The 144,179-nt window shown below is 44.7% G+C and overlaps 2 protein-coding genes across 4 annotated transcripts; both read left to right on the top strand.

The window, feature by feature from the left end:
- Window positions 1-71,524: 71,524 nt before the first annotated feature.
- On the top strand, window positions 71,525-100,298 carry Sephs1 (selenophosphate synthetase 1). 3 transcript variants are annotated; one of them, XM_041630771.1, is made up of 9 exons: window positions 71,525-71,840; window positions 74,365-74,638; window positions 78,785-78,888; window positions 80,706-80,813; window positions 81,918-82,072; window positions 84,788-84,878; window positions 86,739-86,838; window positions 97,130-97,342; window positions 99,054-100,298. In XM_041630771.1, the coding sequence occupies exons 2-9, from the start codon at window positions 74,446-74,448 to the stop codon at window positions 99,266-99,268; spliced, it is 1,179 nt and encodes a 392-aa protein (XP_041486705.1). In that variant the 5' UTR covers window positions 71,525-71,840; window positions 74,365-74,445; the 3' UTR covers window positions 99,269-100,298. The 3 variants fall into 3 exon arrangements, with proteins under 3 accessions (XP_041486705.1, XP_041486706.1, XP_041486707.1); XM_041630772.1 differs by lacking the exon at window positions 71,525-71,840 and adding an exon at window positions 72,406-72,535; XM_041630773.1 differs by lacking the exons at window positions 71,525-71,840; window positions 78,785-78,888 and having other exon boundaries at window positions 74,552-74,638.
- Window positions 100,299-109,302: 9,004 nt separating this feature from the next.
- On the top strand, window positions 109,303-131,394 carry Phyh (phytanoyl-CoA 2-hydroxylase). The gene is made up of 9 exons (XM_041630907.1): window positions 109,303-109,438; window positions 113,258-113,316; window positions 115,172-115,282; window positions 116,837-117,005; window positions 117,879-117,960; window positions 120,136-120,317; window positions 125,820-125,969; window positions 128,278-128,412; window positions 130,961-131,394. Exons 1-9 carry the CDS (start codon window positions 109,364-109,366, stop codon window positions 131,012-131,014), a joined length of 1,017 nt encoding a protein of 338 aa, XP_041486841.1. The 5' UTR covers window positions 109,303-109,363; the 3' UTR covers window positions 131,015-131,394.
- Window positions 131,395-144,179: the final 12,785 nt, after the last annotated feature.

Genomic DNA, 144,179 nt, shown 5'->3' with positions numbered 1-144,179 from the left:
GAAAGGGAAGTGGAGACCAGGCCTTATAAAAAAAAATGTGCTAGCGGCAAAGTGAGAAGAAACATGGGAACCAAGAAGGCATCTGACACATCGATCAGAAAGCAATGGCACAAGGGCCTTTGGGGTCTGGAGAGCAATGCAAGAAAAACAAAGCATGAGGTGGGTGATTGTAGCACCTGAGACCAGGGACCTGATCTGTTCTCCCCAGGGGTAGTTCCCTTCTGACCGCTTCTCTGTGCAGTTCTGCACTGTCCTGACAAGTATTGAGATTCTGATGAGCCTTGCCTCAGGTCCTGCCCTTCCTGTGGTTTTCTCTGAGTGATTTCTTTTCCAGCTGATTCTCTTGTTGTGAGCTATATTCCATTTTCCTCCATATTGTCCCTTTATATCTAAGATAGCCAGAGTAGGTCTCCATGATTCTCAGGAACCCTGACTTGAGTGAGACAGCCTCAATTAGGACATAAGCTCCTGTGTCAGCATTCAAAAGCCATCCTATCTCCCTGCACTGGGATGTGGCATTGCTAATTATAATGGCTTGGTGCTCACCATGCAATTCAAGTGGTTAAGCCAAGAGGGAAGGAGGTGCCAAAAGGCACTGGATGCAGGGATAGTATCTGGAGTGGAGGGAAAGACAGAAACACAGATATGGGGGTCACCTCCATTTAAATTTCAGGTACTGGGGCAGGGGAGATGGCTGTGTTTATGAAGTACCTGCCTCATAATCACAAGGGCCTAAGCCCAGGAAGGGCTCCAGCCCCTACTCCACAAACCAGGTGCCCTACTGCACATCCGAAGTGCTGGGGGAGTGGGGAGACAGATAGATTCCTGGATCTCATTGGCTAGTCAACCAGCCTAGATAAACCAATGAGCTCCAGGTTCAGTGAGAAGCCTTGACTCAAAAAATAAAGTGATGATCAACCAATGAAGACATTTGAAGTCAACCTCTGGCTTACACACACACACACACACACACACACACACAAAGTTACAGGTGTTCATGAAATAGCACGTAACATCACACAGGGTATATAGCACGGGCACCGAAAGTGCTCTGTTAGACTAAAGGAGTGGATTAGTTTGCCCAATCACAAAGAAAACCACTGGAAAGGGAAGGAGCACGGCCCAGCCTAGAAGGTGGTGGAATGTGATGACCTCTCCCCTGGTAGTCCAGCTTCTGCATATTAGCTTGCCTGGCTTGCCCATTTGCTGAGCTCCGTGTAAAATGTGGAGTCCTCGTCCATGGAGACAACAGGAGTGGGAATGCCCCCCTCTTCATTCAAGATCACTTAGACGTGAATATCACAGCACATAAGAGCCTGATCAGAAGGACTCGGAGTCTCACTGTTTTTAAACAACCACTGTCTTGGTCTCTTCACCAAGTTGGGTGAAGTTAAGTTGGGTGGCTTGACCAATGTTAATTGCTTAGAGTCCTAGAGTGGAATTCCAGGGTCAGGGTACCTACCATGTTGAGCGTGGGAAGGAGCCTCCTCCTGCTTTTCCAGATGGCCATTTTCTAGTCTGTCCTCAGCAGTGGTCAGAGAAAGACAGGCAGGTCCACCTGTCTCTTAAGGGGGGCACTGGTCTCATTCCAGGCCTCTCCTAGGAGCCTCACCTCCAGTTATCATCTGGGGCCAATATTCAACATATGAACTGAAAGATGGGGACACCACCAGGACGTAGTTCACCGCAATTGCCACCCTCAGAAAACCCTTCCTCTCAAGAAATGATCAGTGGTATAACCTCCATTTTCTCTGCTATACTGTGTCAGCAATGTAGATAAAATGATAACTGTGATGCTGACAATTATCGTTGTTGAGTTCGGGAAGAATTGGGCACTAGTAATTTGTTTCATATAGGTCAATTGGCTCATCTTGGAATTCATACAACATTGAGCCAAATACTAACGTCTTACAGGGAGGCAGAAAAAGCTAAAACCACTACAAGTTTTCCTGTCCATCCCTGCTCCTCTCCTTCAGTCAGCCCTGTTTAGAACAAAGCACACACTCAGGAGGTCTGACCTTTTTGTTTTCTGTAAAACGAATTTACAGGTAAGATATAAATAGGCGAAGATCCTCTTGAAACGATGTTGGTATCAAAGCTGCCGTTTGATGGACTCTCAGCTCTGGGAGGGCTCGTACAGAGCTCCTAGCATTAGCCCCATCTCAAATTCATAAAGCCCCTGAGTCTGGGACCCGTGTCAGACATGAAGAAAATGAGGAGCAGAGAATGACTTGACAAGTGTTATAGAACAGCCCCAAGGCTTAAATGCCAATTTTCCTTTTTAATTTCGTGTGTGTGTGTGTGTGTGTGTGTGTGTGTGTGTGTGTGTGTGTGTGATGCTGCAGGGGTGCAAGCCACAGCATGTGTGTGGAGGTCAGGGGGGCCAACCTTGTTAGGGAGGTTCACGCTTTCCATTTCTTGTGGCTCCTAGGGATCGAACTTGGGTCATCGGGTTTACACTACAAGCGCCTTTACCTGCTGAGACAACTTGCAAGCCTAAGGCTGAAATCCTTAGCCGTCCGCTCCAGCACAGAAAATCCAGGCCCTCCTTTCTGTCACACACCTGAAGAACAGTTTCGGCGAGGCTCATTGATGTCCTCCACACAGCTCCCCACTGACAGAGAGGAGTGGAAATCTTAAGATGGTTTCTCACAACTAAGACAGGTGCAATTTATCATGGTCTAATGCTAACAGATTCCGTGGGCGCAAAATTCATAGCGTGTGTATAAATAAATTAACTCAGCAGCGTGGAACTTGATTCAGTGCTTTTTTTTAAAAAATGAACACCCTGTTTCTTTGAGCTGTGATATTTATTTTCTCTCCTGGATTTTTTTTTTTTTATTGGCTCACAGCTGCCAATGGAAGCCAGTTCTGATTCTGATTAGCCAGAGACAGATCAATCAAATAAATATGAAGTCAGATGTGCTTGCAATTGTTTAGATAGGTTTTTTTCTTCTCCTCAAATAGTCCTTTTTCCCCCAGAGAAAACATGAAGTGTTTCTATTCCTGTTGTCACCGTTGTCTGCTCTTGTTGCCATAAACATGATATCACATGTGTTTTAGAACACGCCTGCTTCGGTGATTTCAAAGGACAGTGATCCACTTCTGCTGCTGGTTAGTCCGTCCTAGCTCCTGTGGAGGAGCCGTGGGGAAAGGGTGAAGAGGGGGAGGAGTGAGATCTGAATCGAGCCTTTCGTTAGTTCTCGAAGAGAATTAATGGTGTACTTTTCTTCGCGCTGGGTCCACCCGGTAGCATGGTGATGAAGGAGTAGCAGCTGGCCCTCTTGATTTGAAACCTTGTTTTGTTGTTATTGCTATTTGCTGACCTCAGTTGTCTGCCCTCAGGGCTAATTTGTTTGGTTTTGTGAGGCATCAGGCTACAGCCATCACTCAACGCTTGGAGCACTTTGGGAGACAAATCGGAGTTATTTTTATTAGCTGTGGTTTGTATGTAAGCTTTCACCTGGAAAGGCTGCGTCTTGGGAAGGCTGCATGGCATGCCTCAAGCCCCACAGCCAACAGTACTGGAAAGGCCGACCCATCTCTAGGATGAACCTTCACTTGCTTTGGGAGGGGGGGGTTATGATGGGTGTACGTGAATATGTCTATGATGTGTCTCTGAGTGCAGGTGTACCTGTAACCCAGGAGGCATACGGAAGTCAAGGCAACCTTCAGGGACTGGCCCACCTTGTTCTTTAGATGGTCTCTCTTGTTGGTATGACTACAGCTCATGGACATCCCATCCACTCTTCTGTCTCCAGCTCCCATTTCCTGAGATGGTGCTGGTATTAGGGATGTCTGTCACCATATCCAAGGATTGAACTAGAAGCGTCAGGCCTGCACAGCAAGCATCTTTACCCAGCCAAATTCCCAGTCTGGGCTTTCACATGTTTAAGAAGAGGGAGCAGGGGCTTCCCCTAAAGCTTTGACTAGCTTCAAGGATCCTATTTCTCATACTGGGTTACCTTACATATTCTTAACACAAGGAGACGTGCTTAGTCTTACTGTAACTTGATAGGCCAGGCTTTGTTGACACCCATGGGAGCCCTGCCCCTTTCTGAACAGAAACAGAAGGTGTGGATGAGGGGAGGGGTGGAGGGAATAGGAAAAGAGGAGGGAGGAGAAGCTACAGTCAGAACATGAAAGAAATAAATTAATTTAATTTAAAAAAAAATAAGGGGAATCTTTATCCTTAAACAGCCCAGGGTCTCTCCTTATCTTACGTTGAAAAAAACTGAGACAAGATGAGTCATTCCCTCCCCGGCCTCAAGAATGTATATGCTTACATTTCCATCCACCCAGGACCTCAAAACATAAATGTTTGGAGTTAGGATGCTTGAGAGTAATTAAATTAAATGAGGTTATTAGGAGAGGCCCCAATCTAATTCTAATCCCAAAGATATGTCCAGTTGAGAAGATTTTAAAATATATAATTTTTATTCATTTTTTTGAGAGTTTCATATATACATACACTGTACTTTTGCAATATCCACCCTCTTTCCCCTCCGCTCCCCTTGAGCCTACCCAACATACCCCTCTACCAATGCCATGTCTTCTTATTTTTATTTCTCTATAAGCCACTGGGCACAATCACTGCTACCCATTTGCACATGGGTATAGGGCATCCCTGGAGCATGGGCAACCTGCCAATGGCCATGCCCCGATGAAAAGTGACTCCCTTCCACCAGCAGCTGTCCACTGCCAATAACTGCTCAGAAAGGGATAGGGCTTTACAAGCTCCTCCCCAATCCAAGCTAGCCTTTGATTGGCTTGGCCTTGCTGCAGGGCTTATGCAGGTAACCAGGGCTTCTGCAGTGAGGGTGGGAGTGTAATGGCCATGTGCTGCCCAGAAATCAACTAACCAGTACTCTAGCCTTGTGCTGCCCAGAAGTGAGCATTTTACAGTACTTTCGCTTTGTGCTGCCCAGAAGTTCACCCTTCACAATGCTTGCCCTCATCCTCCACATCTTACATTCTCTCTGGTTCCTCTTCTGAAATCTTCCCTGAGCTCTGAGGGTAGGGGGTGGGGACTTGATACAGATGTCTCATCTAGGACCAAGTGCTAACTATTGCTTGTTCTTAGCACTTTAACCAGTTGTGAGTCTCTGCATGAACTGCTGCCCCCTGTAAAAGGAAGCTTCTCTTGCCAGTACTGAGAGTAGAACAAATATATGGGGACACACAAAAATATTTAGAAGCCGGTTTGATAACGTGGCCATTTAGCAAAGCAATGATAGTAGATTCCTCCTCAGGCCTATGACCTTCCCAGCATGGACGTTTGACCAGGTTTACAGTGTGAGGCATGAGCTTCTTCCTGTGCAGCAGGACTCAAATCCAATCAGAAAGTAGCTGGTTACCCCCATAACAACCATGCCACTATTGTACTCATGTGTATATCTCGTCTGGCAGATCAGTTACTGTAGCAGGTTCCAGTTCTGGGTAAGACCACTGAGGCTTCTTCTTGCCAATAACGCCTTCCAGCACTATGAAAGCTGTCCGGGCCGTGGCATGCTGTTTTATCAGTGTGAATTGCTTGCTGACATTAGCTCTGCTTCTAAACCAGAGACTGCGCTATGGCAGAGCTTCCTTAGCTACTCTGGTCTCCCCTGGCAGTTATTCCCTCAAATCATGGTCAAAATTGGCCTGAGTTTATGGTAGGATGAAGCCAATTCTCAGAAAACAGGCTGCCTACACATGGCGCTGAGCCTACGCATACCCCAGAGCACAGCATAGCTTTTTCCTTCTGTGACCAACAGGGCCATCATGCTATGTCCTTGCTTATATGTCAGCCACTCCAACAGGATATTACATCAGGAAGAAGGAAGGAGGGGCTAAGGATTCAGAGTCCCTTCCCTCTGACATCTTTGTTCCCATCATGAGGCCAAGATTCCTTCTAGAAACATTTCAACTCTGTTTCTTAGCAATCTCAATATTTCCTATAGGAGTAGTGGCAGGACGATATAGACTAGGGACAGGGACATCAAGATATAAAGGAAATCAGTTGGCAGAGAAAGCCTGGAAGGCCTTCCCTTCCCCACCCTGAGCTTCATATAGCAAACTGCCTGTTCAAGCAAAGCCCACACTTTACAAACAAGGGAGACACAGGCTCCCTTTCTCTGACCTTTTTGGTCATTGAGATTACAGGGTGTCCCTGGGGATGCTTTGCATGGATGGCATTACAGTCTGATAAAGCCAGGAACCACTAGGGTTGCACAAGAGGGTTAGTTAGGGCACACATTTTTACTGTAAATGGGGTTTCTGTTAAGATTCCTAGAGAAGCACAGGTATTCATCTGGGGAGAGAGTAAGGCCATAAATAAAGGTTCATTGTGTTAGAATCCTTGATCCCCGGATGGTGAGAAGCTGATTAGGGTCCTGGGTTCCTCTCTCTTTCCACGTCCTCATCATTATCCCCATCTTTCTATCCTGCCTCAGAATGTGTGTTCCCTCAGATCCCTATGTTGAAAACCCAGTTCCAAAGGTGATGTTCTTAGGAGGTGAGGCCTCTGGGAGGCAACTAGGTCTTTAGAGTGGAGCTTCAGGAGTATGCTTGGTTGTCTATTAGAACATGGCCCAGAGACCTTCCACCAAGTGAGGGCACACCTAAAAGAAGCCATCCGTGAAAATAAAAGGAATGAAATGTATGCCCTGGCAACGCTGACGCATGCATGGGCAGCCCGTATATGGCGGTTCTGTTGAACTTACCCATATTGGGTTTCACGGTCTAAGTTGATGAGGACAGCTGACCAGGTCTCTTCCTCAAGAGGGCACCAGATCTCATTAGAGAACCCTTACCAGAAACCAAAGCTGCTTTGACATTGGCTCCCAGCTATGAACAATAAATGCCTTTCATTTCCACTGCAGTCTGTGGTCTTCTTTGTAGCAGCTGGGACTGAGCTGTGGGTGCCGCTAGCTCCTGCCTAGAGGGCCAGGAGACTCTTCCTGTGAAGATTCGGTCTACACCTCGGCAACTGTGACTGCATGTGGATGGCGTGTGTGAGTGGCTGGACAGGAACGGAGTCAAGGAGGCTGGAGGAGCAGGGACTGAGTCAGCCTTGAAGCCAGGTCTCCTTGGCCCCGAAGGACAGGAAGGAAGAAGTGCCTTTGGAGAAGAGAGAGCCACAGGAGGCAGGGAAGGTCAGGAACTGGGATGTAAGCAGATGCCATGAGACTTGCCAACTGGAGGGACCAAGGACAAGCACTGGCTCTCTAGACGAAGGACAGGCTCAAGCCATGATTTGCCTCTTCTCTTCCGGAACCCGCTTTCCCAATGGGGCTCTAAATTCTCTCTGCTGCTTATCTTTTGACTGCTTTCCTATCAACAGGATATCCTGGAGAAGGAAGGGAAAAGGGGTGACACTCTTTGGGGACATTTGGTAACTGAGGGCATGAGCATTGGGGTGTGGGTCAGAGACCTCCACTCAGGGGAAGGTAGGAGTCTTGACTTCACAGCGAAGAATTTCAGCATGAGTCACAGTTGGGGTTCAGTAGAAAGAGTGGTTGTTGTTGTTTTGTGGGGGAGGGTTTAACTTGTGGGTGTTAGGGTGGAGTTAGTAGGAAAGTACTTAGGGAAAAACGTGGACGTGGGCTTCGCAAAGGAGTGATGCCCTATGGTTTCGGTGGCCCTCAAGTCAAAGAGTTCTTGAGAAACTTGTCTCCCTTCTTCTCTGCCCTCCTTGTCAATAAATGAGATTGTAGCGCTGCTGCAGGGGTGCCTAGGATTTATATTGGGATCTGATGAGATAACTCAGGGTCACAAGGTTTGCACAACAGGGTTAAGCGATGTCTTTCACTGTAAATGAGGTTTCTCAAGAGATTCTTAGTGAATCACAGGTTGGTGCTGGGAAGGAAGGCCATATCCGAAGGCCATATACACTTAGGTCTTAATCACAATCAATTGCTATTTTACTATTCTTACTAGTGGTCTATCTGTGTAAAAGGGATATTGTCTCTAGATGGGCAACCTTCACATCAAAAAATTAGTTGTGAGGAATTCTTTTATATTTGTATTATTATTCTTTCATATATTACATCCCAACCAGTTAACCTCCCTCCTCCCCTCCCAGTCCCTCCTTCCACCTCTCCTCTCTCCCGGATCCACTCCCCATTCATGTCCCTTCAGAAAAGGGCAGACCTCCCAGGGATATCAACCAAACATGGCCTATCAAGTTGAAATGAGATTAGGCACATTGCCCTGTAGTAAGACTGGATGAGGCAACCCAGTAGGAGGAAAAGGGTCCCAAAAGCAAGCAAGAGTCAGACAGCTCTCACTGTTAGGAGTCCCACAAGAACACCAAGCTACAACCATAACATATATGCAGAGGGCCTACGTCAGTCCCATGCAGCCTCTCAGTTCAGACTCTGTGAGCCCTGGTTAGCTGGTTCTGTGGACTACAATCCTTCTTCCCTCTTCTTCTGTGGGATTCTCTGCCGAATGTTTGACTGTGTGTCTTTGCATCTGCTCCCAGCAGTTGTTAGATAAAGCTTCTCTGATGATCATGCCAGGCTGTGGTCTACAAGTACAACGGAGGATCATTAGGAGTCATTTCAGTGACTATCCCGTGCCTCCCACCAGTCATGTTTGGGTCTACCTAGGTCTCTGGGATGTCCAGCCTCTGGTTCCTGGCCCTCTTATGGGATGTGTCTCAAGTTGGACCAGTCATAGGTTGGCCACTCCCATAAGTTTTTTTTTTAAAAAAAAAAAAGAAGAAGAAGAACAGATCTTATTCCCAGGCCCTGCTGAAGTGTTAGGTCCAGGTTCTTGTGTCCCACAGCAAAGAACTGGACCAGGGACACAGAGTTAGAAATAGGAATAGACAGCTTATTAAGAAAAAGAAAGTGGGAGTGGCCTAGAGAGCTGAGCGATGAGCCACACGGCCCTTAGAGACCCATTGCACAAGGAAATTCAAGAAATTCCCAAAATCTTAAATGCAGTCGCCACTAGGGCACTTGAGCACAACTCTCCTTTGAGCACACAACACACACACAAACACACACGCACGCACACATGCACACACATACACACACACTCACACATACGCACACACACACACAAACACACACACAAACACATGCACACACATACACACACACTCACACATGCGCACACACACGCATGCACACACACGCAGGGTATCTGTGCGGTGCTCTGCCTTAAATGGGACATCTCTATTGAACCTCCTCTACCCATGGCCCCGGGATATCAAGGACGAAGGGACAGAAAGACTGTGGAGCCAGAGGTCAGGTAGTGCTGGAGACAGTGTCTTCTGGACATGGTGAGACCATTGTGCTCTGCACGCATGGCAGCTGCGACTGCCTGCGCAGGACCTGTACAAGTTCAAGCCAGCCCACATGGATGTGGGGACACAAGCTCCCTCCCCAGCCGAGGAGCTATTGACAGCTGTCGGCGGCTGGGGCAGAGCGAGTTGGTTTTCTTTAGGGATGCGGTCTCTGGTAGGCTGACTATGCCCCAGTGCCTGCTCCTGTCCTCATGTGTGTGGGCAGCACTGATTAGAATGAGTAGATTATTTTAAAAGAGAGAGATAGTGCATAAAGTTGAAGGAAACTGGGGGGGGGGGGGGGGCTGGGAGGAGCTGGAGGGGAACAGTGCGGGTAAATATGATTGAAATACATTGTATGCATGCATAAAATTCTCAAGGAATAAATTTAAAATGTATGTGAAAGAGAGTGGAGGAAGTGAAGGGGATGGGGGGGACGTTATCTCCATCCTGCAGTAAGGCCAGTGCAGAGCCTGTAAGAATCAGAGACCAGAGACAGAAATAGGCTCAGTCTATGATGCCAAAGTCCCTCTCCTCTACCTGGATTTTATCTCTCCCTGGCTCCCTGCCTGTCCTTCCCAGTAATCCTTGCCCTGGCCTGATCCTATTATGCTCTACACACCAAGAAGGCCCAGGCAGTTAGGAACAGAGACCTAGAACCCAGTGTGTAGCGCTTCTGCCCTGCCCAGGATAGAGAGGGTCCAACCAGGAGACTTGCTTCTCCCAGGAAGCACAGTGGTCTCCTGCCCTCCAGAAAGCAGCTCAGAGGCAAGACTGTGCAGACCTAGTGTAGGTCCATCCACTAGTACCTGCGCAGACGTTGGTCTTGTTTGGATTGGATTTGGGTTGGCTGGCAGGTTAGCTTAGGTCTGCAGTCTCTCTCAGTGATGCTTACTATGCTATATTGAACAGTTCCACCCGGTACAAAGTAAAGATCCTGCCCCAAACTGCCAGTTAGACCCCCTGGACAAACAGCGATTTTTCCTTTTGTGTTCTTTCCTGACAGTCTCCTAGACATTGACCCAAAAGACAAAGCTCACTGCTTCAGGAGTCCACTGCCTGCTTCAGGATGCTGAAGGCCAGGGCATTCAGAAGCACGTGGCCAGACTTCTGTGTGCTCAAGACTTTTAATCTCCTTAATTGAAATTGATTGGCCTGTTGGGGCCCAGCTCCTCACTGAGCTTTGGCATGTGGGCAATGGCAGCTTATTTCCTTTAAAGACCAATTGACCCGACATGGTGGTGTCCAGCCTCTCCTTGAATATCAACCCCTTTCCCAGCTTGGAGCCAAATCAGAAAATACACACAGTTACAAAACAGCTTGGGAGCAACAAAAGCACCTGATAAAATAAGGAGAGAGCATTCTTGTCTCCCTGTGGCTAAGCGCTGTATAAAAGGCAAGTCAAAATTCCATTAGGAAGAAAAGATGCCATCAAACTGGAGTTGGGGGTGAGGAAGGTGGGGGAAAGCAATAGCAGAGGTGGGGAGGGGAGGGTGCCTTCTAAAGTGTGCAAGATAAACAGGCTGGCCCAAGCATATCTAAGAGCCAGCTGCAAAAAAAGATAAAAAGGGAAAAAAAAGTGAAAGCCTGTCTCAAGTTAAAAGAAAACCAAACATAAGAGAATTGTTTGAGCGAAGGGATAGGTATTCGCCCACAATTCCACCGAAGTGGCTGCAGTTGGAATACAAACCGGTTTGGCAGGTTTATATTCTATCTTCTGGCAAATTCTTGCTTACCAGACTGATCCTATATTCTGGAAAGCCCCCTTGAAAAACTGTCCTGTGTCATGCTGCTGGGTCATTGTAATAAGTGGGACCTGAGCTTGAAATGGCTGTGCCAGGGTAGCCAGCTTACTTTTCAGCTCCTATTCCCTGTACCCCTGCTAGCCACACAGCGGGGGTACCAGCATGCATAAAACAAGAAAGGGACTCTTGGAGGTAGTTCAGCAGAGAGCTGACAAGTCAAATAATCACTAATAACAAACCCATTCTCATGACTAGAAATCAAGTCCAGATTTTCATTTATCTATTTGTGTGTGTGTGTGTGTGTGTGTGTGTGTGTGTGTGTGTAGGTCAGAGGACAATTTGAGGGAGTCAGTCCCCCCCCTTTTTTTTTTTTACCATGTTGATCAGGAGATAGAATTCAGAACATTGAGCTTGGCGGCAAGCAGCCATACTGCCCGAGCCATCTCACCAGCCCCAGCTTTTTAAAGGGGAGAGGGAACCCCATTTGTTTGCTGTTGGAAAGTTCAGTTTTCAAAGCCATTCAAGGAGAAGGTAGGCATTAGTTTCCGTGCTGTTTGTAGTGAAAGCAAAGCATTTCTCCTATCCTGTATTCAGCCAATAGGACCTGTGAATTAAATCGACTAATTCAAGGAGAAAACACATGACCTTAAGCTGCTCACTTGTAGTGAGAAAGGCCTCACAAAAAGTGAGTGTACGAGGAAAGGCACAGGAGATAGGTGGATCCCTGGTGCTCTGGCCAGCCAGACCAACCTGAGCTGAAAGCCTCTGGTGCCGATGACAGACCTATCTCAAGGAAACACAGCAGATGACTCTGGAGAATAACACCTGACGTTGACCTCCGGCTTCCACAAGAATGCACACATATACATATGCACACATATACACATGCACATGCACACACATGCACATACATATACATGCACACATATACACATGCACACACATATACGTGCACACATATACACACACATATATATGCACACATATACACATGCACATGCACACAGAGACACATGCACACACATATACATGCACACATATACACACACATACATATGCACACATATACACATGCACACAGAGACACATGCACACACATATACATATACACACATACACATGGACACACATGCATGTACACACACACAGAAATGTGCAAAGAAGTTGTCAGACATGGGGACTGGAGAAATGGCTTTGCAGTTAAGAGTGCCCACAGCTCTTGCAAAGGACCAAAGTTTGATTCCCAGCACCCTTGTTGGGAAGCTCACAATCGCCTTTAACTCCAGATCCGGGGTATCTGATGCCCTCTTCTGATCTCCACAGGCACCTGCACGCACCTGCACAATTGTGTGTCTACACACACACACACACATCTTTAAAAGAAGCCATACTTCTGCTTGCAGAGAGCAATAACCTAAAGTGACTGGACAAAGAGGGACAGTTGGCTGCTAGGGACTGCATTTGCAAGGAGGTGACTAGGAAACATATGGTGGCTATAAGTCGCTGCTTAAGGTTTGTTGTGTAAGCTATCTTGGTGTCAGGACCAGAATCTGCCCCAGGTACCTTCTGATCAAACCCAGATGAGGCCTGAATCCTGGGGTGAGGCCTGAATCCTGACAGAGTGGGTGGCCTAGGGGTTGGCCACCCAGAAATGCAGATGTATTTTAAGTCCTGTCCTCCAACACACACACTATTGGTGGCTATCAGTGTCAGAGGAGTAACCTGCTTTGGGAGACTGGAGTGTGATGTTGCAGCTCAGGGCAGAGCACTTCTCTACTGTGAGGTTTTTAACTGTCTTGCTTTTTCATATATGGACCAAAACCAAGTGAGCAATATTTATGGTCCTATCTGTATCAAAGCACATGGGGGGGGGGGGGGGCGCGACTGAGAGATGGCTCAGAGGTTAAGAATACTGGTTGCTCTTCCAGAGGTCCTGAGTTCAATTCCTAGCAACCACATGGTGGCTCATAGCCATTCATAATAGTTCTGGTGCCCTCTTCTGGTCTGCAGACATATGTGCAGGCAGAACACTGTATACAGAATAATAAATAAATCTTTTTTAAAAAGCACATGGGGGCAGATACAATGATAGGGACTGAATTGTGGTTTCACATGTGCTAGTCAAGTGCTCTACCACTAGGCTTCAGCTGAGGTCGAAGATTTTGGATAGCATGGACGAGTTCTTTTTTTTTTAATTTATTTATTTATTAAAGATTTCTGTCTCTTCCCCGCCACCGCCTCCCATTTCCCTCCCTCTCCCCCAATCATGTCCCCCTCCCTCGTCAGCCCAAAGAGCAATCAGGGTTCCCTGCCCTGTGGGAAGTCCAAGGACCACCCACCTCCATCCAGGTCTAGTAAGGTGAGCATCCAAACTGCCTAGGCTCCCACAAAGCCAGTACGTGCAGTAGGATCAAAAACCCATTGCCATTGTTCTTGAGTTCTCAGTAGTCCTCTATGAGACTCATTGTCCGCTATGTTCAGCGAGTCCGGTTTTATCCCAGGCTTTTTCAGACCCAGGCCAGCTGGCCCTGGTGAGTTCCCGATAGAACATCCCCATTGTCTCAGTGTGTGGGTGCACCCCTCGCGGTCCTGAGTTCCTTGCTCGTTCTCTCTCTCCTTCTGCTCCTGATTTGGACCTTGAGACTTCTGTCTGGTGCTCCAGTGTGGGTCTCTGTCTCTGTCTCCTTTCCTCGCCTGATGAAGGTTAATATTCAGGAGGATGCCTATATGTTTTTCTTTGGGTTCTCCTTATTTAGCTTCTCTAGGATCACTAATTATAGGCTCAATATCATGGACGAGTTCTTAAAGGTTGCACATTGCTATGTGGCCATTGTCAAACCCTTGAGCCCCCCGTAGGGTACTGCATGCTATGCGGGTGTATTAGTCCATCCTCAGTTGCTATAACGAAACATCTAAGTCAGGTACTTATAAAGACACAGCTGTCTCACTCACAGCTTTGGAATCTGAAGGTCCAAGATCACACAGCCCCATCTGCTTGGCTCTGGTCAGGGCCCTCTGATTATGTTACAATGTTACCTCACCGTGCCAGCTCACAGAAGAGGAGGCAATCAAGTTAGGCAGGTTGGCGGAGAGAGTTCAAAAGGGAGCTTGCTTGTTTTAGAAGATCTTCCTCTTGCAGGAACCCACCCCCAGAAACCACTATCCATCCCTTCTAAGAACAACTGCCCTGGGGTGGAATCTCAGCTCGCTGGACTTCATCTCTGGCAGGCTCTACCACAGCTGAACTTCACCACACCAAGTGCCAGGCCATAGCATATGAGAGACACACCCAAATTGTAGCGGACGGCAGTAGACCCCAGCCTTGGGATTATACTGTCACCCAAGCCTGCAGCCAGCACAAGTACCAAAAAGCCACAGAGTTGTTCTTTTTTCCTTTTTTTATTAAGAATTTTTTTAATACAATCTTTTCTCATTTTACATAGCTATCCCCATTCCTACTTTCTACCCCTAACCCACCCCTATCCACTTTTCAGAAAGGGTAAGTCTTCCCATGGGAGAGTCATCAAAGTCTGAAACTTCACTTAGAGGCAAGACCAAGACCCTCCCCCCTATATCTACGCTGAGCAAGGTGTCCCTCCAAAGAGAACATGCTCCTAGATGCCAGTTCAAGCGCTAGGGATAAATCCTGGTCCCACTGCCAGTGGCCCCACAGACTGCCCAAGTCTCACAACTGTCCCCCACATTCAGTGGGCCTAGTTTGGTCCTATCTAGGTTCCTTGCTATCAGTGAGCTCTCACTAGCTCAGTCAGCTGCTTTCGTGGGTAATACCATCATGGTCTTGACCCTAGGAAAAAACTATCCTGAGTGAGGTAACCCAGACCCAGATAGACAAACATGGTATGTACTCACTCATAAGTGGATATTAGACATAAAGCAAAGATAACCAGCCTTTACTCCACAATCCCAGAGAAACTAGGTAACAAAGAGAACCCTAAGAGAGACATATTTGGATCGCTCTGGGAAGGGGAAACAGACAAGATCTCCTGAGAAAATTGGGAAGTTGGGGGAAGGAGGGTGGAAAGGGAGGAGGGGAGAAGGGGAGGAAGGAGGAGAATATGAGGGAATGGGATGCTCAAGAAGGGTGAAGAACAGAGAGGGAGAGAAAGGAAAGGGATTTCTTGATTGTTTCCTTGATTGAAGGGCTAGCGAGAAACCTGGTGCTAGAGAAAATCCCAGGCTTCCACAAGGATGACCCCAGCTAAGACCCTAAGTGGAGAGGACGCCTAAACTGGCCTTGCCCTGTAATCAGATTGATAACTACCTTAATTGTCATCATAGAACCTTCATCCAGCAACTGACGGAAGCAGATACAGAGATCCACAGTGAAGCACTGGACCGAGCTACTGTAGACCAGTGCAGGAGAGGGAGGAGCACAGAGCTGTTCTGAAAACAGCAGATAATGGGGGACAGAGAGATGGTACTGTGGGTAAAAGTCTCTGCCACCAAGTCTGAACCCAAGCTTCAATCCTGAGAACCCACATGGTGGAAGGAGAGAACCAACCCCACAAATTATCCTCTGGCCTCTCCTCATTTGTTCTGTGGTACAAACTCCCCTCCACTTAACAAACTAATTAATTGGATGATAACCGTTTTCAGTATCCAGAATCTAACCACACAGAGTCTGTTCCCAGCTTTTTGTGGGAACTAGCCTTTCTTGTTTTATTTTCCCAGTCCCCCACCATTGTCCTAACTGAATTTCTACATGGAACCCCTCCCTCTCTGTTTGAAATATGTAAAATTTTATTTCTTCTTTTTTTTTAAACCATTTTCTGAAAACTGACTCAATATTTCCCCCTCTATCTATTCACATATGGGTCCCTTACCTTTGTCTTTGTAGCTGAGCTCTTGAGTTGACCTTTCTGCCTTTATTTATTTATTCATGTTTGTTTGCTTATTGGTGGTGTTTCTTTCTGCTGCCCCCTCAACACTGGCAGGCAAAATGCATTCCTGTCCTCACTGTGCTCTCTTGTCTTTTAGCCATTCTACTAAACTGGGGGAATAAAAACCTTGAAAGGATTGGCCAGGTCCAACCCTTTCCCCTGGGACATCTCTACCTCCAGGTATTATGACCATTTTGTTCTATTAGCGGGGGTGGGGAGGTGGGGGGAGAGGTCTGCCACAGCAGGACTCTGGCTCTGTGGATGGGAGCTATGCATAACTAATGAACAGGAAAATTGGTATCAAAACAGCCCGATGGGTCTCAACATGTTTCTAATAATTTCTGAATCTCCCCATCTTCTTCCCTGACACGTCTTTCCTTCCTAAATGAATTCTCCAAATTTTCACGGACCCAGGAACGTTTTTTTAAGTCTACGCATTCTCTTCTTTCCTCTCCAGATTCTCTGTCAAACTGTCCACATTCTCAATATCTGGTTTGGATTCAAACTGTGGGTGCAGCAATGCCGTAGACATCCAATAGCCCAGGAGACTTGAGAGTAGACTGTATCTTGTGCTGCGAACACCACATGGAAGGAACACCAGATGCCTGTGTCCGATATGATGTAATAATGCTCAAGACGGTTGTCCACTTGTCCAGTGGCACATGGATGGAAGAAGACAGATCAACATAGGAACCCGAGAGCTTCTGATTGTATAGCTCCTGCCAGCTACTGAAGGAATGAATAAAAAACAAAGCATTGGGTTTTCAACTCTAGTAAAGTGCTCTCAGCACTAAAGCCTAGAGTTCTTCTCAGATGAACATTTCACTCGGCTATTTCTTGGTAAGTCTAGATGCATTATCAGAAAGACTCCCTCCCCCAGTTTAGCAGGTTTTCAGAGGCCAGTTCTCCTGACCCGTGCACGCACTTGGAATCCAGTTATGCCAGCAAGGATGGGGAGGTGCACTAGATAGTGTTTATGTCAACTTGGCAGAATCTAGAGTTATCTGGGGAAAAGCACTCTTTTTTCTTGCTTTTTTATTAATTTTACTGAGCTTCACATTTTTCTCTGCTCCCCTCCCTGCCTCTCCCCTCCTCTTCAACCCTCTCCCATGGTCCCCATGCTCCCAGTTTACTCAGGAGATCTTGTCTTTTTCTACTTCCCATGTAGATTAGATCCATGTATGTCTCTCTTAGGGTCCTCATTGTTGTCTAAGTTCTCTGGGATTGTGAATCGTAGGCTGATTTTCTTTGCTTTATGTTTAAAGCCACTTATGAGTGAGTACATGTGATAATGGTCTTTCTGGGTCTGGGTTACCTCACGCGATATGATGTCTTCTAGTTCTATCCATTTGCCTGCAAATTTCAAGATGTTATTTTTTTCGTCTGTGTAGTACTCCATTGTGTAAATGTACCACACGGAAAAAGTACTCTTAACTGAGAAAATATCCTCACGAGAATGGCCTGTATTGCAGTCTGTGGTGCACTTTCTGGACTGGTGACTGATGTCAGAAGGCCCAGCTGACTGTGACCCTGGGCTGGTGCTCCTGGGTCCTATAAGAAAGGACCATGAGGAACAAGCCATTAAGTAGTACTCTCCATGGTCTCTGCATCAGCTCCTGCCTCATTTCTGCCCTGCTTGAATTCTGTCCTGACTTCCTCTGGTGTGGAAGTGTGAGCAAAATAAACCCTTTCATCCCTAAGTTGTTATGGTCATGGTGGTTTATCACAGCAGCAGTCACCCTAACTAAGAGAGGGGACACAAGAAAGTAAGTACAAAGATAGATAGAGGGGAACCCTACAGTGGGGAGATGTATCATTCCCTTTACACTGGTCACAGTTGTGTATTAGTTTATGACTTATAATGCATTCAGTAAAACAGGAGCTAAGGAGAAGTCTTAGTAAACTCAGATGAAAGTTCTTCCTGCACAAGCATGAGGAACTGAGTTCAAATCCTTAGTACCCTTGTGAAAAACCAGATATAGACACATTAGCAACGGTAACCCTTGTGCTATGCGGGGAAAAGACAAGAGGAATACTGGGTGACTGCTCACTGCTAGCCTAGCTCCAAGTTCAAGAGACCTTGTCTCAAGGGAATAAGATAGAAAGTGATAGAACAAGGCATCCAACATCCTCCTCTGGCCTCCACTCACCCCCACCCCTACCACATGCACATACGCCATACACACACATACATATACACATAATACATACACACTCACACACACCAAGAAGAAAGAGAGAAAGGAAGAAAGGGAAGGAGGGAGAGAGAGGAGAGACAAATTATAGCATCTGTATATAGTGGAATGCACCTGTAATATTTAGGAGACTGAGGCAGGAGGTTCATAATTTCCATGCAGATGCCTCTACACAGGGAGTTCCAGACCAAATTGGCTACATGGTAAGAACCTATCAAAATAAGAGCTACATGGTAAGAACCTATCAAAATAAGAGCTAGCAGCAGAGGTGATGCCATATTTTCATCACAGTGTATATTCCTCTTCCTATATACACAAGATACTACATAGCCAGCCTTCTTTGCCTCAGATTAAGACATTATGGCTGGGTTCTGACCTAAGGGATGTGGGCAGAAGTAATACATACCACTACCAGACTCGGTCCTAAACTCCCAGGTCATTGTCTCTATACTCTGCCTCTTCTCTGGCAAACTTTTGACATCATGTGATGACGGTGACCCCATCCCAAGGTGGCTGGAACCCGAGCCAGTTATTGGAGGAGTGACCTGTTTTAGGGAGCCCCAAACAATGAGTGTCTTTGTTAGTGTTCCATGGCCTTACCTTTCCTCTACACATATCCTAATACTCAGTGAGACACGTATCCTGACTAATACAACCTTCATGGACACCAGGGATTCTCAGTGTCCTATGGAAATCCTGAAGGAGTCTCTCTGCATTTCAGTGTTTTCCCTGACTAGATTCTTTTCAGATTCTAAATTTGTCTGACATGTTTCTGGTTCCTCCCTGCGGTCCGACCTATGAATTATCTCTGTGTTAGTTTCTTATGCATTGATCTGACCATTGTCTAACAGAAGTGGAGAGGTTCACATTTTCAGGGGATATTCGGGCCCACCGTGGTGAAGAAAGCCTGGTGGCGTTCACATTGGCAGGAGTGAGTAGTAGAGTCTCCTCACATCATGACAGATCAGGAAACAGACTGTGGCTAACACAGGAGACAGGTACTATTGTTAAAACCACCTCTAGTGACCTGCTAGCCTGCCCCCAAATGGCTCTGCAGCCTTGGAAACACCTGGCCAGCCAGATGTTGCAAATGTGAGTCTGTGGCGCTGTTTCAGGTTTGAACCATAATATTGTCCCATTTCCGATCTCTGTGGTGTGTTTGTCCCAGGGGAAGTAAACCGAAGAATTCATCAGAGAGTACAAATACTTTACCTTCTCACTGAAACAAGACCTGCAAAAGACGGAGACTCTGTAACAACTTTATTTCCCCTCAGGGGCAAGTCTGCCTTTTACTATCCTAATATTTACTTGCTATTATCGTGAAACTTTGGGTAAGCCATCAAGGGCTGAGTTGTTCTAGGCAAGTGTTTCTCCTAACTGGAGTTTCTCCATTTAAGTATTAAAATGCTATTTGCTTTAAGTGCTTTGGAAAACATTAAATATTAAAAAACGAAGCATAATAAATGGAGTACAGTGGCAAATCAGACCTTCTCCTGGTGATTCAGGATTAATCTACAGCCCTTGAATGTGCTGTGCTCCCTGCAGGGGCTCCGACTGTCCCTGCTGCCTGAAACAGTCTTTGCTTAGTTAAATCATTATCATCTTTTGGATGTCAACTCAAAGCCGTTTTCCCTCAGGCTCAGCGTTATACATTTCCTAAAACTCACCAAACTGCTCACATCAAGCAAGTGGAATTTTGTGGCGAATACATTAGACCTCAATCACGCTGATGGAATAAGAGGTCCTGGCAGACCGGGGGATACTCGGAGGGAGAGCATTTGTATAGCATGTATGAGGTCATGAGTTCCGTACCGCAGCACTAACAGATAAATAATGAAATTCTGCCAAAGAGATAACCCCTTCCTAAATATAAAGTTATAAAGTGTACATAGCAACTTCATAAGACTGGGGGAGATGGGGTAGAGGTACCATCACTATGAAGAAAACCTACATTGTCTGAGCGACCGAGGTGAACTATAGCGGTCATAAGTCATGCTGCTGGTGCCTACCCTCGATATGATTGGCTGAAAATGATATCTGATGCCTCTGGTCTTTCTCCTAAACATCCTCCCCTCAGTCTTCCTGTGAGGAAAAACTGCAGTAGAGGGGTATCCTACAATAAAAGAGAAGAGACACCGATTCCTCCACTCCTTAAATGTGGGTTTTAATAATGATTTCCTTCTGAATGTATTGTAAAGAAAAAAGCAAAGGTCAGAACTTGCAAAAGAGAAAGGTAGTGAACGAAACCTAACACATGAGTTCAAGGCCAACGTCCTCAGTACCAAGTCACTCTGGAATCCTTGCCATTCTGTGAGGAGAAAGACACTTCCTTGACTTCTGTGGTCTTCCCTCTAACACCCAGTGTCTTAGTTCAGGATTTCTATTGCTAGGAAGAGAAACCATGACCACAACCACTCTTATAAAGGAAAACAACTCATTGGAATTGGCTTACAGTTCAGAGGTTTAGTCCATTATCATCATAGCAGGAAGCTGGAGAGGTAGGTAAGAGTTCTATCTATCTTGATCTGCAGGAAGTGAATGTCCCACTAGACCAGGCTAGAGTAATTAAGACCTCAAAGCCCTCCTCCAGTCACACTTCCTCCAACAACACCACACCTACTCCAACAAGGCCACACCTCCTAATAGTGCCACTCCTTATGGACCTCTGGGGGCCTTTTATTCAAACCACCACACCCAAAATACTCATCTAATCGTGAAGAATCCCAAGGGATTCCTGTTGTAGCTTGATTGGTAGAGTGCTGGCCTAGCAGGTATTAGGGCCTGGGTCCAGTCCCTGGCACTACATAAAACTGAATGTACTGGCATGTGTCAGTGATCTCAGCACCTGGGAGGTATAGGCAGGAAGCTCAGGAGGTCAGGTAACCCAGCTAAGATCCTGTCTCAAAAAGAAAAAGGAGACAGAGTCACTCTTTATGATGGCACAGAAAAAATTTCCCTGCCTTGATTTACTCAGTGTCTTTCATAATAGAAACACAGACTAAGTAATGGGATATGGATGAAATATTCAAGTTGATTCTGAAATAGCAAGGCCAGCATCATGGGATTGTGGTCAGCTCACACACACTGTCTCCACCAGTATTCACATTGTTGATGATGTGTGTGTGTGTGTGTGTGTGTGTGTGTGTGTGTGTTGCTTTTCCTGCTGCATTTATCATACTTTTTTTTTAGACAGTCTCTCTGTGTAGCCCTGGCTGTCCTGAAACTTGCTATGTAGACCAGGTTGAGCTTAAAGTTGCGAAGATCCATCTGCCTCTGACTTCAGAGCCCTGGGATTATAGGTGTGCACCACCATGCCTGGCCATAATTAGTTCCCAACTTTATTAAAAGCCACTCATCTACATATTGAATGGCTGCATGGTGTGTGGTGGTCCAAGTCGTAATTTACTCAGCCATTCTCCGATTGTCAGACATCTGGGTTGTTGCTAGTTTTTGACAATTACAAATAATGCTAACAAACATCATTGATGGTTCCCTTAGCCCAAATCTCTAGATGTGATATTATTATGTGAAATGTACACACATTGATTTTTATAGGCTTTGGGGAATGTAGGAAGTGTCTAGTCTTCTCAGAGTCAGGTTCTGCGACTCTGGCGGTCAGGAAATAATTGACCAGGCCTTCCCTGATCCAGCTTTTGGTCCTATCTTCACACATAAGCATTCTCCTGCTACCCCAAGCTCCATTCAAAGTGTAATCATTAGCTCCATAGGGTGCTATGATTCCTCCTGGGGAGACAGGTACCCAGCCTATAGTGAAGAAAGGTGAGAACCAGAGTTTGGTGGACAGCGTGCATCCAAGGTGGCCCTGAACCACCTGTCACTCCAGCTTTAAAGAATCTCATGACCTCTTCTTGCCTCCATTAGCATCCACATGCACACACATGTACATGGATACACACGTAAGTGCATAAATACATAATAAAAATGTTTTTAAAGGGAGAGAAAAATACATGCATGTGTGTCTTTGTCACTTTTTTTTTTTTTTAACTGGCTATTTCTTTTTTTTGGTTTTTTTTTGTTTTTTTTTTTAATTTATTTATTTATTAAGGATTTCTGCCTCGTCCCCACAACCGCTTCCCATTTCCCTCCCCCTCCCCCGATCGACTCCCCCCCCCCCTCATCTGCTCGAAGAGCAATCAGGATTCCCTGACCTGTGGGAAGCCCAAGGACTGCCCACCTCTATCCAGGTCTCGTAAGGTGAGCATTCAAACTGCCTAGGCTCCCACAAAGCCAGTACGTGCAGTAGGATCAAAAACCCACTGCAATTGTTCTTGAATTCTCAGTATTCCTCATTGTCCGCTATGTTCAGCTAGTCCGGATTTATCCCATGCTTTTTCAGACCTAGGCCAGCTGGCCTTGGTGAGATCCCAATAGAACATCCCCATTGTCTTAGTGTGTGGGTGCACCCCTCGTGGTCCTGAGTTCCTTGCTCGTGCTCCGTCTCCTTCTGCTCCTGATTTGGACCTTGAGATTTCTGTCCGGTGCTCCCGTGTGGGTCTCTGTCTCTTATTGCTGTGAAGAGACACCATGACCAAGGCAAGTCACAAAAGAAAGCATTTAGTTGGGCTTGCTTACAGTTTGAGATGGTGAAAGATGGACAAGACCATGTCCCCAAAACCTTTGCGCTCTTTATAAGTTCTTCATGCACATGTAGTGACTGGAGTGAGAAAGAGACCATCATGATGGGGAGCATGGCAGCAGGCAGGCTTGGCACCGGAGCAGTAGCTGAGAGCTCACATCTGATCCACAGGCGGCAGGTAGAGAGAGGAAGATTAGGCCTGTGGTCTCTGGAAACCTCAAAATCTATTCCCAGTGACACACCTCCTGCAACAAGGTCACACCTCTGAATCCTCCCTAAAACTTCCACGAGCTAGGGACTAAGCATTCAAATGTCTGAACCCAAGTGTCCCTTCCCATTCAGGTCACCAGGCTGCCTGAAGCACTTCTCTAAAGAGCTCGAGGGTTTTCGGGGATATGTTTTCACCCATCTTGTCAGACGCAGACCCGCTCATAACTCTTTTGCCCTTGGTTTGGATTATATATCCACTAAGCTACGGTTCTCTTGAAATTCTCTAAAATGGCTTTTGCGCTTGAGACCTCTGATCCTATAGACAACAGAAGCCCTAACCCGAGCCTGATTTTTCTTATCCTTTCCATAGAAGGAAGCGAGGAAAGACAGACAATCCAACTGTAAAATTTTATAGAGAAGTAACCCAGCCCTGTTTAAAGTTGGCTGAGCAAAAATGGGCCTGAGGGCTGGGCTCTGGGACAAAGTTGTACAGGCGGGTCTGTCTTTCCAACAGGACTGCCTATGTAAACTGATTCATCGTTTCTGAACTGGTAGACATTGTTTTTCACGTTGATCGTGGTAGACAGAATAATACTCTCTCTCAAAGTGCTAAATTAACTAGGTAAACACGAGAGGGCAGATATTTTACCTTTCTACTTAGCAGAAGGTACTAGAGCAGGTAGGTTCATAGACATTCAAGGTGTAGTAAAGGTCATGGGGTTGGGGAAGAGGAAGGAGGAAGAGATTAACTAATGGGCTCAGACCTTCTGTTGGAGGTGATGGAAAGGTTTGGAAACAGAGTGATAATTACGGCAGCCCATTGCAAAGGTAGTGACGTCACTGAGTTCTGTGAGTTTCAATAAAAGTTTTGTATTATTTTTGTTGCATATTATTTTACAGCAGTAGAAAATGGGGAAGGAAGAGAGGTGGAGCATGGGAGAGCTTTATGCTTGGATTTGATCCCCAGTAGCACAAAAAGAGAGGGTCAGGGAGAGGTGAAAAGTCAGAATCTGGAAAGGCCTGTGAACAAGGACAGAGGCTGGAGTTGGGCAGCATACTCTGAAGGCACAGCAAATAGACACAAGTCAAGAAGTGTGGGCATGTGTGGCTTCCAGAAGCTGAGAACACAAGGAAACAGACACCTCACAGCCACCCCAGGCCTGCTGAGACCTTGATCCTGGCTGACAAAGACTCATTGTAGGCTTCAGACTTCCAAAACTATAATGAATGTGTGAGCGGGTTTGGAGAGATGGCTCAGCAGTTAGGAGTGCTTAGTGCTCTCCAGAGGACCTAAGTCCTAGCACCCACCCAGGGTAGCTCACAGATGCCTTTAACTCCAGTTCCAGGGTATCTGAACCTTCTTCTGGCCTCTTTAGACATCTTCACACACACACACACACACACACACACACACACATTTTTTAAAATATTTATTTATTATGTATACAATATTCTGTCTGTGTGTATGCCCGAAGGCCAGAAGAGGGCACCAGACCCCATTACAGATGGTTGTGAGCCACCATGTGGTTGCTGGGAACTGAACTCAGGACCTTTGGAAGAGGAGGCAATGCTCTTAACCTCTGAGCCATCTCTCCAGCCCCCCCCCACACATTTTAGAAATAAATTTGTAAGGGTTATTTTTAAATGTTCACTTACTGTATGTGTGTATGTATGTATACGTGAAGGTCAGAAGACAAAAGGCATAAGTTCTTTCCTTCCACCAACTAGGGGAACTGAATTCAGGTCCTCAGGTTTGGCACCAAACACTTTTCCTTACTGAATCATTTCACCAGTCCAAGGTGGGTTGTTTTTTTTTTTTTCTGTTAACTATTATGTTAGTTGTATTCTGTTGTAGCAGCAAAAGGGAATTGTTACATAGAAACGATTAAACCTTGTTATTTCAGAATAAACCTCTAGCCAAGACTCACTATCCCAATTTGCAAATGATCTAAGAAATAGAATAAGCCTATGGTTTAGTTACAATAGCTAATACTTGGCAGAAAGAGCCCTATGTGGTTTGAATGTGTCCTGGTGAAGTTCATGTGTTGGATCCTTACTTCCCAGTGGGATGGGATAGGGTGAAGCTTTCGAGTTGTGACTGCGGCATGATAGGGAAGAGCGGCTTCCCTGGGATTCTAGGTTAACTCCTGTGGGTGTGCTCTCTTACTCTCTGGGAATCAGATAAATCCTCCTGAGAGTAGGCAATGAGAAAGTCAGTACTACATGGGTTCTTCCACTCACTTTTCCGCTGCTATCCTACAGCAGGGGTATTTGCCAGACAAAACCATTAATCTTAATCACAATGATGGGGGAAAATCTAATCCTTAGATTGAATTAAGGAATGAAAGGCTTTCTATTGGGTAGTAGACTAGATGGAGTGATAACATTCTCCAGAGGACCCCAAAGTATTGAAAAACACATTGTCCAGGACATCGGCATCCTGAAAAGTGTCCCTGTGTTAAAAAGTGTCCCTTTTCTCATCACTGTGCAATTGAAGGGAGGTTGGTGCTGGCTTATAGTTCTGAGGGACAAAGAAAAGGGTGCACATCATGGCAGGGAGCCTGTCATGTCGGTGGCACTGGTTCCTGTGTGTGCTGGCAGAAGAGAGAGGCAGCTGGTCACATCACATGGGCAGGCAGATCAAAAGCAGAAAGATCGAAAAGAGGTGGGGCTATCCCACAACCTCCACAGTGGCCCACCTCCACAGCCCCTCACCAACCAGGTCATCGCTGTCCCAAAGGTTCCATAGCTTCCAAACACACCAGCAGCGAGGGGCTAAGTGTGTGCAAACCGTTTCATACTCTAGAGGAGTAGGGCAGTATCAGCCCTAGAGGACCTTGGAACTTCCTCTCTGACCGCGACATCCCTGTTAACATCAAGATCTTCTGTTCCTAGGTAGATCAGGGTGGTGTTTCCCTCCCACCAGAAGCCCACAGGTGACTAAAAGCCCCACGAGTCTCTGGGCTGCATTCCAAAGTATCATTTTGTCGGTTTACCCATCAAGTTGCTGTCAATCAAGTCACATAGGTTGAGGGCTGTTCCCGGAGCTCCACATGGCTCCTGCATGCTGAGACACTGAGCAGGTGAGACAATTTCGCCAGCAGCGTCACAGCCGCAGATACTACCTCTGTTTTCTCAGAGTCCTGAGCAGGACCACAGTGGCCCATGGTACAGGTAAGCAGGTGTCCCAATAATCTCAAGTGTGTCTGTCCTCTGTCAAGTAGAAACAGACCCAGAACAGGAAATGGAAATTAGGTGGGAGTGGCCAGTCCCAGGTCCTGTGTTTTGCTTCAAGGTTAAGGTAAAGAAAAGAAAAGAAAAGGAAAGGAAAGGAAAGGAAAGGAAAGAAAAGAAAAGAAAAGAAAAACAAGCCAGGCGGTGGCAGTTCATGCCTTTAATCCCAGCACTCAGGAAGCAGAGGCAGGCGGATCTCTGTGAGATTATGGCCAGCCTGGTCCACAAGAGATAGTTCCAGAACAGTCTCCAAAGTTACACAGAGAAACCCTGTCTTGAAAAAAAGGGGGGGGGGGGGGAGGAAGGGAGGGAGGGAAGGAAGGAAGAAAAGAAAACGGCAAATTCACCTGCCCTTTCCTTCTCCCCAGAAACATCACACCTCTCATACAATGGGATCAGTAAACCAAGCCAAAGAGACCTTTGTCAAAACAGAACCAGGTAAGAAATGAAAGTAGAATAGCCACTCATTGTTACTTAGGACAGTGCTGCTTCGTAAGTGTCTTGTTTCTAGTGCTAGGAGTGTGCGTTTGCTGTCAGTAACGGGGGAGGTAGAGAAAAGCACAGAGGAAGCAACAAAAGCCACCTGCTGTCCTGTCCCCTCTCTCTTGAATCCATGGTTGCTCCTCCTCCTCCACACCTTCACAGCCTCTTTCTGGTGGCACTTCTGTCCTACCGTGTTACTCTGTGTATCTGTTTATTGTCTGACTACCCCACAGAATGTAAAATCTAGGAAGGCAGTTATTGAAATAGGAGCAGCGGGGCTGCGTCCCCAGCACCCGGCTGCCCACATGGCTAGCTTATGCCCCGAAATAATTACACGGAAACTGTATTCTTTTAAACACTTTTAAACACTTGGCCCATTATATCTAGCCTTTTCTCGGCTAACTCTCGCACCTGAACTAGCCCATTTCCAATAATCTGTGTAGCCCACGAGCTGGCTTTCCAGGAATGATCTTAACCTGCGTCTGCCTAGAGTGGGAGAATCATGGCGACTCACTGACTCAGCTTCTTTCTCCCAGCATTCTGTTCTGTTTACTCCGCCTATCTAAATTTTACACTATCAGAGGACAAGCAGTTTCTTTATTACTTAACCAATGAAACAACAGATAGAAAGATGACCCTCCTCCATCAGGCAGTAAATTTCTCTCTCTGACCCCATAATAGTATTGGGATCAACAAATAGCTGTTAACTGTGTATTTTGGTATATCATCCTCTTTTTTCCTAGTAAGTATACAAATAAATGTTTATAAATCACTACTTTTGTTAATTTTAGTAGAAATATTTTAATATGTATTTTATTTTTGAAGTTTACTTATGTGTATTAGTACAGGCATGTGTGTGCTGGTGCCCATGGACTCCAGAAGAGGTTGGTTCTGGTGGTTGTGAGTTACATGATGTGGGTGCTGGGAGCCACACTCTGGTCCTCTGGAAGAGTAGCAAGTACTCTTAACTGCTAAGCCATCATTCCAAGCCCCACTTTTGTTAATTTTGGAAACCATTTTGTTACTAAGAGCCCCCAAAGGGTAACTAAAATACAAATAACTTGGACAAATAGATCCCAAAGGAACTCAACTTCAGGTCTATTTTTGTACTGAGTTACTTGCTCTGGCAGCCTGGCCCTGGAGATCCATAGAGCAATAGGGATGTTCCAGCCAGGCCCAGAGGCCCGGAAGGCCCTGTTGCTGTGACTGCAGTTTTATCATAATGAAACTGCTAGTGTGTACGTGGATAATCAAGGGGGTGGGGGATGAGCAGGCCAGATGAAAGGAAAGGCCCAGGGGGTAAGGGCACCAAAGAAACAAGAGTACCAGGTATGCAGGTGGTGCACAGACACACAGGCAAAACCCCCATACACATTTAAAAAAAAATAGAAGGAGGAGGAGGAGGAAATCAGAGGCATGAGGATCCCTGCAAGTTCAAGGACAGCCAAATCGACATTGCCCAGGAATACATGAAAAACCTTGTCGCAAAACTATCAATAAGAATAATAGTAATAATAATGGTTATTATACTTTTCCTGGTTCACAATGTGGCCATGTATACCCACAAACAATACAGAACTAAGGATCAGAGCTGGAGAGTTGAAGAAACAGCTCAGTAGTTAAGCGCACATGTTTTTCTTTAAGAGAACCCACAGAGTTCAGTTCCCAGCACCCCTACTAGGTGTAACTCAATCTCCAGGGGGAATCTGATACACCTGGCCTCTGTGGGAACCTGTACTTGTGTGCATATATCCATACACAAATGCACACACACACACTTTAAAATAATAAAAAGAAGTATTTCAAAACCTCAATCGATGATTCAGAAGACACAAAAGGTACCCTCCCTGTCACAGCCACTGGGCTTCCTGTATGTGAGCTACAGTTGTCCCCACTTTCTCTTAGCCCACAGTCTTGCTGCCATTTGACACTTCAAACCAGAAAGAAATTTGTAAACAGTTTACTCCCCCTGTGACTTAACCCATTCAGTTCAGCAAACATGGAGTTGGTTTCTGCTTAAGCAACACTTCTTGGAAGCCTTTCTGCTCCCTCATGCCCGGGTCAGATGACCCTCTCGCATATCCTGAGGATCCTATGTAGTAACTCCATGGTCCATGATGCTGATAGAACAGAGAAGAAACCAACTTTTTGATCTTTCTTTGATACTTGGGATGAGCACAGTATCTAGCAAGTAAAAAAAAAAAATGCTGAATTTATGTACACTTTCTGAATAGCTACATGTTGTGGTTTGAATCCAACGCACATTCCCAGACTTGGGGCCACAGGTGGAAGTTTCTGATGTATTTTGAGGGCTGTGAGGCCTTCAGGGTTGGGGCTAGGCTAGTGGGAGAAAGTCACCAGGGGAGATGACTATCACTACCAGGTTAATAGCCCAGTCCCTTCTCTAGCAGCTCTCTGCTCCTTGTCCTCCACAAAGTGAGGTTCTCACCACCAAAGACAGAGCCTTGCCCATACCTTTCTTCCCTTCTGCTGAAACCACGAACCAAAATGAATTCCCTGGCCATAAGCTAATTCTGCCAGGTGTTTGGTCACAGCAATGAGAAAAGGAATGAATAAGGGAACAGGTGCCAAGCTATGCACCGGATCCTGAGAACACACCGCTAAACCCAGTGCTATCTTGGCCCCTCCCTCCAGCCTTCTAGCACCTTCACAGAGCTCACTAAAGCCACAAATGGGAGGGAAAAAGAAGGCTGGGGGAAGATCTGAAAGGCCTCATGTGCCTTTGGTCCAATCCCATCACCATAAACAGATACACAGTATAAGAATTTTTACCCATGGGCATGATGGCTCACTCCTATAATGCCAGGGCTCAGGAGGCTAAGGCAGGAGCGTCACTGTGAGTTCCAGTTCACCTGGGACTACAAAGACAAATTCTGTCTCAGACAACAACTCAGAAGAGGGAACCACTTCTGTTGACTCAATGCAGGTTCACTTGACAAGATAATCAGTATTCCTTATCTGGCTGCCTTGGTCTTTCTCATCCTGTTACTGATTTTTTTCAGCCTCCATTTACTACCAGCTGAGGCTAATGATTCCTATTAAGCCACGTTTGCCAAAGGGTCAAAAGCTGATGGTGTTTTCCAACTTGTCTTTTCTCTGGAGTTGTGTGGTGTACAACTCACCAACGCCAGTGACTGAGAATACCCGCACGACCTTAGCTGGTGAGGCTGGGGAGATGGCTCTGGGGGGAAAGTGCTTGCCACACAAGTGCAGAAACCTGAGTTTGGATTTCCAGACCCCACGTAAAAAGCTGGGCATGGTCTCGTGCACCTGTAACCCCAGTTTGTAGGGGCCAAAGACAGGAAAATTACTGCGGCTCGCTGGCCACTAGTGCATAGCTCCAGGTTCACGGAAGACACCGTCTCAAAGGAAGGCAGCACAGAGTGGCAGAGCCAGACTCCTGACATCCTGCTCTAACGTTCTTGTGTGTACAGGTGGGCACACCTTAGCATACACATACAGAGACTCTGCGTGAACGTAGAAAAATTCACTGTTGAAAGCATTCCATCTATTCTTAAAACTGCCAAAAAGTTAAGCCAGGTGTGGTGGTGCACACCTTTAATCCCAGCATTTGGGAGGCAGAGGCAGGCGGATCTCTGTGAGTTCGAGGCCAGCCTGGTCTACAGAGTGAGTTCCTAGACAGCCAGGACTATGGAGAGAGATACTGTCTGTGGGGTAGGACTGGGCAAACTTTCAAAATGCTATGTTCAGTTTACAAATAAAATATCTCCAGTTTTATAAAGAGATAGAAAGGCTTTGAGATACCAGAGCAGTTCGTGATTAAAGCGGAGCACTCAGGAGTCAGCTGAATTCCAACTAGGCCTTCTGGGGGAACCTGGGGAACTCGGAGGCACTGCCATGCCAGGCCCTCTGTCTCTCGGCTACTAGGCAGATGAATGCCCATGTCTGCTGCACTGTCCAACACATCCTCAGAGCTTGGGATGACTGATGTTACATCAACCTTTTTGTACAAATTATCTTCAAACTTGAAAATATCATAACTAGAACAGTAAAATATTTAAGTAAAACAGCACCTCTGAAGATCACAATGGCTCTGGAAAAGTCAGCTCATCAGAATGCAATTTTTCTTATACAATAAACAAATAAGTGGACAAGGGATGTGGTTCACTGGAAGATCTCTTGCCTGCCTAGAACACCAGCATTCTATGCTCAGCACTTCAGGAAAAAAAAATATATTTTTCAAAGATGAAATTGAGCTTAAAAGTCTATACACTTTCAATAACTGAAACAAAATAATCAAATACAATAAGTGAACCATAATTGAATTCTTATTTAAAGAGGAAAAAGTAAAATTAAAAATATGCCTGGTGTGACTGATATTTAAATAGGATGACCTCTTGAATACTACCTAAATATTAACTTTCTCAGAGGTGATACTGGTCCTCAGGACACAGAAGAATGTCCTTATTTATAGAGGATTATACTGAAGTCTCACAATGTTCACAAGTATTTAGGGAAAAACTTTGTCAGGGACAGAGAAAAAGAAAGGTAGGGAGAGTTTGTGGGGTGTGTATGAGTTTGGTATGTGTGTGTGTGTATGAGATTGGGGTATTTATAAATTTGGGGTGTGTGTATGAGTTTGGAGTGTGTGTATATATATGAGTTTGTAGTGAGGAGCTGCAGCCACTTCCCGCCGCCCGGCTCCCAAAATAATGGACAAGTCCTGGGAGAGTTAGCTGTATGTATTATTTGTTGTCCAGTCTCTGAGTAATGGGAAAGTATCTGAAGTCCTGTCTGGAGTAGAGCATGAGGGTGGCCTATCTCAGCTAGCCACCTAATTATCCTGGGCAGTTTGTAGTCCAAAACCTGGGCTTTGTGGGAGTATCACAATTTAGGTAGAATCATCATTGTGGGCCCCATCACCCTTTTGGAGATTACTGTTTGGAATGTTTATCATTCATTGTAGAAAACTTAAACATATTAAATGTCATATGCTGTAAATTTTTGAGAGGTTAAAGGACCATGATATATTAAATATATCCAGAATATCCAGGCTTAATTCCTAAATATCTATTTAAGTTCAAGCCTAAAATCACGTAAAGGAAGCTACGTGAAGCCTAAGATTAGAATTAGTTAGTACTTTATGATATCATTAATATCAAAATAGAAAGTTTAAATTTTGAGATAGCACTTATACCTTTAAAAAAAATTTTTTTTTGAATCAGGGTTTTCCTGTGTAACAGCCCTAGTGGTCCTGGAACTAGCTCTGTAGACCAAGCTGGCCTCAAACTCACAGAGATCCCCCTGCCTCTTCCTCCCAAGTGCTGGGATTAAAGGCATGCGCCAGCACTGCCTAGATTTAAAAAAAGTATTAAAGAGTCAAAATAAATTCAAGGGGAATGAGGTTAGTGACAATATAATAGTCCCTGGATTTTGGCTTCCTTCTGCCCCTTACCAGGTGGCTTTTCTGATATGAGATAGAGACTTTGAATTTTCTTTTAACAAATATGCTTGGGTTTAGAGAAGGAGAGAGCAACACTCCAACTTCCAAAGCTAGCTTTAGCTTTTAACTGAGTCAAAACTACATAAAGACCACCTGTTTAACATGTCTATAGAGACCAGCAGAAACAAATGTTTTGAAAGGTTTATGAAATTTATCCTTCAGAATGTTTTCTATACCATTAAGCCAGATTACTCCTTTTCTTGGTAATTTTTTTCAGATGGTTCTCCCTTCTTTGTTCAATGCTTCATTTGTCCAAAGGTCTTTAAATTCCTCAGTTGGATGTTCTTATTATCCTGGAAAGACAAAAACAAAACCCTGCCCGGACCCTAATTTGGTGAGTTTTCCCTTTAGTCAGGTTGAATCGCCACGTTGGTTGATGAATTATCACCTCTCCTAATCAAGAGGTCTCTCCTGTTAGAGTCGAATCTTTATCAACTTTGATGATATTCATAGCTTCTCTTCTCCTGAGGAAAGAAAAGCAAAACCTCTTTGCCAATGTAATACATATGCTGGTTTCCGTACTAAGGTCAACACATCTTTAAACTTTACTGGCTGGCTTAGTTCAGTGCTATTGTTTTTTCTCTTTTTTTTATTTAATGTCTTCTGCAGCTGTTCTTTTCATTAGCATTGAAAAATTTAAAGTCAACAAAGCCTTGTGCAACCTGCCTTTTTGTTTATTAGGCATTTTTAAACGTGTGATTAGATCTTTTTATAACTGCTTATCCTGTAGAATTGTGTGGTATATTTGTAATTATAATATGCAAAAAAACTGTTTTATTTTACTAGAGACATGTGCTGGAACATTGTCATTCTTGATTTGTACAGGTATTCCCATGATGGTCATACTTCTAATAGATGTGTAATTACAGAATTAGTCTTGTAAGAACTCAAAGCAGCTGACCATTGAAATCCTGAATATTTATCTATGGTATAGTGTACATATTCTAACTTTCCAGACTCTGCAAAATAAAACACATCCATTTGTCAAATTTCATTTCTTTGAGTACCCTTTCTCCAGTACATTCTCCAGGTAGTGGAGTTTGGTTATACAAAGAACAAGTAGGACATTTTCTTAAAATTTCCTTGGATTGTTGCCAAGTGATTGAAAATTCCCTTTTCGAACCCTTGCTATTAACATGGTGTTTCTTATGAAATTCTGAGACTTCCAACACATTTCTTACTTCGTAGTCAATGAACAATTTCATCATTACCTTGTGCAAGACAGCCTGGTAGACCTGTATGGGATCTGATGTGTGAGATACATATACATATATATATGTATGGGATGGTTCCTATTCCTGACTATTTCCTATAATTGTATAAATAATTAAGTTAATCTTGGATCATCAAGAATAAGTTCAGTGGTTTTAATACGTAAAACAACTCTTTCTGCATATCGAGAGTCAGTAACTATATTAAGAAGTTCTGAAAAATCTAATAATGCCAGGAGAATAACATATAATTCTGACATTTAAACAGAATCATAAGGGCTTTGAGCCACTTCACTTAAATTTCTGATTTATAACCTGCCTTTCCTGATTTATTTGCAACAGTATAGAACATAGAGGCTCTAGATATTAGTGTTTCCCATACAATGTGAGGAAGGACCCAATCGGGTTTTCTTATAAATTAAAGTCTCTTGCTTTTGGGATATTTGTTGTTAATTTCTCCCCCAAAAAATTACTGCAATCTCTTTGCCAATGTTCATTTTCTGTCCATAAGGAGGAAATTTCAGCCTTAGTAAAAGGCACTACAATTTCTGCTGGGTTCATTTCTGTTAAATTAACGAAATCTCAATTTTCCTTTTAGAATCAATTCAGAAATCTTTACTACATAGGTCTTTATTTTTTCTGTTCTGTTTATGTGGCAAATATATCCATTTCAGAATATTATCTTTTCTCTGCCTGAGAATTCCAGTAGGAGAGTGGCAGAGGCAGAATATCTGGATCCACATGTGCATTCTCTCACTTTTTTCTCTACCAGAGCCAACTCTCTTGTGTGCTCAGCTGACAATTTTCTTGGGCTATTTAAGTCCTTGTCACCTTGTAAGGTTTAAAATGAATTACTTAGTTCTTAAGTTGTTAATCTGATTGTGGGCTGTACCCAGTTAATGTCTCCCAATAATTTTTGAAAATCATTAAGAATCCACAAGTGCTCTCTCCTGACTTTTACTTTCTGTGGTTGAACTTTTTGTAAACCTATTTTATATCCTAGGTAATTAATAGAATCTCCTCTTTGTATTTTTTCAGGATCAATTTGTAATCCCCAGTAAGGCAAAATTTTCTTTACTTCCTTCATCATTTCTTCTAAGGTATCTACATTTGAATAAGAAAGTAATCATCCATATAATGATAAATTGTGGCTTGAGGAAACTGTTTACAGATTATTTCCAATGGCTGTTGCACAAAATACTGCCACATGGTGGGGCTGTTTAACATCCCTTGTGGGAGAATTTTCCACTGATATCTTTTAGCAGACTGTGAATTATTATAAGTAGGCACCATGAAGGCAAAATCTTCTTTATCCTGTTCTTGAATAGGTATATTAAAGAAACAGTTTTTTAAATCAATAACTATAATAGACCATCCTTTAAGTATAGAGAATGCAGGGGAATTCCAGGTTGTAGAGAACCCATCCATTGAATTACTTTATTTATGGCTCTCAAATCTATTAACAGTCTCCATTTTTCAGATTCCTTTTTAATGACAAATATAGGAGAATTCCAAGGACTGGTCGATTACTTAATATGTTGAGCTGTGCCTGTACCAGCTGTTCTAATGTTTATAATTTTTCTGATGTCAAAGGCCATTGTTTCACCCAGACAGGTTTACCAGTTAGCCATTTTAATGGTAGGGCTGTCGGCACCTGTGAGAGGCCAGAAGCTGTTTGGTCTGCTTATATACAACTTGAACAGTCTGTGACTAAAACCCTCCTCTTGATTGGCTAGCAGACTGGTGACAGATTTCCCATAACATTAAGGCCCTGGGGCTGGGCGGTGGTGGCACACGCCTTTAATCCCAGCACTCGGGAGGCAGAGGTAGGCGGATCTCTGTGAGTTCGAGACCAGCCTGGTCTACAAGAGCTAGTTCCAGGACAGGCTCCAAAACCACAGAGAAACCCTGTCTCGAAAAACCACAAAAAAAAAAAAAAAAAACATTAAGGCCCTGGGATGATAGTTGGGCATAGTGGACATGCTGTGACTTAAGGAAGGGGTTTTTGTGAGCCCCAGACCCTTGCTTTCCTGTTTCAGGTGAGTATAACTCAGGGGCCTGGGGTTCTGGACAAATAAGGTCCAGGAAAGGAGTTTTATTATAGGATTAGAGTTGGCAGTTTGAGGGAAAGAAGACAGAGCTGCCAACATCAGAAACCAACCCCAGAAAGTGGGGTGCCCCTGAGCTGGAGCTGTTAATGGCAGAAACCAAAGCATAGTGAGAGTTGGCTCATGCAGCTGGCACCTTCCAGTTTCCTGTAGCACAACGTCTGCTCTATGTGCTACGGTACAGGCAAGGGGCTGGAGATTGAAACACATACACAGAGTCAGGTAAGGCCAAGGATGCCCCGAATGCCCTTTACTGTGCTCCAGGACAGCTTATATAGGGTCTCCTTCCACGTGGTAACTCCCAGCTGCAAGCCCACCAGAAACCACTCCCCTGATATCAGGAACTCCTGCGGGTCTCGTGCTCAGAGCAGCTGCAAAACAAGTTGTTTGCTCAGAGCAGCTGCAAGCATAGGAAAACAAGTTGTTTACTACGGCAGGCAGAGGGTCACAGGAAATTCAGGGTCTTGGGGTCCACAGTCCCCAACAGTTTCCAGGCAGGCATGCTCATTTAAGAGAAGACAGAGAACAACCCAGACCTTCATCCTAGTGTTCACTTCCTCCAGCAAAGTCAGAGTCACAGAGTGCATTTCCGCCTTCCAGCTAAGGACAAGAGTCAAAACTGCCCATGTTTGTAGACTCTATCCCAAAACTGCTTGGTCAATGTCTACCCCCTGCTTTCATCACCAGCACTCCAAGAGCTGAAACAGGAGGATTGCTGTGAGTTTGAGGCCAACATGGGTGACCCAATGAGTGCTAAGCCAACTTGGACTACACTGTCTCCAATAAAAATCAAACAAATCAACAACGAAAACACCTAAGGCATTGCCTGGGATACCCAAGGAATGAAGTTGCATTCCTAGCACTGGAAACAAACAAAAACCCTAAGCAAATACCAGAAAAAAAAATTTAAAGTTGAGTGAATATATCTAAAGGGAAAACATTCTTCTTAGCATGTAAGGCTTGGTTCACTCGACCACAAAGGTTCTTGACTTTTTCTCTAGCTAGAAATTTGACACTGAAACTCACTTATTCATCATCTTATGAAGAAATTCTAAAAGCATGTGGGTATATTAAAAATTATATCATGTCAACATTCCTTTTCTGAGTTTTTCATCAATGTTTTGCCTCTTAGTCTTCCCTCAAGGGTCTCTCGCTGGAGCTGTTTCACCATTGGCTCCTGCTCTAATCTTAGTCTTAACTTCTGTTTGTCTTCATTTCTTCCTTCATATCCATCATGTATATAGAGCCCTTCTGTCTTCCTTGCTGTCGTTATTTTCATGAAGATTTGTCTCCTTTTCCATGTAGTAATTTAGTTCTCTAATTTGCCTTGCCTTCACTGACTTATTACCGCCACATCTTTTTCATTATCTCTGTCCCATCCTCTGCCTGGTAGGGAAGAAAATACACATACAAAGTCAGACCTGGTGGCTACATGCCCCAGGACTCCAGAAGCAAAGCCAGGAGGATCGAGAGTTCGAGACCAGTCAGGACTAAAACAGAAAGTTCTAAACCAAGCCAAGTCACCTGGTGGGTAAAATGTCCTGGATTTGATTCTCAGGACTACAAAATAAATAAAAAATATAGATTTTTAAAAATTTTTCCTTTTATTTTTAAAATAGAGTCTTACTATACAGTCCTGATTGGCCTAGAGCTAGCTATAGATACTAGCTAGTCTTGAACTCACAGAGATTCACCTGCCTCTGAGAATGAAGGCATGTGACTTTATGTGTATGTATGTGGGTATGAGTATATGAGAACAGTTGCTCTTGGGGACCAGAATAGGAAGAAAACTACCCTAGAGCTACAGTTATGGGTAGTTATGAGCTTCCAGACTTGGATGTAGACTTATGCCCTCTGCAAGGGCAATAGGTGCTCCTTACTACTTCCTGTCCTATCTGTCCTCAGTCCTCCAAAACATCTGTGGTTAATTTTGGTTGACTAGTGCCTGGCTCCACCCTCTGACTCCAAGAAAGCTTTATTTGTCAGAACATTATCAAAATATCACACAACATTTCCCCCTTTTTGTCTTAAAAAAGAAAGATTTTAACAAACATAGTAAAACTATACATATACATATACATATATAGTAAAACTTATATTGAAATAAGTACAATAACTATATATATATATATATATACAGGTAAGAATTACATTAACAATGTCCAGTCCATTTGCATTTGACAAATTAAGAGAAAATACTCCATTGTCTATCCTATTTTTGTGAGTTCAAAGTGTTGTACCTAATTCACTTTCTATCCTAACTTGTATTTGGCTCCAAGCAAGCTTTATTTGTCAGAACATGACCAAAATATCACACAACACTTAACCACTAAGCCTTATCTCCAGTCCTTTATTCCATTTAAACATTTTTAAACAGACAACACAGAGAGAAAACAGACTTTTCTCCCAGAATACAATAGTGAAGATGTGGTTCAGTGATGGAGTACTCTCTAGGTTCCATCCCCAGCAGAGTCAAACAACAGTGTGTGTACACCTCCGTCTGGCCATGTTCAGGAACTTTTGTTGTGGTCTAGAACTGGGCAAGCAGATCTGTACACACAATCTGGGCATGAGGGTTTCTCGCCTTCTCTCCAGCGATCCCTGCTGGTGCAGCTGACCTAGGAATGATTGCTTTTCTTCTGCCCCATCTATATCTTCCTTGTCCTTTCCTCACCCGTACCTAGCCATTTCCAGGTCCTCTGTCATTTCACCTTTTGTCTGGTACAAAAGCTCTTCAGTGATAATCCCCAAACTTTTGACGTCTTCCGGTGTCCCTTTACCTCTGGTCTTTGGCGCTCTGCCCTTAGTCACACTGAAATCTCTGCTTAGGGACAAGTAGAGTGACTAGTTTCTGTTTGATTGGAAGCGTCACCCCAGCCCCTGGCATCTATTTTGGAATGTTGGGTGGAAAGTTCCATTTCAAGCCCCCTCCCCTGGGAGTTGCCTCAGTCCAAACTCCATCTCCGAGAAAGCCTGCCAAATGGTGACCCCTCTCCAGAGAGGGTCAAGACCACTCCCACAGGCTATTTAAACAGCCCCCCAGCGCACAAACATCGCGTGGTGCCCCTGGTTCTCCTTCCCCTCCCCCCTCTCCATCCATGTTCTGGAGGGCCACCCTTGGGAGCGCTGGCATCCATCAAACCTGGGTTTTTTCTAATTCAGTTTGATTTGGTCTAATTGGGACTATTGCGTAGGCAGAGAGATTTGTCCGGCTGAAAAACTTTACAGTTTCCAATGATTCTTGGCTCACTCTCACTTTGGATCATGCCATAGCCGGGTTACTGTTTTCCTTTGTTTTCAAATCTCCCTCTAGGGCCAGTGAGATGGCTCAACCAGTAAGGGCGCTTGCAGCAGAAGCCTGATGACTTAAATTCAATCCCTAGAACTCACGCAAAGGTGAAAGGAGAGAGCTGGCTCTGTGTTCTTCCACCCCCCACAGGCACTCATTCCCTTGGCTGATTCTGCAGCATCTCCACTATTGAGTCACACAGAGATCGCATCTTTCATGGCCGCTTGCTTTCTTGTTTAAGACATAAATTGGTCTTTTCCTGATCAACTCAATGGGGTACCATTATGAAATTAAGTAAGAGATCCCCATTTTTATCCTCCATCTTGAAGGTATGTCAGGAATTTTCCATTTCTGCATCTAGCAATGGACTTTTCTAAATTTCACAGTGTGTCTTTTGGGATAGGAGTCAAGATTTTGTCATTTAAATTCTCCTCACAAAATCCCCGTTGTAGAATATTTCTTAGATGACAAAATATCCTTTCTAAGTGGCCAATGACCTGCTTTCTTCAGGTCAGCCAACAACTTGTCTTTCATTTAGTGATTTTCCTCTTTTATCTTTGGGAATTAGTAATAATAATAACAACAGTAACAACAAGAGTACTGCTCCAAAGCTCTGGCGTTTCTCAATAAGTATCATTTTTCCTTCTTTTCTTGTCAGGAGCCAATTTCCTCCTAAATTCATTGCAGGAACCATCACCCTGGGGAGTCTGCAGAGAACCCCACACCCTTAATTGTGTTAGGAATAGTTCTATTGACAGAGCCTACCCCACACCCAAATTGGCTGTTAATGAGAGCTATCTGTTAGTGGAACCCACCCCACATTCCAAACTATCTAGGGATCTAGGTGTGTCAACTCGCGACTTCTTGGCCTACAGCGACCTGACCGAAGACAACCTCCTGCCTACGTGACCAACTCGGACCATGTGACCAACGTGAACCACGCAGCAAGAGCCCAGGCCCCTGTGCCCACCCTCCAACTCCTTACCCTATACAAAGCTGTACCCCATCTCTAATAAACGAGGCTTTGACAAGAATTCTCGCTTAGCCTCATTCCGCTTTCCTAGCCCATATCTTCCAGGTAATGCCTCTCCGTGACCCTGGAATAACTGACTGCCAGGTGGGTTACTAACCCTAGACTGAGTAGCCCACCCCAAGGCAATCGACATTTTCTACCCCTCTCATGTCAAATCAACTATTCTCTGCATTTTATTGTTTTATTTTATAGTTTGTTTTATTATTTTGTTTCTAGTCTGTGACTAGAACTCATTAGAAGAACATCATGCCCTGCTCTTTCTGAAAACATACAAATCTGTCACCTATCCATCAACTGGCACCCAGAGCAGGCACTGGAAGGAAATGAAAGAATTTGTGTGTCAAACCAAATAGAAAAACACAAATTTATTTAGTGTACTACAAGAGCACATGGACAAGGTCAGTAACAGAGGATCCATCCGGCCATGGGCAGTGATTTTTTTGGGGGAGTGGGGGATACTTCTCCTTTTGGTTGGGGTCCCCACCATGCAACGCAGCAGTGCAAATGAAGGCAGTGCTGATTGGTCGATGTTTGACTCTGGGCAGGAACGTTTATAAGGCCGAAGCTCTAAGGTTCCAAGATGGTGGTTTCCTACAGGGAAAATGTTCTAATAGCACTGAATTATGTACTTTGGAATGGCTAATTTTATCTTTCAAGTGAAAGGAAACGTGGAAAGAGACAAACGGGAAGAAAATGCACAAGCAAATCAAACAGATTACACTGGAGCTGTAGGTGCCAAGTGCACACTCCTTCCTCCCTACTGATGAGACCGGAAATCAGATACTTCAGGCAAGGCCTCAGAGTCAGAGGGAAACCTGGCTTCCTGCCTTCAGAGTTAGGCCCCTTTCCACCACACTAACCGAAAGAGCAATTGCTCTGATCCTTAAGATCGTATCTTCAATATCAACTTACTGAGTGCCTGAAGCAAGCCAGAGGCTGTAGACTATTTCCCCTCCCGCTAAGCAGCTCTTGCAATACATGATTGAGTTGGTCCTTTAGAAGCAAGCAATTCTGATTTTTATTACTTTTAACTCATTTCTAAGGGACTCCAGCTGTTGCTATGGGACTTAAAAGGGGTTGTTCGAGTTTTGTTTTGACTTTGAAACAAGCAAGAGACAATTAAGATTAAAGGATATGTATGTAAGGCTTCTAAGATCCCTAGAATGTTAGAGAGGCTTTAAGCTCGGGGCAAGTCTGCAGATGGCATTCCAGCCAAGTCTACTGTCCAACATAACAACCGGGAGGACTAGGCAGCCCTGGCCCCCCCCCTTAAATTTGACATTGCCGCGTATATAGGTGAAGGAAGTTATGAGATAGAGAATAGTAAGGACTGGAAGGACAGGCGTCAGTTCAATGGTAAAGTGCTTACCTAGCATGTCAAACCCTGGGTTTGATCCTTAGCACTGCAAAATAGATGAAGAAATTAAAGTGTGATTAGCATAGTCATAGTCAATCTAGGATTCCAGACTTCACTTCTCTGCCAGGAGCCGGCTTGAGCCTGGTCTACAAAATGAGTAGCCAGGGCTACTCAAAGAAATCCACTCTCAAAAACCAAAGGAAAAAAGAAACAGGAAGAGGCCTCTGATGAGGAGTGTAGCCATAGCAGGGATCCAGGAAGACGGGGTAACAAAAACATGTGTGGAGGGTAGAGGAACCCCAACAGCTCCTCTCATGTTTTGGATGGGAGAAATTTGAGCTGAGGTGAATCTTAAACACTGCCCCAAATAATTATAATATAATAGTATATTAATAATTAAATATTATAATAGTAATAATTATAATAATAATAATAGACAAATAGGACATTGAGCAAACCCAAATCTTGTATACTTCAAAGGAAGCTTACCAAAAAATGTAAAGATGGGTCATAGAAAGGGAAAAATCATTGAAAATCATATATCCCATGTAAGTCCAGTGTCCAGGAAAGAACTCTAACAATTATGCATAATGTACAAAAAAGATAGGCAGTTAAAGCAACAGTTAAAACCATTGGCTGCTCTTCCTGAAGACCAGAGTTCAAGTCCCAACTCCCATGTGGCCGCTAACAACTGTCTGTAACTCTAGTCCCAGTAGATTTGACACCCTCTTCTGGCCTCCATGGGTACATATTCATGTGGCACAGACATACATGCAGGCAAGACACTAATACACATAAAAAAAAAACTTCAAAAAAATTTAAATGGCATTTCTCCAAAGAAGATGAACAAATGGCCAATAGGGACACGACAGAGCTTAACATCAATACTTTACGCCCAAATCTGCAAAGTCCCCGCAAAAGCCAACAAGGGAACTGAGTTCCATATGTAAAAGCAAAAAAAAAAAACTTAATTTTAATCAAGTTTGCAAACTCGTTCTCTCCACATGTCCAACATATTGGAATAACCGAAGAGCCCCGAGCTCAACTAGAATAGGGTTTTATAGTAGTAAAGGTGGGGGTGAGGGGTCTCTGAGGTTTTAAGACCCCTAATTGGCTGACATTTGTCTAGGGTGTCCTGGTGAAGTGCTGGCAGGTGTTTCTATCTACAGTGCTTAGAATGCCAGGCATTTTCTTTGGATGGTCTGTTCTTTTTTTTTTTAATATTTATTTATTATGTATACACTATTCTGTCTGTGTGTATGTCTGCAGGCCAGAAGAGGGCACCAGACCTCATTACAGATGGTTGTGAGCCACCATGTGGTTGCTGGGAATTGAACTCAGGACCTTTGAAAGAGCAGGCAATGCTCTTAACCGCTGAGCCATCTCTCCAGCCCATGGATGGTCTGTTCTTGCGTGGGGGTCGGGTAATCTCAGCTTGTGGTTCCTCCTGAAGCCAGGCATTGTCTCCGGGTAAACTACTGAGACTCCGGCCTCCATTTCAATTCATCGATGGCCAGAGTCCCAGGTGATAGTGGTTGGAAGTAAAGAATTTCCTTTGGGTGGCCTGCCCAGACTTAGTTTATCATGGCTGGCCCACAGGCATTAGTTAGCAGAAAATGCGAATTAAAGCCACAGGGAGGCCCACTTCCCTCCTACTAAAGGGCAGAATTAAAAACCACAGATCATAACAAGCACTGGCAAGGTATTAAAGAATTTAGAGCCCTTTATAGGTGTTGGTGGAAACGGATCACACGGCAGCTTCTTTAGAAAACAGTTTGAGAGCTGCTTAAAAACTCAGCCACAGAACTGGCTGGCTTGGGGGCGGGGTCAAGGCACCTGCTGCCAAGCCTGATGACCTTAGTTGGGTCCCTGAGATCTGCTTAGTGGAAAGAGAGAAAGGACTCCGACAATGTATCCTCTGCCTCCAGTTGCATACTGTGATATACACACACTAAAATATATTTTAAATTATTTTTCTTTTTTTGAACAAATGGGGAAAAATTCAGAATTTATTGCACTTACCCTATTCTTATTCTAATAAATTATTAATAATAAAAAGAGCAAGACATTATGACTAGTACTTTTTACAACTATTTAAAAATAAAACGACGCTCTTCCTGCTTTTCCTCTCACACGGGGCATTTGCCTCTCTCTCCTCTCTCTCCTTTCTTTTCTCTCTCTCTTCTCCTCTCTCTCTCTCTCTCTCTCTCTCCCTCTCTCCTTCTCTCTCTCTCTCTCTCTCTCTCTCTCTCTCTCTCTCTCTCTCTCTCTGTCCCTTCCCCTTTTTAATAAACATTTATGACTAAAAAAAAAAAATAAATAAAAATTAAAAAAAATAAAAAAAATAAAAAAATAAAACGACTTCGAATGCATTTTCACTCTGGAAGCTAAGAGATACTTTTTGGATAACAAGAGATATCACAAAAAGACACTATATTGACATCTAGTATTTAGTAAATTACATTTATAATCAATGTTGATTTAAGGAAATGTTAAAACACATTTAAAGGACATGATCCAAATTTTTAGAGCCCACACAATTCTATTTATAAAATGGGGCTTCACATAGCCCAGGCTGGCCTCCAATTCATTTTGTTCTTGAAGCTTTAATTTTCCTGTTCCTCCTGAGTGTTACTATGCCTGCTAGAGCCCATACAATTCTTTAAAGGGCTACCCCCAAAGTTCAAGTTCCTTAAGAGGAAAAAAGTGCTCAAACACAAAACAAATAGAGCCTTGCCAAATATGATCCAAGGTCTCCCAGGATACAGATGGTTTGAACATAATGCAGTGTTTAGGTTCTGAGAAAAAAAATTCAATGATAAAAACATTGGTACTACAATTGGCAACATTTAAGTAAACATCTTAAATACTGTAAATTGTGAGGGCCAGCTATGATAGTCTAGTTCTTTATTCCTCCAACCATTATCACCTGGGACTCTGGCCACCAATGAATTTAAATGGAGGCCAGAGTCTCAGTAGTTCATCCTGAGCTGAAGCTGGGCTACAGGAGAAACCACAAGCTGAGATCGCCTGACCCCCACCCAAGAGCAGACCATTCCAAGGAAATTCCTGGCATTCCAAGCACTGTAGATAGAAACACCTGCCAGCACACAGTCACCAGGAAACCCTAGAAAAATGTCAGCCAATCAGGGGTCTTAAAACCTCAGAGGGGCTGGAGAGTTGGCTCAGGGGTTAAGAGCATTGCCTGCTCTTTTAAAGGTCCTGAGTTCAATTCCCGCAACCACATGGTGGCCCACAACCATCTGTAATGCAGTCTGGTGCCCTCTTCTGGCCTGCAGACATACACACAGAATATTGTATACATAATAAATAAATATTAAAAACAAAAAACAAAACAAAAAAAACCCCTCAGAAACCCCTCACCCCCACCTTTACTACTATAAAACCCTATTCTAATTGAGCTAGGGCTCTCTGGTTAATCCAATACATTGGACATGTGGAGAGACTACGTTTACAAGCTTGATTAAAATAAAAGCTCTTTGCTTTTACATACGGGACTCTTAGTTTCCTTTTCGGCTTGTCGGGGATTGCGGATTTAGGCATAACATAAATATCCAACAAGATACAACAATTTGGCTCTAAGTTCCTTCGGCTATGAAGATATGACTGTGTTTTAAATAATATAGTGAAACATTACATTTGGGGAAACTGTTTCATTATGGTATGCAATTAACTATCGAGAATGAAGAATGGGTGCACACGCGAAAAGTTAAACAGTGCTAAGCTAATGTGGTCTTCATAAACCCCTTAACCCAGTGGTTGTTACATTTACTAGTGCCACGACCCACAGGTTGAGAACCACTGCTGTGAGTCTGTTGCATTCACCTCTACACAGTATCAATAAAATTAAAGAATGTCAAAGTCTTCATTTATCTGTTCTAATGATTGGATTCACTTCACATATTAAAGTATAACAAGTCCACAGGACATTTTTAAGTATACACATTGTTTAAAATCATAGTTTAAGTATAACTGAAGATTTAAAAAGTTCAACTAGTAACTCAAACAACTTAAATGTAAAAATGTAGCTATACCAAATAAGGAAACCTGACAGACATAAATAGTGCCTGGTCAGTGCTAGTTACCAACAGCCAGCTTTTCTGTCTCATCATTAAAATCAGAATTAAGCATTCATATCCATCCTGATAGCACAACTCAAGGCTACTCTGTGATTCAGGCTAATTGTGATGGGGTTTTATAATTTTTAAATTTTTTATTTAAACATAACATTGCTATATAGACATGACTGTCTAATCTTAGAGATATACCCAAAGCACATGGGAATGAAACCTACACCCCACAAAAACTAAGGAACAAGAGCTCATAGTGATGGTGTTCACAACGCCAGAACATGGAAATAGCACAAATGCTTCTCAACTGATGGGTGAACAAAACATTACCCGGAGAATAAAAAAAAAGAGTAAAATAGTGACGCCCTGGAAAAAGGTATGCCCAGGGAGAGAAGCAGCCACACGAGGTCTCATGTGATTGCCTCCATAGGACTGGGCACATGTCAGAGACGGAAAGTAAGTGAGTGTTGCCAGGGGCTGAAGGGGAATGAATGAGGAGTGACTAGTGATGGGCATGGTATATCTCAGGGGTGACAGAAATGTCCTGGAATCAGACAGTGGTGACAATCGTACAACCTTGTGAACTTACTAAAAACACTGAATTATAAACCTTAGAAGGATAGATTCTCCAATCTATGCAGTGTGTTGAAAACAAAATTCCTAAAGTATAAACTTGTTTGATCAACCTCTGGATGACAGGGTCTCTCATCGAACCTGTCGCTCACCTATTTGACTAGGCTGGTGGTCAGTGAGCACCCACTGTCTGCCTACCTCCACATTCCCCTCAGCGCTGGGGTTACAGACACTTGCTGTCTTGCCCAGCTTTTCCATGGGTGCTAGGAAACCAAATTTAGGTCCTCCTGCTTGCACAACAATCAGTATGAGGAGCGCCTAGCCATCTCACCAGCCCCAGGAACCAGCTGCTTTTCTGAGAGCAAATACTAGGTGGAGCAGAACTGAGGAAGAAAGAGCAGGAGGTCAGAAGGTCAGAGGAAGCCAAGTTCATGGCACAGACAGGCCTAGACAGGAAGGATGAGGCCACAGGGCCTGCACTAATCTCCATCCCTGCCGACCTCACTACTCCTCTTGTCAAATCAACATAACCTCAACCTCGGGACGGAAAGCAACCAGAGGTAACATTCTTGGCCTTAAAAGTTGCTGCAGCCACTGCAAGCCAGACAGGGACCTTTCAAAAATGTCAACCAGTGAAAGAACATACGTACTTTTTTTTATAGCTAAGAACAGAAAAAATAAGAGGAATGCCGGCTTTAGGAAGTATACGCTAGCCAAAACATGGCTGAGTGCTTGCGGTTCCCACTGGACTGCCTGGATCTACACAGCGGTCTCAAGACGCCTGCTGTCGTGCATGTTGACATAAAGCAGGTCGCCACCCTCCAAGAGCAGCAATCGGATGGATAGCAGCTGAGTTGCATGCACCAGTCTTTGGAGAGGCAACCTGGGAACTCCATGCTCTGAGAGCATCCTCGGGAGATCGACTGTCTTGGATCAGGTGTCTCTGAACCTGGTGGCAATCATAACAATAAGAGATGGCTGATCAGTAACCTTGGAGGCAGATTTGGCTTTTGCATTGTTAACAGATTTTGAATCAAGAGGAGTATTTGGCAGGGGAGAAGCAAAGACACTTTTGAGTTAGTTCTGCGGCAGCTTGGGCATTCTGGAAAAACACTGAGCTGACTACACTGTACTCCAAGGGCTTCCCTCCACCACAGCAGTGGAGAGCATCAGTCAGCGCCGCTGAGAGAGCCGTCTTCTGACTGAGGTGACATTACTCAGTGCCGGCGATGGGCGATATTGATTAATACGCAGGATGGTGAGACAATTTTACAGAGCGTAAGAATGTCAGAACTAGTCATGGGGAAAAGAATGCCTCAAGTTTGCCCCAAGCATAATGTCTGCATGTGCAGTCTGGGGGAAGAAAACTGGTCCAGAGACGAGACACAGGCAGGGGAAGCCTGGGGGAGGAGGATGGGGAGATTAGATGCAGACACAGTGGAAATCTGGATGCCAGAACTGGTGAGGCTGAGACCTAAAATTGTCTCCCGCTGTGGATAAGAGTCACCGCCTGTGGGCTTTTAAAAATGGGCTGCGATGGCTTACCAGGCAAAGGCACTCGGCACCAAGCCTGATGATCTGAGTTCGGTCCTCAAGACGCACCTCCCCCAGTTATCCTCTGACCCCCACATGTGAAGTGCGACATTAGAGTGCAAACACGTTTGCAAGAGCACACACACAAATATAGAAACAAATTCAAAATCAGGCTCAGCACCCTAGCGGAGGTGGCCAACCCTCGGCTCTCGGGCCACATGTGGCCCAGGAGAGTCCATCAGGTCACAGTGTCATACAAAATAAACGTATGCTGTCACAGTCCACAGGTGTGGTACCCGATTCTGTGTTACCCCCTCGAGTCGGGCCAGGGCCTGGAGACTGAAAGAACACACAAGAGACCTGGGTCATTCGAAATGTTATTCAACCTTGGGGAAATCCTTCTATACCTAGCTGCTGCACAAGGATTTCCACCCAGGCAGGTGGGAAATTACCACACCAAAGTTGGAGTCAACAATGCCCTACCAGGCGGGGCACAGGGAGCACAGGAACAAACAGAACGTTTAGACTGGCTGACCAGAAACTGTCCTCAAGATGTGCCCAGGAACAAGGGTAGACTGGGGCCCTACACACGGGCTGCAGGTTGGACACCCCTAGATTTAATGCATGGCCCAGGACAACTCTTCTTAGCCTCATGTGGCCAAAAGGCTGGACACCCCTGCCCCACCCTCCAGACACCTAGAAGCAACAATTGAGCTAGAATTCAAAGCAACAGAAAGACACAGTATAGTACCACCTCCTGGCACTTCACGCGTGCCTCTCCTCATTTCTGCCTACGACACAAAGTGCATTTCCTGCTGTACAGGACTCTCCTCTAAGCCCGACTCCCACCATCCAGGCCTCCCATGCTGCTGGGCCTGTTGTAAAAGATCATTATAGCTGGGCCTGGGAACTACTTAACCCTCCCCTCACAGGAGGGGGTCAAGAGAGAAGTGGGACCCTCACTTGAGTTCAGTGCCACCCCTCCCAATCAGCTGTATACAGTTCTGCCCTGATTAACATGGTCTTGGAGGAGGGGCAGGAGACTATGTGGTATTTGGAGGGTATAGAAGTGTGTGTGTGTGTGTGTGTGTGTGTGTGTGTGTGTGTGTGTGTATGTGTATTGGGGGAAGGGTCTGTGCATATATGTTTGTGTACGGGAATATGTGTAGGCCACAGGAAGTGCCAGTCTCTTCCTCCACCTTATTCCCTCTGAGACAGGCTCCTCCCCTCAACCTGAAACTGCCATTTCAGATAGGCCAGCAGTCAGCAAGCCCCAGTGATCTGCCTGTCTCCATCCCCAACAACATTGGGGTTACAGGCACACACAGGACCACACCCATTTATCTCGTGGGGTCTGAAATCTGAGCTCAGTTCCTCCTGCTGAAGCAGCAAATGCTCTTACCCACAATCCTCCCGCCCGCTGAGCTCATTCTTATCGTTTTTTGTATAATAGTCTATTGAACACCAACTTAACCTTGCGGTCATCTAAGCCCTTTCCAGACAGACTCTCTGAGAACGTTTCGTCTGGGTTGGCTTGTCTTATTGTCACTGTGACAAAGTAGCTGACAAGCGACGTCAGGGGAGGAAAGATTTCCTCTGCAGTTTCCAAGGTTTCCATCCATCACGATGTAAAGGGCATGGCTGAGTTCACATCATGGTGGACCAGAAGCAGAGTGGCAAACAACAGGAAGGAGCTGGGAACTGGGGTAAGATAAACCCCTGAAAAGACACACCCCCCAGAGACCCATTTCCTCTAGCCAGGCCCTACCTTGCTCAGAGCCACCACTTCCCAAGAGGAAATTCAAAACTTGAATCTATCCGTGAAGTCAGACCCCTGCTGACCTAGGCATTTCTGGAAACACCTTCACAGATATACTCAGTGGTGTGTGTTACTAACCTCCTATGGACTCTTTGGTCCCATCTGATTGCCTGTTGTCTTAGTCAGGCTTCCTATTGCTGTGATGAAATAGGCCCCAAAAGCAAGCGGGGAGGAAAGGGTTTATTGGGTTTACATTTTCACCCTGTAGCCCATCACTAAAGGAAGCCAGGACAGGAACTTAAACAGGGCAGGAACCCGGAGGCAGGAGCTGATGTAGAGGCCAGTACTGCCTTCTGGCTTGCTCATCATGGCTTGCTTGGCCTGCTTTCTTTCTCTTTCTTTCTTTCTTTCTTTCTTTCTTCTTTCTTTCTTTCTTTTTTAAAAAGGTTCATTTATTTGTTATGTATACAGTGTTCTGTCTGCACGCATGCCTGCAGGCCAGAAGAGGGCACCAGATCTCATTACAGGTGGTTGTGAGCCACCATGCAGTTGCTGGGAATTGAACTCAGGACCTCCGGAAGAGCAGTCGGTGTTCTTAACCTCTGAGCCATCTCTCCAGCCCCCAGCCTGCTTCCTTATAGAACTCAGGACCACAGTCATTCACTAATTAAGAAAATGCCCTATAGACCAATCTCATGGAGGCATTTTCTTTTTAAGATTTATTTATTAATTATGTAATTACTGTTATTATGTAATTATTTATTTATTAATTATGTATACAGAATCTACCTGCATGTATCCTTGCAGGCCAGAAGAGGGCACAAGATCTTATTACAAATGGTTGTGAGCCACCATGTGGTTGCTGGGAATTGAACTCAGAATCTCTGAAAGAACAGTCAGTGCTCTTAACTTCTGAGCCATCCATCTCTCAGCCCAGCATTTTCTTGATTGAGGTTCCCTCCTCTCAAGTGACTTCGTTTGTGTCAGGTTGCCATCAAACTCTCCAGCACACCTATCAAGGCTAACCTGGGACTTAGGTGATGATTCAGCTGCTAGCAGTGTGTGCTGCTCTTTAAAAGGCCCAAGTTCAGTTCCCAACACCCGCCTTAGCAACTCACAAACACCGCTACCTCCAGCTCCAGGAGATCCAATACCTTCTTCTGCCCCCCACCCCACATACACAGATAATTAAAAATAAAAATAAAGGGCTGGAGAGATGGATCAGTGGTTAAGAATATAATACTTGTTCTTGCAGAAGCCTGGCACCCACACAGCAGCTCACAACATCCACAACTCCAATCCCAGGGGATCCAGTGCCCTCTTTTTACCTCTGAGAGCACCTCACATGGACATGGCGTACTTACATACAGGCAAGACAGTCATATACATAAAATTAATAGAATAATTCTAAAATTTTTTTAAAAAATGAACCACTTTACTGCCCTTTAACAACACTGTACTTTCTATTATTTTCCATGAGACTCTTTGGTAACTTCTTGGATTATATTTGGGGTTGTGGATTCTCTGATCTGTCCAATATAACAGCCATGAGCCAGGTGGTCAGTCCCAATGGGGATAAACCCTGTGGTAGTTTGAATAAGAATGGCCCCTATAGGCTCACATATTTAATTTTTAGTTCCCAGTTAGTGGACTGTTTAGGAAGCGTTAGAAGGTGTGGCCTTGTTGAAGAAAGTGTGTCACTGGGAGTGGGCTTTCAGGTTTCAAATGATCAAGTCAGTCCCAGTGTCAATCTGCTCCTGCTGCCTGCGGATCCGGATTTAGAATTCTCAGCTACCTTCCAGCACCGTGTCTGCCTCCACGCCACCAGGCTGCCCACCGTGGTGATGATGGACTAAACCTCTAAACTGTAAGCCAGCCCCAATTAAGTGCTTTCTTTTGTAAGAGTTTCTGTGGTCATGGTGTCTCTTCACAGCAATAGAACACGGACTAAGACACATGCCTATAATCACAACAGGAGTAGAGGCGGGAGGCTCAGAAGTTCAAGGTTATCCTGGGATACACAGGGAATTACCTTGAGGCTGAGAAGGAATACGGTGGCAGAGACTGCCCTGGCATTTGCAAAGGTCCTCATTCAATCACCAGTGCCGCAGAAGACCACATTCAAGACCAATAAGAGCTTCATCAATTCAGGGGCTCAGTGTGCAGAAACCCAGCAATGCCAAAGGACAGTATATGTCATCGTCACCCTGCACCCCATTGAACTGCAGAATCTGAGGCTATTCCAATCCCTAAAGTCATAGTTATGCCCAAACATCTAACCAGTAATCAGATGTCAAATAATCATCACATGTCCTCTCTTTGCCAGGCACCATTTCATACTGATCAACAAACTCGGCAAGCTGGTTCCACCACGGTCAGTCCAATTCCATAGGTGCCGGCACAGTCCGTGAGAGCCCCGCTCTGAGGCCACACAGCTGTGGGAGAGGTTGGTTGGTACGCTTCCTGAGTATGCATATCTCCTGTTGGAAAGTGGAGAGATCGGCAAAGACATCAAACAACCCATTCCTCTTGTAAGAGATGGTAGTGTACCATGTTTGCACCAAATGATAACAGTGTATTCAATGTTATAGCGATTCTTTGGTTTTAGAGCAGTAAGATCATAATACAGGCATGGAAGCTAAGCCTCATGCACAGTCCTGTAACCTGGGTACTCTGAAGGTTAGGGGAGGGGGGGACCCAAGTTCAAGGCCTGCCTAGGCTACACAGAGAGTCTGAGGCTAGACTGCACAATTTAAAAGAGGACTGGGGATATAGAGCAATGGCAGAGCTAGGTTCAATTCTCGTTGCTTTAAACAAAACAAATCAGAAATTCCCAGGAAAATCCTTGCTTTTCTAGGTTTCTGTGCCAATGGAAAGTTTATCACGTTTCTTTCTTTCCTTTCTTTTTGTTTGTTTGTTTATTTTATTTTGTTTTGTTTTTGAGGCAGGGTTTTTTGCTCTGTAGATCAGGCTGGTCTCAAACTCATAAAGATCCTCCTGCCTCTGCCTTCCGAGTGCTGGGATTAAAGGCATGTGACATTTCCTCAGCTGTCCTGTTTCTTTTAAATTTCTCTGTATACTGGCCTCCTACAAGACTTATCTTCCTAGCTTTCGATTTTATCTCTTCTGTGCGTACACATGACTAGACTTTCAGCAAGAATGCGAACAAGACCAGCTCAGGAAAAGCGCTGAGCTTTTCAGATTTTCCGGCCAGGTCAGAGCACAGCTGCACAAGAGCATTGCATGCAGCTGCAGTTCCACAGCGATGCCTGGAACACCCACTGTATTTAATGTCTTGAAAGCAGTCAGCAATGAACAGCTCGCTCGTCCCCCTCCCTCTCCCTCTCTCCCTCCCTCCTTCTCTTCTCTCTCTCTCTCCCTGCTTTCCCTTCCCCGCATTGCAGGTTATAGAAGGCGGTGGGTGGGGGGTGGGAGCACACACAGAACCGAGAAGCTACTACTCTTTCTGCGCCAGACTCCAGCAACGCATATCCTGACTCAGACCACTGGGTTATGCTGCCGCCTGCTGGCCAGAGTGAGACATTGAGCCAAACACGCTGGGAGGGAAATTGTAATTCAGAGCTCAGCTTGACTAATGTTAATGAATAAGTACACAGACTCTTTAAGGAAATGGGGGTAAATCTCTTTGAAATACAGCAGCAATCCCCAGAATGAAAATCGCCACTCTAAATGTCACAAATGACGAGGAAGTGCGTGTAACAACCAAGTCTCAGATTCCACACGTAGTTATCGGTAGGAGACCCTGAAGGCGGCGTTGCCTTAGTTCCCAGACTCACACACTTTGAGTCATCTCTCAGATAACCTTGGAGTAGTAATGACCCCTGGCCAAGGCTCCATTGCTGTCAGTTAGAGCTGCTTATAACCCCACTCTTCGAGCCTGGCTTCTGCAAACTTGTCCCTGGGTCTTGTCAACGTTAGGTGTAGACATATATACGTGGGTGCTCTGGCATTTGTGTGCTTGCATGGAGAGGCCAGAGGTCAACTTCAGGTACCGTTCCACACTGCCCACCTGGCTGGATTTTTTGTTTGTTTGTTTTTGTTTGTTTGGGGTTTTTTGTTTGTTTGTTTGTTTGTTCATTTTTTATTTGTTGGTTGGGTGGTTTGTTTTGCTTTGTTTCTAAACAGAGTTTCTTTGCGTAAAAGCCTTGCCTGTCCTGGAACTTGCTTTGTAGTCCAGGCTGACTTCAAATGCACAGATATCGACCTGACTCTCCCTCCGGAGTGCCCAGCCCCCACCTTGGTTTTTTGTTGTTGTTGTTGTTGTTGTTTGTTTGTTTTGTTTATGAGATGGGCTCTCTCATCTTCACCCAGAGCTTGCCAGATTCTGCTAGGCTGGCTGGCCAGTGAGGTCCAGGGATCCTGGCCTACCTAGTACTGGAATTTCAAGCTCCTGCCACCATGCCTAACTTTCTTATATAGATTCTGGGGATCCAAATCAATTCCTATGCTTGCAATGCAGACATTTACTAAATCACCTCCCCAGCCCTGTCCTTCTATCCTTACTCCCCTCATGTTTCTGCCATTGCCACCTACACGAGGAGAGGAAGACACTGATTGGTCTCCACACTGTGTCTTTCATGGCGTCCTCAGTAGCTCCTGGAGTGACTTCTTCCTATAGACTTGTCCCACCTCTCCTTCCTGCATTTCTTCCCTAACAGAACTATTTCCAGACCACAGTGATTCTAAGCTGTGACAGCAACTGTCACCTCGTATATTGCTACGTGTCTTGCTCATTCCAGCCACTGAAGGACAAACACTGCATCATCACACTTCTGAATAATACATTTTTATAGCCTTGCATTAGAAGATATGCTTTGCGTTGTTAGAGGAAATCATCTTGTCTACGATATTTGAATAAAAGATCCCCAGCCTAGAAAGACATGGATAAACAATTGGAACAAGGCAGAGTGTGGCAGACAGATGGCAGTTTCCAGAAGCTGATCTGGCTCTGCAGTGGTTTCTGGCTAAAGAGGGAGGAAATGGTGTTTGAGGCTAATTTGAAGCGATAAACTCTAGATATGGATGGGGCAGTGGAATTGTGGTACTGAGAGGCTCTTCCAGACAGAAAAGAGAAAAATAACGCATAGCCCCAGAGACAGGATGTGTAGAAGTGCTGTATGAATGTCCTGATCCTTACCTAAACAGAGGGGCAGGAAGAAAGGAAAGCCCTGTCTTTGGATGTAAACGTTGAGCTAAGGAGACTAGGGAGATGGCTCAGTAAACAGCTTACTGGGCAAGCATGTAAGGTGTAGGTTTGCTCCCCAAACCCACATAAATTGATGAGCATGGTGGCACACACTAGTACTCCCAGTCCCGGCAAAGCAGAAACAGGCAGATTCTAAAGTTTGGTGGACGGTCAATCTAGTCTAATTAGTGAGCTCAGGACCAGGGAGAGACCCTGCCTCAAATGAGAAGGATGGCATTCCTAAGGATGACACTCATGGTTGTCATCCTCCAAGTACCTCTAAGGAAGACTGATCTCTATCACTAGGGTGATGTAATGATATTTTGTTTGAGTTTTAACAAATAAAGCTTGCCTGAAGATCAGAGTACAGAGCTAAGCCACTAGAGGCCAGGTGGCCATGGCTCACACTTTAATCTCAGTACTTAGGAGTCCCAAACCTTTAATCCCAGCACTAGGGAGGTGGAGACAGAAAAGGATATGGCTGGGTGAAGAGAGGAATATAAAGCGGGAGGAGAAAGGAACTCAGATGCAATCTGGAGATGCCCTCTGAATCAGTCAGTCTGAGCATGCAGTCTGCAGACAAAATCGCCCTTTTGTCTGAGGATTCGGTAGAGGTCAAAGGTCTCTGGAGTAACTGACTGCACTGCTTCTCTGAGCTCTCAGTTTTCACCCCTAATATCTAACTCCGGGTTTTTATTAAGAGCAATTAGAATTCATACTATATAGAATGCTGCCCAGCGTAGGCAGTTTTAGGAGTGCCCACAGAAGTTGTCAAAGAGACCTGGGCTGTCCCTAGGTGGCATCTATGGCCCTGATGAAAGAGCAGCATGTAAGAATCTGAAGAGAATTTCTTTTGTTTTGGGAACCCTGAACAACCTTTGGTGGGACACCCAGCTCCTCGTGTTGGGTGCCTGAAGGTGGCAGTGTTTCTTTGATCACACCAGAGCAGAGGTTCCCAGATTAGAGTGTGCACCAGAATGCCCCTAGAAGGGTCACCAAAGCACAGATTGTTCCTCCCCAGTGTCAGTCAACAGATCAGGTGCAGGGCTGGAGAGATGGCTCAGTGGTTAAGAGCATTGCCTGCTCTTCCAAAGGTCCTGAGTTCAATTCCCAACAACCACATGGTGGCTCACAACCATCTATAAAGAGGTCTGGCGCCCTCTTCCGGCCTTCAGGCATACAGACAGAATATTGTATACATAATAAATAAATAAATATTAAAAAAAAAACAGATCAGGTGCATAAGCCCCCAAATGTGTGTCCCCATCAGGTTCCGAGGATAGGAATGGAGAGCAGATACAGAACATCTAGGGACTGGCTTTTCTGTCTTTGTTTTTCGAGACTGTAATTCTCTGTGTATCCTTGACTCACTCTGTAGACCAGGCTAGCCCCTAATTCAGAGATCCACCTGCCTCTGCTTCCTAAATGCTGGAATTAAAGGCATGCACTGCTTCCACTACTGATGTGGGAAGTCCTTCTGTCTATGTGTTGCTTTTATTGGTTAATGAATAAAGAAACTGCTTTGAGCCTGTAGAAGGACAGAACAGAGCTGGGGCGGGAGGCTAAACTGAATGCTGGGAGAAAGAAAGCTGAGTAAGGAAGATGCTATGTAACTGCCACTGGAAACAGACGAGCTGGAACCTTGTCGGTAAGCCACAGCCACGTGGTGCTACACAGATTAATGGAGATGGGTTAGTTTAGGATATAAGACCTACCCAATAAGAAGCTAGAACTAATAGGCCACACAGTTATTTAATTAATACAGTTTCTGTGTGGTTATTTTGGGTGTCTGGGCAGCTGGGAACAAACAAGTAGTCTCCTTACAACACACTACCACCAAAGAACCCATCTTTGAAAGTCATGGTATAAGGATGGGTCCTAAGATCTAGCTGGTGGGGTTTGGATAGCAAATGACAGATGATAAACACCTGGTTCTCCATCTATGGCCCTCCTGGGTGGCAGTGGAACCTTTGGGAGATGGTACCTGAGTATCTCAAGAAGTGTCCTTGAGGAGGACATGTAACCCTGAGTACCTCCCCCACTTCTCTTCCCACTCCCTCTCTCCTTCCCAGATGCCATGGGTTAGGCTGCTTTGCTCCACCATGATCCCAGTCATGATGCCCAAAGCCACAGGGCCAAGCACCCATGGTCGGAAACCTCAGTTTAGGGTGAATATTCCAGGCAGCTTTTCACGAGGACAGAAAGATGAAGCAATGGTCCTAGACAGTTTTCTTTATACAGTACCCAGCATCTAGCCAGGCATTGGCAATACACACACACACACACACACACACACACACACACACCCTCCCTCCAGAGATACCTAGGTAAAACTTGTTCAGAAACACTGTGCTAGCAGGATTAGGCAGATAGCTCAGCCCATGAAATTCTTGCTTCAAAACCCACAAGGAGGGACTGGAGAGTTGGTTCAGCAGTTAAGAGCACTGGCTGCTCTTCCAGAGGTCCTGAGTTCAATTCCCGGCAACCACATGGTGGCTCAGAGCCATCTGCAATGATATGGGTGCCCTCTTCTGGCCTGCAGGCATTCATGCAGGCAGAACGTTGTCTAAACAACAAACAAACAAACAAATAAATAAATAACCCACAAGGAACTGAGTTCTGTCCCAATAACCCACATTAAAAACAACAACAGATGGGTGATGGTGGTGGCGCACACCTTTAATCTCAGTACTTGGGAGGCAGAGGCAGGTGGATCTCTGTGAGTTTAAGGCCAACTTGGTCTACAGAATGAGTTCCAGGACAACCAGGACTACACAGAGAAATCCTGTCTCAACATCCTCCCCCACAAAGAAACAAACAACAAAAACTTAGAATGGTGGCCCTCAACTGTAATCCCAGCTCTGGCAGGATAGGAACAGGTAGACCCCTGGGGCTCACTGGCCAGGCAGCATAGCCCAATTGGCAACTAGAGTCTAGGCCAATAAGAAACTTGTCTAACAAACAAAATGGACAGTTCCTGAAGAATGATGGCTGAGATTCATCTCTGACCCCACCCCAGGCATGCACACCGACACACACATGCGTTTACAGAAACGCTCTCTCTCTCTGTGCACACGCACAGACACACACTATAGTAACAGATAGTGTGTGTCGGAGACAGGGTTTACTGAAGGCCCCAGAGAAGAATGCATGTCTCCTCGGCCTCCAGAAACCTTGTCCTTACTGCCATAAGAGGCCAGCAACAGTGGACCCCCACACTCCATCTCTTTCTCTTTCTTTTTTGTTTTTCAAGACAAGACCTCCCTGTCTCAGCCTACCGAGTGCAGGAATTGTATTTCTCATTTTTTATATATTGCACACACCCTTTGTGCCTGCATCCACCCAGAAGAGGCACTGATGGGTGAGAGGGTGTGTACAGCTTCACCTTTACCAGACAACATCCAACTAGACGACGTCAAGGTGAAATGAGCGTGGGTGAGAGAGCACCAAGCTCCTTGCCTGCTTGGCTCCAGGTTCAAGGAGAGACTCTGTCCCAAAGGAATAAGGTCGAGAGTGACAGAGCAAGACCCGGTGTCCTGTTCTGGCCTCCACACACGTGCAGATACACTCATACCCACATGATACACAGAAGTAATAAAGCAGCTAAGAGGGAGAGAACCAAGCGCCCCCATGCTTCCAGCAAAAGTACTTGCTACGAAATTTGATGACCCAAGTTCAATCACTGGAGTCCATGTTATGCCCGAAATCTGGAACCCGAATCACCACCACAAGACCAACTCCGATGCTAACACAAAGAGTCTTTATTGCACGTTATAGCTCGAGTCCCTCTGTCCATCCAAAGTGGCAGCAGCAATAGGAGAGGGACCCCAAGCTGTGAACAGGGGTGGGGGTTATACAGGCAAAGAAGCTTGGGGAATTTCAAGCCTCTGGGCTTGGGATTGGCTGCCCCCTAGAGGGAGGTGAGGGGAATTCCAGACTTCCACGCTTGGGATTGGCTGCCCCCTATGATGTAAGGCGCTATCCAGGCCTGAGGGGAATGCCAAGCCTCTAGGGAGCTCAGTTATTGGTTAGTTTTCCTTGCTCAAGATTGACTGGTTGGGGGGGGGGGGGGGCAGAGATGGCTCTGATTCTGGCAAGTTGTGCTTCTTTCTTTGGTTCTTTTTACCTTTTGACCCTAATTTTGGGACTAGGGCAAATATCTTTGGCACACTCCGAATCTAAGAATTGGTCCTGGTTTCAGGGGCTGGGGACTCTTCTCCGGCTCTTGGTTCAGGGACAAATTGTCTCTTCCCAACTCTGGTCCCATTTTTAGGGTGTGTTCTTTCACTGAGTTGGGGTTTGGAGCCGAGCCACTCAGGGTCTGCGTAGGGCCTACGGATCAGGGATTTTCTGGGACTTGGGTCTCTCATTCAGATGTTGGAAGTGAAAGACCCTACAGACCCCCTCCTCAAAACCCGCAGCTAGCATGCTCCCGGGGGAACGTCCTGTTTGCTTAAAAAAAAAAAAATTCTCTGGATCAGCAGCCAGCCTGCATCCCATGTGCTTGAGAGAGCAGGATGTCTATGAGATAGGAAGACTGCAAGGCAGGATACCGATAAGATAGGACATCAACAAAGCAGTTTGACTGCAAAACAGGATATCTATAAGATAGGAAAAGGATGACTGTTGCCAGACATCCATGCTGAGGAAACCATTCATGCCCCCCGCCTCATTCCGATAACCATGCTTTTGCTTCTGTAAACTTGCTTTTTGCTCTTCCCTATAAAAAGCCCACCCTCCAGTTGGCAGGCGCCCAAGTCTTCCGAGAGATCTTGCTGCCCGCAGGTACCTGTGTCTACTCAATAAACCTCTTGCGATTTGCATCTGTGCGGTCTTGGCCTGTTCCTTGGCATTGGGGAGGTCTCCTCCCAAAAAAAGGTCCTCGTCGAGGGTCTTTCAGAAGGAGAAGGCAGATGCCTGCAAGTTGTTCTTTGGCCTCAACAGGCTTGCCATGCCACACATACTAGTAAACAAATAAATAAGTCTCACTAAACCTTTTATGTTTGCCAATGCGCTAAATATAAAACGGGCATCATATTTTAAATTGCATTCCCTGGATTATGGTGAGATTGAACATCTTTTCAAGCATGCAGTTCAGCTGTCCTCTTCTATAAACTTCCTACTTATATTTTTCATGTTTTCTAATTTTTTTACTTGTAGAGTTCTTTACATATTCTGGAGTGTTGCTTTGTTCATTAGTGACTCAACAGCACAGCAACAGTACAAATAATGACTTCTACTCTGTGTTTGTCTTTTTATGTGGGTTGAATACTTTTTAAATCAGTATTGTCAAAATTATTAGTATTTTCCTTTCTGGTTTGGGCTATATATATTTGGGTTTTGTTGGGTTTTTTTTCTTTTGATTTTTTTCGAGACAGGGTTTCTGTTTAGCTTTGGAGCCTGTCTTGGAACTAGCTCTTGTAGACTAGGCTGGCCTCAAACTCACAGAGATCCGCCTGTCTCTGCCTCCCGAGTGCTGGGATTAAAGGCGTGTGCCACCACCGCCCAGCAAGCTTTTTATATTTTTTTAACGAGGCACGGAGACGTGTATTTTTGGTCCCAGCTGAAGAGAGGCTGGGGCAGTGGAGGGTGAGCTTTAGGCTGAACAGTCACTCTGCTGTATCCTGAAGGAAAACAAGGAGGAGAAGAGGGAGAAGAAGGAAAGGAGGGAGGGAAGGGGAGAGAAAAGGGGGAGGGGAGAGGAGGAGGGAGGATGGAAGGGGAGAGAGAAGGGGGAGGGGAGAGGAGGAAAGGAGGGAGGATGGGAAGGGGAGAGAGAAGGGGAGGGGAGAGAAGAAGAGAGGATGGAAGGGGGAGAGAGAAGGGGAGGGAGAGAAGGAGGAAGGAGGGAGGATGGGAAGGGGAGAGAGAAGGGAGAGGGAGAGAAGGAGGAAGGAGGGAGGATGGGAAGGGGGAGGGGAAAGAAGGAAGGAAGGGGAGAGAAAATAAGGACAGACCCAAGCCTTCTTTGAGATCACAGCTTTCCTTTTAAAAGCGTAAAGACAAACTTCTCTTATGACGTCACTAATTTACCAGTAACTAGCAGAGTTGTATTACACTGTTTGGGCAGCGTTCATGACGCAGCATCACATTATTAAATGTATACATTTGGCTGTACAGCCTTACTGTTAGTGACACATAATTACATACATTTATAGTGGATGGGTGGTAACTAGATACATGTATTCATGGTGTAATCATCAAATTGGGATAATTAGTATTGCTTTGTGCTGGGGACTTTCACAGTCTTCTGCTTCTTTTGAGACAGATAGTAAATCGTTGTGAACTACAGTCCCTCTGTGCAGGAGAGAACTCTTGAAGCTATTCCTCCCACCTCGCTCCACTTTGCTATTAGTCATTTAACTTCTCGCTGCCTTCGTAGCCTCCGGTAACCCTATTCTCTCCTCTGTGGGATCAGTGGTTTAGACTCTGTATGAATAAGAACAGATGGCACTTGTCTTTCTGCGCCTGACTCATTGCACTTAACAACCTTTGTTCCATCCATGTTGAAACAAATGACAACTCTGGACTCGGGGGTGGGGGGCGGTGCACACGATTTCCCTGTGTGTCTGAATGCTGCTATCCTTTATCCATTCAGCTGACAACAAACACACCAGCACCACTGTTGGCATTTCCATTTTTTTTTTTTTTTTTTTTTTTTTTTTTTTTTTTTTTTTTTTTTTTTTTTTTTGGTTTTTCGAGACAGGGTTTCTCTGTGGTTTTGGAGCCTCTCCTGGAACTAGCTCTTGTAGACCAGGCTGGTCTCGAACTCACAGAGATCCGCCTGCCTCTGCCTCCCGAGTGCTGGGATTAAAGGCGTGCGCCACCACCGCCCGGCTGGCATTTCCATTTTTAAAGCTAAAGCTCAGCCAAGCGTGGGGGCGCACACCTGTAATGCCAGGAGGTAGAGGCGTGGAGATCAGAAGGTCAGGGTCAGCCACGGCTGCATGGTGAGCACTAGGCCACCTTGAACTACTTCAAACTCTATCTCATAAAACTGAACAAGAGGCAGATGAAATAGCTCAGTAGGGAACAGTGCTTGCTATACTTAAGGGCTTAAGTTTGGATCCCCAGCACCCACAGAAGAGCTGGCATGGCTTCATAAGCACCTGCAAACCTAGCCCTGTAAGGGGCGGAGATGGGAAGAGGGATAGCGCTTGCAGTCCCTCAGCCTAGCGCCCAGTTTAGTGAGAGACCCTGGTTTAAAGGGATAAGAGGGAGTGCCAAACCACAACACTCAAGACCCTCCTTTGGCATTTATACATGAGCACCCCACATACACATGTACACGAGACACACATGCATGTACAAGGTACACACCCCACTGTTGTGTAAGTCTCCTCTGACACCAAAACATTCCATCCTGCAAGGGAGTCCTTGAAAACGACCAGATTCATTAGGCCCCTTCCTGCAGGGGTAAGCAGAGCACAGCTGCAAAGACTCAGAACTGCCGGGAAGAGATTTAGACCAACTGAAAGGATACTCTCAAAACTACTGAGCTGCCTGTGGCTCCAGGTTTTCCAACTTTTGTGAGCTGTCACCCATGCTGGGTGGGCCTTGGTGATTTAGTTGCCTTTGAATCATTTCTGCTCCCCAGGCATACTGCTGTAAATAACCCCAATTAGACCTGTTGGCTCATCAAGTTGGATTCTGATGGTACTGTACTTTGGTCTGTCCTGAGTTCCCCTTCTGGGGTGAGAAGATGAGTGTGTTTTGTGTCTCCAGGAAAAGTTTTGCCACCCCCCCCCACACACACTCATGCTAAATTAGTTAAAGACCAAAACCGGAAGAGACACTGGCTGTTCTTGAGCTCCATAAATTCTGAAGTTTCTCATGTGCTTTTCAAGGATAAGGACAAGTCTCTGATGCTGGGGTGACTGTGGGATGACCTTTAATGTAAGGCAGCAATGGTCTTAAATTGGGGAAGTGTGAACACTTTAAGCTTTCCCAGGAACTTCAAAGAGTTGGCCTTTCCTCATGAGCCCCTGGGGTCTTAGACTCTTGCATTGGGCACGAATGCAGCGAACTAATGTGTGCTTCACCATTAGCTTCTTGCTGGGTTCAAGAATGAGAGCCTCAGCTGGGCAGGGGTGTGGCGCACGCCTTTAATCCCGGCACTCAGCACTTGGAGGCAGAGGCAGGTGGATCTCTGAGTTTGAGGCCAGCTTGGTCTACAGAGCTAATTCCAGGATAGGCTCCAAAGCTACAGAGAAACCCTGTATACACAAGGCTCCTCCCCGGGTATTCAGGATAGGGTGCAGCATCATCTGTGCGCCTGAGATAAATAATATTGGGGGAAACTTATAAACAGGCTGGGATGGGAGACAGAGGCAAAGACTTATGTTAGGAGACCACAGCAAGTCGTTTGGGTGAGTGGAGTGTGGATTAAGGAGAATCCTCAGGCAAGGACATGAATGGATGCATTGAAGAAAAATTTCATAAAAGCCGAATCATCGAGATGCCAGGCTGGGACTAAGAAATTGCCAGGTGCCAAGAGTCAGGCGGTACCTCTGCCTCACGTGAATTGGACACTCATGAATCGGACACTCTCCGGGTGAAAAGACTTGTGAATGCAATCACCCATCCGTCACTTGGATCTCCCTGTCAAGCAACGGGGTTGAAACCTCACTGTCCTAGGAGGAAACAGAACTACAGACTTCTATGGGTGCTGAAGAACAGGAAGGCACAGTCAGTGCTCAGAGAACTCCAGCCAAGGTCAAAGCTGAATGGCACCTGGGAAAGGAAATGCTGTGTGCTGCCTGTGTCCCACATCTGAGTGCCGGGGAGTTTAGATGAACCATCCTATTCTTCTCTTGCCACTACTCACTCCGTTACCCTCAGCTTGCATCCTTGTTTGCTCTAGGTACTTTGCTTGTTTCGTGTTTTATTCTGTTTTGATGCACTATCTTCCTATGTATGAAGGCTACTCTGAACTGACTGTATAGCCCCATCTGGACTCAAACTCATGATCCTCCTGCCTCAGCCTCCTGAGTACTTAGATTACAAGCCTGTGCCACCTTCACCTTGCCCAATCTCCATCTTGCGTCTCATCTGTCAAGGTTCAGTTCTGGAGCTGCAGAAGCCAGGTCTAACTCCAGAACTGTCTGCACCAACTGGCTAGCACACTGCTGACCCAGAGTGAATGCTAAGTAAGCAGCAGGCTGAAGAGTCTGTGAGTCTTATCTCTAGTGGCCTCTGACCAAAGATTAGCAAGGAAGATAGCCCATCTTAGGGCAAAGGTAAGGGTGCCGTGGATTCCAAGTAGGAAACCAAGAGGATGAATACACAGCTAGGCCTTTGCTTGGAGAACAGTGAGCTAATGTTAGTTACGTTAATGCTGGAACGTTTTGGAGCCAATTTTTATGTAATGATTTCTTAGGGCAGGCAAGAGCCAGTCTGAAACAAGCACCCACACATCTGTATCTTTCCATCTAACCTCTCTCTCTCCCCTCTTCTTCTCTCTCTCTCCTCCCTCCCTCGCCCTCCCTCACTTTCCATTTTTCTTCCCACTCTGGGGATGTCTGGCTTCTCGTAGTCATCATCTGTTGCAGTATGAACAGAACATATGTGTAAGTCCCAAACACTAGAGGACGTAGGAGAGGCGATCATATTTAAACCCCTCAGGGCTCAAAGAGCTATCTATGCAGAAGGGAGGGACAGGAGGCAGAAAGAGTGTAAGAACACAGAAGAACCCACGGAGACTGGCAGTGTGCACAGGGTCTGCAGAGGTCCAAGCCAGATGGGGCTCCAGCGCTGAGAGGAGACGTGGGCATGAGCTCCCATCCCTAACCAAGAAGCTGTCTCCAACTGAAAACTGCTTGCAAAAGAAAAATGTGTTTTCTCCAATGGAGTCTCATGGAGTGGGGTATACAAACCACACCTCTGGATATGACCCATGCCCAGCAGTAGATGGCCAATACAAAACGAACTCAATGCAATTTCTATATTGCTTTGTTTGGGTATTTTCCCCCTTACTGATCTTTTGTATATATATCATGGTTTCTCATTTTGTGTTTTTTTTTTTTATGGTGTGTGTGTGTGTGCCTGTGTTGTGTGCATGTGTTTTTTTCATTGTTTTTCCTCCCTTGGATTGTTTGTTTTAATTCTGGTTTATTTGCCTGTTTGTTTTCTTTTTTTTTTTTTAATATTTATTTATTTATTTATTTATTATGTACACAATACTCTGTGTGTATGCCTGCTGGCCAGAAGAGGGCACCAGACCTCATTACAGATGGTTGTGAGCCACCATATGGTTGCTGGGAATTGAACTCAGAACCTTTGGAAGAGCAGGCAATGCTCTTAACCTCTGAGCCATCTCTCCAGCCCCCTGCCTGTTTGTTTTCTAAAGGGAGAGAGAAAGAAAGCATTGAGTTGGATGTATTTGGAAGTGGGGAAGATCAGGGAGAGGAAACTATGATCAGAATGTACTGTATAAAAATATTTTCAGTGAAGAAGGGGGAAAGGAGGACAAATTGAGCAAGAGCAGGGGAGCGAGCCAGTAAAAGTCGCTCCTCCATAGTGTCTGTGTCATTTCTTGTCTCCAGGTTCCTGCCTTGACCTCCTCCACGATGGACCATAACCTCTAACATGAAACCCTTTCCTCTCCAAGTTGCTTTTGGTCATGCAATTCTCTTGCCTCAACCTTCCGAGTAGTTGGAATTCCAGGCCTGGGCCACATCTCTTACATTCTTAAGGAAATCTGCAATTATCCCCATAATCTGTTTCACCCCAATAATTCAAGATAATTGCCCCATTTTAAACTCAACTGATTAGTACATCTCATTCCATCTGGAACATAAACTTTTCTTTCCTTGCAACTTACCATATGCACTTTTCTGGAGACAGGGACATAGATGTCCCTGAGCGAGCACTATTTCAACATAGTCAACATTTGCTTAATGCCTTTCTCCCTAGCGCATCCCTCCCTGGTCAGGAGAGTGCACCCTGTGGTTTCTTAAGTTCAATATGGTTGAGTCCTGGAGTCCCGGACAACCCTTGATTGGCATCCCTTACAGTTTTCCTCCCTTTCTGGCTCCTTTTGCCCACTTTAAAGTTTCTGGGTTTAGTCCCCAGTACCCCCTTATCCCTGATCCTTCTGTGAGATTCACCTTTTGGGACTATTAACTAAGATGGTAACCAAGAAAATGACTGACTCAGTCTAAGCCCCTCCAGCCAAGGACAAGTGTCTAATGTGTCCTCTTCGGGGCCTCTGGAGGGGCAGCTCCTAAAAGCTTTATATAGGGGCACATCTTATATGGTGGTAGGTTCTTAACAAAGATGGGCTACTGGCAGAGGGCCAGATGTGTGTTTGTGTGCAGATGTGTGCCCGAGTGGAGGTGCCTGATGTTAAGGCTCAAACCCTAGGACAAATGGCTGAGGTGTCTATTTAACACCGCAAAGTGGACCTGGCCCTCAGGTTCTCCCAGATTTCTCAGTCCCTACCTGCCACAGAGTAAGGCTACGATGCCCCGCCCCCTACCTCCAACAGCTCCCCAGCCTGGAAGGGAAGGGCTGCCCTTCCCCCAGAGACTCTCCCCATATATTCTAGCTGTTTTGGTTATCCGCCCACCTCTGTATTTTTTTTACCTTTTGCCCTCTGGGCTGCTGCACCTGGTTCCCCATTCTCCTCACATGGCTGGGGTCATGTCCACTCTGGACTCTCCCAGATGTCTCTATCTCTGCCTATGTTCTCCCTTTTATCTGCAGTAAACCTTCTCCTCCACACCTAGGAGCAGTCCTTCCCTTTCCCTTCCTTTCTATTTTATTTTATTATTATTTTTTTCATTCACCAGGGAGGCCAGAAGTCTCGGACCCCTTTGGAATTTGAGTTACAGATGACTGTGAGCCGCCTGAGGTGGCAGCTGCTGCTAAGGCAGAATGCATTTTGAAGCTATGAGTTCCCAATAGCTCCATGAGTAGGCACTTTAAAAGTGATATAAATTGGGTTGGGCAATGCTGGCACACACCTTTAATCCCAGCACCTGGGAGGCAGAGGCAGGAAGATCTCTGTGAGTTTGAGATCAGCATGGCTTACATGAGTTCCAGGCCAGTCAGAACTGCATAGTGAGACTCTATCTCAGATAAAAAGGAAATGTGTCTGGTGTTGAGACTGTGCACCGCTCAGCAGCAGAGACTGTGCACCACTCAGCAGCAGAGACTGTGCACCGCTCAGCAGCAGAGACTGTGCACCGCTCAGCAGTGAGACTGTGCACCGCTGAGCAGTAGAGACTGTGAACCGCTCAGCAGTGAGACTCTGCACCGCTCAGCAGTGAGACTGTGTACTGCTCCTGAAGAGGACCCGAGTTCAGTTCACAGCACCCCTGCTGGGTGTCTCTCAACTGCCTGTAACCCCAAGTTCATGAGATTTGACTGCCTCCTTTCTTCAGATACCAGCACCCACATGCACATACCCACACACACATAAGCATAATCTAAATTAAATCTTTAGAAAGAATTTCAACATAGTCAACATTTACTTAATGCCCTTCTCCCTTCCAGCTGTAAAGCTGTGATTTTCTTAGAATCATATCAGAAAAGTCCTTTACACTAAAGGGACATGTCCTGATCCCCTTCTGCAATGCTAATAACATCTAGATTGACCTAATCAGATTGTAATCTCATGGAGGCACCACTGGAGTGAATTATCAGGCATCCAAGAGAGAAAAGGGAAAAATTTCTTAGCGACCCTCTGAGATGTTTCTTGAAAGTAACAAAAAGATACACAAGTCTACTGCTAAGACACTTAGTTGCTACTCTCCCTTGAGGAGCCCACACACACACTACACTGCGTGTGCCTTCATTCCCAGAGCACCTCTCTCTTAACGGCCCATCCCCATTTAAGATGTGTTAGGGTCTATAGAGATGGATCGGCAGTTAAGAGCACTGGCTGTCCTTCCAAAGGACCTGGGCTTCATTCCCAGCACCTACGTGGCAGTTCACAACTGTCTATAACTCCAGTTCCAGGGAATCTGGCATCTTCACACATACATACAGGCAAAACCCCAATGCACATAATAAATAAATATCTTTAAAAAATGCATTTAAAATGCCATTTAATATACCATAACTCTTGAGAAGCCCACATTCATGCTCTGGGTGGCTTTTTTTCTTTCTCTGTCTGTTTTTAACACTCTCCAATTCTGAGCAGTCCTGAGATTGTTTTGTGTGGAAGTTGAGGATCTGGTTTTACCTGGGTCAAATTCCCTAACCAATCATGGGACATTCCTCAGGTTGCAGAAGATGACAGTGCTGAACTGTATCTGTCCCTGTGGTGGAGCTTGTTCCTTCTGTTCTAGGGAAGACACCTTCCTTGTCTCTTCCAGAAGCTAGTGTTAGCTGGCTACCCTGGGGCTAGTTCCTTGTGGCCATTGTCTTCATATAGCGCTTGTATGTGCCCATTCTTCAAATCTACATATGCACCACATCCGTGCCTAGTTGTTGTGGAATATTTAACCATGCAAAGATGTAAAGATGTGTTGTTGCTGTTTTACCTTGCCCGCCTAAGGCACCTGACTGTTTTAATAAAGCTGAACAGTCAATAGCTAGGGAGGAAGTAAAAGCAGGGCTTCAGGCAGAGAGTAGGAAGGAGGAGTAATTTAGGCTCAGGAGAGAAAAAAAGAGAAGACAAGGAGACTCCAGGGGCCATCCAGACGTGGAGGGAGCCGAAAACAGTCACAAGGCAAAACACAGATGAGTAGAAACTGGTTAAATTGAGTTAAAAGAGCTAGTGGGACAAGCCCAAGCTAAAGCCAAGCATTCATTCTTGATAAATTTCCCTGTTTCTTGATAAATTTCGTTGTCTTTATTTGGGAGCTGGTTGGCAACCCAAAGAAAATGCCAACTACACCTGGTGCCCAAGGAGGTCAGAAGAGAGCATTGGATCCTCTGGAACTGGAGTTAGAGATAATGAACCTTGTGGTGCTGGAAATCAAATTCATGTCCTTTCCAAAGGCATCAAGTGCTCTTAAGAGACCTCTCTCCAATACTCTTCCTTACTTTTATTTTTTTGTTTTGTTTTGGGACAGGTCTCGCTTCGTAGCACAGGCTGGGCTAAAACCTATGATCTGCTTCTGCTTCACAAGTGCTGGGATTACAGGTTTGTACCAACATGTCTGGCTCTCTTTTTTTCTTTTTTTTAAATATTTATTTATTTATTTATTATGTATACAATATTCTTTCTGCGTTATGCCTGAAGGCCAGAAGAGGGCACTAGACCTCATTACATGTGGTTGCTGGGAATTGAACTCAGGACCTTTGGAAGAGCAGGCAATGCTCTTAACCTCTGAGCCATCTCTCCAGCCCCTCTTTTTTTTTTTTTCTTTTTGTATGTTTGTGTAACTGCCTGCATATCATGAGTGATGCACACATGCAGAAGGCTAGAAGATAAACTTAGGTGCCAGCCTTTGCTTTTCTACTTTATCTGAGACAAGATCTCTTTGTTATTGTGAAAGCCAGGCTGGCTGCCTCCTACCTCACTGTAAGCACGCTGGTATTACAGACACCTACACTAGCTTTTAAGTGTGTTGAGTGGACTTTTATATGGATTGGGGGATTCGAACCCAGGTTATCAGGCTTGTACAGCAAACATTCCCACGAAACCATCTCCCCATCCTGATTCTTTTTTCATAGAACACTACCAGCCATTAGATTTAAGACCCATCTGAATTTATCCTGATTGATTTTAACTTGATTTCATTTGCAAAGACCCCATTTCTACAAGAGTTCCTTTGTACTACTGTTTTTGACATTGCTAGGGCTGGAACCCAGAGCCTCACATGTGCTGGGAAGTTAAACTCCGGCTAGCCCTATTTCTAAATGTAGTCACATTCGTATGTACTGTGCCAGTGTGGTGTGACTTAATATATCTTTTTGAGGATGGGAGGATACAACCCAACTCATTGCACCTGCCAGATGTAACTTTTTGGAGGTTAGTTGGTAAATTCTTATTTTTCATAAATCTTAGCTTATTAAACCAGAGGAACTCCATTTCAGATGGAGTCAGTAGGATCTGGGGATATTAGGGAGGTGGTTCCTTGGAATGGGCTTCTGAGGAGCTAGCTCTTCAGGTGAACCTTCAGAAGAACAGGTTGACAGGAAAAAGGCTTGGCGGGAAGGTGGTAATGAAGTAATACATGTTGGAAAGGAATCATGGGGCACAGGAGGGAGGGACAGTGGCCCACTGGATTAGCTAGTCACATGTCTGGTGCTGCTCCAGATGAGTCAGAGAACTGTCTTGGGGCTAGAGTGTAGAGCTCAGAGGTAGAACTCTGGCCTAGCACGCCTGAGGTCCTGGGTTCCATCCCCAGGACTGTGAGAAGCAGAGAATTGTTTCCCAGCTGCTGAAGCTCTCCAGCCCATGGTCAGGGGGAGAAAGGGATGCATCTGGAGGTACTTGCTTACCTACAGGCAGGGATGAGCCTTGGCTCACCCAGGTCTTGCACTTCCAACTGTGCTCCTTCCGGAGATCTCCCTCTGCATTAATCCTACCTCTCTTTGAGGCTTAAGGTATCATTTACTTGCTGATGACATGGAGATTTGCCTCTCAAATGCCAAACTGGCTTCTCCATTACCTGGAGTATTCAGCAGGTATAGAACCCAGCACCTGGAAGGCTGCACTTAGTCCCAAAACTTGTTTGCTTCCCAGTGGCTTCCGCTCAGAAGTATCACTCACTCATGAGTCATCCACTTCCCAAAATTAAAAACTGGGGGATTTGATGCTTACTTCTCTCTTCCGTGCACATTAAGTCACATCAAATCCTTTCCTTTGGTGGCTCCCCCCTCACTCTCCGTTCAAATCCATGAGCAGACTTAGCACCGTTTCATTAGCACAATAACCCCCTAACTAGAGCATGGCTTCTTCATCTCCGCTGGGAAGGAGCATCCTTTAACATAATCCCAGAGCTAAAACTCCTCGTGGTGACACACAAATCTCTACTGACCTCTGCTGTGTCGTGAATCCTCCACATCCCAAAGCTTTTCTTTTTCTCTCTTTCATCGTGAAACCTTCTGCAAAACAAATAAATAGAATCACTTTTCTAAAACTGAGGATCAAAAAAAAAGTCACATCGTTCAAAAACGCAAACTCACATTTAAAAGGCAGAAAGGGACAAAGGTATCCTTATAACTCTTTTCCTCTGGTTCCGGAGTCCTAGAGTGGTACCTGGTGATTGTGTTTGCGCCCTCTCTCCTGACCATTCACAGAAAACTCCATGTTCGATGTTCAGAAATCTAACGCTACCGAGCCCAGGTGCTGCTGTATTCTCCCAAACGCATTGTGGAGAAAAGACACAAAGACAGGAGGCGCCTGCGTCCATCTGGCCACACTTGGCATCCTAGATTCCAGCCCTAAGAAAGTGGCAACTTCGGGGATGAAAAGGACATCTGTGTGGAGTGCAAACCTAAAGCAGCCATAAAAGCCCTGTTCGGTTACCCCCAACGATTCTGCTCTCAAATAACTTGGAACACGAGAACGTAGCCCAAACCAAGTTCGCGCTGCTCAGCTTTCCAGGGAAGTCCTTCGAATGAAGGCACTTTGCATCCGCAACGCGTTACAAAGTCGGAAATCTGAAGTTACTTCGTGAAGTGAAACCGCATCACCAATGTCAATTCAAGCACACGGTATTAGTCTGCCATGTTTACTAGGACACGGGAAGAACAAATGATGCAACCGGGCAATATAACCCCCAAATCCCACCAAATGCGCATCAAATATTCAAGAAACTTTACAGGGCAATTGCACATTCCACGGGGACTCGCATGAACTGCGGAGCTACGCTTAAACAATAGAATGAGGAAAAGATGGGAGTCACTGAGAATGAAGCGCGGGTTTAAGTTGATTTTTCAAATGTCTCACTGGAGCTAAGGCGTTTGTCCTTGGCTCCTGCACGCCTCTGCAAATTGTTCCCACGGTCACTGTCTCGAAGCAGCAGAGATCCGGGAGCAGGTACTGCGTCCCGTGGGTGTTGCAGCGGTCGCACCCGGCCAGATTGTGCAAAAAACACTCTGGTCCTTTCCCGCGGATCGGTGGAGTGGGAAAGTAGGTGGCCCCATCACTCAAGGTTGCTACAAATGCAACTCGCAACTTTTGAAATCAATCTACCCCCCTCTTTTTTTTGGGATCATGCAACGGATGCCACCGTTCCTTGGGTTTGCAACCCCCCACCCCTCCCCCGAGACCAATCATTGCCGCGCTCGGGCCTCTGCACAGCGCCCCCGCCCCCTTCCCGGGCCGCACGCAGCCACCACCACCGCCGCCACCGCCACCAGCAACACCGAGTCGCTCAGGCCACCGGCCCGCCGCCTCTTAAAGGGAGGTGGCCGCTCTTAAAGGGACCCTCGCGCGCCCGGCCGGCGGGAGCGCGGCGGCCCGGTTCCCGGAGGACCGCGCCCAGCCTAGGCCGAGCTCCACGCGGCGTCCAAGCGCGGGGCCGTGCCGCCGCCACCGGGAGCAGCATTTTTATTCAGGCGACGCTTAAGGGAGCCCGGCGCGCCCGGTGCATTGTGGGAGCGCCGCGGCCCGTTTTCGGGAGGAGGCGGAGGGCGCAAAGCGAGCCGGTAAGCGGCGGGCCTGGCGAGGGGGGGGCGAGACAGCAGGCTTAAAGGGGAATATCGGGCCGCAGGCCCGGCGCGGCCGTTGCAAATCCCCCTCCGAGCCGCCCGGGACGGCCGGGGAGCCGTGCACCGGGGCCTTTCGCGCGCCCTGCCTGGAGAGGGGCCGAGCCCAGGGTTTGGTGGGGCCGCTTTAAAAAGAAGCGCCGCCCGCGCCGCTGCCTCCTCCGCCGTCGCCGCCGCGGCACGCGGGGCCGGGAAAGGAGGGAGGAGCGGAGGGGGAGGGCGGCGGCGGCCACGCAGGGGTTAATCTTTTCGCCCGCCGACATTTTTGTGTGGCGGCGCGGCCGGGGAGCCCGCGCGCGCGCGCGTAGCGCCGTGGCCTCCGGTGTCCTGGCGCTGCGCCTCGGGCCTCCCCGCCCCCACCCGGCCCTCGTGTCTCTGCGGTCCCCGCCGGCGACGGTCACCACGGCTGCGGCGACGCCGGGCCTGTGGCGTGGCATGGCCGTGCCCGCGTCGCCGCACGGTACAAAGGACGCGGCCCGCGCCTGCCGTGCCTTTAAAGGCGGCAGCCCGCGATTTAAGGTGTCCCCTGGGTGGCATCCTCCGCGTCCGGCCGCATGGAGGGCGCGGGGCCTCGGCAGGCACGACGCGGCTCCCGGGCCTGTGTGCATGCTCGGGGCCGGGGGCCTGGCGGTGAGGTAGGTCTGCTGCCCCGCTGCGCCCTGTTGCCTGAGCCCGCCCCGCGTGCGGGAGCGAAGGGGTTAAACGCGATCTTTAAATATTCATGTCATTGTTTTAAAGGTGTAAACATGTGGCTTCCAGGTCGGATTTACTCCCCCCCCCCCCAAAGCACGTCCCAATTTCATCCCCCAAATAGCTCGAGTTTTCTTTGCGGTTAAGCCCGTGTGATTTAGGTCTCCTTAGACTTGAGTTTTAGAACTGAGTTTCCTTGATGTAAGGTGTTTTGTTTTTTTAAACTTTCCTAATCAGAAAGTATAGAAAAATACGTGTAAAAGGAAGGGACTCTTCAGAATCCCTTTCCTTCCTTTGCCTTGAGGGCATAGGATTGGAGGTAGGAAGAAAAGATTCCTTATGAAATGCAGTTTTCCGTTTTTGTACCTGGTAGAGTTGACGTAGGGTTAAATGCAAGACTTTTTTCCTCCCTTTCCAAACTTTTCTTCGAACTTGAATTGTAATTTGCATTTTTTCAAACTAGCCTCAACATTCCCATCTCTCTAACGTGCTCGGTTCATCCTGTCCGCAAGAGAAGTTTGGCTTCTTTGAATGATGTGCGAAGTCTGTGTAGTTTCCCGCTGAAATCATTGCTCACGTTATGTTTGTAACGACCGTTTGGATTGCTGCCCAAATTTGGGCTTTGTGAAATTTATTTTAAATGAGTGATATGCTTCCCGGGGGATGGAAAACTCTGTAAATGGGAATTATGTTCTCAATCATAAATTTTATAGGAGAAATCGGCCCTAAAACTTAGGGTGTATGTAATCCTATGCCCAATAAAGCATCAGTCAGAAAGTTTGTAAACCCCGGGAGCACTTACCAATTTTGATTTGGATGGAAGGCTGCAAACAGAAGAGCATGTGCCAGAAGTGCAGTGAGTGGTACCCAGAACCTGTAATACTAGTGATTTCGTGTGATACTGTTTCATTTTGTAACGAGCTAGGAATGAGGAGTAGTGTGTTTAGTTAATGGTATGTGTGCTGGATTGTTGGGCGGGATGTTTGCTTTCTAGGAATGCTAAAAGCATCAGAACATCAGAGAACTTTACATGCACCCTCCTGAACACAGACTTTACTGTATTTGCAGCTGTTGGAAGTGTTTGGGTGTTTTCTTGTTTGTTTGTTTGTTTTTAAGTAGTGTTCTTCAGTGACTTCTCAAGACTGTTAGTTTGGCACAGTGTTGTTTTTAAAATTAGAATTTAGGATCTTGAAGAATTTTGCCAGGTGTAATGGTGGATCCCTTAATCTCAGCATTTGGGAAGCAAAGGGAGGCTCATCCCTGTGAGGCCAGTCTGGTCTACATAGTGAATTCCAAGACAGTCAGAACTATGTAGAGGGCTCTGTCTCAATTGAAAAAAAAAAAAAACCAAAACAAAACAATCCATGGGCTGCATCTGTGCCCACTTTCTGCAGCTTCTGATGGCGAGAGAAAGACAGCTAGAAGTTTTCCAGAAAAGTCACTGTAGCTAGCACCGCTGGTTTCTGAAGTATAGACGTTCACTATTACATAGTGAATATTAGTTCTCTTAGCCATGGACCCAGAAGAACTTTAGTTAACCGCCCAAGTGGCAGGGGGAGCCACCGTTATAACCACACTCCCGCCTCAGGGCTTCAGTAGGTATCCATGATGGTACCCATCATCGGGTACTCCAGCTTGACCAACAAGTATTTCCCTGTGGTCTAGGCAGTTCCAGTCCTCGTACCTTCCCTAATGTGTGTTCATTCACTTGATTCCTGACAGATACAGTTCAGAGTCTTTTAACAATGTCTTTTTGTGTTTTGCTGGTGCCTAGGTGGATCCCAAGTAGAAAGCGCAGTGGATCAAAAGAGAGGGAGGGGAGGGGCTGAACTGTGAAGAGTGTGGCCCCAGAACCATGTCTACTCGGGAGTCCTTTAACCCGGAAAGTTATGAACTGGACAAGAGCTTCCGCCTAACCAGGTTTACTGAACTGAAAGGCACAGGCTGCAAAGTGCCCCAAGATGTCTTGCAGAAATTGCTGGAATCTTTACAAGAGAACCACTTCCAAGAAGATGAGCAGTTTCTGGGAGCTGTTATGCCACGGCTTGGTATGTATACTATCTCTTTGATACAGTGCCACCCAGAAGTGTGGTCAGCTGTCAATACCAGATTTCCCCGTGTTGCTTTGTTTGGTGTAATTAGTAATGTCTCTTATTGAAAGGAAGAATTTGAAGGCATCAGGGTATGTGGTTGGCAACTGTTAAATTATAGAGTATATGTGTGACATCATACTACAGTAAGACTATTTTCCCGTTGGCTGAGGATAAGCAGAAACTCCTTTCTGTTTTCTCAAATGGCCTCTACAATGTCATGTGGCTTCATTGACCTATTGAAGGTGTTGCTTTAAGGACAGTGCCATCCTTTACAGGATGTTTGGGTTGAAAACTTGAGGGTGGACCACACAAGACTACTGACTACTGCAGGCTCAGGAGAGAAGACTGGGGAAATAGTTCATTTGGTAAAGTTTGAGGACCTCAGTGAGTTTGAGCTTCTGCATCCATTTCTTTAAAATTCTCTTTCTCTCTCTCTCTCTCTCTCTCTCTCTCTCTGTGTGTGTGTGTGTGTGTGTGAGAGAGAGAGAGAGAGAGAGAGAGAGAGAGAGAGAGAGTATTGGAGTGCGCTTGTAATCCCAGGGCAGATACGGAAAAGGCAAGTGTGTTCCTGGGGACTTGTAGCCAACCTAGCCTACTTGCTGATTCACAGTCCAGTGACTTTGCTGAGAGCTGACCCTGAGGGTGTGCTCTGACCTACACATGCATGTACACATGTGCATCTGTATCCATACACATCATCTGCACACATACACACAAAGGCAAGAAGACAGCATGAATTTGAAATTGACCCCAGAGTGCCAAGTGGAGCCAAGGGCAATGATGTTTTCTTTTCTCAATTCTCTCTATCATTAGTGGTTTCCCTTTATCAAACACAGAGCTCAGAAGAAATTCTATGCTCTGAAGCACAGTTCTTTGGGTGTATTTTATTATATGCATGATGTAAAACAGGCTGGAGTTGATGCAGAGGCTCTTTTTCTCTTAACGTAATTTTAAAATTTTGATTATTTAGGAAGTTCACATCATGTACCCCAATTCCACTCATTTCCCAGTCCTTCCATGTCGGCTTCACCCTGTAGCGCCACCCCCCCCCCCCAAAAAAAAAACCAAAAAGAAACAAAATAATAGCAAAAACTTTTGCTCCTCTGTCTTTTCCCACCTCTCCATGATAATATAGTCATTTGTCATAGTGGCATTGAGAGCTGTGGTGTGTCACACAGTATACTTTTTGCTTGCAATTGTTCGCTGTGATGAGTTGTTGGTCTGGTTCAAGGCCTCTGGCTTCTGCTACACCATCAGTGCTGAACCCTTCCTTATTGAAACTTCAGATATCCTGCTGTTGCCCCAGACATGGAGACCTTCCAGCTGTGGTTCTGCAGGACCAGTCCCTTCACACGCTTCAGCAGGTCATAGATGGGGTAGATGTTGGGATGGACCAAACCATGGCCCTGGGTTTGGGCCTCCACCAGGACTTCCTACCTCAGGCAAGGGTCAGGGCCAGCTCTCCAGCAGGCATGGTGAGGTGTGGGGCCAACTTTCCCATTGTGGAGGCATTTTCTTAGTTGAGGTTCCCTCCTCTCAGATGACTTTAGCTTGTGTAAAGTTCACATAAAATTAGCCAGCATACTAAATAAAGGAATGTTAAGAACTGGAGAGACAGCTGTCAAGCATGTGTTACTGGTATACATTATGATGAGTGTATTCCGTTTCTTGATACATGGTTTCAGTTATTTTGAGAGGACCTAGAATTTCCCATCGCTTGTTCTGAACTTCTTAGTCTTGCATTTAACCTGCCCAGGACCAGGACCCCTGTTCCTCTACCTGAACTATCCCTGGCTCTCAATTTGAAGCTCTAGTTTTTCAAGACCCATCTCAGACTTATCCATTCTTTACAGTTTCAGCGAGGTGTTTGTGTGTGTGTGTGTGTGTGTGTGCGTGTGCGTGCGCGCGATCAAACCCAGGCTGTGAGAATGCTAGACGGGCCTATTCTACTTCTCAGCTATAGCCCCAGCCTCCCCCAGATACTTTCCTAACTCCCTTTTTGTGATGAAGCCCTATTGGTAATATGCCTGGAAGCCTGCATCCTCTCTGTAGAGGTTCATCTTCTCTTGTCAGTCATGTATGTCCTGACCCTACATGTATTGCCAACTTAACTACCATCCACAGTCCAGGATGGCACCTTGAGCTCTTGCTGTCAGCTACATACTCAAGTTTCAGGGCAGTTTCCTCTTCCACGTGCTTCTCTCGGCTTGTCCAGTCTGAACTCCATGCAGTGGTTCTGGCCTCTGATCCAGCTTACCCAGGTCTCTCCTTTATATTAGTGTTCACACATGTGGTCCCAGGTGCAAATCTGACCTGCCATGTGTTTGTAATAAAACACCCTGGAATGCAGCCTCCCTCACGTGTGAACATACTGTCTATGGCTGCTTTGGTGGCATAACAGTAGAGTAGAAGCCTCAACTGCATACTGTTTGTTCCTTATGGAAAAGGGATGTGGCCCTAGTGTGCTTTCCTGTTGCCATGATGAACACCATGTCCATCTTGGTGGCAGCTTGGGGAGGAAAGGGTGTTTGGCTTTCAGGTTACAGTTCTTCACCACGGGATGCCAAGCGGGAGGAGTACTGTGTACTGGCTTGCTCAGCTTGCTTTTTTAAGCACCCCGGGCCACTGGCTCAGGAATGGCACTACCCACAGTGGGCTGGGCCCTCCTATATCAATCAGTGAGCAATCAAGAAAATGCCCCTCAGACATGCCTACTGGGCCAGTCTGATGAAAGTAATTCCTTAACTGAATTTCTCTCTTCCCAGGGATGTCTAGATTGTGTCATGTTGACAAAAAATAACCAGCACATTGTCAGTCATAACCTAGGGCTGGCTGTCTTTTTAATAAGATTCTGAGTTTTCGAAAAATTTTTCCAGCATCTACTAAATCCCCAGCTTGTCACTCCAGAGGGCATCTGGAGTTATTTCTAAACCAAGTGCAATATAGTACCATGTTATCTAAAAGAGATAGGACAGGCTCACTGGCCAGCCGTCCTAGCTGAAGGTGAATTGGTTATGTCTAGGTCCAGTGAGAGGTCTTGTCTCAAGAAGCAAGGTAGAGAGTAAGATTGGGGAAGAAAACAGATGTTGTCCTCTGCCTCTGGGTGCATACATGTGCACATACAAAAATATGCTGTAGAGAGAAAGTTCTTTGGAGACACTAAAATACTTGAATTATACAGATATGGTATTTATAACACACTTGGTTAGAAACTTTGAATTCCTGCTTTGTCCTTTACCATTTCATTTAGGCTAAATGTATTATATTTATATTATATACTAACTGACGTTTTCTATATGGAAATATAGTATACATACTTTTGGGAAAATAGAACAATATCTAGTATGTTATAACAACATCTAGGCAATAATATTTCAAAATAACTATCAGTAAAATAACAACAGCTCCATTTGTATTGTTGTCATCTTAAAAGAAGTTCTTATAAGCCAGGTGTGGTGGCAAATGCCTTTATTCCCAGCACTTGGGAGACAGAGGCAGTCTGATCTCTGACAGTTTGAGACTAGCCTGGTCTACATGAATCTAGGCTAGCCAGAGCTACATAGACTCTTATCTCGAATAACAATATAGAAAAGGGGGAGAAAAAAGACATCATCAAATGATTTAGGAATATAAAATAATACAAGAAAACAAAATGTCCAAGGCCTTAGTAAGGTTCAAATTTTATGTCATATTACATCTTGGTTACTTATTCATGTTTCCATCCTATGCTGGTTATGTTTTACATTTATTTCAGTTATGATTCTTGATGGCACATACATAGTTTAGCTGGCAGTGTGGAGTTTGCTGTCTTATTGTAGAAATCTTCCTGCAAAATGTTGCTCATACAAGATTAAATGCTTGGGCTGGAGAGATGGCTCAGAGGTTAAGAGCATTGCCTGCTCTTCCAAAGGTCCTGAGTTCAATTCCCAGCAACCACATGGTGGCTCATAACCATCTGTAATGAGGTCTGGTGCCTTCTTCTGGCCTGCAGTCACACACACAGAATATTGTATACATAATAAATAAATAAATATTTAAAAAAAAAAGATTAAATGCTTTTCTTCTTATTTTTTTGGTTGCTGGCAACGTCCATCTTCCCAGGCATTGGGATGGATACTTGTGTCATTCCTTTGAGGCATGGTGGGCTTTCCTTGGTTCAAACCACAGATTACATTTATCCTATTGTCGACGACCCCTACATGATGGTAAGTTTGGTCTTGTGCATTTTTGTAATTGGAACTATTTTATGCATTTGGTTTTGATTTTGGCTGGGTTTTGTGTGTGCTTTTGGGTTTGAGTTTTGTGTTTGTTGTGTTTTTCCACTTTTGCTATATCTCAATTATATTACCCTCCCCTGACTCCTGCAGTCACGGCAGGCTGACATGTCTCCTCTCACACTTGACACTGCATGTATCAGGTAGAACAGGGACGTCTCTCTGCTGCTTTTATGCCTGAAAGTGCATTCAGCAGCTGTGGTCTCTGAGCTCTTTCCTTTTACCTGGCTTTCTGACATTTATAAAGTTTACTGTTCCTGGGTTTTTCTGGCTGGAAATGTTGCTATACTTTGTAATAACACTAATTTTTAATGTTTCCTCCCACAAAAAAGAACTTGTAAATTTCATCACAATTGGACTTTCATCTCCCCCCAACATATACACATACACCAGCATTTCTCTGTGTAGTCCTGACTGTCTTAGAATTCTCTGTAGAGCCTCAGACTCCCACCATACCTGGCTTACTAACAATTGGATTTCTTGAACTTTTATTCTTGTAAATGTTAGCGTAAATGTATTGCTACCTGCATGCCTACTTAGTACTGTATTATATGCCACACTGTAATCTAGCAGATCACTGAATTAAAGTTCTAACTACTGGACAGGGGAGATGGCTCAGTGGGAAAAGCACTTCCCATGTAAGTGTGAAGACCCCAGCACCTATTTAAGAAGCTGTTTAGACAACACATACATCTAGTCCTTATGCCCACAGGCATAAGAAGCAGACAGGCAGGCTTCTGGGTCTTGCTGGCCGGCCAGGCTAGCTGAATTGTTGAGATCCAGGTTCAATAAGAGACTCTGTCTTGAAAAATAAGGTAGCGAGTGATTAAGGAAGACATGCATTGCACACACACGAAGCTCTAGCTACTGTGTAGACACATTTTCCAGTCATTTGTTATATGCTTACAGCCAGCAAGCTGCCTTTTATTCTGCTTATTCTTTAGCCCTACTTCTCTACCACCCAAGAGAAGCCAGTGAATAAATGGGAATATCCCACCTGTTTAAAATGCCAGGTGTCCTTCCTGGGTGGCAAGGACACAGGGATCGAGCTTTACATGTAGGAATTCAGGCCATAGGGTAAGAAAATGGGGACATTTCTCTCTTGGGTACAGTGTGAGTGAACAGGTTGTTAGGAAGTATATTCCCTGCAAAGCAGCACACCTATGTGTCCCTCCAGTGGCAAAGCTACCAGAATCCATCCTGGGAAATGCTTTTTTTCAATCTGACTTTAAACCTGAATGTTTCTTATTTCTCTTATTTTTGTTTCTCAAACAAGATTATTTTCTTAATTTCTTACAATTTGAAAAGGAAGCTGCAAAAGTTTCTTAATCTAATAACACAAAACCCATCTCCTATTTTATAGTAGCCAAGGCAGCCCTTCCTTGTGGTCTGCTAAGTGTGGGTTTCCAAGTTCACCTCTTGGTGACTGAATCAGTCCTCTCACTCTGGTCTCTCAGAAGGACCGTCGGTGCTACTGCATCTCATCCTGACCCCACCCCATCATCAGCCAGGGCTCTGAAACATAGTATGAGGAAGAATGTGAATTCTGTGTTCTACTCTAGTGAGAGGAGCTGGGTGAGTGGGTGGCTGGGCAGTTAAGTGAAGGTAACCAACTGAGAGTCTTGTCCTGGGAGCTGCCCTTCCTGGAAAGCCCCAAGTTCTTGGAGGCCACTGTGTTGTAGACTCCATCTTTGTTCTACAGATGGGAAATCCCTGACTGCTTTCTCACGTCTCTGCTCTCTCCCTAGGGCAGGATAGCATGTGCTAATGTCCTCAGTGACCTCTATGCCATGGGCGTCACGGAGTGTGACAATATGCTGATGCTCCTTGGAGTCAGCAATAAGATGACTGACAGGGTAAGTCAGAGGCTCACTCACTGGTATTGGTTTGATTTCATTTTACATTTCCAAACATGGCCTCGAGTATTGCAGCTCTTCACTTTGGGGCATTTATAAATTAAAATAAGAGTATCTAGCCTCTTTTTCTTCTGCTTCCTCCTTTCCTCTCTTGGCAAAAAGCTAAATATTTTTTTGTGGAGACTTAATAAAGCTTGGCTATACTAATAGTACCAGGCCTGTGAATCAGGCCTTGCCCTGCTGGCTCAGAACTGAGGGCACTTCGATATCAAGTGGTCTCTGTTGCGGGCCAAGGCCCCCACGTACCACCCAGTAGCCTGTCCTTTTTACCTGTTCTTTGAACCAGGGGTAGATTCCTGTTTAGGTTATTTTTACTTATTTTTATTTTATGTGCATGAGTATTTGCCAGCATGTATGTAAGTATACCATGTGTGTGTCTGGAATTGTAGTTAGACAGTTGTGAAGTGAGCTGCCATGTGGGTGCTGGGAACCAGACTCGGGTCCTCTGCAAGAGCAGTCTGCTCCTAACTATTGAGCCATCTCCCCAGCCCCATTATTAAGGTTGTTTTGGCAAGGTGTGTTTTTGTTTCCATTATCTTTCCATATGCCCCCCCCAAACCAGTTTGTCATGATAACACAGTTTTCTGTTCCTTTTTTTTTTTTTTTTTTGCCTAGTGGAGTGTGCTTTGACCAGTAGTAGCTAGTTGTCCTGACAAGGGTTTTGCTGAGGATGTTACTTCACAGTTCCTCACCAAACAAAAGCCTCTTTGAAAACAGGGCTCCGTGTGTCTGTGTAGTTAGCTTGTCTGGTGTTCTTCAGGACTGGCTGAGAGCTGACTTCTAATGTCATCAGTCTGTGGGCAAATGGCTTTATGCTCCCTCCTCTTACCTGCTCCGTTTGCTTTGTACCTATAACACCTTCCAGCATCTGCTGCATCTGATAACATGCTGATTGCTAGAAACACTCCCTACCCTGTCTGTTGGCTTTTGGTTCTCTGAGGGTTTTTTCTTTAATTTTTTTTGATAACTACAGATGTAGAACCATCTTTTCTGGGTTTTGAACAGAATTGCTTGACTTTTCATCTGTGTCCTTTTAAACCCTAGGAAAGGGATAAAGTGATACCGCTAATTATACAGGGTTTTAAAGATGCGGCAGAGGAAGCGGGAACCTCTGTAACTGGCGGTCAAACAGTGTTAAACCCCTGGATTGTTCTGGGAGGAGTCGCCACAACTGTCTGCCAGCCCAATGAATTTATCATGTAAGTTGGCCTTTATGTCGGAACCTGTCTTTGTCTTGTTCTCTCTCAGGATACAGTAAGGTGTCATTCACTTGCTGCACAAGTCCACGTTCAAAGTGTGCAGTTTAGTGAATTTTGGCCTGCCCAGAGTCTAGAATCACCAGGGTCCCTTAAACAGCTAGTTCTTCATATACATCTTGGTTGGGTTCATTTAGTATATTAACATAGAATACTTTTATATTCATAGATTATGTAGCATATATTGGAACTTTGATCCTATTTTTCAGCAATTTTAGACCTTGTAAATTTCACTTAGCAAAAATATATGCCACGTTATTCAGCATTTTATTTGTCTATTTTTTTGATTTGGCTTTTTGAGACAAGGTGTCATTCTGTATCTCATACTGGCCTCAAACTCATGATCCTCCTGCCTCAGCCTCCTCAGTACAGGAATTGCAGGTAAGTGCTGCCTTGACATCTTTTCTGGTTTGGTTTTGTTTGTTGTATTTGGGATTAAACACAGCTTCTTATGTCTGCTAAGCAAGTACTCTACCGCTGAGCTCTACCTCCATGTCAGCATTTAAAATCGGCTTTGTGGGTACAGGCTTGAGCAGCCATCATCCTCTCAGCACCCAACACGTTCTAGTTCCTCACAACAAGCCTGTCTGTAAGGATTCGCCTGCTCTGAGCACCTTTATATATGGAACCATACTCTGTAGAACATCTTTTTATATATATAGTTTTTTGTTGATTTGTTTTGTTTTCCCAGACGGTTTTTCTCCATGTAGCCTTAGCTGTCCTGGAACTTGCTTTGTAGACCAGGCTGGGCTTGAACTCACAGAGATCCACCAGCCTCTGCTTCCCAAGTACTGGGGTTAAAGGTGTGCACCACCACCACCTGACTCCATAATGCGTTTTGATGGCCAAATAAGCTTTTGTTTGTATATAGCACAGTTCTGCTCATTGATTGGAGTTTCAGGTTGTTTTCTCTTACTACTAGGAACGCACTTGAGGTGCAGTTTGTTATTTTGTGTATGCATGCACACACCCCACATCCCTTCTGGAAGTTGTTCTGCGATGTCACTCTGCTCATAGCCAGCATAGGGAGTGTAGGTGGCATCCCACTGTGGTTTTGATTTGTGTTTCTTTGATGACTGGTGATTTCAGACATCTTGTAGCTTTCTTTGAGGTGGGGAGAGCATTTCTCTGCATTCTTTGAGATGGATCTCAACACAGTTGGTCACTTTCCATCTTTGTTATTAAGAAAAGGCACCCTCAGCCTGGAGAGGTGGCTGAGCTGTTAAAAAATAGACTCACAACCAAAACATGTAAGGAAAGGCACCCTGTCCTATTTTTTGAAGTTAGTACAAATTCCATTTATTTTACTATTTATTTATTTATTTTGGGGGGAATGGGACACAACTTGCTGGAGTTGATTGTCTCCTGTCACATGAGTCCTATAGACTGAACCCATCCCACTGAGCCATCTTGCTGGCTCTTCAGTTTCTGATGAGTCAGTAGTATGTTTATGTTAACCTGAGTCAGAATTTAAAAGATGTAAGAAGAATTCCCACCTGATCTGTGCTGTCCCCAAGGTTGCCATCACAGACATCCTCTTACTAGTTCTGTGTATTTGCTGTTGACATTTTGGTTATGTTTGGTTCTTTTGATAATATAACTAGCACCCAGGAGTAGCCGTAGAGCAGGTCATTGGGACGAGTTTTAGGAATCGCTGGGTCAGGTGGGATGTGCCAGTCATGATGGGAGCCTGCCCTTCATAAAGGCTCTACCAGGCTCCACTCCACAGCAGTGAACAAATAGACCAGATTCTCCATATCCTGTTGACAGTGGATTAACAGACTGAAATCTTTGCTATTCTGTTTGGTGGTTTGTTTGTGTGTGTGTGTGTGTGTGTGTGTGTGTGTGTGTGTGTAAGGAAATGGCCTTGCTGTTGAGCTCCAGCCCTTGCTCACTTGAACACACTCTCCTCTCTCAGTTGTTATTTAGAGCTTCTGTGTAAAGCAGGCTCGAGTCTTCCTGCCGTCGTCTTCCACGGAACTCAGATGACAAGTGGGTAGCACTGGGCCCAGCTTCTGCTTGGTGGTTTGGGTCTTACTCATAAGTGTGAAGCTGAGCACATCGGTCACATTTCCCGGGTTTTTTTTTACATTGATATTTATTGAGCTCTACATTTTTCTCTGCTTCCCTCCTCCCTTCAATCCTCCCCCAAGGTCCCCATGCTCCCAATTTACTCAGGAGATCTTGTCTTTTTCTACTTTCTACTTCCCATGTAGATTATATCTATAGTAAGTCTCTCTTTGTAGACCAGGCTGGCCTCAAACTCACTGAGATCCACCTGCTTCTGTGTAGAAGGAGAGAGGACCTGCTTTTTGTCCTGGGCGCCCGGCTAGCTTAACCCCCGAAATAATCACACAGAAATTGTATTAATTAAATTACTGCCTGCATTAGCTCTAATTTCCCATTGGCCAACTCTTACATCTTAATTCAACTTATTTCTACCAAAAACATAAGGTGATGAAAGATTGAAGATAACACCCAATATTGACTTCTAGTTTCTCCCAAATTCATAGACTTGTGCATTCATACACATACATACACACATCAAAAATAAAGTACAAAAAATGCTCTTTAGCAAAATTTCCCATTTTGCTTTAAAATTGAATTTGTTTCCTTGGTTAGTTTGACTAGAACATGCTCTTTTTTTCTTTTCTTCAGGCCAGATAACGCAGTACCAGGGGATGTGCTGGTCCTGACAAAACCGCTGGGGACACAAGTTGCAGTTGCTGTACACCAGTGGCTGGATATTGTAAGTAAAGAGCTGTTTAGAAGTGAGGGTGGAGGTGAGCTGAACAGTTAGCTCTCAGAGTTGCTTTTCAGTTTCAAAGTTTTGTTTTAAGTTGGTGGAAGGTTTGGGAAGTGAAAACTTTAATTTTTACCCCTGTAAAGTTAATCAGTAAAGTCCTTAGATGGATTATCCATATTCTTGTAAATGAAAATTTAATAATGTAATGTTTGAAGGAGTTAAGGCCCATCTTGAGGCATCATATTATATGGACGAGAATTCTGGGACATGAATTCAAATTCATTAATTTTTTATATTTTATGTATATGGGTGTTTTGTCTACATTTAAGTCTGCTCCACACACATGCAGTGCCCTCGGAAACCAGCAGAGGGCGCTGGGTCCCTCTAGAACAGTTGTTAGTCACCAAGTGCGCGCTGAGAAGAGAGCCCAGGATTGAAATGATATAAATAGGGTTAATTGTTGACATGTCAGTCGTAGGGTCTGGGTTGTTGTGATATGCTAGTGTTGCCTTTCCATTGATTAGTAACTGAAAACATTTAGATGTGTGGCTCTTTCCTGGAGAATGAAGAGGGCTGGTTCTCCTGAGCGTTACCCCACAGAGCTGTCGTTCTGGGGTTTTGTTGTTGACAGCTCCAGTCACTAAACTTTTGCTCTCCCCTCATGTCATGGTGGGTTTAATTTCTATAACCACCATCTTGAGAAGTAGTTGGGAAAGAGTAATAAAAACTTATCATTTATCAGCCATTTATCAGCTTGATATAGTCACTAGGAAATCGCAGGGCTTCTGGTTCAGACACCACTGCTTTATTATTTATTTATTTATTTATTTATTTTTGGTGAGTACTCAGAATTTTAAAAAGCAAGTTCCACATACTGTGTAGCAACATAATGTTTGGGGTTGGTTTTGTTTTGGGTTTTGTTGTTATTTAATAAAGGTCAGATGTAATTGTCAAATAGTTTTAGAATCTATAGTCTGAGGATATTGGTTTTTGACAGTCAAGGAGTGACAGGTACAGATATCAGAGTGGCTTCTGGGAGAGGTGGGAGTAATGGGGTTAAGGGTATGCTAGGCGAGCTCTACCACTAAGTCCTCATCCCAGCACCCTGGGTATTGTCTATAGTGTAGTTCAAGGCAGGTGAATGAATGCATGAATTACATGATTGATTAGTGGTCCATGCTATCTTTGTGCCGTGAACCTTACATCATGGTGCTGTAAGTTCTTTGAAAATCAGACAAGGCCTTTTTGTCTTTTTGATGATACCTTGTTTGCTCACCCAAGGCTGTTATCCACATGGACAGTTGAAAATTTCACATCTATTTGCATCAAGATAGCTTCACTGCAGGAGTCAGTTAAAATAAAAAGTATAATGTAAAAAATAAAAGCCATTTACCTAATAGAGGAGATGGGGAAGTGAGCCAAGGACATAGGAAGAATTCTGTTTTTGTTACAGCACTCAAGGTTGTGAGTACTAGTCAAGTGCTTGCCTGAACTGCACCTCAGCCCTTGACCAGTGTTGATGCAGAAGAGAGGGTTACAGGTCCAGCATGCTCTGATAGTTCACTGTGGAAATGTGGGCTAAGCAGACAGTGGCGCGGTGGTCGTTCCAGTGGAGAACACTAATCACAGAAGAGCAGTGTTAGAGCATTTCTGTGTCTTCACACACTCGATAAATAAGATTCCCAGTACTCGGGTGTAGCTCAGGGTGCTGAGCATCTGTGAGGCCCTGGGTTTGATCACTAGCATTCTGCACACATATCACACATACCCCAGTCCCAGAAGATGACTAAGAAAACAAGTATTTAGAAATAAAGATGAATCACATTTTCCTTTTCTCTTTCTCACCTGTGTTCCTATGGCTAGCCTGAAAAATGGAATAAAATTAAGCTAGTGGTCACCCAAGAAGATGTAGAATTGGCATACCAAGAAGCGATGATGAACATGGCACGACTCAACAGGACAGGTAAGGTTTAGTTGCCTACATCCAGTCTTAACTCACAGTGGTCTTTTTTCTAGCTCTTCAGTCATACGAAAAGTAAGGAAACCTAGGCTGGAGGAGAGAATGGCTGGTGACTAAACATCTTCTCTTGGTGCCTGCTTTGGTTCCGTAGATTACTACTGGGAATCTATAGACAGGTGGTATTTATTTATTTATTTATTTATTAAGCTGAAAACAATGTTTAATGCTTGCAGGAAACAGACACGTGAAAAGCCTGTTTTGGATAGGCAGGTGGTATTTGATTTATAGTTTCATTTATGACAGCTCCCTAATACTTGGCAACTTTTTAATGTGAAAGTAACATCACATTGAACCCTGTTGTAAGTCAAGGAGAGCCTGTACACAGCAGTCCGAAAGTGTTAGATGTAACTGTTAGATAATTTCTCACTATGTGTCCACATGTGCCTTCCTCCTCTTTCAAGCCAGTTGTCAGGGTATAAGAATTCCAGTAGGGCCGGGCGCACCTTTAATCCCAGCACTCAGTAGGCAGAAGGAAGATAAATATTTTGAGTTTAAGGCCAGCCTGGTCTACAGAATGAGTTCCAGGACAGCCAGGCCTACACACAGAAACCCTGACTTCGAAAAACAAACAAAAAACACCACCAACAAAACAGTAGGTGGGCTGGAGAGGGGGCTCAGTGGGTTAAGGGAGTCAGCTGCTCTTGCAGAAGATCAGAGTTCAGTTGCTACTCTATTGGGGGATTGACCTCTAAGAACACATCTTATCATGTGCACATACACGTAGTTATTTTTTAATTTAAAACTGCAGAAGAAACAGTTTACCCTTTCAGTTGTGAAATGAACTCTTAATTTTTCTGTGGCTGTTTCAAAATAAATACCATGACCAAGGCAACAACTTACAGAAGAAAGGGTATTAGAGGCTTTAGTTTCAGAGGGTGAGTCTATTTCATATCATGACAGGGAGCATGGTGCTACAGCAGTAGCTGAACGCGTATGTCTTTTATCCACAAGCAGGAGGCAGTGAGCCAGGGCTAACTGGGAATGGCTTAGACTTTTGAAACCTCAAAGCCTGGCCCCAGTGACACACTTCCTTCAACAGGGTCACACTTCCTAATCCTTCCCAAACAGTTCCATCTGCTGGTGACCAAATATTCAAATATATGAGCCTATGGTGGCCATTACTCATTCCAATCACTTCACAAAATTTAGTGCATGACCTTTAACTAGTTAAGAGATAGTGGCTTGTTTTACTTGAATGGAGGATATTTTTTTTTTTTGCAATCACATAAAATATGATAAACCAGGATGCCGTACAAATGTCAAATGTTACTTTTTCTTTCACATATATTTACATATTTAAATAGGTGGGTGCTTGCAAGTGTGTGCATGTTTGTGTAGAGGCCAGAGGTCAACTTTAAGTGCCCTTCACCTTTTTGAGGCAGGGTCTCACTGACCTGAGCTCACCCATTAGGCTAGGCTGGCTATGCAACAAACCCTATATATCCACCTGTCTCCATCTCCCCAGCATATGGCACCAGGCACAGGGTTTTCACTTGGATTCTGGGGCTTGAGTTTGTACTTCACTGACTCTGCTTTCTTCCTGGCCCTGGCTATTGCTTTAGTTGTAGAAAAATAGCTGCTTTGGCCATAGACAAAGCCTGTAAGTAAGGGGTATAGTAAAATTACCCTGGCTGAACAGATTTTGCCTCCAGGCTTCAAAATATGCCAAGGAAAGACTTATTTTTCTTTTTAAAGATTTTATTCATTATTTATACAGTGTTATTTCTGCATGCCAGAAGACGGCACCAGCTCTCATTATAGATGGTTGTTAGTTACTTTGTGATTGTTGGGAATTGAACTCAGGGCCTCCGGAAGAACAGTCAGCACTCTTAACTTCTAAGCCATCTCTCCAGCCCTAGGAAAGACTATTCTAAAGCTAATCGTTCATTACAAGAAGGACAAGGCATTTGAAAACTGAGTTCAGATGTACTCAGTTTGTCATTTGTGTGATTAACTGATAATCCAAACTTTCCCATTTCAGGTGTTTGTATTTAGACTTACTGGCCAGGTAACATAAAGATGTTCCATCTGCTCATCATGAGCCCTTTTGAAACTGGATCGGAGTTTGTATGTGTGTGTATGCATGTATATATACACACATATGTATATATACATATAGCCAGGGCATTATATGGCAGCAGATCTCTTGATCAGATTTCCACGCTTCTAATTTAGTGTTTCCATTAGTGATATACAGTGTACACTGTCGGACATCCCCCATTTTCCCCAAACACTTGGATCTAATTACAACCAGGATTCTAAGCAAATTACTTGTTACATTGCAGTTGTGATAATAGCCATGAGAGTTTAGCTGGTTTTGGTTGTTTTTTGTGGTAAGAGTCAGTCATCACTGGGGAATGATAGCATCCCAAAGACAATGAACTATCAATTGTCCCGATTTTTTTTTTTTTTTTTTTTTTTGAGACAAAGTATCAAGTATCACTATGTAGCCTTGACTAACCTCTAACTCCCAGAGATCAGCCTTCCTCTATCTCCTCAGTGCTGGGATTAAAGGTGTGCTCACTATGCCCCTCCTTCCTCAGATTCTTTTAACAATGTATCTCCAGAGATATAACTTAAGTGTCAGGGGAGGGGCACCTTTTTTTAAACTTCAAATTAATTAAGTGTTCAGTGTGAAATGAATCACTCATTTGCTTATGATTTTTTATTTTTGTTTTGTTTTTTTGAGACAATCTCATGTAGCCTCAACTGGCTTCCAACAACCTTAACTTTTAATCCTCCTGCCTCTGTCTCCTGAGTGCTGAAATAACAGGTGTGTATCCCCATACCAAGTTTTATGCTGTGGTAGGAATCAAAGCCTATTTTATGCAGCCTGATTTTATGGGGGCAGTTTCTAGCTTATGCCAAATGACTGACATATACAAGGCAATCCTTGACACAGTTTAAGTATTTTTTTTTTTTTATTTTTTTAGTGTGTCTTTATGTATCTGTATGGATGAACACATTTGTGCAGGTGCCCTTGAAGGCCAGAAGAGGGCATTAGCTCCCCTAGCGCTGGAGTTACAAGAGTTTGTGCACCTCCTGCCATAGGTGCTGGGAACCATCCTTGAGTTCTGGGAGAGCAGTAATCACTCTTACATGCTGAGCTGTCGCTCCAGCCCTACTTTAATCACCTTACACTGTTTTATTGGTGTTCACACCAGTTAAATATTTTAAAAATTATTATTTTCTAATATAAATAGAATTATTAATCTTAATTAATTAGTAATTATATTATTATAATTAAGCAGGGACACTTCTCATGGCTCCTTTAAAACCCCTAAGCATTGTTTTTAGTTTTTATGCACTGCTGCCCCCCCACCCCCTTACCTGTATGAATATGGGTATGTGGGTGCCGTGGGATTTCATGAAAGGCAGAGGACAATGTCGGTTGGCCCTCACCTTCCAGCTTGTTTGAGGCAGATCTCATTTGCTGCTGCATATGCCAGATATATGAACTTCTGAGAAATTCCCATCCCTGCCTCCCAGAGGAATGCTAGAAATGGAGATGCTCCATTGGCCTTATGCTGGTTCTGGGGATCTGAATTCAGGGTCTCACGCTTGCATGGCAAGTGCTTTACCCACTGAACCATTCCTCCAGCTACTGTCTTACAGTATTTGCTGTGTAGAAATTTGCTGCATTTGGCAGCCAGCAGATGGGCTTCTCAACAAATGGTGCTGGAACAAATGGACGTCACACGCAAATCCAAAAGCAGGCTAGGCATGGACCTTTATCTCTCGTGAAATTTAACTCAGCTTAAAGCAAGAATGCCCAAATCTTCCACAAATATATTTTCCCAAGCCTACTACTCAGGAGGCTAAGGGAAGGGGGTCATAGGTCAAGGCCTGCCTGGTAAAAAAGTTTATTGCCAACCCAAGCAAAGTGGTGAGACCCTGTCTCAAAAATCCAGAAGGGGGAGGGAGAACATGGAATTATATGCCTCCAATAGAGATCCTTTTTGGTTTTGTTGTTTGTTTGACATATATATATAGTGTGTGTGTGTGTATGTGTGGTTTTTTTTGTTTTGTTTTGTTTTGTTTTTGAGACGGGTTCTCTGTGTAGCCCTAGCTGTCCTGGAACTGGAACTCACTCTGTAAACGAGGCTGGCTTTGAACTCACAGAGATCCACCTGCCTCTGCTTCCTGAGTATTCTGATTAAAGGCTTAAGCTACTACCACCACCTGGCCAATATAATATATTTTGATCATGTTCTTTCCCCTCCCTAGAAAAATTTTAAAAACTAATAGAAATCAGTAGAGAAATAACCAACGCCTAAGTTGTAGCCTCTTGTCTCTCTGATCCCTGTTTGGAATGTGTTCACTATCTTTTTTTAACCTTGTTGTCTTTGCTTTGGGAGATCTCTACCTGTTGTCCTACTGTAATAAATCTCTCGCTAGTGCAGGTTGTTTTAGGAAGTACTGTTACAATTCTGCAGAATATTTGATTTGGCCCTTCACTTATGAGGGAAACAGTTTGCCGTGTAAAGGGAAAGAGAAAACCTTCCAATCATGACAGTTCTGATACCTGATTGATATTGAGTCCCCCACACAGCACTACTAAAGGACTACTTGAATAGCACTCGAGAGTTGGAACTGCATGTAACTTGAAAGGTCTAATTAAACTAGCAGTTGTATGTGATTGCATGTTTATGTATCAAAATGCTTTGGAATGGACTGGTATTGAAATGAAAATGTAAGGATCGTTATGGAATGTGTCTGTTATATTTTCCTTATGTGCTGCATTTGTTTAGAGCATAAATTATCTTTTTATAAAAAACTTGTTCTAAGTGATAAGGCTGAATGAATACTGTAATTGAAAATATCTTTTAAGTCTTTATCATGTTTTCCTTCTTAAAAAAATATAAAAACAGCCATTGCAAATTATGTCATTTCTGATTACCCAGAACTTGTTATTAAGTCAATTTTAGACTTTATTAGAAACATCAGCAAAAAAAGTACAGAAGAAAATTATACATAGTTATAGTTGTCCACCCCAAAACAGCTTCAGTTTGCATTTTTAAGTATTCCCCGATGACTTTTAACTATTTCCCTTCAGCTTACTGTTGTTGCGTTAAACTAGTGGTCATTACAAGCACAGATGTACTTGGTGGCTGCCCTTACTCCTTTAGTATTTCTAAGTTATTATCCATGTCATTATATACACTAGAACAGAGAATTTTGAATGACCAAATCATGTTCTACTACAAAGACAGTCTACTTTTTAAAAATCCATTTAAAAATGAAACTTCTTGTGATTTTTACTAAAAAAAAAAACGCTGTATGATTGTAGTCGGAACCAAGCGAGCAAAGGGGAGTGGGCTTTTTGGCAGATGGTGCTGGAACAAGTACACATCCATATGCAGAACCAAAAGATTGTTGTCTTTCACAAAAAGTAACTCAAAATAGCTATAGATCTAAATATGCCAAAGAACTGTAGCCCTCCAAGAGAGTGACACAGAAGAACATTTAGGTGATAGTCGGTTTGGAGGTGACTTTTTAGATGCAACAGTTAGATGCGAAGTTTTGTACTCCTTAAAGGAGAATGATGGGTGTTTAAAAATCAGAAAGCAAGATGGATGGCACCTGAGGAACAACACCTGCAGTTGCTTTTGGTCCCCAAATGTACACGTACACCACATGCGTGTACACAGAGAATGAAAAGGCAAGGCACATGGGAGAAAGTCTTTACAAAACACATTGCTGATAGTAGTCTTAAGGCCAAAATTCATGGGAAAAAAATCTTAAAACTCAAAAATACAAAAACAACAAAATGGAAAGATCTGAACTGACAGCTAATCAGGAGAGTTGTACTAGCCATAAGACATCCAGAGATGCTCAGGTCATAAGTCCTGGAGAGTTACGTTGTAAAACAGCAAGGTGCTCCTCACATCTCTCAGATGCTAACCAGAACAGGAAGCAGCAGGAACTCTTGCTGTTGGGAGTCAAAATGCGCATCCACTATTCAGCAGAGTTGGAATTAATGTTACTGCCAACCATGTGATCTAACTGTGGTGTGCCTGTTTATCCCAGAGAAATTGTCAAACAGAAATGTGGATGCCCTATTTATAGTGCCTTTGTCCTTAACTACCAAGCTTAGAAACAGCCAAGATAACTTGTCAGTGGATGAACAGATAAAATGGCATGTCCAGGTAATGAGGTATTACTGAACAGTTTGGGCTGCCAATCAGTGAAAGAGCCTGGGAAAGCCTACTGTATACTGCTAAATGAAAGAAGCCAGTCTGAAAAGATCATGACCTTCCTGAAAAGGCAAACCATAGAGACAGTAAAGAGATGAGTGGCGGCCAAGGCTGAGAAGGAAGGGAAGGGGCAGAGCAGGGAAGCTACTTCTCACGATGCATGTTGTTACACATTTATAAACAAACGAGGAGTCCTCATATAAACCTCGGGTCGTAGTTGACGGTAAAATACGAGTTTGACTCATCAGATGCACTAATGCAAAGTGTCCCCATAGGCCATGTGGGAATCCTGAATGACATTTTGTTCAGTTTTTGTTTAAACATGCTCAGTTGCTTCTTTTTTCCTAATGCTGTTCTGAATAAGCAAACCTTTAGGCCTGGTATGGCACATGCCTGTAATCCCAACACTTGGAAGGTGAGGCCAGCCTATATCACATACTGACCTTGTCACAAAGAAAGCTCCCTAGTAAGAATGCTTATGTCAGACATTTTTTTAAACATGTTAGTAGGTTGTGGGTTGTTTTGACAGGTTTCCTTACAGCTCTTTTGTAGTAATAAGGGCGGCAGGGCTGCGTTCCCAGCACCCCCGGCCGCCTGCCCGGCTAGCTTATGCCTGAAATAATTACACAGACACTGTATTCTTTTAATCACTGCTTGGCCCTTTAGCCCTAGCCCTTACTGGCTAATTCTCACATCCCGATCAACCCATCTCTAATAATCTGTGAGAACCGGTCTTACCGGGAAGATTCTAGCCTAGTCCATCCTGCTTCATGCCGGGAGCGGGGCATGGCGTCTCTCTCAGGCATCTGCTCCTGAGAGGGCTGTGGAGTCTCTGAGCTCACTTCCTCTTCCTCCCAGCGTTCTGTTCTGTTTACTCCTCCCACCTATCCTCTAACCAATAAAATGGGCCAGGGCAGTTCCTTTATTAGCCAATGACCTTCCTCCATCATTTCCCCTTTTTCGGTTTAAACAAAAAAAAAGGCTTTAACATAGCAAAATTACATATAACAAAACAGTTATCAAGTAAAAGTTACAATAAACTTTATCATAACTAAGGAAAACTATAACTATAACTAACTATTCTTAACTCCATCAAAGACTCCAGAAAGATATAATATTACCTAAGTAAACAAGAACTAAGAAACTTCAAACTCTAGAAATGACAAAGACATCTCACTGTCTGGAGAGTCACCCAAAGTTCTTTTGTACCGTTGGGGCATCCATCTTCAGCCTTCAGGCCCATGGTATCCAGCAGACATGTCCATAAAGCAGGAAAATTCAAAGTCAGTTCAGTCACTATCTGTTGTGTCCTACAGAATGTCTCACAGACTCTTTCAAAATGAATCAGGAACCCCGAAAGATCATCTCACCTTAGGCAAGTTCAGTAGTCCTCTCTCTGTGGGTTCTCTGTGTCCAGTTTATGCAATAGTCCAGGCAAGAGCAGTTTCTTGCCCAAATGGCTATCAAAACTCCATAACGAGCCTCTTCGATGCCCATCTTCCTCTTGAAGTAGATTGGTGCTGCCAGGAGCAGAGTGTCTCATTGTCATGAAAAGTCCTCAGTTATTAAAACATTAAATGTCCTATTCTGTAATCTTTGAAAGACATGAAGAATGTCTATCTAATATATATCTCTATATATCTAGAAAATCTAACTAACATGACTACAAGCTTTACTATTATCGATGATTATCCATTAACAACCTATATTTCTTAATTATACAGCACATATTTAAATGAACTACACAATCACAATACCTTAATCAAAATCAGAAACACTTATACATATAACAAAATTGACCTTAAATCTCTATCAATAAAGCAAAATCTATACTAATGTAAATTATTCATATCTATATCATATCCCCCTTAAAATGTAAAAGAACGTTTATAAACCATATTTGGGAACATGGGCGCAGTTTTTTCTCTCCAAACTGCTTCCTGCTGAATGGGGGCATCGTTAATTAGGTCTTTCATGGTATAACCTGTGTGCTAGTTTCATCTCAGTTGGCAGTTGAGCGAAGCCATTTTCTGAAGATATTCACTGCAACCCTTCAGGAGGGCGTGGTCCATCATACCAAATTGGAGTAGAAGAAATGAACAGCGTCTCATCCTCTGTGAAAACAAAATAAGAAACTCCTTTCCAAAGTATCATGTCCTTAGATCCAAATTTCAAATTTAAGGCATTTTCAAAGTATCTATGTTGGATTAGTTCAGCAGCATTTATAAACAAATATCTTTTAGCAGTTGTTTGTCCTTCCTCAGCATTCAAACAATTCAAAGAGAGCATAATAGCATACAGTATCAAAATTCTCTGTGTATTTTCCATCTTTGTGCAGCTGTGTTTTAACCTCTATTTTGTTTATTTTTACTTTTAACTCTTTGCTTTTTGAGACAGGTTCTCTGTATCTTTGACCTGAAGTAACTCTGTAGACCAGGCTGTCTTTGAACTCTCAGAGATCCGCCTGTCTCTGCCTCCCAGGCATTCGGGATTAAAGGTGTACACTACTACACCTTGAACTCACAGAGATCTGTTTGTCTCTGCCTTCTAGGCACTGGGATTAAAGGCGTGTGTTACCACACACAACAACTCTCTTCCTTTTTTTGTTTTTTACTTTAAGAACTTCAACTTTTAGTCTGCATATATTTTTAACACACTTTAAACCATTTAAAAATTTTCTTTGTCTTTGAATCTCTCTTTACTGTATATCTCTCTTTTTCTGACCACATGAGTCTTTAATTTACCAAGCAATGTCAGTAGGATTAAAGGCGTGGCTTTGCCAGCTAGATCCAGTCCATTCCTTAGCTTTCCAGCCTCATGGCTGAGGTACTGGCTGTAGCCAGCAAGCGAGTTTCAGCAGCCTGTGCTTGCAAACCGCAGAAACCGCCTGCGTAAAAGAGTCAGAATTTGTCCTGGCAGGACAGCCCAGAAAGCCGGCATTTTTAAATGGCGCAGCTTTTTTCCTGCTATGGCTGAAAACCGAAAAGCATGCGTTCAGCTTTTCATCAACACCGTTCAAGTGTTTCGTGGCAGGACCTCTTAATGAGCTGCAGGGTTTTGCAGCTAAAGCTGAGTCAGGAAGCCTCTCTTAGATGAGGCTCTTGCTTGCCTCTAGCAAGCAGAGTAGACCCGAGAACACAGCGAGTCTAGTTGCCATCAAACAAATCGTAGCACTTTACTCCAAATGCTCTATTCAAAAGCTCTGTCCCCCACAGGAGCCAGACAGAGATCGCAATGGTGGCACAGCCCCAGGAAGTCGCACTTTAAAATGACACAGCATTTTTTCTGCTACTGTTGCCGAATCAGAAAATCTCTCTACAGCACGCCACCAACAAACAGCAAAAATCTGTGTTAAACTCTCTCTCCCTTATTTTTAAGCCTTCTCAGGTTTTTTAAGTGGGTTTAGTCCATCATGTGGGGCACCAACTGTAGTAATAAGGGCGGCAGGGCTGCGTTCTCAGCACCCCCGGCCGCCTGCCCGGCTAGCTTATGCCTGAAATAATTACACAGACACTGTATTCTTTTAATCACTGCTTGGCCCTTTAGCCCTAGCCCTTACTGGCTAATTCTCACATCCCGATCAACCCATCTCTAATAATCTGTGAGAACCGGTCTTACTGGGAAGATTCTAGCCTAGTCCATCCTGGGTCGGAGCTTCATGCCGGGAGCGGGGCATGGCGTCTCTCTCAGGCATCTGCTCCTGAGAGGGCTGTGGAGTCTCTGAGCTCACTTCCTCTTCCTCCCAGCGTTCTGTTCTGTTTACTCCTCCCACCTATCCTCTAACCAATAAAATGGGCCAGGGCAGTTCCTTTATTAGCCAATGACCTTCCTCCATCACTCTTTGATGACTAGGGATGTTGGCTGATGGAACTGCTCCTAGGTTCCATGTGGCTGAGTGGTTTACGCTGCAGGAAGAACTCAGCCTCCAGCGTTTGACCCTGGTCTTTGTTGACTTTCTGACTGCTGTGTGCCATCTCCGTAAGGATACTGAGTGGGGAAAGATGAATTTTTCTTACTCACTCCTCTGCTTCTCTCAGCTGCAGGCCTTATGCACACATTCAATGCTCATGCAGCCACTGACATCACAGGCTTCGGGATTCTGGGCCACGCACAGAACCTGGCCAAGCAGCAGAGGAATGAAGTGTCGTTTGTGATTCACAACCTTCCAGTGCTGGCCAAGATGGCAGCTGTGAGCAAAGCCTGCGGGAACATGTTTGGCCTCATGCACGGGACCTGTCCGGAGACGTCAGGTACAGGCTCCTGTTCCCTACTCAAGCTAGGAAAGCCTGGGGCACCTGTGAGTCCCCACTTTGTATGAAGTCAGGCATGACAGTCACCTCTCCCTGTTGTGGGTTTGCAGTGCCCTCCAGTGTGACTGAGATGCTGTAAGTGTGTTCCCCTTTTTGATACATGCTTGGTGTGGAAGATGAGCTCAGGAAAGATAGGTCATATCTGATTCACTGAAAACTTACTCCTTGAACTCTAACACCCATAGATAAATTTAAGCAGTCTACTTTTTTTCTTCTTAAAAAGCATTTTAACTTGATGTCTTAGAAGAACATCACGGTGTTGCCTATTACTTGGAAAGCAGAGTCAGGGTGGTTACAAGTCTGAGGCGAATCTATACAACATAGCAAAGCCCTGTCTGTGTCCAAAAACGTAGCCAGGTGTGTCTTGCACATGATTGTAATCTTTGTGCTCAGGGGACAGAGGCAGGAGGATAACCAGCCCAAGCTGTGAACTGAGATCAAGTTTTAAACATACACAGTTGAAGAGTGGAATAGTATGGGGCTGGAGAGATGGCCCAAAAACCAACAGCATGTATTGCTCTTGCAGAGAGAGTTTCCAGTACTCACATCTGGCAGCTCACAACTGTCTGTAATTCCAGCTCTGGGGGAGCTAATGGACACCCTCACTCATGAGCATAGGCATGATTAAAAATAATATCTCTTAAAAAGTGTGGCATAGTGTATGTACTGTGCTCCAGGGTGTATGCATGTACCGTGTTTCAGTGTGCGGACTGCCCTTCGGGGTGTGTGGACTATCCTTCCGGGTGTATATACCACTTGAGAGTGTTATTTCCTTTTTGCCCTAAGTTTCTCTTTCTTTACCCTCTAGTTTTCTTTACCTCCTTTTTTTTTTCTTCTTCAGTTTTTCTCATTTCCATTTCATTTTCTCTATAACTACTTTTACACATGTTCCTAGACCCAACTCCCAGGAAACTGACCAACAGGGGCCTGAGTCTGTAACAGACTCTGGTATCAGGCCAGGGGTGGAGACCATGGAGCCATCTACCAGAACTTGACATTCTCAGCTTGCTGCTCAAAGCAGTGTTTCTAGAAGTAGTTAGAACCCCTTTAGCTGCTCTCTGGCTGGAGCAGTTTCTGCCACCTCATGGGCACTAAGTGAGCATTGTGTGAGTTAGTGGCCACAATCATTGAATTTGGTTCCTCGTTTTCTGAAAGTTTTTCCCTGGACACTTAGAAACTCAAAACTTTCCGGCCTGGCTGTTAGAAACAGGAAGGAAAATTGGTATCTTTGTGTTTTGCAGAAAGTTAAGAGTCAAGACTAGCGCCTTCCAGGAAAGACTTTCTCATGAATTTTAAGTTTAAAAGCACTGTTCCCAGTAAGATGTTTCCCATGCCGGGTAAAGGACCCCTTGTTGTTTATCTCCTAGTGTGGAGTAGGTCACTGCCCTGTGTGCTTCTGGCCCCGCACCCACACCTGTCCTTTCGCTTGTGTTTCCATGCTGTGGAGTAGAGGGTTGCTGTCTGTGATTAGATAGGTCATTTTCAGTTTGATGTTAGTGTTTGAATGTGGTAGGAGTTTACCAACAGATCACTTCCCTTATCTCCAGAGGGGAGCATCACCTCAGTGTAAGTCAGCTCTGGTGGAAACACCCAGAGAGCCCTCCCCTTCCCAGCGCCATACAGATAGTAACCTCTGCTCTTTCTTTGCCAGGAGGCCTGCTCATCTGTTTACCACGTGAGCAAGCAGCTCGGTTCTGTGCAGAAATAAAGTCCCCCAAATATGGCGAAGGCCACCAAGCATGGATTATTGGGATTGTAGAGAAGGGCAACCGCACAGCCAGAATCATCGACAAACCTCGGATTATCGAAGTCGCACCTCAAATAGCCACGCAAAACGTGAATCCCACACCTGGTGCCACCTCCTAATTTAGACAGAGATAGCTATTGGATTTTGTTTTTAAATAGATCTATTTCCTTTATCATCACTTTGATTAAAGACTCGATAAGAACAACAAAAATCTCATTGTGTCTACACATCTGGTGGCCCTAGGTCGGTTTGTGAGTGGATGCAATTAATAAAAAGAAATCCATGGCCTTCTTTTCCTATTACATTAACTGAAGATGCACCCAACCTCGAGGCAGCTTCTGAGTTGAGAATGATATTGTTATCCAATACTGTTGATTCATTTTGAATCTTTAGATGCGTATCTCTTGCCGCATAGGCGCTTTCTAAAGGTGCTTCCCACCCCAGACATTACTGAGAGCAGTGTCACCTGGCAATCTGTGTCTTCTCATGTCTATAAATTGTCTCAGTTGACATTCTAGAAAGGCAGAATTGGTAAGTGACGTGGTGGCCTCCCAGTCGTCAGAGGGTTGCATGAGTCCTTTGAGTCTTTGGTTTGTAAAGAGCTGAGTCTAACAACTCGAGGGCATTTCTTCTACCCAGGACATTCTCCAGTCGCTCACTCAGACTCAGTTCTGTAAGGTTTACTCTGCATGGAAAGCACTTAGAATTAAAAAAAGAATTTTTTTTTTAAAAGCTTTCCTGATACTTGCAGTAATACCATTAATGGTTCTTTACCAATAGGAAAAAGGATACTTTTTGCAATGTAATTAGATGTTCTATAGTGTGACAAGGAATTGCCTTCCGATAGGGGATTCATGTATAATACTCATTTATAATTCAATATCTAATTTACTTCGCAAATAATTTTTGAATATAATCAATAATGACTGTTCTGTGGATGGTAGCATTTAATACATTTTATATTTTGTATAGTGATTTCAGGCCTCTTGTTTAAAATCAGCAGCTTTTTAGCCTAATTCTTAGCATCATTTTGTCTCTGCGCCCATACTTTTTTGTGCACGCATTTTGTGATCTGTCTAAAACCTGCATTGCCAACATTGCAGCTCAAATTTAAAAGTTGTTATTCAAATAAATATTTAATTTTTTTAATTGCTCTTGTATAATCAGATGCCCTTTTTAGTATTATTTTAGAAGCATTTGGGAGGGTTTTGCCTAAAGTACAATTTATTGGGGAAAACTAGATTTTAGTTTTATAAAACTTTTAAGTCTTTCATGGGACCTATATTTTCTTGAATTAAATTTTGTAGTTTTAGAACAAATAGGCAGTCTACAAAGGTGTTATCTGTGTTTCTTAAAAACAACAGGGGCTTCCTCACCTTTTAACTTATGAAACAGCTGGGGTTCCCATCGTTAAGCACAAGGGCACTGGGTCCTCACGCTCCTGTCTCCAGTAGAGAAAAGCACCACTTCTCCAGTTCACAGTGCTTCCTGCTAACGGGCCCAAAGCTGCACTTTGTAAAACTCCCACCCTCACTCCTCAGCACAGAAAACCAGGAACCTGCCACTGGGCAAATGGAATTCCCTGAAAGGAAGCGAGCGGCTGCAGCGTGGCTGTCTCCTTCAGGAGCCGCAGGACCTCCTGTATCCACCTGGAGCTGGAACTGGAGCCACCAGAGTGTGGCCCCGAGCAGAGGAAGCTGTCACAGAAGGACATAATTGGACACTATATAGGAATCAATACGATGTTTGTCCTCGAAAGTACACACCAGTGGTCTGCAAAATAAAATGTGTTGGAATCCTGAGTGCAGAAAATACACTGTCGGGCTTGGTTCTGTTTTGTTTTTAAGTAGGTGAAATCGGAGCTGATCCTATCTGTTCCGGAAGCTGGCACTTGTCTTGGTGGCAAGCCTGTTGAGAGGAAGCTAGATGGTTAATACCCTGAGCAAATTGTCTTTGAAGATTCATTTGGAAAAGAAATGCCAGGGACTTGAGGTCCATGGATTCACGATCCAGAGCTCTTGTTTTCAGAGTGCTCATAAACCTGTGTTGGAATCGCCTGGGCATTTGTCACGAGACATTCCTGCCTTTACCCCAGACCCAGAGTCAGTGTTTCTTGCTGCGAAGCCAGGTAATCTCTCTTCAAAGCGAACCCCTTAGGGCTTTGTACATTAAAGCTTGAGAACCACTGATCTCAAAAGGGGTGTGGGGGTCCCTAGTCTTAGCCATTCTGTTTATTTCGTGTGTGGGTGTGTGCGTGTGTAGTTCCTTGACTCAAGTGTCTGTCATAGGGCTCAGTCTCTGTGGAACTCGTAAGTTTATCCCACAGTCACTATTATCTGATTTCTGGACCAGACTAAGACTGCCCTGGGCAGTGTTCATCTTGGAAATCCGTACAAGTTCTGTGATGGAGTTGCACCCAGAATAGTTGAGTAGGACGAATAGCATTGCTAACTATACCTGGAGAAGCTGGGCCCACTAGAGAGCCAATTCCCCTCATGTTGAGAGATTTTACAAAGGAATGTCAAAAGTTAAGCTGGTTATTTCCACAGTCTGGGTTGAAACCAATTGTTTCTAAGGAAAAAAATTGGATAATAACATACTTGTTCTTTTTGGTTCCGTATTTTGAAATATCTTACTTAGTCTTAGAAATTCTGCATGATTTATTCTTTTTTTAAAATTTATTTATTATACAATATTCTGTCTGTGTGTATAATTGCATGCCAGAAGAGGGCACCAGACCTCATTACAGATGGTTGTGAGCCACCATGTGGTTGCCAGGAATTGAACTCAGGACCTCTGAAAGAGCAGGCAATGCTCTTAACCTCTGAGCCATCTCTCCAGCCCCCTGCATGATTTATAACGAATAAGTGGAAGTATTTTGATTGTTCTGATTATATAAGTACATGAGTGTCACACTTGCAGTCTGAATTCAGCATCGCCCTTAAAAGTCTGGCGCTGCTAAGATGACTCACTGGGTACAAGGTGCTTGCCTCATCCTGATGACATGGGTTCCATCCCCAGAGCCCATGTGGAAGGCAAGCTGACCACATGCACACATGGCATGTGCTCACACTTGATACATTCTAAAGTATTTTAGACGGCTGAGTTCTAGGTCTTTGTCTTACTCTGTAGATACAGAAACAGTAGCTACACGCTTTTATTTTCAGAGGTGATTAGCACATAGATGCTCGAAAGACCTGGTGGTAAATCTGCACGTGCACAAACCCCATTTGAGCTGCTCACTTCCACATCTGATCAGCCAGTCGTGGCAATCTCTGTCCCTTTCTCATTGGGAACCCACAATCATGAAACACCAGGGGCCACAGTGAGACTCCAGAATCCTCTCAGTGGCGCACAAGCATTGCTTTGCCTTTGATTACATCCTGTCATGAATGAGCAGTAGTGGGGGGCTATCAGTTAAGCTGGGCAGCACTTCTGGGCATCTAGGCATGGTCAAGAACCACCGAAGCCAAGCTGGCTGTACGTGGGTATGATTAGTGAGTAGGGGCACACAGGTCTTGACTCCTCTCTAAGGTTTCCTGTACTTGACAATCCTCAGATGTCAACACGGCTTACGTTGATTGTCCCTGCTGGGTCATGCCGCCCTTAAAGGGAGTTTGATGCCCAGGAGAAAGGCAATGAAGCCCATCAAACTCAGTGCAACTGGGCCTGCTAACACAGGACTAATCCCGTATACTCAGGCTGACACCTCAAGTTCAAAGTCAGTCTGGGCAACCTAACGAGGCCCTGCCAAGAAAAAAAAAGCTTGGGAGTGTAGTTCAGTGGTAGAGTACTTGTCTGGTATGCACAGGCCCCAGGTTTAGTCCACAGTACTTGCAAAAACCAAACTTCCATGAAAGAAAACAAAAATAAAAAAATTCACTATGGTTCCTGTAATCGTGATGTGATTATGGAAAAGGCTGACATAGCTTCCATTATTGTGTTTCAGGAATAAAATGACGTGTACATGGAAATAGATAGGATGTAATGTTTATCATCCAGGTGCGTTTTGCATAGTTTTAAAGTCAAATTATATAAAATTTGATGTCTAGGATATATTCTTGGGTTTGGGTTCATCTTGAGAAATAAAACTACAATCATTTGAACCTTTATGTTTCTGTTTACTAAATGCTAGTTTCTGTTTGTCATACAGTCAGCAATATAAAAATTCAGGAATGGATATTTCTCAGATGTTAGATTAAGACAGCTTTCGGGGCACTTGAGACAGTTGTGAAATTCGTTGTCCCTCATCCATCTGCAGCTCCCAGGAGCGATGTGTGAAGCGGTGAGACAAGCTGAAGCTTCAGTGGAGACACCAAGGAACACTGCAAGCAGGGAGTAGAGCCAATCTGGGAAAGGGCGCACGGGCTACTGCCAGCAAGGCTGTAGGGTTGGGGCTGCTCAAGCCTTTTGGAGCATCCGTCATAACTGCACATGCTCCAGCGCTGGACCACAGCTACTGGGTGTAATGCTTGTCTGCTGAAGTTTGGTTCGGACTTGGTCTGACCATTCCTTGCTATTTTCCTAGTCCTTTTAGAGTGGACATACACATAATTAAAAATCATCTAATATTTAAAAATAATTTTCGAAGATTTTTTTAAAAAGTAGTACTTAGTCTCCCGAGAGCAGAATGCTAAGTGACGTTTAGCCAAAGTATTTATTGAATGTGGTTGGTGGCCAGACACTCTGCAGCTCCCTGGGGCCTGCTAGCAGCTGGAAACCAGGTGTTCAAACACGCGAGCCTCTGGGGGACACTGCACATTTCAACCACAAGCTCCACCGCATCAGCATTTCAGCTGTGGAACTCGCTGCTGCGGCACTGTCTGCAGTTTCATGCAGAAGTACTGCATGCAAGTCCAGACTTGTATCTGGAAGTCTAATTCCGTGACTCCTAGCTAACTGGAACCAAGACCCAGATGACAATGTGACACGGTGGCTGGTATCAGGTGCCTACTGCTGGTCAAGGCAACACGGCCCCTCACACCTTCCAAACCTGTCTATCTGCTGATTGGCCTGCAGAGTTAAGTCCATCAGAGTCCATTCTCAACCAGCTCATACTTGGAGAGACCACACTTGAGTATAGAGCGCAGCTTAAGGAAGCTGGTTTGCTAGAGACTGCCATATGAGATGATTCCTATAGGACCAAGCTACAGAGAGTATGTTTTCAACATAAGAAGATAACGTGTCCATTTCTGCTCCTACCCCCTTTCTTTAATAGATTTATTTATTCATTTATTTATTATGTATACAATATTCTGTATATTCTGTCTGTGTTATGCCTGCAGGCCAGAAGAGGGCACCAGACCTCATTATAGATGGTTGTGAGCCACCTTGTGGTTGCTGGGAATTGAACTCAGGAGCTTTGGAAGAGCCATCTCTCCACGCACCCCACCCCCACACACCCCGCCCCTTCCTTTAGAGATGAGTTTTCACTGAGATGGAAGGTGGCCTTCTGAGCTGACTTCCCAGTGTTGGGATGTATTATTTCCTTTCCTTCTTTTTTTTGGTTTTAATTTGTCTCATTTTGTTGTTTTTCAAGACAGACTTTCTCTGCGTAGTCCTGGGACTCACTCTGTAGACCAGCCTCGGGGTGCTGAGATTACAGGTGTGCATCCGTATCCCCAGAATTTCTATCTAATGAACAATGCAAGTTCACGTGGCTAATGCCAAGAAGAAGGTACACACGATGGGATGAAGGGAAGAGATTTTTCCAGTGACACTGGCCAGCCCTTTCTTCTTGTTTTGGCAGGCACCTTAGAAGTACAGGGGTTAGAGTTGGTAGCTCAGGAATATAGTGTTAGCCTAGTATGCCTGAGGCCCTGAGTTTGATTGATCCCTGGCACCACAAAAAACAAAAACAAAAAAAAAAAAAACCAATCTAGTTAATTTGAGTCAAAGACACAAAATATCGTGCCAGATTAAAGCCGGCCCTCGGATTCCAGCCTCCTGCTCTTGTACGCTCTCCCCCACTCAGATTTTATCGTCAGGTCATCACACCTTCCCTGCCTCTAGTTCTAGTATGAGAGCCCACTGCTCACGTGATCATTGCTCCGCTCTTCCTACTGCCCCTCGTACTTCCTAAACAAGTGTCCATACAGGACACTTGGTAACTGAGAAGTTCTGTGCCAGCTGACTGCGCTTCATTGCTTGCTCAGCAATTTGCCCTGGGTTTTTTGGTGTGTCTCAACCCAAATAATCCCATAAGTAACAATGTCGTTTTTTCATCTTCTTCCAGATTCATACAGATGTAGCTTTTAGTTTCTAGTTTAGGCCGAAAGATTAAAAATCTCCTTGAGCCGGGCGGCGGTGGCGCACGCCTTTAATCCCAGCACTCGGGAGGCAGAGGCAGGCGGATCTCTGTGAGTTCGAGGCCAGCCTGGTCTACAAGAGCTAGTGCCAGGACAGGCTCCAAAGCTACAGAGAAACCCTGTCTTGAAAAACAAAAAAAAAAACAAAAAAAAAAAAATTCTCCTTGAACTCCTATCTTCTCATTCTTTAGACAAGGTTTTATCATAGCTGATGTCAGACTCAATTTGGAGAAGGTAAGTTTCTCTTTGTCCCTTAATGATTTATAGGATGCTTGTCTTAGGCCACGACATGCAGGAATGTGACTATCTGGCTTTTCTTAAATTGTTCCTAAAAGACTGGTTTTTATGGGACAGAAACTGAAGTGTGAGTGTGTGTACCATCCTGCCAACCCTTTGCTACAGAATACTGTAGCTCAGTAGCTGTCATTTAAGGGGTGGGTTGAGGCTGGAGAGATGGCTCTGTGGTGGTTAAGAACCTGTACCGCTCTTGTAGAGGACCTGAGTTCAGTTTTCAGCATCCCCGTTAGGTGGCTTGCAGCCGCCTGTAACTGGAGTTCTAGGGACTCTGACACCTGTGAGCACCAGTTCTCACACACATGCCATCACACAGATACACACATGTATCCGAAAATAATAAAAAATAAAAATAAAAAAATAATCTGTTTTAAAAGAAAAGATGGGAGGCCAGAGAGATTGTTCAGTGGTTAAGAGCACTGGCTGCTTTTTCAGAGGACCCAGGTTCAAGTCCCAGCACCTACATGGCAGCTCGCAAGTGTAACCTTGGTTTCCAAAGATCCCACACCCTCCTCTGGCCTCTGAATGTACAGAGCCTATGGTGTGCTGCTGTGGGATATTTGATCACTGCTGAGACCGCATTAATTAATAAAATCAACCTAGGACAAGAGGTGGAGTCAGCAACTAATCGACGGAGTAGCCATAGAGAGTAAGAGGGAGTCAGGAAAACGGATAGAGAGGCACAGGAAGTAGTGAGGAGGGACTTTGAGTCTAGCAACCTTTTTGTGGAAGAGAAGCTCTCTTTCTGAGACACCGGCTAAGGAGGAAGGTCAGCTAGTTACACCTCGGCCTCTGAGCTGGCAGGTTTTCACTCCAGCATCTGACTGCTGAATCTTTATTAGTAAAATTATAAGATTAGGTTTAGTTTACAAGCAACATTGCACAGATGCATACACAGGCAAAACACTCATACATGTAAAAAGTATAAAAAATTGAATTAAAAAACCAACCAAACAAAATACCACAAACCTGTGATATTTATCAAAACTATACAGCTCACCCTAAGCTCCAGATCACTTCTGCAAAGACCCACTTTTCCAAAGCCGCTCAGCTTTGCCCTTTGCTGGGGTCTGTGAGGTGAACACACCTTGCAGGAGGGGTGGCATCTCTTGTAGAGCAAGGTTAGAGCTCAAGCCCAGCCTGGTCTACATAGAAATTTCCGAAGGAGAGAGACTGTTTCCCTTTGATGTGTTAGAAATCTCAGTGGTGAAGAAGGCTGTGGTGGTGCACGCCTTTGATCCTAGCACTTGGGAGGCAGAGGCAGATAGATCTGAGTTCTAGGCCAGCCTGGTCTGCAGAGTGAGTTCCAGGACAGCCAGGACTACACAGAGAAACCCTGTCTCAAAGAAAAAGAAAAAGGGAGAAGACTTCTCAGTGTCGGTGTGAAGTAGGCCTTCGGACATATACAGTCTGGCCCTGACCCCACTTTGCTGGTTTGAAAACAACCTTTATACTCGTTTTTACCAAATGCCTGGGAAGTGACATAGGCAACTTTTAAAATACACCTTTCAGATTTTATCAGTTTCTCCCAAATGTCTAAAGAGAACGACTTGTTAAATAGCTAAATTTAAGCAGCGAAAACCAGTAGAAACTGAAAACACCCCAGATCAAATTGTTCAAGAGTTGTGCACACCTAAGAGAATTTCATTTCACCGCTCTGGGGATGCACTTGAGTGGGTGGAGCGCTTGCCCAGTGTGTGTGAGGTCCTGGGTTCGATTTCCAGCAGAAGCTAGGTGTGCTGGGCATACCTCTAACCCCAGTGCTCAGGAGAGAGAGGCAGGAGGGTCAGCAGTTCAACGTCAGCCTTGGCTGCAAGTGAGTTTGAGGCTAGCCTGGGCAGCCTACATCCCTGTCTGAAAAGGAAAAAAGAAAAGAAAGATGCTCATTACATGAATAAGAAGCTGTCTGTAATCAACTCGAAATTGAAGAATTCTGAGAATAGATATGGATGCAGGCCAGGTGATTTGGTGGCAAGTTTCCCTTCTGTTGTTCGTTTTTTTTGGAAACAGGGTCTGGTTATGTAGCTCAGGTTGGCCTGGAACCCCCTATGGTTAGGGAATTCACCCATCCTCAGAATAACTTCTGCTAACGGTGACACAAATTGCAGTTTAATTCCTTCTCCCTGCAGTTCCCACTTTATACCAGGTGAGGGCAGTAAGAACCCTAGTTCCCAAGTGAAAAAACACAGCCTTTCCCACAGAAGTTTGTTTTCCAGGACGCGGGGTCAGGTTCCCGCCAGGAGCTCAGGCTGGACGGGTGAAGTTCGGAATTAACAAAGGAATCGGGAGCTTTAGCAAACAAGAGTCTTGTCCCAAAGGTCAAGGCCAAAGGGCAGGCTAATGAACTAATCTCTGCAACCCCAAAACCGGAAGTAGCTATGTGGCTACTTGTTTTTCTTTCTTGGACTATGAACTGTCACCAAATTATATAATGAAAGCGTTTAAGCAGTAATAACATGCTTATGAAGAAAGCAATCTATAAGGAACGCTCTACACTAAAGAAATCAGACAGATTGAGATTATGAGTAGTGGGTGAATTTCAAAGAGATTTTAGAAAAAGAGTTTTTAGCTATGTAAGATAGTTTATGTAATAGTGGGGCTGTGGTGGCAGAGGCAGGCGGATCTCAGTGAGATTGAGGCCAGCCTGGTCTACAAAGTGCCAGGACGGCTAGGAATGTTACACAGAGAAACCCTGTCTCAAAAAAAAGAAAAAAATTCAAAACAAAAAAACATTAAGTATTATACTGTACTAGTAGGCGCTTGTGAAATAACACGGCGGTTTAAAAGAGCTTGCCGAATAAGCCCGACCATCGAAGTTCTATCTCCTTCCACATGGTGGAAGGAAGAGAATCAAGTTCCGCACAGATTGTTCTCTGATCTCCACAAACAAGGATGCAAATACACGCACATAAATAAATGTAACAATCTGGGAGTATTTATTCCACACACTCTTAAAAATTAACGGCTAAACTTTCTAATATTTGAGTATGAATTCACACTAAGTTAAATGTCTCTTTTGAATAGCACAGATTGTTTTCTAATTTTTTTTTTTTTTTTTTTTTTTTTTTTTTGGTTTTTCGAGACAGGGTTTCTCTGTGGTTTTGGAGCCTGTCCTGGAACTAGCTCTTGTAGACCAGGCTGGTCTCGAACTCACAGAGATCCGCCTGCCTCTGCCTCCCGAGTGCTGGGATTAAAGGCGTGCGCCACCACCGCCCGGCTTGTTTTCTAATTTTTATTGGTTAGTCGTGGGAGGAATAGTCACATAAAGTGGTTGTTCATAGATTAAAACTACGAATCTTGAAGTGTGGTTTAGAACCGCCTCGGGTCGTCGGGAGACCTCGCCCCAATCGCTAGAATCTCCGTGTTTCGGTGCCGCAGGGAGAATCCTTGCAGAGTAGAACAAAACCGCGGCAGCACCGAGTGAGGACTCCCAGTTCGTCTCGGGAATCTCCCTTGACCCCAGCACCCTCCTTTCCAGGAGCGCGCCGGAGGTGGGAGGTGTCGCGGCATCCAGCCCTAGCCGGGCCACCCCTCCCCCGCCCCCAGGAGGCGGGGCCTTGCGACCTGATAAGTGAGGCCCAGGCCCAGCAGCTTCTTCTGGTGACCTCCACCATGGACTTTCAGCGAGCTGGAGTCCGGCTGCAGGTTGTTCTGGGACACCTCAACCGACCCTCCGCCCCGGCGATTGTATCCTTTGGGCTGCAGGGTGGGACGGGAGAGGGTGTCAGGCTGGAAAGAGCGTCGCCACCCTGGTGGTGGCTCCAAGGGCGCCGGAGAGCCACGGCGCTGGCGGCTCTTCTCGGTTCCCCCTGGGGAAGCGGGGAGGAGGCTGCATTCCAGTGTTCGGTGACGTCCTCCCCTCTTCCCCCCATCCCCAGAGGACCTTGTCCTGGCGGCCGGTGTGTGAGACTTTGCCGGGCCTGGGTGACTGGTGCGCGTCCTTGCCTGCTTGGCGCCGTGGTGGTTTCTTGCTTTGTGTAAAGCGAGAGGTGTAAAACTAGAGGTGGCGACGTCATCACAAAGAGGACTTTGCCATTTTCAGCTGCCTTGGCATTTTTCTGCCCTGTATTTCCCTACACCTAGAAATGCCGAGGACAGTTGCACTGTAAACAGAGGTGCTGAGCTGCTTGGCTGACGAAGGCAGGCAGAGGCAGGGATCCTCAGCGGTCACCAGGGGGGCACCCGTCGTCAAAAAGAGAAGGAGAGGGCGTGTAGGACTCTGCCCTGCAGGTAGAAGCCCCTCTCTACCTGCCCCGTTTCCACAGAGCTGTGAACTCCTGCAGGGACCTAGTGCTGCAGGTCTCCGGAGTTCTGCACTGGCCCCTAGAGTCCTCTCGACTTGCATAGTTCCTTGGTCTTAAGAAATGAGGGCTTAAGGGGATGTGTGAGGAAGGCAGAGAGATGCAGAAAGAGACCAGGAGTTCAGTCGATAAAGTGCTGGCTCAGCTAAATTCAGGGTTCTCGCCAGGCCATTCGCAAGTTTAAACTCTTGCCTGCAGGTTGGTAGAGACAGGCAGTAATCTCACATGATGCTGATGTAACCTCTCTTTACATTGAAAAACTGGTGGGGAGAGAGTAGACATCCCGAGCACTGGCACTGACCGGAAGCAGTGGTTAGACCTGCGCGTTATGTGGGGGTGGAATGCCACAGTCTATCTCTGTGTAGTGTTGACTGTCCTGGAACTCACTCTGTAGACCAGGCTGGTCTCAGACTCAGAGATCCACCTGCCTCCGCCTCCCGAGTGCTAGGATTAGAGTGTGCCACCTCTGTTGAGCTCACACTCTATTTCTTCTTGGCAATTGGTTGTAGGCTAAAATTTGAGAACTTCAGATATACTGGCATTAGATATATTTGAACTATAATTGGTGCCATCTCTTGCTACTTTTTTGGGGTTTTTTGGTTGTTTGTTTTGAGACAGGATTTTACTATGTAGCTTTGGCTGGCTGGAACTTGCTATATAGACTCCATTGGCCTAGAACTCACAGAGACCCACCTGCCTATACCTCTCAAGGGCTGGGATTAAAGGTGTGAGCCACCAAGCTCGGCTAGGTACTAAACTTTTAACTTGAGTCGGTTTTCAATTTAATTAGCCAGATGTGGCCAGCAGCTGGTGTTAGATATTGGACAGTGCTGGCCAAGAACCATAGTCAATATATTACTTACATAGACTTCTGGAAATTGTGGCACTTTCTCCCCAGCCTTAATTTGCTTCTAAGAAGTGTGGATTAGGGAAAACGTATATTCTGTATTTATATAATTGGGATTAAACTGTAGTCACAGCTTTTTGCGTCCACTTTTCACTTAAGTGTTCCATTATACAGTGCAGCATCATTAAACATTTCTCCGAGAACAAGAACCAAACTGCAGAAACAGTGGTGAGGGGCCAAGAGACTGGGCTGGAGAGATGACGCAGTGGTTAAGAACACTGACTACTCTTCCCGATAGACCTGGGATCAGCTCCCAGCACCCACAGTGGCAGCTCATAGTGGTCTGTAAATTTGGTCCTAGGGGACCTGACACCCTCACACAGACATATTTGCAGGCAAAATACCAATGCACATAAAATAAAGATAATTTTAAAAAAGAAAAAAAAATAGACATTTAATCCTGACAGAAGCCAGCACCTGTTAACTCTATCTCAGAAAATCCTGAAGTCAAAGGGGAAAATAAAAAAGGCTAACAAGCAATCCAGGCATGGTAATGCATACCTATAATCCCAATATCTGGGAGGTTAAGGCAGGAAGGAGGCTGAGGCCAGCTGACTATAAATCAACTTCCTGTTTCAATAAATGAACAAAAGTAAATGATAAACATGTTTATGTGAAATGACACTGTGGGGGTTGTTGGCTTGAGACAGGGTCTCACTACGCACCCTTGACCGACCTAAAACTCACTATGTAGACCAAACTGGTCTCAAACTCCTAAAAACCCACCTGCCTCTGCCTCTGCCTCTGCCTCTGCCTCTGCCTCTGCCTCTGCCTCTGCCTCTGCCTCTGCCTCTGCCTCTGCCTCTGCCTCTGCCTCTGCCTCTGCCTCTGCCTCTGCCTCTGCCTCTGCCTCTGCCTCTGCCTCTGCCTCTGCCTCTGCCTCTGCCTCTGCCTCTGCCTCTGCCTCTGCCTCTGCCTCTGCCTCTGCCTCTGCCTCTGCCTCTGCCTCTGCCTCTGCCTCTGCCTCTGCCTCTGCCTCTGCCTCTGCCTCTGCCTCTGCCTCTGCCTCTGCCTCTGCCTCTGCCTCTGCCTCTGCCTCTGCCTCTGCCTCTGCCTCTGCCTCTGCCTCTGCCTCTGCCTCTGCCTCTGCCTCTGCCTCCCAGGTGCTGGGATTGAAGATGCGTGCCCTCCTGTCGGGGTAGAAGTGACATTCTGAGAGCAGCCTTACATGCTAAAGGAGAAAAAAGGCTGTCACTAATCTGTAGACCCTGAGTGAAGTAAGAGCTTATGGACGAATTTGTAGCCTTTTGTATTTAAAAATTTACTTGACTGTTCAGTGTAGTTGGTTGTTTTTGCTCTTTTCCTCTTTTGGCTTTTTGGGGGTCCCACCACCCAGCTCCTAAATAAATCATACACAGAGGCCTATTCCTATTTATGAATGCCTGACCTTAGCCTGGCTTGTTTTTTTTCCTCCCCCCCACCCCCAAAAGAGCGCCAGAGCTCAGGACGGATGGACATGAGCCACCGTGTGGGAGCTGGGAATCGAACTCAGGCCCTCTGGAAGGAGGGAAGGAAGGGCAATCAGGTGATGAGTGCTCTTAACCACTGAGCTATCTCTCCAGATGGTGACTGGCTTGTTTTTTGCCAGCTTTTCTTAAATTATCCCACCCATCTTTGGCCTCAGGACTTCTATCTTTCTCCGTTCCTGTGTACCTTTACTTTCCTTCTTACTCCGCTTCTGGCTGTATGGTTGGCCCCTGAATCTTTCTCCTTCCTCTCCCCTTCTCAGAACCTTTTTTCCAGATTTTCTCTTCATATTTATCCCCTCTGCCTGCCAGCCCCGCCTATTCCTCTCTCCTGCCTCGCTATTGGCCGTTCAGCTCTTTATTAGACCAGCAGGTGTTTTAGATAGGCACAGAAACACAGCTTCACAGAGTTAAACAAATGCAACATAAACAAAAGTAGCACACCTTAAGATAATAATATTCAACAGTTTAGCTCATACTTTTTGGTGCCCTAATGACTGACGAACTCTTAACAGTTTAGACTGGGGTCACAAGAGGCAAGTACCTAAGCCCACACCTCTCTCCTGACTCCTACAGTGTGACCTTGAGGGTTTATTTGCTCAGTAGTTAGCAGAAGGAAATCCTGGGAATGGCTCTGTTGGGGGGGGGGGGGTAGTGAAGTGGCGGAGCTGGTCAGACTTCCTGTCTTCAGGCCCCACTGGAAGCTGTGGTGACAGTGACAGGGACAGCATGAGGACCAGTATTGCCTGTCCAGGGTTTCCCTGGAAACATGGTAGGCGGCTCGGGTTAGGCACTAAGCTTAGCTCCTTTCTTTCCTTAATCCTTTACCTAGGTAGCTCACCCTGTATCAGCGGCAGCGTCCCCTGCCAGTTGCTATCCTCAACAGTTCCGGTAAGGAGATCTCATCTTAACCTATGCTCTGCACTCATTCTGTCTAGTTTTATGATAAATTGACATAAGATACTCATCTCCGTAAGTTGGGCTGTTAGCAAGCCTGTAGGGTATTGTGTTAATTAGTGATTGATGGGTGCAGGGCCACCCCTGGTTTCTGTAAGAAAGTCTGCTGAGTAAGCCATGCTGAGCAAGCTATCACAAGCAGCACCCCTCCGTGGTCTCTGCTTCTGCCTCCAGGTTCCTGTCCTGTTTGGCTTTCTGCCCTGAGTTCCTTCCATGATGAACAGTGATGTGGAAGTGTAAACCAAATAAACCCTTTCCTCCCCAAGTTGCTTTTGGTCATGGTGTTTCCGCTCAGCGGTAGTAACCCTGACTAGGACAGTGGTAGCTGGGATAGAATGTCCCTTACAGCCAGGTAACAGGCAGCACCTGCCTCATTAGAACTCACTATAAAAACAAGTGGCTTTCAAGAAGCATTCTAAATGGTACATCTTCAGGGAACTTTGGAGAGCCCAACTTAAATTTTCTTTGTGTGTTCTAAAAAAATAGAAAATACATAATCTAACCCCTGAAAAATATAAGCACTGTATGTCACATTTAATTTAGCTTCTATTTTGGTTTTATTGACACATTGGCTGGCATTTTGAGTGTGTGTGTGTGTGTGTGTGTGTAAGGTTATTTATTTAATTTCTTTCTTTTGGGTTTTCAAGACAGAGTTTCTCTGTGTAACAGCCCTGGCTGTCCTGGAACTCACTTTGTAGACCAGGCTGGCCTTGAACTCGCAGAGATGCCTCTGCCTCCCAAGTGCTGGGATTAAAGACGTGTGCCACCACTGCCTGGCCATAGGTTATTTTTTTGAAGTAAGGTCTCACCAGGTAGGTCTTGAGCTTAAGATCCTCCTGCCTCAGCCTCTTGAGTAGCTGAGATTACTAATAACCAGAACCTGGTGTATGTAGTGCCTTGTTTTAAAAGGGTACATATAGCCACAGTGCCAACCTTGATGGGTGGGCTGGTTGATGTGGGTTTGTATAGACTTATGATCTGTGTATAGGAGTTTTGTTACTTTGGTTGCTTCTGAGACTGTGCTGACGGTTTAAAATGTATGGCCTGGGTATGGCGGTACATGCGTGGAATCCCAGACTTTACAAAAGCCAGCCTGTGCTGCAAAGTGAGCCCCTGTCCTAAGATATATGTACTTTAGTGTATCGATCCTCCGTTTGAAAGACAATTCTTATTAGCTTTAGGAAAAACTTAATATTCAGAATTTTGAACTATTACTGTAAGGCAACCATTGTTTGAAAACAAAATTTCTTTCAACTGCTCTGCCTCTGAGTGACATTTCCACAGCCCCTCATCTTCTCTCTCCCGCTTTCTTTCTCTGTGTATTGTTTTAATATGGCTTTAATCATATTCTATTATGACAAGTGTGTCCACATTATTCTGCCATTCATTTTTAACATCTATTGCATGGATATAATTCCTTGGTTAATATTTTTTCCAGTAATACTCTTTTTTTTTTTTTGGTGACCATATGTAACGTTTTTGGACTAACACTCTAACCTTTTCTAGGTTACTTTGTTAAAGCCATATAAACAGAAATATTGAATTTAAAAGTATGACTGTAGGCTGGGTGCGGTGGCACACACCCTTGGTCCCAGTACTCAGGAGGCAGAGACAGGCAGATCTCTGTGAGTTCAAGGGTAGCCTATGTATCTACACCAAGTTCCAGGCTAGTCAGAGCTACATAGTGAGACCCTGTCTCCCCCCTGTGAATGTATTTCAGGTCACTGGTAAACCATTAGCATGCAATTTAAAGTGGGAGCTTATTTGGCTATTTTTTCTTCTTTCTTAGGTATACTTTGGATAATAATGTCCTAAGCCTGGAGCAGAGACAATTTTATGAAGAAAATGGATTTCTTGTCATTAAAAAGCTGGTATCTGATGAGGATATTGAACGTTTTCGGTATAATGCTGCTATTTATGATTTTACCAAAAAAAAAAAAAACACATGTATTACATGAATGTGATGGTAACACAAGTTAGATTAGTTCAGGTTTGTTTGTGAGAGGAGTGTGTCTGGGAATTGATGGGTGTTAGGGTCACCTCACACTGTGGAGGCCAGAGGACCGCCCTGCTGTCGGTTCTCTCCTTCCGCCTTGTTGGAGACAAGGCCTCCTTTTTTGTCTGCCATTACCTAGTCACTGGCCTGTGAGCTTCCGTAATTCTCCTGCCTCTGAGCACAGAAGCAATCCAGGGAATACAGTTCCACACTACCGTGTCTGCCTTCGTGTGGTTTCTGGAGGGTCAAACTCACATTTGTTCAGGTGTTTTACTCACTGAGTCCCCTCCCCAGCCACGTGCAGATACTTTTTAAAGATGTGATTTGTTTGGGAGACTTTAGAAGTATGAGACCCGGAGCCAGGCTCTCTGGCTTGAGTCTTAGTCCTACCCCTAACGTGATACGTTCTGCGGCCACATGCGTATGCCTTGGTATCCCCACTTTTAAAATGGGATATTTTGATCCTACTGGTGTCTTAGTGCTGTTGGTGGAACCAAATGAGGTCAAGTAGATGGAGGGCCCTGGGACCAGGGCTTGGCACTCCAGAGTCGCTGCACGGTGTTTGCTTTTCAGATATGTTTCCATTAGGGATGTTCAACCTGTAACAGCAAATAGATTTCATCACCAAATCTGAAACCCCCTGGGTGATGACGTGGTGCAGTAGCTGCCAGATCCCACATGCGGCCTCATGTGCAAGGTCAAAGTCAAAACACAGATACACGAAAAATAGGACACAAAATGCCCGTAGGCCTGGGTGTAAGTTGTGGTGGGAACACAAGTGAATTGAGTGCACAGACCCGGATTCCAGCTCCAGGATATCACATTGTGCATATGTAAATATCTCAAGTAGTTTTTAAAAATCTGAAATCCAAAACACTTTGTTCCCAAGCATTTCAGGTAAGGAAGGGATGCGCAACCTCTGTTACTACAATGTCACTGTATCAAGAAACACTCCCCAGGCTAGGGAGATGGCTCAGTAGGTGAAGACCCGAGCTCTAAAAAGCCAGGAATGGCAGCACTGTAGGGGGAGCACTCAATGGCCAGGAAGCGCGCGCGCGCGCGTACACACACACACACACACACACACTTTCCCTGCTGTCTGCTGTGGGTGGGGTATTTTGAGGTAATGGTTCCAGGTAGAAGGCATTATCAATGAGCATTATTCTGCTAGACCAGAGAGGTTGTCCCAGAGTCTGCAAACCTCTTAGTAGGGCTGGGTAGGCGGTTGCTTAGAGTCCTTGTAATGACATTCTTTTTTTTTTTTTTTTTTTTTTTTTTTGGATTTTTCGAGGCAGGGTTTCTCTGTAGCTTTTGGTTCCTGTCCTGGAACTAGCTCTTGTAGACCAGGCTGGCCTCGAACTCACAGAGATCCGCCTGCCTCTGCCTCCCGAGTGCTGGGATTAAAGGCGTGCGCCACCATCGCCCGGCAATGACATTCTTTTTAAATCTCATTTCTAGAGCGGAGTTTGAACGGATCTGCAGGAAGGAGGTGGACGCACCAGGGATGATAGTGATGCGAGATGTGGCCATTGCAAAACTGAACTGTGAACTAAGTGAGAAGGTGGTTTCAAAGGTCCAGGATTTCCAAGAAAACAAGGAACTCTTTAGATACTGCTCCCTCCCCGAGGTGAGAGCCTGGCCTGCTTTCCCCGCCTAGTGGCCAGTCTACAAGTCTGCCTCCAGTGTCTTCTCTGTTTACTCAGTCAAGCACTTGCTCCTTACCTGTCGGCCTCATACCTGGTCTGCTCTACCCAGCCCCTGTCTACAGAGGGTGCTGGAGCTATGCTCTTCAGTGAAGGTGATTCTGCCCCACACTGGCGACTGACAACATCTGGAGACATGGACAGTTGTCATGATTGGGGTGGGGCGAGCTAATGGCTTCTACTGAGTAGCGGTCACTGATGCTGCTAATGGGACCAGAGATTCGATAATGCACAGAGGACTCCCCAGTCCAAATAGGGAACTATCTCACCCCAACTGCTCATGGCATCATAGTTGAGAGACTTTCCTGTGGAGTGTGTTAATTGTGTTTTGTTGTGAAAAACGAGAACCCTCATCTAAGACTCCATAACCAGAATATCAGTTACAAAGCTATTATTAATTAATTAATTGTTATGACTCTGGTCAGTAGAGGTATGAGATTGGGGTGTGTGTGTGTGTGTTGATGATCCAGCTCAGGGCCTTGTATACCCTAGTCAAGTTGTTGGCCCCTTGCAGGTTCTAGAATATCTAGAGTGCTTCACTGGACCCAATATGTGGCCACACACACAATGCTGATAGACCCCTGAGCTGCCAGCCCGGCATTTCTATTGGCAATTTTGTTGTTGTTGTTGTTTTAGACGGGGTCTTGCTCTGTCTAAAACTGACTCTGAAACTCAGGATCTCCCTGCCTCAGCCTGCTCTGCCATCTTGGTTCTTCTGTAGATCATTGTATGCTGTATCACTTGCTTGAACTTAAGATTTCCTATGAAGTTATTTTTTTACTGCTTTTTCCCGTTAGGTTCTGAAATATGTGGAGTGTTTCACTGGACCCAATATCATGGCAATGCACACAATGCTGATAAACAAGCCTTCAGATACTGGTAAAGCACTCTTCTTTGTCAGGGGAATACCAAAGTACTGCTAGATAAAGTGTGTAAAGTTGATGTTCAAAGGTAATGTGTATACCTATCAAACTTTAGATGAGGGAATGTGTAACCTTTTATTAACTCTTAAAACAGTTGCTATTAAACAACGCTGAAGAGTGATGGTGATTTCAGATAGTGACTCAACAGAGCTGCGCTCAGCAAGCAATGATTTGTATGTCATAAACTCCTCCTAGTCAATGTGTCTAAGCCTTTTCCTTCTTCTAGACAGGGCTTCCCTGTGTAGCCCTGACTATCCTGGAACTCACTCTTTAGACCAGGCTGGCCTTGAACTCTGAGATCCACCTGCCTGCTGATCCTCCTGAGCGCTGGGATTAAAGGCATGTGCCACTACTGCCCAGCATGCCTAACTGTATGCATAAGTATGCTCAGGTGTGTACAGGTGCTCGCACATGTGCGTGTGCTTATGTGCACGCAGCTGTTTGCATGTTGACAGTCTTAGTGTCCTCATGAATCCTGTCCATCTCCCTTCAGTGTCTTTCCCTAGCCTGTGGCTCCCCAATTAGGCTAGGCTAGATGGTCAGCCCTCACTGGGGAGCCTCCTGTTTCTGCTTCCCCAGTGCTGGGATTACGAGTATGCACTCTCATGCCTGGCACTTTTACAGGGTTCTGTCTTAGTGAGGGTTCCTATTGCTGTGATTGAAATACCATGACCAAAGAAACATGGGGAAGAAAGGGTTTGTTTGGCTTCCACTTCCACATCACAGTTCATTATCACAGGATAACAGGACAGGAGCTCAAGCAGGGCAAGAACTGCAAGAGCTGATGCAGTGGCCATGGAGGGGGTGCTGCTTACTGGCTTGCTCCTCATGGCTTGCTCAGCCTGCATTTTAATAAACTCGAGGACCACCAGCCCGGAGGATTGCACTACCCACAATGGGCTGGGCTCTCTCCTATCAACCCCTAATTGAGAAAAGACCCTCTAGTCAGGTCTTACGGAGGCATTTTCTCAATCAAAGTTCCCTCCTTTCAGATGACTCTAGCTTGTATCAAATTGATATAAAACTAGGCAGCACAGTGTTGAGGATTGAACTCGGGTCCTCATGCTTACAAGGCGAGTACTCTACCTCTATCGATAGCTCTCAGACGCTCTTAGCCGTGACAGCATGGACTCTGTATTTCTGACCTGAAAACATGATTATGAATACCAAAATTGAAACTATTATTTTTAAATCGCTCTTGAGTCCTTGAGACATCTTGTGCTTGCCCACATGTATATTCAAAGAATTCACTATGCCAGAAATAAAATCCAGGTGTCTGCATATTAATAACTAGCCCCAGAGAGTCTACTGTAGCCAGCTCTTCAGCCATACTGAGAAATCCTTCTGCAGCAGAAGCCATGAGAGCTGCTTGCCCTTCCCACTCTTCCTGTGTGACATGACCAAAGCTTATAACACCACCGTGTTTTTTTCCTGGGAACGTGGTTAGGGAACCAAGACCCAAGGGCAAAGCCATGGAAAGTGGCCATGTATTCTGTGGCAATAACTGGATACATGTCTGTTTCCTAGCCAACGACAACCTCTGAGAGAGCCTTCTAGCCTCTTCAAGGGGAACTGGAGCTTGGCTCCACAGAATTCCCCCCAATTGCATTAATCCAACTGTAGTAAGCTCCTTATTGAATGCTGCTGCCCCTGTGAAAACCCCAAGCAACAAAGGGGAAGTGTAGCAGAGATAATGAGGTGTGCATGCTGGAAGGATTGCTAACCAGCCCTCTAGAGATGGGGGGGCCTCACCGATGCTTCAGTTGGTTGCTTATCTCTTAAGACCGACTTCCTATGGCATTGTTTCATATGTTTGGGTTTGGTTTTTTGAGACAGGGTTTCTCTGTAGTCCTGCCTGTCCTGGAACTTGGTCTGTAGACCAGGCTGGCCTCGAACTCATAGAGATCGATCTGTCTCTTCCTCCTGAATGCTGGGATTAAAGGTGTGCACCACCACGGCCCAGGCATTTATTTGGTTCTGGTAGGTAGTTCAGTGTTCTAGGTTTTTAGGCAAATGACAAAATTCCAAGACTTCAGAGTTTTTGGTTTTTTTTGGTTTTTTGTTTTGTTTCTGTATGTTTGTTTTTGTTTGTTTTGTTTTGTTTTGTTTTTGACAATGGGTTCTGTTGCAGGCAAGAAGACGTCCCGGCACCCCTTGCATCAGGATCTACATTATTTCCCCTTCCGCCCCAGCAATCGCATTGTTTGTGCCTGGACCGCCATGGAGAACATTGACAGAAACAACGGTTGTCTGGTAGTGCTCCCCGGCACCCACAAAGGCTCTCTGAAGCCACATGGTTACCCCAAGTGGGAGGTAGGACTGCATAACTGCTGCTTCTGTGTGTGTGTGTGTGTGTGTGTGTGTGTGTGTGTGTGTGTACATGCTGGCCAGAGGGCAGCCTTGGGTGTCATTTCTCAGGCACCTTCTATCTGTTGATGGTTTTATTCGAGACAGGTTTCTCTGTAACTTTGGAACCTGTCCTGGAACTAGCTCTTGTAGACCAGGCTGGCCTCGAACTCACAGAGATCTGCCTGCCTCCGCCTGCCGAGTGCTGGGACTAAAGGCGTGCACCACCAGTGCCTGGTCTCTCACCAGGTAGGCTAGCCTGGTTGGCCAGTGAGCCCTGGGATCCGCCAGTCTCTTCCTCCGCAGCACTGGGATTAAGTGAACACTCACACACCCAGGCTTCCCTTTCTTTTTATCATGTGTTCTGAGGACCAAGCTCTCCTCAGCCGTCTCCTCAGCTCAGTGGCTGAGTCTCTCCAGAACCTTTTTGCTATTTCTGTTTCCATCTGTGAACACTCGGAGCCTGGGAAGGAGACTGTGTTTACTTTCATAGCAAATATTGTCTTGAGCTATATATACAGTTAGAACCAGAGCAAAATTGAGGATGTCAGGTAAAATAGCGACAACTATCCGTTCAACACATGTTTGAAAGCCAAGCCAATGTGGGGGACTTGGGTCACAAAGGCCAGTCATAAACATTTCAGCCCCAGACACATGTGATAAATGGCAAATTAGTCTTACCAACTGATAATGGAGTGAAGAAGAGGGCCAGACTGTTACCTGCAATTGCAAAGACCAGCAGAGACTAGAGCAATGGTTCTCGACCTGTGGGTTGTGACCACTTAGGGGGGGTCAGATACCCTTTTACATCCGGAAACACAGACATTTGCGTTATGATTCATACCAGTAACAAAATAACAGTTATGAAGTAACAGCGAAAATAATTTTATGGTGAGGCACCACAGCATGAGGAGCTGTGTTAAAGGTTGCAGCATTAGTAAGGTTGAGAAAACTGGTGACTGAGTTGAATATTGAAGAGCATGGTAGAGAAATTCCTTCTAGAAAAGAGGCATGGAGGTCAAGGGCAAGCACGGGCATGCCAAGGAGCAAGAAGAGCTGGGCACTCATGATGAAGATGGGTTGTGGGCTTCAGGGACATTGAAAAGATTAGCAGAGGGAAAACAGGCTGGAAGGACCAGGTTAGAGAAGACATTCACTCCGCTGGCTCTAGTTTGCTTGGGGCGCCTGGACTTTCCCTTTTGTAGGCAGTTGACAAAGCTTTCATGTAAAGAAAGTTTATTATACTCTGTTTAGAGTATAATTGTCATACAATTAGCTGTACGTATTTTTAGTATATAATGTGATCATCTTTGGCATGCATGCACATTGGTTACCATACTCAAGAGAATCAAAGTCCCTTTAGCTTGGCTTGGTGGAACATGCCTATAATCCTAGCATTTAGGAAACTGAGGTGGGAGAATGGGAAGTTCCAGGATGGTCTAGGCAGCATTGTAAGAGCCTGTCTCAAAAAGAGGAAGGAGGAGGAAGAGGAGGAGGAGGAGGAAAGGAAAAGAAAAACCCCTCTTCACCTGTTATCAAAAACAATCACTGAGCTGTTTTCCATTTTTACAGATTTGCCTGCATTTTGTTGCAGTATTCACTCTTTTGTGTGCCTTCTTTTGCTTAGCGTTCTTGAGATTCGTTGATGTGGTGTATGTCTTGATAGCTCAGTTCTTTGCATTGCCAGGTTTTATTTTGTTGCTTGGTTACACCCTGTCTTCTTACCCATTCAGCTCTTGCTGTGGGGAGCTGTTCTGCATCTATGAACGAGGAGCTCGAACCAGTTCTTCAGGAACAGTTACTTTGGGATATGGTACAAGAGGCACTGAAATTTAGGAAGCCAGAAGCAGAGAAGCAGGGGAGAAGCGCTCATTGCTTCAAATCTAAGGCCCAGAGATCCCCTGCGATCTCAGATGAGGGTCAGGGTAGATAGCATATCAATGGTAAAAACAGGGAACTGAGACTTTGGAGGAAATGGAGAATTTGTCTTAGGACAAAAAGCTTGGAGAGCTTGTCTCAGGAAGTCAGTTTCTGGTTTTAATTTTTGGCATGCTTGTGTGCACCACAGCACACATGAGGAGGCCAGAGGGCACCTTGCATGAATGTTCTTTTCTTCCACTTTGTAGGTCCTGGAGGTCAATCTTGGCAGTAACTACCTTTACCCACTAAGCCATCAAGCTAGCCTAGGATGGTAGCTTTCTTTTCTTTTTTTTATTTTTTGGATTTTCGAGACAGGGTTTCTCCGTAGCTTTTTTTTCTTTTTTCTTTTTCTTTTTTTTTTTTTTTTTTTTTTGGTTCCTGTCCTGGAACTAGCTCTTGTAGTCCAGACTGGCCTCGAACTCATAGAGATCCGCCTGCCTCTGCCTCCCGAGTGCTGGGATTAAAGGCGTACGCCACATCTGCCCGGCTGGATGGTAGCTTTCTTAAAACAATTCTATACTATGGGACATACTGTTATCATGTAAAACCATTTCAGTCTGTTCATGATGGTAAACCTGAAATTGTGAAATTCATCAGTTTAGGGTTAGGTGGGGCAGAGAGATGGATAGTAGGTGAAAGTACTTGATACAGCCCATTAATCCCTGAGCTCCACATGGAAGGAAATAAATGCCATAAGTTGTCTGTGACTTCCGCATGTGCTGTGACATGAATATCACCTCCTCAAACAGTGAATATATGCATATGTATTATATATGTATATGTAAACATATGTATGTTGTATACACACACACACGTATATACATATATGTATATATATATACTTTTAAGATTAGGTAAGGGTTGGTCTGTACCAGACATTTTCTTTCAGGTCACCAACCAGCTCCCAAATCATGACACAGAGCTTTCTTGTTAGTTTTGACTGCTCAGCCTAGCTTACTTGTTTCTGGCTAGCTCTTTTTAACTTGACCTGTTTATCTTTTGCCTCAGGGCTTATTACCTTTCTTACTTCTATATATTTTACTTTCACTGCTTCCCTATGTCTGTTTGCCTGGCTTCTTGCCCTAGGCATGTCTCTCATTCTCTTTTTCTCTCTCATTCCTCTTGTTCTTTTTTCTTCTCGTCTAGATTTCTCCTATTTATTCTCTCTGCCTGCCAACTCCATCTATCTTTTCTCCTGCCTAGCTATTGGCCATTCAGCTCTTTATTAGGCCAATCAAGTGCCTTAGGCAGGCACGTTGAAATGAATACAACACATCTTTTCATAATTAAACAAATGCAGCATAAACAAAAGTAACACATCTGTCACACTTCAGGTAAGATTCCGCAGCGTAAACAAAAGTAACACATGTGTACACACTTCAGGTAAGATTCCGCAGCGGAAACAAAAGTAACACATCTGTACACACTTCAGGTAAGATTCCGCAGCACAAACAAATGTAACACATCTGTCACACTTCAGGTAAGATTCCGCAGCGGAAACAAAAGTAACACATGTGTACACACTTCAGGTAAGATTCCGCAGCGTAAACAAAAGTAACACATCTGTCACACTTCAGGTAAGATTCCGTAGCGTAAACAAAAGTAACACATCTGTACACACTTCAGGTAAGATTCCGCAGCACAAACAAATGTAACACATCTGTCACACTTCAGGTAAGATTCCGCAGCGTAAACAAAAGTAACACATCTGTACACACTTCAGGTAAGATTCCGCAGCACAAACAAATGTAACACATCTGTCACACTTCAGGTAAGATTCCGCAGCGGAAACAAAAGTAACACATCTTTGCCTAGTTAAAGTCATATTCTCCAATATAGGTCCAAGGCACAGGGCTGGACTCTGGCTGACTTAACAAAGGGAATGATCTGAAGGCTTTCCGAGCAGCGAGCAGCAGCATTTCCTGGCCAGCTTAGCTTAGATAAGACCATACAGCTACCTTGCTGGGAGAAAAGGGCCTGGGTTCAAATTGCAACAGTAGCCCATAGGAAAATGTTTATTTCCTAAAAGGAATTTGGGATAGTCTTAGCAAGAATAGGATGCTGGGGCTGGGAAGACAGCCCCGTCACTAAAATGCTTGCCTTGCAAGCATGATTCCCAGAACTAAAAAAAAAAAAAAAAAAAAAAAAAAAGCTGAGCATGCTTGAAATCTCTGCTGAGGTGGAGACAGGCTGAGTTCCACGCCACTGAGAGAGATCGTCTCCAAAATCCAGGCATAAGTTTTTTACTTCTCCTCCCGGATACTTTGAGGTAGAGATTTATGCAAGCAACTCCAGTTAAACTCAGCAAGTCACACCCAAAAGAAAGACTCAGTAAGTGCCCGAGTGCACTCTGGTGTGACATTGTCAAAGAACAAAAAAAATGAAACAAAACGTATAAGGTAGACAGTAGCTGAGGGGCAACGCCCTAGGCTGGTCCCTACCTTTGTGCCTCCACCTCACAAGTGCCGGGATTTTTCACTATTCTTGGCTTACTCTGGATGTGACATGTTTTTGCACTCCCCCCCCCCCCCCACTAATTTGGGGAGAACAATTAGCTTCCCCCAAGCTACTCTAGACAAGTGAAAGGAGGCCGAAACAGGAAAATCTGGATTAGGGGAATGCCATGCTAGGAAAGAACATTACTGATTCAGGCCCGACAAGCCTAAGACAAGTAAGTGTGTTTGTTATATCAGCCAGGGCTCTGTAGCGGAACTGAAACCATAGACTGGATGGATATTTTATATATACATGTAATTTATCATATCAACTTACATTAAAATAACAGCAACAGTTGTCCTTTGAGGCTGGGTGCTTCGGCTGTCAAAATAGTCCCACAATGGCTGTCTCATGCTGGAGAGGCCACAGTAGTTGCTGCGATGTTGACCAGACTGAATATCTTGGCAGTCTGAGTCTGGTGTCCAAAACTTAGCTGTTTTCTGGAGAGTCGCTGGTCCTTTGTCCATGACATAAGCCTGGAAACACTGGTTCTAATGTCAGCAAAGGAACAGCAGCAGAAAGGGCAAGGGAAGATAAAACACAAAACGCAGCTTTTCTGTTGGTCACTCCCCTCCCTGCCCCCGTATTGACTGCTCCTCTACTCTGGGCAGGTTTCCTACATCAGTTAAGACAATCAGGACAATTCTCTGGCGAAGCTCCCTACCGCGGAGATCCTGAAAGGTGGCGAATTAACATTAAGACAAGCCTCCACTCACATTAACCAGAAGAGGCAAAGCCAGGCTGAACCAGTTATAATTAATTAGCTGTAATTGCACGTGTGTGGAGGTCAGAGGTCAGTTCTTGCCTTCCTCCATGGGTTGTGGGTGTCTGGGTGTCAGGCGCTTGTGGCAAATACTTTTAACCAGCAGGCCATCTCACGGGCCTAACATGGGACTTGTGAAATACAGACATCTGGGAAGATTCTGTCTATTTAAAAACAAAACATTGAGAGTCTAATTTGGACATGCTGTTGTCTTGGAGGGAGTTCAAGGACTCTTGTTTCCCCTGATAGACTGATGATGAAGTCTTGGCGTCTTCTCTTATGTGTTCTAGGGAGGGGTTAACAAAATGTACCACGGCATCCTGGACTACAAGCAGGACAACAACAGGGTGCACCTGGTGATGGAGAAGGGAGACACTGTTTTCTTTCATCCTCTGCTCATCCATGGATCTGGTCGGAACAAGACTCAAGGATTCCGCAAAGTATGTACTCAGATTGCTACATCTCCAAGATGAGCGGACTAGAGCAAAGATCTCAAGACACAGTAAGATAGCAAAGAAGGCAGGACTTTTCACTAAGGGGTCAGCTCCTTTACCAGGATATACATACATATTCACTCTGTTAGGCTGCTAACCCTGTGGACACTGTACCGTAATTGTTCATGGAATTACTTAAGAACAAAAGTAGCCTTTTCAGCACCCAGCAGCTGCTGAGGGTAAAAGCGATGGCTAAATTACTACAATAGTATCATTTGGAATTCATTTTACTCATTCTAAGCACAACAGGAGGGAAGCTTGTAATACCTTTACTACTGAGGAAAAACAGTATTGATCCAAAACAATATTAAGTTCCGAACAGCACACTCAGAAAACAGACTCAGTAGGCACACCTTTTTTCACTCCTGAGCTTCAGACTGTTTACAACTTAATACTTTGTTGCTGATGTTAAAAACTTCCCCACAAATGCCGCCACTTCTCACTTCCACAAGTCCAGTAGATCTGATGGCCCCGTGAGAGCGCACTTCCTCATGGGAACATCAGCGCTCCTTTGGGACTAAGTGGGACTTTCTGGCTCATCACATGGTTCCCACCCATCCTTCCTGGTTCTTTGAACCCCAAGACAAGGCACCAAACATATCTTCCACTCACTTATACTCCCACGAGGTTCTCTGGAGCTTGGGATTAGACTGAGGGAAGTGGAGACGCTGCCTCAGGACAAAATTTAAGGGACTGCCAAAAATTCAGCGGTCAAGCTAAATAATATTTTAATACATTAAAATTAAACAGCCGTGCCTCTTATTGTGTCAAAATTTAAAATGAGGCTGGTATGACCCACACACGTGCAAGTATGGGGTATAGGCATTGCAATACAAATAATATAAGTTTTGATATATACTGAACTTGCCCTTTTCTATATTTTTCTGGTGTCTCAAATAATCTAGAAAATACCCACCATTGTTTCGTAATAAAATACATATGGAAAAGCACATTTTCCCTTTTGTCTTGGTCTCTGATGCTGCTTGGTCTAGCACACAGGTTTACATAGGTGGTGGAATTTGAGACACCACTGTAGAATTCAGTATTTTGAGCAAAGTAGACAGTCTTTATGATGGATGTGGTCACCTTCAGAAACAAACTAGTGACAGGAAGGAGGCATTTTAGTGACTGCTTCACAAGCTGGGTTTGTTACAATTTTTCTTGAATGGGTAGAAGAAAGGAGTTTCAGGCTTCCTTCAGGAGGAAGCAAGGTGGGTTCCCGGAGCTGACGTTCAGTGCCCCTTCGGATTCGAGAGGGTGTGTATTCTTCTTCTGGAGCTATTTTCAGTTGCCACGTCTATTTCCACTAAAATAACGACCACGCTCCAACTCAACTGGGTAACAAAGTTGGCTGAGAAGAGGGTGAAGTCTGGTGTGTGCCGCACACTTGTAATTGCAGCACTCGGGAGGCTGATGCAGGGGGATCACATGTTCTGAGAACTGGGGGACAGTTTATGCAACATAGCAAGTTCTAGGCCAGCCTTAGCTATGCAGTGAACCATACCCCAAAAGAAAAAAAATGAGAAATAACAGCGGAATAGCATCCAGTTAAGGACTCTAGGATATGGGAAATTTTAATTACCCAAAAATATTGAAGATCTCTTAAGGGACTGGACTTCTTAAACATATCTTTAAAAAACAAGTATCCCAGCTAATTTAAAAAAAATCTTTTGGGGGGCTGGAGAGATGGCTCAGAGGTTAAGAGCATTGCCTGTTCTTCCAAAGGTCCTGAGTTCAATTCCCAGCAACCACATGGTGGCTCACAGCCATCTGTAATGGGGTTTGGTGCCCTCTTCTGGCCTGCAGGCATACACACAGACAGAATATTGTATACATAATAAGTAAATAAGTATTAAAAAAATAAAGTAAATAAAGATTTATTTAAAAAAAATCTTTTGTGGGCCAGTGAGATGGTTCAGCAAATAAAGGTCAGAGTTCAGTCCCTGGGAGTCACGGGATAGGAGAGAACCAGCCCCAAAGCCTGTCCTCTAACCTCCGTGTAAACATACACACACACACACACACACACTCTTTACATTTTTTAAAAATCCTTTGGAATTTCTCATCTAGCCCTCGGCTGTGGAGGAGGGGCTGAGCTATGCACGAGGAGACTGGCTTAGGATACGATAGGCCATCCTTCCAATTGAGAAATCAAATCCCAAGTGAAATACCCTTGACCTAGGAGGACTCTGCTTGTTTGGGGGGCGTCCTGGGATTCATAGGTCTCCACTATCAGACTGTCCTTTCTGCACAGGCCATTTCCTGCCACTATGCCAGTTCTGACTGCCACTATATCGACGTGAAGGGCACCAGTCAAGAAAACATCGAGGATGAAGTTAAAGAGTTCGCAGAGAGACACCACGGAGTTGGTAGCAGCATTGAACTTAAGGTATGCGCGTGACACCTCAAAGGAAACACTGGGGTTCTCTCTCTTCGGATTAACTGAAAGCATGCAGCTTCTGTTTGGTGCTCTCTTCAGAGCTGTCGCTGGGCCCACCCAGAATGACAGGGATATGGATAGTCAGTGTTGATGCTGATCAGCCGAGCCCAGCGAGTGGGCACATTCCGTTTGGAAAGCTGGTTTGATTTTGTCATTGCAAATGCAGGCTGCAGCCGGGCGATGGTGGCGCACGCCTTTAATCCCAGCACTCGGGAGGCAGAGGCAGGAGGATCTCTGTGAGTTCGAGACCAGCCTGGTCTACAGAGCTAGTTCCAGGGTAGGCTCCAAAGCCACAGAGAAACCCTATCTCGAAAAAAAAAAAAAAAAAAAAAAAAAAAAAAAGCAAATGCAGGCTGCGGGCTCAAGGATACCGAGTTAGTGATAGTTAGTGCGCCATAAGTCACACAAATGCCACGCTCCCATGCTGTCTCCAGTCATCTAGAGTATCGTGACCCTGCTTTAGAACCTGCAAAGGTGAGAATGTGCAATCTGTAATTACTAAAAATCTCAATAAGGAAATCACATTGAGCTGGGCGTTGATAGTACACACCTTTGATGTCGGCACTCGGGAGGCAGAGGCAGGTGGATCTCTGTGAGTCCAAAGCCCAGCCTGGTCTACAGAGTGAGTTCCAGGACAGCCAGGGCAAGCAAAAAAGGAAAGAAAGAAGAAAGAAAGACAGACAGACAGAAAGAAAGGAAGAAAGAAATAACTTTGGATAATTAAAGCAAAAGTAGCCATGAATGTGTCCCACATCTGAAAATGCTCTGATTTCACACTTGCAAGCCCTAAATTCTTCCCTTCCATCTCCCTCTGCCTCCCATGGATCACTCAGACTTGGGTCTGACAAGAATGTCGTCAGCCCTCCCGGTGTGAGGTTCCACATTTGTAGATTTGGTCAACTGAAATACTGGAAAATATTAAAAGTATTCAGGGTCTGGAGAAAGGCTCAGCAGTTAAAGGGTGAGAACTGCTTTTGCAGAGGACCTAAGTTCAGCCCATTACGGGCTTCTAATGACCTCTGCCTGCAGTTTCAGGGGATCCAATCTCTCTGACCTTTGTAGGCACTGCACTCACATGCCCAGACACCTACATCCTTAAAATAAATCAAACCTTTAAAAACAGTATTTGAAAAGACCACATGTAGACTGAACATATAGAGACATTTTTATCACTCCCTTCTTAAGCAATAACACATCGATTTACATGACATTTCATTCTGTCAGGTAGTATGGGTAATCCAGAGATGGTATACGCTATATGATAGGATGGATATGGGCTCTATTCAAATACTGTGCCATTTCATACAAGGGACTTAGAGTCCCATGGATTACAGTATCCAAGGTGAGTTCTGGATGGTACATCAGGCTTCAGGTTGGTCAAGGTTATGCTAAATGAGGCCTCAGATGTTGATGTTCATTACCTGGAAAGTTATAGTTTATCAGGTTTGTTTAGAAGAATAAAGCCAGCTCCTAGCATGTAGTTTTTTTCTAAGAGACAAAAAACCCGTGCATGTCACTTATGTCCCTCACTAAACTACAATAGAGCAGTCAGAATAGCTTCGTACCATTCCCTAAATATGCTGAAGGTTGATCTAGTGGCAGAACTAGGTTTTAGAACTGGACTAATTCATTCTTTCTATACACCTTATTATGACTTGCTCAAAAATAATAAATCAGAAAATATAAATTGTATTATTAGAAGCTAGCTCTTATAATTGCAGTACTCAGGAGGCCAAGGCAGGAAGACTTTGCCTGTGCTACCTGATGGGTTCTAGGCTGACTTGGGCTACAGGGTGAGACTCTGTCAAAAATAAAAACTATTCCAGCAAGGTGACTCAGAAAGTAAAGGTGATTCCTCCAAGCCTGAGGGCCTGAGTTCACCTCCTGCCACCCACACAGTAGAAGGCGAGAACCAGTTCCCACCAGTTGTCTTCTGCCCCCACCTGTACTCCAACTCACACGCTCGTGTGCACATGCACACACATGCACACACACATGCACACACATGCACACACACATGCACACACATGCACACACACAAGTGCAAATAAATAAATACATAAGTAAAATGTAATAAAAAACAAACAACAACAATAAAAACAAAGGGGGTGGAACAAAATTTAAAAACAAATTAGTAAGCCGTGGCATCTTTTCCACTATTATAATCTAATCTTGAGTAGAATTTTCAATGCTTCAGGCAGATGATGTCAGCAGAAAGACAGCAGTTTTTACCATGGCCGAGTTGCAGTATCTGCCATTAGCGCCTGTGTCAAATTAGTCCAGGCGGGTAGCTGGGAACCTATGGACCTAGTGTAGTTAGCACTATTTCAGATACTGGTAGGTGGGGTGACTGGAGTCCCAGAATATGTTCTGTTTACTAATCAATATAACTATTAATATTTTCCCTGTTTAGTCATTTGTAGAGAGTTGAACCCTCTTCTTCGCGGAGAGTAGGCCAATGGAAGTGTTTCACACACTTTATTTGATATTGTTTCAGGATATTTGGATGTTTCGAAGCAGATCTGTGAAAGGAGAAAGAATAAACCTTTGAAATAGCGCTTCGAGAGTGAGGTATGGAGATACGTGCCTATGATCTTAACATTCAAGAGACAAGACAGGAGCATCGAGAGTTCGAGTACAGCCTGGACTACATAGCAAAATACTGTCTCCTCCCCTTACCCCCATAAAAAAGAAGAATTATCACTTCATTGTAATTCTTTTAAAGGAAACATCAAAGCAAGACCTCTAAGGAAAACGTTTTCTTATTGAGATGATGATATCTTTTCTACCACCTGTTTACAAAATCAAGACACACATCCTGGGGACTTCACTGCCCAGATTTAATTATGTGATGCTGTTGCTTAATTGAGTGAAATTACTGTTTTAAGAAAAACTAACTTGGGGTATGACTAATAAAGGTGACCGACTATACTTGAAGTGTTTCCAATCATTTTCTTTCATTCCACAGACACTTTGCCCAAGCAGAAATGATTTCTTGGGAGTTCAGGCTACATCCGGTTGTATATTCCTCCCCTCATGAACCCACCCCCTACCAGTTTCATGTCCTGAGAGGCTTGTGTTCTAGTCTAGAACACATAGTGAACATTCACAGTGACCGACGGGCAAAGGAGGGCAGTGTGGAGTCTACAGAGGTTGAGCCTGGGTTTCTGACACATGCTTCCTTGCAAGGCTTCAACCCAACACCTTCCATGAAACACAGACTAGTCATCTCCCGTGGTTTCCTTTGGTGCTGAGCAGTGAAGACAAGAGTGCCTTGTCTGTGTTTGCTGTCGGGCAGGGCAGCTGAAACCCTTCAACAGTATTAGGGAACCCTCCCTTTCACACACAGGCCTTTTGATTCTATTAGCATTGGAGTATGGACTCAGGGAGACTCTTGCGATCTATTTCCACACCAGCTGGAGGCAGCAGGGAGGTGTGTGCCTTAGTTTTCAAAATTATGGTTAGGGCTTTGGTGAGGAAAAAAATAGCAGGTTCCTTTCTGGATATTATGCCGAGCACCAGTTTCACTGTTTGGCGCTTATCAGTTTCTTTATCAAGACAGGCACCCCCTTTAAGCCTACCTTCAGTGAACCCAGAACTTTGGGCATGCTAGGCAAGTGCCCTTCATTTTTATTTATTTTAGACAGGCCATGCTGAATTTCCCAGAAGGCTTGGAACCGCGTAGCCCAGGCTGGCCCTGAACTTGAAATCCTCACACTTGCAGGGCAGCTTTACCCAGCAAGCCGCCTCCCAGCCCCACATTTGATTGCTTATTATTTATTATGCCTTACTTTCTGGCACCGTGAGTGCCTCCTGCTATTGCTCTGGGCTCTACTGTCCAATCAGCCACTTCTACAAAGAGCCTCGGCTCCTTCTTCTGGCCAATGGTATTAGAACCAAGAATCTAGGTGCAGGGTCTAGGTGCTGGTGCCCGATCTGGGTGTAAGTGCCCGATCTGGGTGTGGGTGCCCAATCTGGGTGTGGGTGTGCTCCTAGTGCTCTGTGCTCACACTCTTCTGTGACAATTGTGCACTTCAATGCTTTGACTCCCCTGCCGCAGTACCACTGGAGGGTGACAGACACCTGGTCTCAGAGTGCCAGATCTAAATGTTTCTGTCTGTTCTTAGAGAGCCCCCCCCCCCAGTACCATCTGGTCCCCGAGATTGTCAGACTTTTATCTGTTCTCCTTGAAGGTGGTCATTTTCTGGAACATGCTGTGCGGGATGGAGATGAAGGAACAGAACCTTTGCATTTGCTTGATTCCAATTGAACTACACAAATGTGTGACCTATTTGGAAACTAGAATGCATTGTAAACTGAAGCAATGAATAGGCAGAAAGGGACAGTGACCAGCTCTCAGAAATGTAAGCAAAAGCCGCAGCCCAGTAGGTCCTTCTGCCTTAAGTAAAACATCTGTAGCTCTCAAGAGCCACAGAGTCGGGATTCTCAGCTTTGCTGCCCAGGCGCCTCTGCTTCGGTTGACTCAGCCCTGCCGTTGGAACAGGTAGGCGTCCAGAGACAACAGGACTAAAGGAGTGTGGTCGGGAACAAGGACACTATTTGCAAAAACAGCCAGCCTGCCAGATTTGTCCGCAGGCCATAGCTTGCCCATTCAGTTCTAATGAAAGTACAAATTCAGTAAGCAAATGAAGACTCTGTATCCTGGCAAGACACACCCCACCACCAGTGGTGCTTCCAGGGGCTACATAGCCACTTCTTCAGGGGCTGTGGGAAGAATGGACTGACGCCATCCTCCCTTTTCCCGAAAACAGTCTATCTACCTGTGTGTGGCACACTGTGGCTCTTTTCCCCACTAATGTGGCCGATTTTTACTCTAGGTAAACTTGGCATAACATTAAAGTTCACACACTGGAGGGGACAGAGGGGAGACAAGAGAGGACAATGAGGTAGTGCAAATATGATCAAGTACACTATACACACGCCTGCAAATGCATAATCAAGTCTACTCTTTTTATTTGTTTGTTTATTTATTTATTTTTTGTTTTTTGAGACAGGGTTTATCTGTGTAACAGAGCCCTGACTGTTCTGGGATTTGATTTGTAGACCAGGCTGGCTTTGAACTCACAGAAATCTGCCTGCCTCTGCCTCCCAAGTACTGGGATTAAAGGTGTGGCCACTACACCTGGCCAAACCTACTATTTTGTACAATTAATACATACCAACAAAAAAGGCTCGTCCCTGGGGGTTCTGAAGTGTCACTTGTAACCCATAAAGGACCTGCTCTGAGGCATGCTAGGAGATGACCAGACACCCTCACTTCCAACGGGATCCAACAGTCAGAGCAGCAACTGACTGACCAGGAGAAAACTGTGAGAGCAGGATGTCAGAGGGACAAGGATGCCATACAGTGGGCCAAACAGGGACAGGATGGGTCGGTGGCTGGAGGGATGGATGTGATGGCCACTCCCTATCCCACACCTGAAATCCTGGCTTCGGAGTCAAAGTCCTAGGGATAAGTTCTACTGGGAGGATGTGAGCCACATGCTGCCTATGGGTCGCTGAAGAGTAGGGGTAGTGGTGAGGGGGTCTTTTTCTTTTTTTCTTTTAAGACAAGTTCTCATATATCCCAGGCCGGCTTTGAACTTGTTTTCACCTTGAACCTATGATCCTCGAGTCTCCCCTCTCCGGTGCTGCGATTGCAGCTGTGTGGTGCTGGGGGTAGAACCCAGGGCTTTCTGAATGCTAGACAAGCCCTCTACCAACTGACCTACAGCCGAGCTCAGTTCTTCCTTTTCTGTGATCCAAGAAGCCATCATCTCTCTCAAGAACATACATGGAAGAATAAAGACTGAACTAGAGCAAGGTCGCACTAAGAAGAAGAGGACTACCAAGCATGGCACCCGCCGTTGCAATACTCACATTCAGCCCCACAGCTGAGCTTCACAGCTGGTCTGCATGGAACCCCATTCTGAGCATGCTGAAGGCAAGCACACAGGTCCGTCTGAGAGCCAGTGAGTCTTCCCTGAGCAGACACCTCTCTCTGTTCACCCTCTCTCAGATTCTGTGTCTTCCTAGTGGCACAGTCCGGTCACCTGGCATTAGGTTAGCCTCTGGGACCCAGTTTGAGGCAACACAGTCTAGAGTAGACCACAGCTTTGTGAATAAAAGTTTAAAACTGGGAAAGAAAAGGCCAGAGAGCCCTGCACAGATAAGGGCCAGTTGTTTTGTTTTAAACGTGTGCGCATATTTTAGATCTTGATACAGAATGGATTTCTTAATGTTGTGTGCTGCAGTGCAAAAGAGAAAGACTCCATGCAACAGAGTTCACATGGAGGGCTAAAAAGAAGGAAGGGGAGGGGAGAGACCGGCTTCTAGGGGCAGTAGCAGCAGAAGAGAAAAGAGAGGCAGAGAAACGGGGGGGGGGGGTGTCAGAGAGAGAAAGAGAAAGTGAGAGGTGGGCAGGGCCCTTTTAAAAGGGAATGTAGGGAATGTGCACGGAAGGTGCCCTTAGTGGCCTCAGCTGAGGATGGATCCTGTAAGGACCCCAAGGGCAGGCCAGTCCAGATGTCTGAAAACTAACATTCCCCCTTTTTATTTACTATAAGAAGGAGAGGAGTTAGACAGGGGTAGTAGGTGAGGCGGGGGTGAGGACACCGTGTTCTCCAGACTACTTCCTGCTGACCTGGGGGCACATCGTTCATCTTTGGGAGACCTGAGAATGCTGGGGTGCTGGTCACTTCCTGGAGTATCTGGCTCTTTCATTTCCCTGCCCAGGCCCTGTGGAACCGTCAGGCACCGCTGGGACCTGGCAAAATGCTGTTTGCAGTAGATCTATGTCAACTCCCTAGAGCACCTGATCCTTTCCATCACCACGGCATCACCGGACACTCTCCTATCCTATTTACCAGGATTACTGAGGGCAGTCATTTTAGAGTTGGAATCTTTTAAATAAAGGAACAGTAAAGAGTTACATTAGAAGCTGTTCTGTGAGTCTCTTTTCTGAATCTGGATGGATGTGAATACCTCTGGGGTGCTGTTGGTTCTCACCACTTGGACGTATTTAGTTGTCTTGTGCCTCCAGTTCTGCAGCTAACAGTTGGTAGTCCTGTAATAGCTGATTAGAAATGGTCAGAGATGTTTGAAGTACTGTTGGGGATATATAGAAAAGAAATTGAAGCAGAGAGTTGTTGCGGGAGGTCCTCCCACTCCTCCAGCCTATCACCGCTGAGGTACCAGCCCATTGGGGCATGGTTTCTCTCCCTTTAAAAAAGCGGCCACTTCCCTCTCCTCTCTCTTTCACTTCCTGCTCCGCTGGCGACTAGACTCCTTTCCTGGTTGCGTAGAGGGCTGTTGCCTGGGACAGTGATCTGTAAGTTTTTCCCCTTTAAATAAATACCACTCTAATAATCATAACCCCGAATTGGTGTGGCATTGTTTGTGACTTACGCCTTCATTTTGGCACCCAACGTTTGGTTTCAGAACCTCTCCTTTCCCCTCTCGCAGCCGCGAGTTCGGCTTGGCGGCCATGAGTTCGGCTTGGCGGCCGCGAGTTTGGCTAGGCGGGAGCCCTCCCTTCCTCAGCCGCCGCCTGTGCCTTGCAGCAGCGGCCTTGGACTCCCCACGTGGATTTAAACTCCACAGGCCCGCATAGTCTCTGCCCATGTGGTTTGCTCTTTTCTGAGTCATTTTTAAATCTCCCTTGCAAGTACAGCTCTTAAGTGGCGCGAACCAGAGCACGCAGTTGCTGAAAGCTGCAACCCCTCAGGGTGACTGTGTCACGTGGAGGCATAAGCGGCTTCCAGATTGCTCTTCTCTACCCCTGGATTCTGGGTTTCTGGTTCTGTCTCAGGAATTGATTTAATTACATTTACTTTGTTGAGAAACTTGCATTTTCCAGTTTTTAACATCTACTAAGGCACTGAAACAGGACCATGTTTTCACCGCGACTCTGCAACAGCGCCACCTGCTGGATAATAGGTAATATGGCAGTTTTCGTTTCTAACGCAAATTTTACTGCTTTGTTTTCACTAATACAATGGATTAGTAAACTTATATTTACTAATACAATGAATTACATCATACAAGGTTTATATGATAATGGGGATACCTTAATTTGCTTGTTACTAGGCCTCAGTTTTCTTTTCCATATTCTATCATTAAGGAAGAATACGGCACTCCTAAGAACGATTGAATCTTTACGTACTAATAATGAACAGAAGAATATGGCACTCCTAAGAACGATTAAATCTTTACGTACTAATAATGAACAGAAGAATATGGCACTCCTAAAAACGATAGAATCTTTACAAACTAATAATGAACAGAAGAATATGGCACTCCTAAGAATGATAGAATCTTTATGAACTAATAATGAACAACTAATTGACAGGATTAAAATTATTGAAAATCAGAGGTTATCTGAACAAGTGGATACTATGACAGACAAAATTGATTCCATATCCAAGGGTATTAGAAAGTTACCTGAAAGGGTTCAGGCTGTTGAATTTGACCTTCAGACTTTATCACAAAGTTTTGATAAGGTAACAGACAGAATGTACCTCCAAGATGGGAATCTACATGATATACAAGAAAAGTTTAAGGAGGACATGTTATCTTTGAAGGAAAAAATTAAAGCTTTGGAATCACAGGTGCAGAATGGGGACCAAAAAATAGATACCTGGAAATATATACAGGTCAGGAGATTCAGGATTCAAGAGAGACAATGATAAAAAGATTTGAAAAGATTGGGGAAATTATTGCAGCTGGTGAACAGAGTAAGGAGGCACAAGGACAGGATACAATGCCTCCACCAGCTATTAGAACTGGCTTACCCAGGGTTCTAGCGACATACCCTATACTTAATTCTGAAAAAGCATCAACTTCTAAAGGCTCAAAGGGAGTCAGAGAAGCTAGATGGACGCCAATAGCAATGAATGATCTGAAAGAAATTAAGCAAGCTGTTGTTAATTTTGGCTTGCACAATGCATATGTAAAGGAAATGATAAGGACTTGGGCTTCTAATGCTAGAGCTACTCCCCATGATTTCCATCAGTTAGTGTCTGCAGTTTTAGATAATGGACCTTCCTTGATGTTTGGAATTTATTTCAGAGAAGAATCCAAACATATGGAACAGCAAGGAAGAGCAAAAGGTATTGAGGTTTCCCAAGATCAAATTCTTGGTGCAGGAGAATATGCTGATCCACAGGTCCAAGCTCTTTATGACGATGAAGTACTGTGTCTATGTCACCAAGCAGCTTTAAATGCTTGGAATAGGATACAAGATCCAGCAAAAAGGGTTGAATCATATACCAGAATTAGGCAGGGACAGAGAGAACCCTTTATTGACTTTTTGCAAAGATTAATTAAGGCTCTGGACATAGGGGTAACAGACCCAGAAGCTAGACGAATACTTCTTGAATCTCTAGCTTTTGAGAATGCAAACATAGAATGCAAAAAGATAATTGGGCCTTTAAAGTCTAGATCAGCACCTATGGATGAATGGATTCAGCATACGATGAATGTTGAGACGTTTAGCTATAATGATGAATCTTGGGTAGGAGAAGCGATTTCCAAAGCAATGAGGAGACATCAAACTGCCAGGTGTTTTAATTGTGGTAAATTAGGACATTTGCAAAGGGATTGCAGGCAAAGAATTTCTAGGAATAATATCTCTTCTGGGAATGACAAAAATAGGAGACCTCAGCCTTCAGGTATACGTAGGAGATGCGGTAAAGGCAGGCATTGGTCCAACGAATGTAGGTCAACAACAGACAGACGGGGCAATCCGATATCATCGGGAAACTCCTTGGGGGGCCTCTCGCAGGCCCCCAAGCCAACAGTGGCCCAGTCATTCCCAGTCACAGTGGAGAACGTGCCTCACCAAGAAAATTAAAAGCTCCAATTTCTGCTGTAAAAAGTAATACTGGTCTAAATGAAGAATTACGTGTGGAGGATGAGTCAAAAAACCCAATAGGACAGAGTAAACGTATATTTTGGCAGACTTCTATTAATGATCAAAGACCAAAGCTAAGAGTCTGTATAAATGGCACTTTTATTGAAGGCTTATTAGACACAGGTGCGGATGTAAGTATCATTACCCCAGAATCTTGGCATCCGAATTGGCCTCTTCAAGAGGTAGATGTTCAGTTCCTGGGAATTGGAACCCTATCTCGTGTAAAACAAAGCACAAGATGGGTTGAATGCATAGGGCCCGAAGGGCAAATAGGAAGACTAAGGCCATATATAGCCAATATTGCCATAAATTTATGGGGCCGTGACCTGCTACAGCAATGGGATACCCAGATTAACATTCCTGTATTTCCAGGAACTCATAATTCTGGGAAGGATATGATGAGGTATTATGGAAAAAGGTCACCAGCCATTCAGGCTATACAAGAACATACAGCAAATACCAAACCTTTAGAGGTACCAACAACCCTACCTTTAAAATGGCTAACTGAGAAGCCAATATGGATCAAACAGTGGCCTCTAGCTGAAGATAAACTACAGGCATTGGAACAGCTGGTGCAAGAGCAACTAGATGCTCACCATATTGAAGAATCAACCAGCCCTTGGAATTCTCCTGTGTTTGTTGTAAAAAAGAAATCTGGTAAATGGAGAATGGTGACAGATTTAAGAGCTGTCAACAAAGTAATTCAACCTATGGGCCCACTACAATCTGGAATTCCTTTGCCTTCTCTGTTACCAAAAGGATGGCCTCTTATAGTTATTGATTTGAAAGATTGTTTTTTCACTATACCGTTACAAGAAAAGGATAGAGAAAAATTTGCCTTCACAGTGCCTACTTATAATAATTCTCAGCCTAATAGGACCACAGGGTATGCTCAATAGTCCTACACTGTGCCAATATTTTGTAAGTAAGCCATTGGAAATAATTCGTAAACAATTCCCCAAGTCCATCATTTATCATTACATGGATGACATCTTGTTATCTGATTCAAATAAAGATACTTTAGAAAGGATGTTTGAAGAAGTAAAGAAAGTCTTGCCTAGGTGGGGATTACAAATTGCCCCTGAAAAGATTCAAAGAGGAAATTCTATTAATTACCTAGGTTACAGAATAGGGTTAGAGAAAATTAAAACACAAAAGGCACAAATTAGGAGAGACCGGTTAAAGACTCTTAATGACTTCCAAAGATTGTTAGGAGACATTTCCAGTCTACGACCAGCTGTTGGGATAACACCTGATCTAATAGTTCATTTAAACAAAACCTTAGATGGTGATAAAGATTTGAATAGTCCAAGAGAACTGACAGCTGAAGCAGAAAAGGAACTGACAATGATTGAGGAAAAATTACAGGAGGCACATGTGGATAGGGTGAACCCAAATCTTAGCTGCATCCTAGTCATATTGCCTTCCAGAATTTCTCCTACAGGGATTCTAATGCAGAAGGAAGATATTATTTTAGAGTGAATATTTATACCTAATAAACCAAGTAAAAAATTAAAAGCTTATGTGGAAAAAGTCTCTGAATTAATTATAAAAGGTAAGCTGAGACTTCGTCAACTAGCAGGTATAGACCCAGCAGAAATTATAGTGCCTTTTACTACTGAAGAAATAAAAAAGTTATGGGAAGACAATGAACCGTGGCAAAGAGCTTGTGCTAATTTTTTGGGAGAAATTAATAGCAACTATCCCAAAAGTGGTAGACTTAACCTCATAAAAAGAACTTCTTGGATTCTTCCTAGAATTGTACGTGATGCTCCAATAACTGGAGCCCGTACGTTCTATACTGATGCAAATAAATCAGGGAAAGCAGGTTACAAGTCAGATGAATTGAGTAAGGTGGAACAAAGCCCTTATAATTCTGTCCAGAAGGCAGAATTATATGCCATTCTCATGGTGCTAAAGGATTTTAAAGAACCTCTTAATATAGTTACAGATTCACAATATGCAGAAAGAGTTATCTTGCATATTGAAACCGCTGAATTTATACCAGATGACACAGAGTTGACTTCATTGTTTATCCAGGTACAAGACATAATCAGGAACAGGCTTTGTCCGATGTACATAACACACATCCGGTCCCATACAGGTCTGCCTGGTCCTCTAGCCCAAGGCAACGCTGAGATTGATCAATTATTGATTGGAAGTGTGTTGCAGGCCTCAGAATTTCATAAGAAGCGTCATGTCAATAGTAAAGGCCTAAAGAAAGAATTTTCCATTACTTGGCAACAAGCTAAGGACATTATAAAGAGATGTCCTACTTGTTCTTTCTATAATCAAACACCGTTGCCTGCAGGGAGTAACCCAAAGGGTACTAAGAGAAATGAAATCTGGCAGATGGATGTGTTCCACTTTATGGAATTTGGTAAATTAAAATATGTACACCACACCATAGACACGTATTCAGGTTTTCAATGGGCTACTGCCCTGAGCTCAGAAAAGGCTGATTCAGTAATCACACATTTATTGGAAGTTATGGCCATCATGGGTATACCTGCGCAAATAAAGACAGATAATGGTCCGGCATATGTATCTAAGAAAATGAAACGCTTTTTTGATTATTATAATATAAAACACATTACAGGTATACCAAATAATCCTACAGGTCAGGCAGTTATAGAAAGATCAAATCGTACTATAAAGGATATGCTGAACAAACAGAAAGGGACTGAAAATACCCCCAGAAATAGATTACATAATGCTTTATTAACCTTGAATTTTCTTAACGCTAATGAGAAAGGAACGACAGCAGCAGAAAGACATTGGATAATGGAAAAGTCTGCTGAACTAAATCAACCGATTTATTTCAAAGATGTGCTGACCTCTCAGTGGAAGCCAGGAGATGTGCTACGTTGGGGAAGGGGTTTTGCTCTTGTTTCCACAGGAGAAGAAAAATTGTGGATACCATCAAAATTAATAAAGTTTCGATTTGAAGAGGAGAAACCTCTTAGAAAGGAGAAATGACAACTCATCCACAACGATGATATTCATACAGGTGGTAAGAAAAACATATAGAATGGGGGCAGGGTTCTGTTCTTATCTCCACAGGAAAACACTCATCTTTGAGAAATTCAAGGGACCCTGGATGTTTGGATACTGACAGATGGAAAAATACCTGCCCAATAGGAAATATCAAGACAACTGAATGGGTTGTGTAAGTAATATTAAACCATATTTCTAAATTTATAAAGCTGGTTTTGAAGTTGGACTCTGGCTCAGTCCCTCTCCAATTCCAAGCCTGTTAGTAAGAGAAAAACCCAGAGTTTCTGGAGTTTCTGTCTCATGTCAAGAGCCATGATGTGGGACAGAAAGAAATATGAGTTTAGAAAACATCTTTGCTTTTCTTCATATCTATCATGCCTTTCATTGAATATATATATATATATATATGTCTATATATGTCTATATGATTAATGTTTAAGTTTTTCACAATGAACAATGAGTTTTTCCTGAAGTGACATTTGAAGTTTCCAGGAAGAAGATGGGGCCCCATAACAACAACTCCACCTGGTTGATATGACGTCATGATACTGATAATGCTACTACAAGACCTGCTTTGGATACCAGCTGCACAAGACAGTTCCAACTTGGTTAGCTGAAATGGTGCACATCTTATACAACATTTTGGCCAGACCTGCACGAAAATACTCAGAGACTATTTGCAATTTTAAAAGACATTATCTTGAAATTTAACCATCATTTTACTTTCACAGGATCCCCCAGGAAGAACGTCGCCCCTATGACAGCTGGAAGTAATTCTAGAGAACGACGTCCCCTCTCCCAGTAAAGTTTGCCCTTGGGTTTAGGGACATCATTTAGGGGTTGATTATAATTAGTATATGATTGAGGGTTGGAGGAGGAATTTTATAAGCTCAGGGATCATTTTGAAAAAAAAAAAGAGGGATGATGGGATAATAGATTTGTAATTGTGAGTTACTGTCTTTAGACAAATATATTGGTATAGATTCTTGTATATTCATGCAAAGTTAAATTATATTGACTATTGTACGCATGCATGTTTCTACCTCTGTTTAAAACATTTTTTATGTATTGACATATATTGTATTGATATATATTGTATATATTTACCATATTGCAGTGTACATTTCTACCTCTGATTAAGATACTTATATAATATTTGTGTATTGATATATATTTACCTACTGCAATGTATATTTGTACATTGTTTATATTTGGAGGTCATTGTCCTCATTTGTTTCACAGTCGTTTATTGTCTTAGTCTTTAAGTTAGATAGATATTGAGAATTATATAGACTAATAGTCATCTAAGTTTGTCATTTATAATAGACTAATCAGGTTCTTTAGATATATAGAGATTATACTCAGTATAGATAGATAATCTTCAACTTCTTCAAAGAGCTGTAGAAAATGGCCTTTAATCTAACTCAGAGTTTTGTGGTAGTGAGACACAATTGCTCCTGGCAACACCACTCTATTCCCGAGAGAATGTTGAGCACCAAAGACACTCCACCTGGAGCCTTCTTTTTGGCAGAACTGGCCTTGGGGCAAAGAAATGCCCATACCTCAACGACTGACAAAGATACAGAGCGTGCATCAATGGATAAAACAGGGCTGTCATATCCTGCCAAGACAGGGTGAGATAGTTTTGAAAAGTTGCTTGCCTTTGAAAATGGTATGTCAGTTATGTTAGGCCTTAGCCAAAGTTGGTTGCTTCAACGCTGCTAATGTGACTTTGGGTGATTGCCCAGGTAGCCAGTTGTCTCTGTGATTTGTTGCATGTTTTGGAAGTTGTTTTACTAAACTTCCTAATTACCCAGGTAACATTATTTCCCTTCTCAGATCTTTGATGGGGTTGAAGACTATATAAATGTAGTTACTTTCTCTCATGACTTGGCCAAGTTATTTATTATACAAGACCTAAGCTAGTTAGAATAGGATATTTGTACTTATTGTATATAATTTCATAGTAGGTTTAGAACTCTCTTATTTAAACAAAAGGGGGAGGTGTTGCGGGAGGTCCTCCCACTCCTCCAGCCTATCACCGCTGAGGTACCAGCCCATTGGGGCGTGATTTCTCTCCCTTTAAAAAAGCGGCCACTTCCCTCTCCTCTCTCTCTTCACTTCCTGCTCCGCTGGCGACTAGACTCCTTTCCTGGTTGCGTAGAGGGCTGTTGCCTGGGACAGTGATCTGTAAGTTTTTCCCCTTTAAATAAATACCACTCTAATAATCATAACCCCGAATTGGTGTGGCATTGTTTGTGACTTACGCCTTCAGAGAGTGGCTGCTAAAGATGGGAGAATGAGGAGAAGAATTAGAAAGAAAAGCATCCTCTTCCATAGTGGTTCTCAACCCAGTAGAAAGCAGATTTTGAAGCAATGAAATAGAAAGTGGAGAATTCTTTCTCTGTTTCCTGACTGTCTGGTCCAAGGAACACTGAGGCAAGATTTGATTTGAAAGGAGTGCTCAGTGAGTCTCTAAAAGACACCCCAAGAGGAGCGAGGAGATGTAGGACACAGTTCCCAAGGATGAGGCAGAGGAAGAGAGAGAAAGAAGATCCAAGGCCTGAATACACTGGCATTCCAGGGAGGACCAGGCTGAGTGGGCACAAGCTGTTTCAGTGCATCCTCACTCAAGAACAGGGGCCAAGGGCTCTGAGCCCAAGAGAAACAGTCACCTGGTACCAGGACTTTGGGAAAAGCCAGAAGACAAGGAGAGGACTGTGCTTGAGAAAGGAAGCCTCACATCCGGGGAATGTTTCAGAGGCAGGTAGCTCCGCCAGAGACCCAGTTGCCAATATTGAATAAA

Source organism: Microtus oregoni, unplaced genomic scaffold (assembly GCF_018167655.1).
Source record: "Microtus oregoni isolate MIOR12 unplaced genomic scaffold, Mior012 000035F_ref0000213, whole genome shotgun sequence".
Lineage (NCBI taxonomy): Eukaryota > Metazoa > Chordata > Mammalia > Rodentia > Cricetidae > Microtus > Microtus oregoni.
The sequence above is the reverse complement of the archived record's forward strand: the minus strand, read 5'-3'. Positions and strand labels throughout refer to the sequence as shown.

Excerpts from the sequence above, each read along its gene's own strand:
- Sephs1 (XM_041630771.1), top strand. The coding sequence starts at position 74,446 with ATGTCTACTCGGGAGTCCTTTAACCCGGAAAGTTATGAACTGGACAAG. Across the intron at positions 74,639-78,784 it reads AGCTGTTATGCCACGGCTTG|GCATTGGGATGGATACTTGT; the intron begins GTATGTATACTA and ends CCATCTTCCCAG. Across the intron at positions 80,814-81,917 it reads GCAATAAGATGACTGACAGG|GAAAGGGATAAAGTGATACC; the intron begins GTAAGTCAGAGG and ends TTTAAACCCTAG.
- Phyh (XM_041630907.1), top strand. The coding sequence starts at position 109,364 with ATGGACTTTCAGCGAGCTGGAGTCCGGCTGCAGGTTGTTCTGGGACAC. Across the intron at positions 113,317-115,171 it reads TGCTATCCTCAACAGTTCCG|GTATACTTTGGATAATAATG; the intron begins GTAAGGAGATCT and ends CTTCTTTCTTAG. Across the intron at positions 125,970-128,277 it reads AGACTCAAGGATTCCGCAAA|GCCATTTCCTGCCACTATGC; the intron begins GTATGTACTCAG and ends CTTTCTGCACAG.